The following is a 106,553-nucleotide window of genomic DNA, read 5'->3' as shown; positions in this document are numbered from 1 at the left end:
TTTAGTGGGAGTGCTCTCATTACAACGATCTCAAAATGTAAATACATAAACAACACAAGATTTAAATGGTTCGCCAAATTGACTACATTCACTGGGGTTTGCTTTCATTGTGTTTCACTATATATGAGAGACTTACAAATACAATGAAAGATGGCTTCAAACCTTAATAGTATGTAAACGAAAGGTAAAGAGGTAATACGAAAGGGATGATGGTTTTTTGTTGGAGTTGTTCTTTTTCTTTTTCTTCTTGTTCCTCTCTCTTCTCTTCATGTCCCTTCCGTTGATTCTTGCTCCTTCCTTTATAGAGATTGCATGACATCTTCCTCTCCAAAAAATCTCCCAAGTGTGCCAATAGAAAAAAAACCAAGTGTGGTGCCAATCATTACCATAAAATGTGTTCCAATAACAAAGCAACAAGTATTGTCCTAATCATTAAGAATGAAATGTGGTCTAATAGAAAAACAACAAATGGTAAGCTAATCATTAGCCCTAATATGTGTTCCAATAGAAACACACCAAATGTGAAGTTAATCATTGACAATGGTATGGGTTCAAATGACAAAGAGACATGTGTTAAGTTAATCATGAACTAATGAATATCATGCAAGATGCATGCAAGCATCGAAGGCCACGCAAATATTTATCTCAAGGTAAGTTTGATAGAGTTACATTGGAGTGAGAATATTGCTCAAATGATTAAGAGTACTTTAGATTGATGATTAAGCACTTCTAATACCACAAACATTGCCTCATGCATACTAAGAAGCCAACGTATACATGCTATAGACTTCCCACCTCCACATTTAGAGTGGAGAATAATCACCAAATCATTAACACCTCATCTTTGAGAGAAAATATTAAGACAAAACTACTCATTTAGTCCAACCTCAAACTCTCGGCCTTTTTTTGAGAAAAATAAAGCCAAACTCATCATAATCCCCTTCTCCAATTCAAACTAAAAAATATCTCTAAGTACATACGAACATGAAATAATACTAGTTAGTTTTTTTTTTTTTTTTTTTCTGAAATAATTTTGTAGCAGAAAGGATTTTACATTGAAACAATTTTACATATCGAAAGTAGGTTCTTGCATAAAAGAAATCTAATAAAATCATTACGTAAAAATAATTACCCACATACACACATACATATAACTTTTTTTATTTTTTAAATATGGGTATTACATAGTGCCCCTAAAGATGTTTTTGGTTAGTTGTTTTTTATTGTAATCGTCAAGAGAGAGACTTTTTATTATCATGCACGTCTTTAAAAATTTGTCATTTTTTTTGTTTTTACTTTGCGTAAAGTAATGTTTTATATACGTTCATCATTTTGAGATCAAGGCTACGCACCCCCATTTTGAACTATCTTGATCTTAAAAAATTTAGCGAGGCTTTTTTTAATCACGGGAGAGACTTTTTATTTTATATGTATGCCTATTTTTCTCCAAAGATCAGTTTCGAAAGCTTTCATTGTCATTGATCTGAGCCAATTAAAAACGCAATGTACTCAGATTTCATTTAGAGCTTTGGAGTTTCGTTTTAACCAAGATATATTTATTTGATGTAATGTAGAGCATTGTATCAATCAATTTGATTGCCATTATTTTCATCCATATTGCATACACCACAAGAATAATCCAATGATTTGATTTCCATTGCTACATAATTACAAATTGAAACTATTTTTCAAGTTGTTAAAAATTAGAAAGCAAACAACTTTTCTTCAAAGATTGAAGCTCAATGCTTTGTCCGAGAAGTTGATGTATGAAAGGTTCAACTGACCGCCGACGAGAAGGAATAAGACACACTAAAGGACGACAAATATGTCACAAGTTGGGTATGGCTTTTCGGGATAATAGTGAAGTTGAAGGAGTACGCGAGACTAATCTCTTCGTTCTCCGCTTCTGCCATCCTAACTTCTCCATAAAGTTTTCGATCAACCCACAATTTCAAAGTAGAACAAATTAGAGGTACCAAGAAATTGAAGACCAAGAAACCAATGCCACTTGCAAGTGAACTCACATGTTGCAGATGGACTTCTGTGTGGATGCAAGCTTGTGGTCTGGGAATGATTCCTCCAACAGGAAACTCAACCAAATATAGAGATCCAAAACCTTCAATTTTGGCACCAACAGAGGAACTATCAGAAGCTCACCCCATAGAAAACTTATATCTTTTGGTTCCAATCCTTATTAATGAACAAATAGTACAGACCCGGATATTTTCAGGTAAAGTGAGATCTAAAATGATTACCACAAAACAGGCAATCTAAGTAAAACTGTATTACCTTGTGAATGGATTCAAGCTCCTTGAGAGTAGCTTCCGTTTTTTGGTACCTTAAGTGACCATGGCATGAATATTTCCTGGAGCCGAACAATGCCCCTTTGTGCATAATTCTATGCAAACTATAACATGACAGAATGGTTATAATGGTTTCCGATAAAGAATAAACAATATGCCACACTCGAGAACAATATCTTAGTTACCTGCATAAGGCCCTGGGATGAAATTTCATCACCCATGTCAACTAGGCTGCAAATCGCAATGATCAATGAATCTATATCGAGCAAAGTTACAAAAAAATCTACCAACCATGCATGGTGAACTAAATTCTCTAAACCAGTGAGATAACCTAGCGATAAGGGCATTTTAAACTTACAAAGCCAAACTCAGGCAGAAGTTTTTACCTTATGCAGAAAAGGTACTTGTCATGCAACCCAAGAGGCAACTCATCGATAACAGCAACAACTTTCTGATCAAAGTGAAGGTGGAAGCAACGGAGGGAGAAAAACAATTTACCAAAGTCAATAATCATACGTGATTGTTAAGAAGAAATATTACATTGAGGTTGACAAGCATACCAATACTTCTTCACAGTCAGCAATAAAATAATTGGTTGATAATTTGGCATTCTCTAAAAAATGTTCCTACGAACACGTAGGAGAAGAAAAATGAAATGTAAATATATATCATTAAACAAGAGGATTAAAATTCAGTAAAATAGATTGCCAACAATCAAATTAATTCATCATCAGATGATAATTTTAGTTTCGTTTGAAGTTGCCATATACTCATAGCAAACACAAAAAGAGCAATCTTGGATTTAAATCGAACTATATCACCTAAAAAGTTCAAATCGACTTAGATTGACCCTGCCATTGTGAAATCATTTATATCTTTGGTTGCAACGAGTAGCCAGAACCAAATTGTTATCGGTGTGAATTAAAAGCGAAACATAATCACAGAGTTACTTTAATAATTTCCCACTAGTCTACTTTAGAATTAGCTCCAACAATACACAATATTCACCTAAGACATATATAGCCCATGATAAGCACATATGACAATATATAAAGGATCAAATGAAAACCAACCAGTATTTGGTAAAAGCCGCATTTTGGGTGTAAACGTGAATACATATACATAAGATCAAAGGTAGGAAATAATCTAGCACTCTGTAGTATAGCAACCGCACCCAGTTAGAAGACAAGCAACACCATACTAAACCATAAGCTGACATCTAGAAGTGGATGCAATGAACATTTTCATTATAGTATAATCACCTCAAGAGTCGAAGATGGGGATTCTAGCGATGAATGAAGCAAGGACAAATCATCTGCATTTAAACAAGTCACTTCACCAGTAGGAAATTTTGATCCATACCTGCCAGCTCTTCCTGCCATAAAAACAATACGTACGTCCTTATATACAGAATGCATCATTTCAATGTAAGAGAATAATGAGTTACCATTTGCACCAAAGAACTATATGTTTGTGCAAATTACAAAGTTTACGACATAACACACAACAGTATTTGTAATTTTTTTTACCTTTGTTACAGTGAGCTCCCTCATCCCAAAACCATCAAATTTCATCATTGTTGAGTATATGATCCGTGAAATGTTCAGATTAAAACCCATCCCAATGACATCACTAGCCACGAGAACATCAAACTCACTGCTTACATCCTTAAACATTGCTGCCTGCAGTCCTAAAGGGTATATAAACTCATAAAATGTGGTGATATCAAAAGGTTGAAACTATAAATCAATAATCACGACCACAAATCCACAATTAAGTAGAAATCTGAATTTTAGTTTTTCTCATAACATGAGTGTAGCATGATGATAGTGATTTTTACCACTTGTAAAACAAAGGGTTAAACCATAGAAAATTCTTGCAAGAGAACAAGTGTTTGTAGTATAGAATGGCTCAAGCAAGGTCGATCTCCTCAGGGACTGATATAAACAATTTACGAGTTTTTGTGTATTTAACTTATTTAACTCTAAGAATTATACTAATTTGACGAAACTAAATACTACTAGATGTGACTTAAACAAATATCTAAAATGGGAATTGGCTTATAGGAACAGTGATTCAACTAAGCAAAACAAGTGAATGAGGAAATTCAAGATAAAATAAATGATTGAAGAAAAATAGATTGACAATATGCTAGAGTTCAACCTTTACCAACAACACTCTTACGTAGCTATTCCAATTGCTTAAATAATTGTAAATACATATTCTTTGAAGGTTGGATTTTCCTTGTGTATGTTTTACTTGTGACATTCAAGCTAAAACGCATACCACTACATGCAACTTATCCATAACATTTGGACTAAATATAAACATGAGTGATTCATTAATCTTGGTGAAAATCCTTTTTTTTTTTCAAACCATGTAATCCCTAAGAGCATGATATTTACCTTAGGAGAGTACAATCCTCAATCACAAGAAGCACAACCAATTTTAACGTGACATTCGTTCAAAATTGCATCCGATAACTTTTCTAAGCATCCTAATAGTGATCAAGCATCAAGACACATAGATAGTTTAATTTAGAGATTGAAAATATCAAAGCAAGCATTTAACAACACTTAAGCAATTGAAAGAGAAATCTACGTAATCATGTTGTGGCTCATGGCCTCACTCTAGCAAAAGGAAATTAGTTACACATACGTGTATTAATACATAAGAAATTATCCATAAAAAAATAACAAAGAAAGAAGACACCCGTTTTTTGGTTCCTCCTCTGCTCCTGACTTCTTTTCCTTTCTCCCGTGCTTCTTAGTTGCAGTAGGAGGACTAACCACTTCATGATGATCAATATCTTGTCGCTGCTCCTATCCTTTGAGAGAAGTGGTCCTCCTCGGGGAAGTATTTTGACTACTAACTACTGTAAAGTTGCCTACCAAAACCCAATAATCCCATTTCCTTTCTTTTCCACGACCTTTTCTTTCCTCTTTTTGTTCCACTTCCGTGTGTTCCCTGGCCACATATTCCCTTTCTTTTGTCAATGTTTAAAGCTCCATATAACTGTTGAACATAACCAAAGTGTAAATGCTCAAACATTGCTATCATCGTGCAAGGCCATTGAATAATTGACTCCAATTCTTTTGTTTGTTTTTTTATTATTTCATTTTCTCCTTTTTGTTTGAAATTGATCCTAAAACAAATTTAACTGCACACTAACACAAGTTAAGGTAAAATGCCACAATTTTAACACAAAAACATCACAAAGACTTTAGAAATAGATGGTATAAATGCATGAAATATATGAGTGATCACATGACAGTAAAATGCTTGTAACTAAAGGAAATCATTTGTAGCTTGGCAAGATGAGCTTTAAATACATAGGAAGGAACGAGTACCTGTCTTGTTCGAGTCTCAGGTGGAAAGGAACCATAAACAACCTAACAAAGATGCTTTCCCACAGTTTCAATTTCTTTCTAGCAATACAATAGACGATATAAATTCACTTTGACAAGTTAGTACAAAATAATTTGGTTAATAAATAGAATCAAGAAAGAAAAAGAGCATCAACACGAGTTGAAACAACATCAGCACTAAAACATTAAAAGCATTTCCTTTCTAAAAGCTGAGAAATAAAAGTGAATGTTAAAATATCAGAGATGCACAATCTGTTGAGACAATTGGGGTTGACATTTTTAAGAATAGCATGGTGCTTTATCAATCAATGACCAGTTTGGACTCACGACTGTCCTTTAATTCCCAATTTCTTTCAAGCATCTCTCTTCCCAGCCTTATCTCCCATGCACCTCAAAGTAGAGAATCTTATCATTATCAAGATGCATCAAAGCTTATTCTGAGATAAATTTTTATTTTTCTCAACCAACAAACATAAGTCATGCAATTCTCATACTCATTCAATCAATTTAACAAGATCTATCCTTTAGGTTAACCCAGCCTGTTAGAAACTTGGATGTTACAACATCTATTTCCCCCTCCATAGAGGATCTTATAACAGATCTAAGTTCTAGAAACTCTTTTACCGAAATATAGTTATCCATGAAGCATGCCTAGAATGCTAAAGAGTTCACACCATACATAGATAACCTCACAACTGAAAGACACAAACCATCAAGCAGGAGAAAACTAAGGTAAGAACATGGACGGCCATAAAAAAAAATGTTGAAAAGATATCTTGGATTAAACATAAACCGCACACATGCACCAATATATTTCATGGCACACTAAACAAATACAAGAGATTGCCATCACTACCTTTAATTTGTATATTTTATGGCGTGAAAAAGTTATAATGCAGTCGCCTGTCTTTATATTAGAAAAAGAACCGAGAGGAACCTATATTGGAACAAAAGGAGAAAGTCTCTCATAGAAGTGAACCTAAATCAAAGCCACAAATAAGAATACTTTGAGAGAACAAAGAGAATAACATGAAACACCAGCATAGCATAGAACAATTAGGCTCATAAAAGCACTTAACCAATAAAATATCATTCATATATCAAAACCATGAAATTTCAGATAAATCAACGATACTATACTTTGTTGAATAATCTACGGAAAACTTGTGGACATTCTCAAAATTTCTCGGAGTAACATTCAGACTCTTTTGTTCCCTTCCTCTCAAGAATACAACCAAATTTTCCTAAGTGGAAACTAGAATAAAAATAAAGGATAACACCCTGTATACACTTAGCTTCTGGCTACAATACTTGTAGATGTATTACTGATATTGCAGAAGGCTTCTAATTATTGTCAGTCTTTCTGAATTAAAGTGAAATGAACTTACAATTTGGATATAATTTGGGATCAGTAAATACATACAACTTTATTAATAGTTGAAAATTGAAATGAATAAAATCCATGCACAAAAAAAAATCATTAACAAAGAATTATTTAGCATCCTTATCACTCTAGTCCACGACCAACTAAATTACTAAACAAGAAAATACTTAAGACAATCTGGCTGCAAAAATATCTTATTACCTCAACATGATCAGCAGTCACTTTTAATATTTCCTGAATAAGAGGAACAGAAGCTGGATCTCCACAAAGGTGAAGTTTATCGACAGATATTCCTAATTAATAGAGCTCGTGTGAAAGAAACCCCCCCCCCCCCCCCCCCCCCCCATCTTACAACTCAACATCTGGTCCAAAACAAAAAAGAAGGAACACTAATCAATTAAGAAGCAATGTTCAGGACAATAGTATTTCGATATGTGGCAGAATGTATGTTGACTTGCAACCGTAAGGAAATCAGCTACCTCAACACAGACCTCACTTAGATGGTAGTATTTCTCTATGTTTAGGACAATCGTATTTTTCATATACCTAAATAATTATGCATTTCCACTAAACACGACAATCTCAATTTGAACAACACAAGCTGATCTTTAAAATCTTTCTGAAATATGGTAGGAAGCAAATCTCTAGAGTCCACATAATAAAACCAACTTGCCTGAATTTCATCAACAATGGCACAATGGTAGTTGGAAGTTACATTAGCCATTTCAACTTTCACAGCCTTGTGTTTTGCACCATCAGCCTTGTCTCTCTCTTGTCCCGTAATAAGATCACAAGGAACTTTTGCCTTGTTCAACTGTTTTGCAACCTCCCAAGCCAACAATCTCAGAGGACCACAATATATTCCTGCAGAGAAGGAAAATGACCGAACTATGTTCACAGATGTGTTTGCATTATCATAACAGCTTCCCATTCATAACTAGGTAAACTAAATAATCAATACCACTGCAAGTTTAGACTCACAACATACCAGATGAACTTGATTCCAGTTGCTTCAGAGCATTGTACGTCTTACCACTATTTATGGGACCCATGTGCAGAATAACCTTGCGCTGCTTACTTCGAGCCTTTGGATACCATGTATGAGGAGAACTGAAATATGACCATATTCAATTATGAGGATATTATATGTGCATGAAAATAAGAATTTTATCATTAAAAAAAGAATACAAAGAGGAAAATGATACATCGTTGGATCGTAAATTCTAAGCTTTTAGCTACAACTTTTATGTAAACTCAAGCTTTGTCTCTATATATCCACATACCATACAAAATGACTGACCCAAAATTAGAGAGATCCAGTAAAAGATTGAGAACTCACATTATATAAAGTCCTAAAATTTTCATCCTACATACTACAAACAACATTATTAAAGAATGACCGTTTAACGTAGCCAAATTAACGTGCAAAATCTAAAAGAAAAAGATTACCATATTAGTGTATAAGCTGTGAGCTAAGTAAAGTTAAAGTAAATAAGCCTTGTGTTGAATTGTGTAATCACTTAGTCTTAGATTATGACAAGTGTAAGGTTGAGATTGTATTGTTGGTTGTGTGTATCCAGCTAAGGCTAACAGTTATGTACTTATGCCTTAGTGCGTGTGTTTTGTGAGATATATGAAAATATCACCTCTCAGACTTTGAGGGTGAGCTGAGCATTTCTTCATATTGCATCTTTCTCTATTCTCTCAGATTTATTACTTGCATAGAAACCCAGCTAATTCAAATAACTCTAACATGGTATCAGAGCTAGGTTCGATCATTTGAGATCTGGGAGTAAACTGTGAAGTAATCGAGCTACACTCAAGCTCGTTCCGATTCAGGCGAAGACGCCAAAACACCATAGAATCCGATTTCGGTTTGTGTTCGTCTCGTCTAAGCTAAGAGATGGCTGGATCTGGAAGTTCTGAGGTGAGAACTCCGATCTTCTCCGATGAGAACTACGAGTTCTGGAAAATCAAGATGGTGACGATCTTCAAATCTCATGGGTTATGGAAATTAGTTGAAAAAGAGATTATGATCTCAGAAACAAAGAAGAAGAAGAAGGCTGAAGGAAGCTCAGAGGAAGAAGAAGACGATGAGAAAATGGTCGCAGCATATATGCAAGATGCAAAAGCTCTGGGTATTATTCAGAATGCAGTCTCAGATCAGATATTTCCTCGGATAGCTAATGCAGATTCTGCGAAGATGGCATGGGATCTGTTATATGGTGAGTACCATGGTGGTGATCAGGTAAGATCTGTGAAACTACAAAATCTGAGACGTGAATTTGAGTATGCTAGGATGCGTGATGATGAAACTCTGTCTGGATATGAATTGATTAATCAGATGAAAACATTTGGTGAGATTCTGTCTAATGAAAGGCTTGTACAGAAAGTTCTGATTAGTCTTAGTAAACCATATGATCCCATATGTCTAGTCATTGAAAATACAAAATGCTTGGAGACTGTAGAATTGCAGGAAGTTGTAGCAATTTTGAAAAGCCAAGAACAACGGTTTGATTTACATACTGTTGATGCAACTGAGAAAGAATTCTCTTCACTTTTTGTGAATCCAAAGGAACAAAACAGGAGTAGTGCATACTCTGGTTCATCCAGATCTCAGAAAAACTGGAATTCTAAAGGCAAGAAATGGGAGTCTAAGCCTAAGTTTCAACAGAGATCATTTACTAATTCTGCACAGAATTCATCTTCTTCAGGATTCATGAAGCAAGATATAGTTAAACCACAGTGTAAAGTGTGCTCTAAGTTTCACTTTGGAGAATGTCGATACAAGGGGCAATCCAAATGTCACAACTGTGATAGGTTCAGGCATTGGGCTAGAGAATGCACAGCAAGCAAGGTTGTTCAGAAGGCAAACTGTGCTAATCAAGCAGAAGTGACAGGCAATTTGTTTTATGCTAACAGTGCAATTACTGAAGTCAAGGTGAATGAAAACTGGTACATTGATAGTGGTTGTAGTAACCACATGACTGGAAATGCTGAACTACTTATGGATGTAAGGACAAATGTCACTGGAAAAGTACAAATGCCCACTGGAAATCTGGTAGATGTTGCTGGAATAGGTTCACTTGTGATTGATACAAATTCTGGTAGTAAATGCATCAAGGAAGTCATGTTTCTACCTGGTTTGAAGGAAAATCTGTTGAGTGTGGGACAGATGGACGAACATGGATATTATTTGCTATTTGGTGGAAGAGAGTGTTGTATATTTGATGGTCCTTCACTTGATTGTCTGGTTATCAAGGTTAAGATGAAAAGTAATAGGTGCTACCCTTTGTCTTTAATGCAAACTGATCAAGTTGCATTAAAGGCTAGTGTAACTGAATGTACCTGGACTTGGCACAAGAGACTAGGACACCTAAATCTTAGAAGCCTCAAGCAGCTTAGAGAAAAAGAAATGGTGCATGGTCTTCCACACCTTGAAGATGTTGATGGTGTGTGTGTAGGATGTCAAATGGGAAAACAACACAGAGATTGGTTTCCAAAAGGACAAGCTTGGATAGCTAAGAATCCTCTAGAATTGATACACACAGATTTGTGTGGTCCCATGAATAATGAATCAATTGCTGGGAATAAATATTTCATGTTGTTTATTGATGATCACACAAGAATGTCATGGGTTTATTTCCTACGACATAAGTTTGAGGCACTAATCTGTTTCAGAAAGCTCAAAGCAATGGTGGAGTTACAATGTGGACTTAAAGTGAAATGCCTAAGGAGTGACAGGGGGGGAGAATTTCTCTCAACTGAATTCAGCAAGGTGTTGGAATCTGAAGGCATACAAAGACAGTTATCCATTGCTTATACTCCACAGCAAAATGGAGTAGTGGAGAGAAAGAATAGAACAGTTGTAGAGATGGCTAAGGCAATGCTTCATGATAAAAGCATGCCATACTTTCTGTGGGCAGAATTCTAAACAGATCACCTACAAAAGCTCTTGATAATATAACTCATTTTGAAGCCTATAGTGGGAGAAAACCAAGGATTGGTCACTTAAAAGTGTTTGGATCACTCTGTTATGTTCATGTACCAGCAGAAAGAAGACAAAAGCTTGATGCAAAGTCTGTCAAAGGTGTGTTTGTGGGTTATGCAACTTGTGAGAAAGGGTACAGAGTATTTGATCCATGTTCAAGGAAGTTAATCCTATCAATGGATGTGGTCTTCAATGAAACTATATCTTGGAATTGGAAGCAGAATTCAGAGAAATCTATTGCAATAACTAACATTCAAGATCAGTATAGGACTGTGAGTGATTTCAGTCTACAAGAAGTGATAGAAGTAGAAAATAGTAATCAAATGGAAGAACAAAATAGAGATGTCTCTGAAACTGTTGAGATCACTAGTCCTTATGATCATACACCAGTTAAATGGAGAAATATCAGTGATATCCTAGCACAATGCAATCTTTGTATTGTGGATCCAGAGAAGTATGAGGAAGCTGCACAAGATAAAGCTTGGATAAAAGCTATGAAAGAAGAATTATCCATGATTGAGAAAAATGAGACTTGGAAACTTGTAGACAGACCAAGTGATAAGCAGGTTATTGGTGTGAAATGGGTGTTCAAAACCAAACTGAATTTGGATGGCTCAATACAAAAGAACAAGGCAAGGCTAGTTGCTAAAGGATTTGTGCAGAAACCAGGACTCGATTACAATGAGACTTTTGCTCCAGTTGCCAGATTGGACACCATCAGAACACTGATTGCACTTGCTGCACACAGAAGCTGGAAGCTATTTCAATTAGATGTTAAGTCTGCTTTCTTAAATGGAATATTGCAGGAAGAAGTATATGTTGATCAACCTGAAGGGTTTGTGATTAATGGCAAGGAAGATAAGGTTTACAAATTGCACAAGGCTCTTTATGGCTTGAAACAGGCACCTAGGGCCTGGTATGGAGAGATTGACAGCTATTTTGCTAAGTGTGGGTTTGATAAAAGCTTAAGTGAAGCAACTCTCTACACTAAGACAAGGGGAGAAAAGGATATACTAATAGTCTCCATATATGTGGATGATATTGTGTATACTGGAAACAATCAAGATATGCTGGATGAGTTCAAAGAAGATATGAAGGAGAAGTATGAGATGTCAAACTTGGGCCTTCTTCACCATTTCCTGGGGATGGGGGTGATTCAAACAGAATCTAGCATCTTCATTCATCAAAAGAAGTATGCCTCTTCCCTGTTGGATAAGTTTGGATTGAAAGAATGTAAATCTGTCTCTATACCTCTTGTGACTACTGAAAAGTTAAGTAAAGAAGATGGAAGTGGTGCAGCAGATGAAGAGAAATACAGAAAGCTTGTAGGCAGTTTATTGTATCTTACTGCTACAAGACCAGATGTGATGTATGCAGCTAGTTTGTTAGCTAGATATATGCATGGTCCTTCTAACAAGCACTATGGGATAGCTAAGAGAGTGCTCAGATATATCAAAGGAACACTGGATTATGGTTTGCATTATATGAAAGGCAAGAAGGCAGTTTTAGTTGGTTTCTGTGATAGTGATTGGGGAGGATCAATAGATGACAGCAAGAGTACCTCAGGCTATGCTTTTTCTTTTGGCAGTGGAGTGTTATCATGGGCTTCTGTGAAACAAAATTGTGTTGCACTATCCACAGCAGAGGCTGAATATATTAGTGCTGCCAAAGCAACATCTCAAGCTATATGGATCAGGTTTGTTCTTGAAGATTTTGGAGAGTTACAAGCTGAAGCAACTCCTTTGCAGTGTGACAATACGTCTGCAATCTCAATAACTAAAAATCCAGTGTTTCACCAAAGGACTAAGCACATTGACAGAAGATATCACTTCATAAAGGATGCCTTACAGCAGGGAATTGTTGATTTGGTATACTGTCCAACCAAAGAACAAGTGGCAGACATTTTTACCAAGGCCTTACCAAAAGAGAGATTCAACTATCTCAGAGATAAGCTTGGAGTTGTATCAGCTCAAAGCTTAAAGGGGAGTATTAGTGTATAAGTTGTGAGCTAAGTAAAGTTAAAGTAAATAAGCCTTGTGTTGAATTGTGTATTCACTTAGTCTTAGGTTATGACAAGTGTAAGGCTGAGATTGTATTGTTGGTTGTGTGTATCCAGCTAAGGCTAACAGTTATGTACTTATGCCTTAGTGCGTGTGTTTTGTGAGATATATGAAAATATCACCTCTCAGACTTTGAAGGTGAGCTGAGCATTTCTTCATATTGCATCTTTCTCTATTCTCTCAGATTTATTACTTGCATAGAAACCCAGCTAATTCAAATAACTCTAACATACCAAAGTGAAAACACAAAAGAAATAGAAAAAACAGCAACTCATCTAGAAGACTAGAACACTATGCAGGAGAATAGGAAATTGGTAGTTATACTTTGATTCCTATAAGTCTTACATAATTTGCAATTGTGTATCCAAGGAAAACCTAGTTTCTATTTTCAATAGTTGTGGGGAACAAAATTCTTACGTCAGGTCAGTAAAATCAAGTTGTGTTGTACCACTGGAGCTGCTATACTATTTTGTTTTATCAACAACATTAATCAAATCTGTGACCTTCAATTCCAAGTGTAGGCAAGAAGACCCCATATTACCTGCTAGGCCTATAGAATTAGAACAGTAAGAAACAACATGAAATATCAAACTAGTTGTAGTAACCGTTAGATGATCTACTCACAAATGAGTCCATCCAGAAATTTTGCTAAGATAAGCAAATACCAATAAGTCATAATATTATGTACAGATACTACAAGTAAAAACATGTTGGCTATGACAGCTACCGACATCTAAAAGTTTTGATCAAGAACATTTTTGATCTGTTGAATGGGTAAACAACAGCTATCTCACTTTCTCTTCAAATCTCTCCACTATTTTGGAGAGAAAGAGAAGTATGGCAATTGAGAAAGTGACACTTTGAGTCTGTGACCTCCTTTCTCTCAATCCAAACAAGGATTGCACGCATCTCTATCAACAGTAAAAATATAAAATCGGACTGGAAAACAATATACCAACATATTAGTATAAGCCATATAACTGAACTTGATTTTTATGCTTCACTTTCCCTCGTTTCTTTACAAAGTTGGTAAAACAAAACTGCTGAAGTTTCCAATAACCCACACGAATTGGAGAATGGCCACACGAGAATTGGAGAATAGGGACACATAAATGTTCCAATTTTCCCAATAAGTTCAAAACATTTGGAAGCATTGACATATGAAATAGACTACAAATGGTAAATAATGTATCCCTCCTACTGCAAAATAAGAAATTTAACTATTGGTACAATTAACATGATTAGATCACCTAAGTCAAATGGTTTCATTAGCCTCACGAATGCAGGGGTTAGAGATTTCTCAAGTTGCACGAACGAAGCATAACGTTAAAAAATCGAACATTTTTCTAAGCTAACATATCTCACTACAACAAAATAGTTGTTTAGCGAGAATTTTTTTCCTTGCTAACAGTTGTCATTTAGCTGTTAAAGGATTTTAGCGAGGAAATTATTTCCTCGCTCATTCCTCGTAGTAGGCCCGTTGGGGAATGTGCATAGCGAGGAGGTTTTTCCTCACCAAAATGATACAGCGAGAGTGGAACACACTCTTGCGGTGGAGTTGGAGCGGCGATAATTTCTCGCTAAAAGGGTAGGATTGTGGTCGCGAAAACCTTTTGACAACCTAATTATTGACATTCATTAACTTGTGCGAGGACAAAATTCCTCGCAAAAATAATCAAATTTCTCACTATAGATAATTGGCGAGGAATTTGTAAGTAAGTTTTACAACAATGAACATATTATCTCTCACTATAGATCATATATTGTGAGACTGAATTTCATTGTTGAAAAGTATCCACAAGACATTTGTTTTCTCGCTATAGCAAAGCCTTTAGTGAGAATTTTGATGAAGGTAAAATTTCTCGCTGTAAGTTCAAGATAATCATTCTCATAAGTAACCTACTGTAAGAATTTGGTTTCTCCCTATAATTGGAATTTAGTGCCAATAATGAATGATGAAAAATACTAGAACTTAATTATAGTAGTCCAAAACACATAATTCATAGTCTGCAAAATTGGTGAAGATTAATGGGTAGCAAATATGAAAGTTCACATATTCTAGCACAACCAAGGGACTACCTATGGAGGTGGTTGCTGGCCTTCCATTATTTTGTGGAAGAGTTCCTTAAATTTCTTTTGATTCTCCCTCAATTCTTGGATTTCTTGTTTTGCTTCACCGAGCTCTTCTTTTGTTTCAACAAGCTTTTGTTTTGTTGTCACAAACTCTTGTTGTTGAGTCTCAGCTCTTTCTTCCAAATGTTTGCTCAACACAGAGTCTTCAAAAGAAAGAAACTTTGAAGGACCCTTGAAATACTCAAACTTGTGACCAAGGACCTCTAAAACAATTTCATCATATTTCAATGTCACAGTTAGGGATGGGCAACGATTATGGTGGGCGGGTAACCGTGGTTATTTATCCATAACCGTTTATTCTCATACCCGCATAACTGTTTACCCGTTAGGTAATTTCCTAAATGGTTATGCCCATACCTATAACTATTTATAAATGGTTAACCATACCCATAACCGTGTACCCATTTAACTGTAACCGTTTAGTATCCGTTTACCCATTTATCATTTTTTAACCCGTTTATCCTTTCTTTTTTTACCATTTACTCATTTTTCACCCGTCTACGTGTTTTTTTAACAACTTGAGAATTAAAAAAAGAAAATTTTGTCATAATTTTTTTTTTCTAACAATTAAACACCGTTATAGGTATATTCATCATACATTTCTGCATTTTAATTTTTTAAGTACTTATATCATTCCAATAATTGAAATAATAGTTTACATATGGTATTTTTAACTGTTAACAATGAAGGTAATATAAAATTTGCTATGTATCTTGGGTTATGAAAACTATTGAATGACAATATTCTTGGGTTATTTAACTGGGAATGTAAAGTATTAACATAATATATATAATGGACCATGAAATTTAAAGTGGTTAAGGAAAACTATATTATATTAGCTACATAAATCATGCACTATAGTCAATAGTATTGATCTAAGTTTTGTCCAATAAGGAACATGGTTTGTGTTAATTTTACATATATAAAATAAATGGATAAACGGTTACCCGTTTATAACCGCGGTTAATACCCATAACCGCCCATTTAAATTTCACGGGTAAACGGTTATACCCATAACCATTTATTTATCTAAACGGTTACCCATAACCGTAACCGTGAAATTTAAATGGATGGGTAACCGTGGTTACCCATAGCCGATGGGTATTTGCCCATCCCTAGTCACAGTACCATCTGGAAGAGTTGTGTCATTTTTCATACCTATCATCTCTTCCTAAAAATGAAAATACAGCACGTTAACTAAGTTAATACACAATCTGCATGTATCTCCCTGGAGAGTGCGAGAAACGCCCACAGATGAAACTCTTCGGGAAAGTATCAATGATGCCACCATTGTTTCTGGGTTGAGAATTGAGATTTTTGCCAAAACAAAAGAAATTGATGCCAAAAACGCTTCTGTTATTGTTGTGTTTGTGAGAATTGTCAAACAAAAACTAGAAGAAAAGCAACAATTAATAAAATCACGATTTGGTTCTTGTCTTTCGAACACTCAATGTGCAAAACTCACGTTCTTCGGGTTCGCTGCGGGACGTGGTTTGGTTTTGCTCACGCGACTCACAGTTTGGGTCCTAAAGTTAGAAATTTGTATGTATTATTGGCTATTAAATGACTAACACTACAAACCCTCACTGTCATTGATGATGATATGGAGGTCAACGTGCCCAATGAAAAAGGGTTGAAGACTCCAAAATCTTGTACCCTATAAATATCCTTGTATTCAAGTATCCTTTTGGACATCGAGGGTTAGGCACCGGTCAATTTTGTTCAATTCAGATCACGATTTGTAGAGCTTAATAGTAAATTACAATTATAACCGAATTAAAATGACTTATTTAAGACCTGATTAAGAAAATCATGCTTATTTACGACATTTTTGAAACTCAACTCGAGTCTCGCTTAACTTCTTAAAAGTTAAATTTTGTCACTTAATTTTTCAAACTCAGATAGCGTCTCACTTTGCTTCTACAATCAAAGTAGGATCCACTATCTTTAAAACTATTTAAATGGCACAAATATGATGCACTGTTGTTGAGATGTGTGTCAAGTGTCTCCCAAAGGTTTTGTTAGAGCTTTTTTTTTCTTATTTTGCAAAGAGAACTTTCAGTCATTTTTCATTTTTTTTTTTTTTTGACAAACGATAGGATTAGCCGGTTAAATTGTTAGGAAAAATGATTGGTGGGAATCAAACCCCACCAGAGTGCATATGCATAGTTGCTTTCTACCATAGCCAAAGTTCTAAAAACGCTAAGCACTAGTCGGTCGGCAGGCTGTGACCTAGCGCCTAGGCAGATTTAAGTAAATTTATTATATATCATATAAATAAATGTCTGCTTACACTTAAAAAATACATAATTTTATTGGGATACATAATAAAGTATTAGAACGTAATGAAAACATTGGGAACAATCATATAATGTGTATTCATTCAAGTATTTAATAAGTCTCTTACAATTTATTAAACAAATGTAAAATGAAAGTTATCTAATTTCTACCAAAATGAGAGTCGCGACCTAAGCGGTGTCTAGGTGGGTTTGGACGGGCTAGGCAGGCACCTACGTAGGTTTAGGCACCCTTTCTTAATTTTAAAAGCGTAAATATTAATCAGGATGGTAGTCAGCCACCTACTGCCTAGGCGAAGCCTAAGTGACACTAGACGAAAATTTTTAGAATAGTGACCACAGCAGTAAAACACCATCTTCAACTTTTATTATTTTTTTCATCCACATTCACTTGTGAAATCTTATCAACAATGTGTTTTATTGTTCCACTAACCAATTTTGAAAGACATATTCAAGGATTTTGAAGGTAGAAAGCAAAGTTAGACAAATTGAATTTCAAGGGTTAATTTGTTAGAAAGTTAGACACAACTCAATACACTTTAATACCAATATCGCCGTTCACATCGTTGGTATCGTTCCATGTATGTCGTGTATTTGAACTTTGTTTATTTATCACCCGTTTGATGTCAATCAAATGACAATAACAACCTCTGCCAAATTCTTTCCACACTTTTGCAAATGTAAAAAGCCTTAAAATTCATATCTAACGATCCAACATGGCCGAAATGACAAAGATATGAAGGGGCTTGGATTTATTGGACACCCACTAAAGGATCTTCTAAATGCACCCAACTGTTTACTTATATAGAACTCAATATACGCGACGACTCGTGCCTCTAGTGGTAGTGAGCATTTGCCCTACTCCTCTAACCTCCGTTGTCAAGTTGTCACAAAGTAAACAGAACAAATCGGATGTTCTAAGAGTGACAATTGATGGTAGCATTATAAGGCGGGGAGCAGAACCCTCCGGCCAACGGTCAATTTCTTTCTCTTCTTTCGATTTTTTTCAATTAACGGATAAAGCACATTGAAGGGAAATTTTGAAAATTTTAGAAGAATAAATTTTGGAGGTCGAGTGTAATGATCAAATCCTTGAGAGCACAAGGAAATCCCAGGAAAAAGGATGAACAAACTGGCCCATTTCTTAGCTGAATGGTTTGTAGACAGTCCACTTCTTCTCCAGGTGGGCTGCAAGAGTCTACATTCTAACTCATTGGAAATGAGCTTATTTCTTCGGCTTTGCAGTACCTTTATTCGGTACTCCAGCCATCAGGCAACTGTATATTGCTCGTTAAGGAAAACGATTTTTGCACACTTATATTTATTATTATTATTTTAACTTATTTGAAGGCCATGAATAAACATGGAGTGGAGATAAAAATGTGTGACGGAAATCATTTTTCTTTCGTTAACATATTATTGGGTAAAACTTAGTTTCATGTATTTTACCGACATGTGTCGTCACAATTATAGGACCATCCTAGTGTTCCACGTTTCGACATCAACCATATGCCCCTTCTCTCCTCTCCACAAGACCATATATATATATATATAAATTTTATCACAAGTGGTCTTTATGTTTTGATAAGTCTTCAGCTTAGTTTTTTATGTTTCAAACTCATTAATTTCGTCTTTTATTTTGGAGAAGGTCATCAATTTTGTGTTTTCCATTAAATTCCGTTAAAATTTTTGTTAATTTGCTTATGTGGCACATGTATAGAACGCCGACAATCAATCACATTACGCCACATAATTATGGGAAAATACGAGTTTTTTCATTTAAGTTTGTGTAAATCTTGTTATTGTTATTTTTTTAATGTTATGTCAAAGTCCAATTTGGATTGACCCTTCATTCAAAGAGAAGGAGATAACAGAGAGGAAGGGAAAAAGATGGGGGTGGGGCGGTGGGGGGATGGCTGGCCGCTGGGCTTTTTTTTTTCGTTTTTCTTAATTGGTTTTCCAAATTTTAAATCTTTTAAAAATTAATTGTTTATATAATACATGTGGCGTAATTTGATTGGTCATTGTGGTCCCATGTTTCACGTGCTTCCCCAAATATAGATGACGAAATTAATGAGTTTGAAATAAAAAGATCAAACTGATGACTCAGTGAAAAAATAAAACACCGTTTGTCATAAAAACCTTTGTATGTGTATATATTTCAATTTCTTGGCCTAAACGCAGAGAGCCATCCCATCCATATAACAACTATTAGCTGACCCAAATCATATTGAATGCTTATGTTAGGAGCTTAATGGGATGACAAGACTAATGAAATGGTCAGAACCTCATGATTTGATACACATTTTGGAGGAGGAAGAGATGACTGGCTACCACAAATGTCAATGTAATGCAAAGTGGGTGCTTCGGCAAGCCAATTTATAATTTTATTCTACCGTACGATTGAACTATATATCTCTTCGCATCTATGTTCAAATTTACTCAACATTATTCATACTTAAGGATTGGTCCAATTCGGATATATACTATTTTGAGTTTGAGGCTTAAACTGAATGCGATATTTCTTTGGCTCGGTGTGCAATTTGAAGCTTAAGTTAAAATCGCACGCTAAACCAAGTTAAATAGTATATATCTAATCCTATTAACTTGTTATTTTGTGTCAAAGTAAAGTTTTATACTTATTTACTTCTAAAAAATTAGTAGTGCTTCGAACCCTATATTTATAAAGGCAAAACTCAAGCTTGCTTGATGGGAGAAGTGCTCGATCTAAAAGAGTTCTATAATTATGAATCGATTAGAGTATTACAGGTGAAATAGTAGATAGAAGAGAGTTTTTTTCTTGAATGAGTATTTTATGTGGAGTGCATTCAACATTTTGTAGGGTCCTAATATAAAAAGTTTTTTTTTCCCTTTGCTTTTCTAATTTAGTAAAAAAATTAAATGGCACCGTAACAAGTGTACATAGTTGTTGTCTCTAATATTCTTTTGTATGTAAGGTCTAGAAGTCAAGTATGTCATGATGTACTTGGTTGTCAATTACAGCCAAGTCCCCCACTGATCGAAGTTGGCATGCACATTATGAATTATGATGAATGATCAGTGTCACACTAATTATAGAGAGTATAATTTCCAGAAAATGATTTTATTAGATTAGGTCAAATGATTTCTTTCTATTCAAAACCCTAAAAACAGTGGTCCTGATATATATATGTAGTCTGTACCATGCCCTAGTTTTTGACATAAATCTCGTGAAAGGTATATATTACCAATCAGGATACAGTTACAGAAATAATGAACAATCGGATCTGGGAATGTACAAAATGAAACTCTGGAAAACTGGGGGAGAGAGAGAAAGAAGAACAATATCGCAAAGATAGTCCAGAATAACTATCCAATTATTCATGGACGTGAAGTAAAAATAGCCAAAAGAAATTTCAAGTTTCCATGCATATAGTTAAGGGTAAAACTAATAAGTAAAGAAAACACCAACAGAAAGTTCAGATATTCCACCATGTACACCAATTCTTATGTATGATTAATACAAACCTTTTATGAGATTTACTTGCACACATTATGAGGATTATGAATCTGAGTTCATACAGAATTTAAGTGAAATAGTTTGTGCACTGCAATAAGAAAATGATTAAATCTTTATGATGGATCCCACATTTTGTGGGTGAGAGAGCCTGACTTAATGCATTAGGGCACACACGCATACGAATTTCTCCTCGATTGATTTACTTTTAAAAATACTAACATTCTTAAGAAATATTTTTGCTCACCACACTTAAGATGCTCCTAACCATCCTCTTGATTGTTGTCAAAAGATTAAATTTTGAGATTTTTGCAATAGATGGATTAAATCAAACTCATCAAATACTACTCAATGAGATAGAAAGCCTCACCACCACCTAAGGGTGATAAGCAAAAATGCACTCCCGTCCCTATATAGGCATGACTGGCTTTTGTAAGCAACCATCCTATAATTAAATATCCCATTTTGATTCTCAATCATATCTCATTCAAAATAAAAGAAAATACATACATACATATATATATATATGTGTGTGTGTGTGTGGAGAGGGATCCGTTCTTAATATAAATAGACATGGATCCGAGACATCCACTTTTTTTACACAACTTTTGATACACGTTTTTGTGTGTCCCACTTCATAATGTATTTCAACGATCTGAACCGTCTATCTTTGAAGTCTTTCCTCGAAGATCATGCTACCAAAAAACACTCAAATTTGAAACATATGAACATTAGATTAAGGGTTTATGATTTTCTTTGTATAACCGTATTCGTACATTTTCTTTACTACAAATGAAAGTCTTAACGATTTCAGATTTGTCTAATTTTTTGTAAAAATTGCCTATGAATGATATTCTAAAAAATAAACGATTTGAATTGTTAAAATAAATTATGTGGTGAACCCCACAAAATGTGTGTAAAAAATAATGTAAAAAATGGTGACACGCACCCCGTACCAGTATAAATTCCTTTAATCAGTGATAAAAACGTATGCGAAGTCTACATCTGATGGTTATATATAATATTTGGTACAAACACAGAGGTAAAATGAACTTTGTTCCTGTGATGAGAGAATCTGCCAAAGATAATGACATGTGAGAAAGCTTTGTCACATTTTGTCACATTTTGAAAACAAAGAACAAAACCATGTCTTTAAAACGGATACAAATCTCATGAAAGAAAAAGAAGGAAGAGGAATGGGCCAAAAGAAAGGCAATGAAGAATCTTGGAAGAAAAATCAATTGCTGCATACCTTTGACTGCCTCGTAAATCTGCATTATTCGGCCTTAAGATTCAAGGGCATGGCAAGGAGGGTGATTTGGGAAACAAAAAAGAAAAAGCAGGCTGCAGCAGTACTAAATATTCTGTCGAGTTTCTTTATGTTTTATTGACCTATTTTCGCATGAACCTTATTTTATTGAGATAATGCAATGCAAATCTCCTCTCATAGTCATAGTCATACAATTTTATGGACATCTATCTCCTTTAATCTTTACTCTTCAGAAGACAAGTAATAATATGTTATGTTCCATTTTTAATCAGGTAGAAAGCTTCAAGGTTAATTTTATAGGAGGCAGATTCTTTGCCTTCCCACTTCCCTTGCCCTCCTATTTTGTGTGGTCATGGTTAAGCCACGTCAACATTATATATATATATATATTTTATAGAAATAATAAGACAAAAAGGAATAGTAATATTAAATGTTGACGTGGTTTAACCATGACCACACAAACATAAGAGCACGAGAAGTGGAAAGGTAGAGAATCTGCCTCCAATTTTATAACCATTTTCTTTTGACTAAGTTTTAACTGTGTCTAATTTAATATGCATTTTTTGTTACGTGTGAATGATTGTAAACCACTATAGGCGTACTGTCGATTTCATGACGAATTTGAATACATCAATGATAATTGGGGATTCTTCCTTAAATAGAAATGCTTTTCACTTGTCAAGCATATAACATCAGAGTGAATGTAGCTAATTGAAATATAATCAATTCATCACTTATTTTTCTCAGCAGTTGCTTTCAGTGGAACTATGAAAGGGATTTGCCAAGGGTCTATGGCCACTCCCTTTGCTCTCATAGACAATGAGTGGGACTAAGATGCAATCAACTCCCAGATACCATTCTTTTTATTCAGAATCACGGATTCATAATGCCTCGTCTGAATCCATGAACGTGGTGCTCCCTTGATACCACTTCATGAACTTCTTGTGTTCTATATAAGCATCGATCAACATTTTGATTTTAAGGTGTAGAGTAGGACCTTTTCTGTTGCAATTTGGATGTCATATAAAACATATTTTCCTTCGTTTATCATCTTGTCAACCAGCAAAAACAAAGAAAAATTGGGCAAACTAATCAGAAATTAAATCATGGTTGTCAAAATGATTGGAAAAAAAATTGCTAAAACAATAAATAAAAAATGGGTAAATTACATAGTAGCCCCTCAGGTTTGAGGTCTATTGCAATCTTATACAACATCTTTAAAATATTTCACTTTCATACCTCAAGTACTATTTTATTTCAATTTCATATAACCGTTAGATTTTCCATCCATGGATCTGTTAAATGCTGACGTGGCTGCCACATATATGACACGTGGCTGCCAAATGTCTGCCACGTGGCAAATAAAATATTTTTTTAATTTAAAAAAAAAAACATATCTGCCACTTTTTTTTTCTCTCTTTCTTCTTCTTCTTCTTCCTCTTCCTCCTCCTCTTTCTTCTTCTCTTCTTCTTCTGGGTTCCTGTTTTTTTTTTTCCTTCTTCTTCTTCTTCCTCCTCCTCCTCCTCTTTCTTCTTCTCTTCTTCTTCTGGGTTCCGTCCCTTCTTTTTTTCTCTTTCTCTTTCTTCTTCTTCTTCTCTTTCTCTTTCTTCTTCTTCTGGGTTCGGACCCCTTTTTTTTTTTTTCTTCTTCTTCTTCTTCTTCTTCTCCCTCCTCCTCCTTTTTCTTCTTCTCTTCTTCTTCTTCCTCCTTCTTCTTCTGGGTTCGGTCCCTTTCTTTTTTTTTTCTTTTTTTTTTCTTCTTCTTCCTCATCCTCCTCCTCTTTCTTCTTCTCTTCTTCTTCTTCCTCCTTCTTTTTCTGGGTTCGGTCCCTTTTTTTTTTTTTTTTTTTCTTCTTCTTCCTCCTCCTCCTCCTCCTCCTCTTTCTTCTTCTTCCTCCTTCTTCTAGGTTCGGACCCCTTTCTTTTTTTTTTCTTTTTTTTCTTCTTCTTCTTCTTTCTCCTCCCTCCTCTTTCTTCTTCTCTTCTTCTTCTTCCTCCTTCTTCTGGATTCGGTCCTTTTTTTTTTTTTTTTTCCTTCTTCTTCTTCTTCCTCATCCTCCTCCTCTTTCTTCTTCTCTTCTTCTTCTTCTTCCTCCTTTTTATGGGTTCGGTCCCTTTTTTTTTTTTTTTTTTTTTCTTCTTCTTCTTCCTCCTCTTTCTTCTTCTTCCTCCTTCTTCTGGGTTCGGACCCCTTTTTTCTTCTTCTTCTTCTTCTTCTTCTTCCTCCTTCTCCTCCTCCTCTTTCTTCTTCTTCCTCCTTCTTCTGGGTTCGGTCCCTTTTTTTTTTTTTTTTTTTTTTGTTTTCTTCTTCCAATTTCAGGTTTTAAAAAAATTATTATTTTATTTGCCACGTGGCAGACATTTGGCAGCCACGTGTCATATATGTGGCAGCCACGTCAGCATTTAACAGATCCATGGATGGAAAATCTAACGGTTGTATGAAATTGAAATAAAATAGTACTTGAGGTATGAAAGTGAAATGTTTTAAAGATGTTGTATAAGATTGCAATAGACCTCAAACCTGAGGGGCTACTATGTAATTTACCCATAAAAAATCATAAAATTACAAAAATGCCCTTCACATATATCGAGACATCAATAGCATATCATTATCGCGTCGATAGATCATCACTATGGAATATAACACATGTATGCCTTCCATGATGGGGGATGACTACAATACTTACATGTAATTTAGTACAATCGCAGTCCGACGGTTAGATGTAATTCATGTGAATATAAGTAGTTGATCAAATCACCATCTAATCGTCGAGATGACAATTACATTAAATACATGGAAGTATTGTAGCTAAATACGAATATATAGATCCCTATTATCAAATTCACAAAACTGAAAAGTTTCTTGACCATTTCAATTCACAAACATTAAAGTGCTCATTGCAAATAGGAAAATTTTATTTGAACCCATATAACCTCTCTCTACACCCAATTTAAATTTTAAATGTGAATTGTCTTTTTTAACCTATTGCATAATTACCATCAAGTACCATGAAATTAACCATAATTACCAAATATCTGACAGAAATTATGTTTTCTTGTCGGTTTTTGGACTGCCGGTTGTAGTCAATTTTGTAGTAGTGCAATAATCAAACTCTACCCTCATACAATCTTTATCCTCCATTATTCAGACTAAAACCCTAAGACGCTCTCACAGAGAACAACAAGCTTTTGTTGACCAATGGATGATGATTTTTGAAGTTTTGAATCCTCCAACTAAATTATAAATTAATTGATTTATGCAAGCTTTTTTTTTTTGTAAATTTGATATAGTTGCTTGTAACATTCTAATTTTTCAAATCTTTAAATAGAAAATTATATATGCTGAAACAATTTTTGACAAAACCAACTTTTTCTGTTAGAATGGTAATTATTTCAAAAGTAAGTGCATATATATTTGATGAAGAACAAAAGACCGATGACAATATGCTTCTGAAGCTGCTGGGTGTGCCTCTATAGCAGCTTAAGATCATTAAGGGGTGGTTTGGGAGTGAGGTGCTTAAAAAAAAAGCAGCCATGAAAAAAAGCTGTGAGGGTTTTAGGTGTTTGGTAAACTGAAAAAAAAAAGGCTTATTTTGGAAGCTGCTGTGAGAATAAGCTGAAATCAAAGGAAAAAGCTAAAGCTGCTATTTGCAGCTTTGGAAAACTGACTTCTTTTTTCAAAGCACACGGAGCTACAGTGCTCCTTTAATGAAAAGACCCACTACAGACTGTTTTTTTTTTTTCAAAAGCACTTGTACAAAAAAGTTTACTAAACACTCTGTTGATTTATTTCACAACCGTTTATTCTCACAGCACAGCAGCTTATTCTCACAGCAGTTTTTTTTCAAAGCACAACAATACCAAACTAGCCCTAAGTGTCTCACTAGAACGCTTCAGCTTTATACTTTCAAAGCAATCAGTCGTTATCAGGTTTTTCAACTACACATGCAAAGCATACTTGATGATTCTGTTAACAACATATTTGAATTATATATTAGGCATTCCTTTGGCAGGATGATCCCTTTAAACCAACCTAGAAACTAATGTGTTAACTTATGATTGTACACAAGTGGCCAGATATCCTTCGCCTTTTCAAGAACAACATTCACTTAATCATTTCATCATGCACCTCAACCTGGTATTCTACAAGTGAAGTTCCTACTTCCCTTGGCTCCTTTATTATTGGAGACATAATTTCAGAGGTTTCAACATAACCAAACATCTTATTACTAGTACAGGTTGAACCATCATTTTCAATTAAAGGTGTTGAAGTTGTTGAACTCTACGACATATGGTCCTGAGGATCTACTGCATTGAGATAAATAATCCAAAGGGCTATTTTGATTGATAATATCACTCGGTGCATGAGAAATCCTTCCCACGTACTTTACTGTATAAGAAAATATTTCAGCCCATTAAGTTTAAAAGTTTAATGAATTTACGTGAGTTTTTATTTTGAATGGTTGTAAATATCAATTTATATGTTGAATTGGGTTAATTTGTGAGGGTAGATTAAGTAACAAATTTGGGTTTAAAGAGATATTGATATTTTACTAAAAAATAATATGGATGTAGAGATAGGTTATATGAGTTCAAATAAAATTTCTCTTGCAAATATTGTGCTCGTCTATTCGTTGTATTGTAGTTGTTAGATAGGAAATTTGGAAAATTAGCTAAAATTTGGACCATGATAGAATTTTGACCACCATTATAAATTTGGACCATGATAAAACAACTTTCAAGTAAATATGACATAAGAATATAAAAAACCACGAAAGCTTTTAGATGGCCTCCCAACCATGGAAAACATATAGTTTTGTAATAATTTTAGTTAAGAAAGGGTATTGCAATATTTTTCATGTCATATTTTGATTATAATTATGTTTGGACTCGATTTTACACCATCGGTCCGAGTAATCGAGGCCTTTGAGTGAGCATGGTTCTCAACCGTCGGATGGAAAAATGGAGATATTTGTGCTAAAGGATAATATTATGAATTTTATCATAATAATTATCTTCTTGACATCTTCTTAAACCAGATAAATAGGATGCGATTTATATCTCAAATAAAGAAATACAGTTCGAATTGATTTGGGATGTCTAACGGCACTTGGAAGCTTAAAATGAATTTGAAATTCATTTGATCAGAATGCATGCACGACAATAGAGGTGATGGCTTTTGGTGATGATGTTAGGATGAGATGAGATAAGGCTTATCTGAGGCTCAAATCAGTGGAAGAGTTCTAATAACATGGTAGTCTTTACCAGCTTATCAACCAGCACATACTCGTCCCTATAAATACAAGGCTACAAATAATGGAAAAGTCCCTTCCAATTCAACACACAAACTGCCTTGCGCAAACTCTCGCTCTCCACGAAACCTCTCAACAACCTTGAGATTTTTATTTTCTTTTTCACCGACACATCTTCAGTTTGGATAAACAGCACTATGAAGGCAACCGGTGAACATCTTCAGTTTGGATAAACAACACTGTCGCCGCAGAATCAGCCGACTGCGAAGTACCTTCAGTTTGGATAAACAGCACTGCGTTGAGGTCGACTGGTTATCTATCCAAGTCTCGGTCGATAAGGGTTTTCGAATCCTTATTGACAGAGGTCATCTCACGAACCTTCTCGGCGAAGTGAGGTGTTACGAATCACCAAACTTGGTGCGTTGAACACCGAGTTATTTTATGATTGGATACTCACAAGTTGGATTTAGAGTTCAGCATTCTGATGGCCGAACCACATTTACGATTAAAACGTACATCTGCTTTGAATACTTGTGTCTATATAGTCTAGTGTCGATTCGCCGTGCTTATACTCTTACGAATATAATCACCGTGACCAAATCTGACACCGACAATTTGTGAACTTCGTAGAACTAGCAACCTTGTCTTCAGGCTCTAGAACCCGAAGGTTGAGATTGTTCCTTCCTCGGCCGTAATCAAAATTTTAACCATTAAATATTTGTTTAAAATATAAAAATCTAGATGTAATAGTTAGAAAACTCAAAATATCCTATACCACGAAGAATCATATAACTTTTGTTATGTTGTGGCCTATTTAACTGAGGGGTGCGACATGGAGAGAAAGAGAGTGAAGAATAGGCTTGAGGAATTGTGTATTAATTTCCTAGTCCTTGTGCCTTTATTTATAGTAATAAGGAGGAAAGAAACTTGCTCTCCAAGTAATAGAAAGTCTATTAGGAAAGATCTTCTAGATCTCAAATGATTCCTAATCTATCTCTACTTAGGATTTACACAATCACAATATGTATTAGAACATATGTCACAACATGTTGTCTTTTTTTTTTTTATGGGGTCCTAAAAATGAATGATTTTGATCGGATTATCATATTACATTGAGGGTCCGAAGAAGCGCTTGTGAGGACCTCTGAGGATCACCCAACGGTCTAGGCATGTGATGGAAGAGAGAAGACCACCATGGTTGTGTAGATGTTGTGTAACATAAGCTTTGAACCAAGAAGAAAGATTTAATTTTAGACGAAGATGAGTACAGAGAAGACTATCATGGCTATACTGCTCTTCGACCCTAGTTCCAACGAAGAAGAAAGACTTTCTCTCTCCACTTCTCACGTGACGAACTCCCCATTTTTCTTTTTCTTTTTTAATTGTTATCCATTCAAATTGTGCTACTTATCATTTAATTAATAAAGGAATGGTGTAATATTCAACCAATGCTTTTTATACCATATGTTTAACACCGTTATTTTTTTTTTAAATTCACTATAAATTCATACGACCTCTGAATACTATTTCATAAAGTACTGTGAACTCGTAATCACTTGAAGTTTCATCTCATATTGTCAAATTCATTAAAATATTAAACCAAAATTTATGAGATTGTTGTATGTTATATATTAAATAATAAACCTAGTTCACCAGGGCCTCTACCTAAGCGCATAAACGCTAACCCCCAGTTCGTCGCCTAATCAACGTCGACCGTATCATGATTACGACTTCCCAATATTAGAATCCTAAATTCGCTACTGATTGAGTTCACAGACTATCATCTTATAAAAAAGAGGTCCCCCTCAAATGAGTTTCTAACAAATACTAGCATTGAAGCATACATTAATGTGTGAATAGTTGAGATAGTAGTGGAAGAAAGCTTTTAGAATGTGAGAATTTTTTAGAGTAAATTTCAGTTTACTACCCTCAAGTTTCGTGGTTTTCAACATTTAGTACATGAAGTTTTTTTCGTCCCAGAGTCATACCTAAAGTGTTAATTTTGGGACAGTCTCATATATCCGTTAGTCTGGCTGTTAAATTGGCCGTTAACTGATGATGTGGTACCCACGTGGACAATAACTAGACGCCACGTGTCAACTGGGTTCACGTGGATATTAAAAAAAAAAAAAACTAAAACAAAATTTAAAAATTTAAAAAACTAAAAACCAAGCCTAAACCTAAAAAATTTAAAATTGCCCTCCTGGCCGTCGCCCTCTTCTTCGCACAATTTCCAAACCCAGCTACCAACCCTTCGACCATATCAATCGACCCGAACGGGTTGACCGGGATCTGATTGAAGGAAAACAGTCCGCTGCATAATCTCTTCATCTTCGGCGACGGCGGCGCAAGCAGAAGCTCCTCTTTACACTCATTCCAACTCTTGGAAAACCCATTAGTGGAATCCTCAAGCTCTCTGAGAGTGTACCAATGTCCCCACCCCAAATGCTAAACCTCCGGCGCAACGATCATCCCCTGGTCCCCAGACCGAGCCTCTCCTCTGCCATGTGATGACCCACCGCCGCCACCCTTCTCCGGGTAAGAAATCTGGTGGTCCTTTCCAATCTCAATGTGAATTCTCTGTCGGCCACCGCTCCCAGCCGGGCTGTCGTGGTGATCGTCCTGCTTGAGAAGCAGGGGCTGGGCTCTGGTGGAGTCCGAGTCAACAACCGGGTCAGGATGGCTCTGGTGGTTGATGGGTTTCGGGTCAGGCTGTGATGGGTTGTTCCGTAAGTCGTCAATTCGGATTTCTTGGATCTCTTTGGAGACATTTGGGATGGCAGAGGAGTTGTGTGTAAGGTCTTGGCTTTCGAGGAGTTGTTGCTGTTGCAGCGGGAAATGAACCAGAGCGAGATGAGGATGAGGACGAGAACAATGGCGGCTCCGGTGCAAATTTCCAAAACAACCTCAAATGAAACCATGAAACTTCACGATAGGAAACTGATATTTATCTAACTTTTTATTATTAATTTGTTAGTTTTAAGACCATCTCCAACGCTTGGGCTAAAAGCCAAATTTTTTAGCCCGAAAAATTTAGTTTTTAGCCCAGAAACATCTTTTTTGCTCAAACCCTTCTACCCTCAAATTTTAGCCTGGAATTATTAAAGAATGAAATTAGCCTAAATTTTTTTCTTAAATCAATTTTTTTTATAAATAAATATGTAGATTATTGTAAATTAATTTTATGAACATTTTAATCTAAAAAAATTTAAATTCCGATAAACATTTCGCATTTAGTCCGGGGAAAGCTGGGTATTTGGCCGAGAAATAGCATTTGGCATTTAACCTAAAATTTTAGCATGGGTTGGAGAGTGTTTGGGGGGGTAATTTGGGGGGTAATTTGGTTTTTAGCCCAGGGTTGGAGATGGTCTAAGCAAATGATATTTTTCTATAAATAAAAAAAGAAATTAATTTTGTTGTGGTTTGACATAAATACTCATGATTTAGTAATTATCATTTTTTGCTCAGTTATGTATAAAAGGTTAAAATTGTATTTTAAAGAATTTTCATTGACAATGAAATTGGCTTAATAAATAATATAAATATATACAAGTAAATAACTATTGCATCATTTATTTGCACACAAGCAACCAAATGTATGGACAAAAAGACAATGTATACTAGCTAGCATCCTTTTCTCTTCTTGTAATGGCGCATATTTGATGAGTATGCATTTCCAAATTTCCCTTTTCATAACGTCCTCATTGAATCAAAACAATATGATTTTTGTTAGATACCATTTTATGAGATTCTTCGTGAATCGTCAAGGTTGTCAAAAGAATGGAGTATGTTTGGAATTCTAGTAGGGTCACTCGTCAAGTTATTGTTTTTCCCTTTAGATATCGGCCAATTGCAAAGGATGGCCCCATTGCTCTTTGTTTTTTATACAATCCTTCTTACTTTCACAAATTTCTTTGCACTATTCAATATTCACTTTGTTCTTGTTATTGCTTCAAATCATTTCATAAGACCCACATTAGCCTAAGCAAACTAAAAACAATAACAATGTCGTCCTAACTTCCATACAAAAGCACAAGCACATAATTCACCAAACACAACACTTCATCAAGATTAATGATTTAATGCTGATTAGATAACCTTGATGAACAAAATGGAAGTCCACTCGTTATTTCATGTTTAAAAGGTATGGAGCGTATAATGGCAGAAACAGAAAATCTAGGTATTAAGGTTATTTTCTCTCAAAAGAAAAAAAATATTGTCTAAACTTTTTTTGAATAATGCTACGTAGACACACAAAAACTAATGGCACTCTTTATTAGAGTTGAGTTGAATTTGGTGGCATACTTTTGTTGCTAATATTGAGCATATGATTTACTACCAGCTTAAAACTTGACAAATTATTTCTGTCAAATTTCGAACTTGGAATGAGCATGAAGAAATTAACGATACTTCTTTATCTTTTGAGTTCTTCTGCCAGATTGGTCGCTCAAGACCTTTAGTCTCTACCTTGACCCGGTGAAAAAATAGGATCACTTCTTATGGACTCATTGAGAATGATTATGATCTAGTTCATGGCCTATTAGAAGCATATTCTTTAATTTTGATGATGTTGTAACTTATTTCCCACTGCTACATGATGTAACAATTCAACACTTGTTACAATGTGTATTTCTTTCGATGATATACTCTTAGTTAGGATTGTACCAACTCTTTCGTTCACACTCGTATTATAACGGTGTGGCAGACTCTTAAAATTTTCTCTTTTTTATAAGCTTTTAATGGTAGTTGTATAACTTTATGTTTTGTCCGTAAGAACAAAAAAAGGGATAAACAATCCAACTTAAATTTCTTCAAAGGGTCATAACAAAAGTGCTCCAATTTCTTCTCCCCTCATTGAAAAAAGAGGTGTTCTCGAAGAAAATTGAGGTTTCACCGTAAAATCAATTGGTTATATCGGGAGTAACCCAATTTACTTATAAACCTATGCAAGAACTTTTCTCTTATCAATATAGGATTCATTCTCAACAGTCCCAGCTAGAGTTGAAATCGTGAAAGGTTGTAGCTTAAAGCACACTATTATGGGACTTCAAAGGAAACAATGCATTTGTGTGCAAGTTCCAATCTTGCATATGTATTTGGGAATTGGGACCAAATTGTCATCATAAAAACTGAATTTAGTCAGTGGAGGCTAATGAAGTGGTTAAGGACTACCCATAGAAACGTGAGTGGATGTGATTTTATACCATTGTGGTACCCCAACAACAATTATTCCGCCGTTTCCTCACTAGATTTTGTCTTGTAACATAAAAAAAGTAAGCCCCTAAACAATGGCTTAAGACCCAATTACAATCATGAGGATTTGCAATAACGAATACAAAATATAAGAGACAGTCTTGCTCTTTGCCCTTGGATGTTTATGGAGTCATGGGTACTAAGAGTTAAATAACCAATTAAGGCTTCAAACTTTGAGAAGACCTTGTTTTTGTTCAAATACGGCTTTCAAACATGGTTCGTTGAACCCCTCAAGAAGAGCTGGAGCTTGGCTTGGGCGGCGGGCACATCAAGCTAGAAGTCCACTTTGTGTGACCACATTTGCTCAAAATCCCTATTCATATACTACTTAGCTGGTGTAGCCCTGTTAAATGTTTCTTACTTACTTTGGACATTTTTTACATCATTCTTAATGAATATCGTACTTTAAAAAAAAACATATGTATGCTTTCTACTTTATTCTTATAGTTTCATCTTATCCATATTATCAAATACCACCTTTTGCAAATACAGTTCTATTTAAATGTATCCCGAAATGGCAGGAGTGTACCAATTAGGGTTTGAATAAAAAAAAAATAGTAACTAATAAATGGCATTTAATTTGATTAAATACAATACTGACGTTTACAAAAATTTAAATTTAAAAATATGGATGAGCATAAAAATCAAAGACAAAATTTGAAAAATCATACATATGTAATAGTAAAATAGTAAAATAGTTAAATATGCTAGAGGAGGGATCTCTTCAAATTCTCTAATCAAAGAAGTCCTCTCTTATCACGTGTTAATGCTAGATCCAACAACATGGGTCCTATGTTTTTTTTTTTTTTTTGAGAGAAATACGATATTTGATATTCATTGCAAACAAAGCAATACAAGGACAAATTGACAACAAACTGAGAATAGTGTGCATATTGGGCCTCGATAAAACCTTGTCGGAGAACCCAGTCTAAGGAAAAAGAGTGTCCTACACGACGAAATGAACTATCCCCAAATGTCAATACAGAAACAAATTACAATAAATCCCTAAGCAAATCAGGGGAATCTTCCACCCACCAAACATGTAGTGTATAACCATTGCTGTGCTGTGAGCAACCATGGCTTCCATAGTCCTTTCCACATGCTGCAAAACCAACATGAACCACCAGCTGAAAATGTCACCAACAAATTGGAGGTAACTCGACGCCAAACGCCGTATACAATCTTCAAACAGACGCTCTCCTAGAGAACCTAAGGAAACCTAGGAACCCTAGAGAGCAATTTTCCTAGGAATACCAAGACTAAACAATGAAAACTAAATTAAACTAAAATTACAAAAACTCACCCGAAGCGAAACAAAGGGAAAGAAACCAAGAAGGGAACCACAATTCGGCACACCCACACACCAAAACCAAGCCGCACTAGCCAAAAGGGACCACAACCAGATCTAGAAACCACAGGCAGCGGGCCTCCAACCAGGTCGACCCAAGCTGTGTGAGGATGAACCTCAGAAAAATCACTGGCAAAATTGAAACGGATCTCCCGGCACCAAAAGGGAAAGGTAGAGGTGGCACCTACTGCCAACAACCCAAAAACCAAACACTAACATCGATTCGGACCCAAAACAAAGAGACACAAGAGGGCAAGGTATGGATCTGAAGGTTGGGCGGGAGGGAGAACACGGGATGGAAGGAAGGTGCAGGGCTGAAATAGGATGGCTAGGAGAGAAAGAGAGGAAGGCTAGGAGAAGAAAGAGATGAGGGACAGGTTGCCCACTGGCCCCCAACCTTAGGTAGAGGCCGGTGGCGAAGGCTCGGGTTTCTGAAGGGAGGGTGTTGAGAGTCTCTAAATTAGTTTAAATTTTAAGAATTATATCTTAAATCAACATGGGTCCTATGTTATAATGTCTCTCGTTTGCTAATTTTCATACAGAGATCATTTTTCAATTACATGTTGATATGTTTGGTGTAAAGACTCGTCGTGGATTTTATTTGTAACTTATTTCTTGTTTAAAAGAAATATAAGTCCAAGTTTGTTTTCCCTCGAAACGAAAATTTAATATTCTTGACTATACAGTGGAGTCTTCAACATTTATAAATCTAATAGGAATTAGGAAGCACATTTCATGTGGAAAGCTCCCCACGCAAATGAAAAAACCAAAGTGAAAAATATTGCTTAGAGAAACTCACCAACCTCTTCCAAAAAATTAAAAAGGGAACCCCAACATCCATTGTGGCACACAAAAAAGGGCACCCCCAACACCTTAAATTTGGGACACCTGTATATGTTTCCAAGGACACAGAACCTAGTTTAAGCTTGGAAACCCCCAAAATTGGTCATCAACATTCTCCCAAACCAACATCCACAATCATTCCATATAAGGGTAAAGTACAAAAAACCACCACAACTATTGGTGTCACGACACTTTCATATCTCATTTTTAAAATTGACAATGTCATACCTCATCTTTAGAATTTGGTCCAATGTTATACCTTCCGTTACTTGGCCATTTACTTTTTAGTTAAATGCTGACGTGGCTTAATTTGGAGCCCACTTTCTATTAAAAAATTATTAAAAACTAAAAAAAAATTATTTAATATTTTTTAAATATTAAAATAATAAAGAAAAGTAATAAAAATTAAAAAAAGAAAACAACCCTCAGTTCGTCCCTCCCCCTCCCCTTCCTCTCTCTCTTCACCCCATCTTCATCTTCTTCCCCCCACCTGCAACCCCCAACCAAAAAAAAAAAAAAAAAAAAAAATTCCAATTTGTCTTCCCCTGCACCCACCCTCAGTTTGTCCCCCCCCCCAACTCCCTCTTCCCCCTCCTACAACCCAAAAACAAAAAAATAAAAACCCAAATCCCGTCGGCAGGAAGATGGGTGCGCGGAGAAGGTGGAGGATGGGTGCGGAAGAGGATGTGGAGAATGGATGAGAGTGGTGGATTTGGGGTTGGCAGGGGGTTAGGTTTGGGGGGGGGGGACGAACTGGGTTCGCTTTGGATTTTTTTTTCTTTTTCTTTATGGTCATCGTCCTCCAGAACCATCTGGATGGGGGAGGAGCCCAGCCCGTCGGTGATGGCCAACATAATCTTCTTCATCTCCTCCCTGAACTCTTCCAGATCCATCGTCCCACTCTGGTCGCTGTCGAACTTGTCGAATATGGAGTCGTACAACTGCGTCAACTGCTATGGCGGGGTGGCCACATCGATGCCGAAGAGGGCCTTAATGAGCCTGAGGGACTCGAAGGCTTTGCAGAGCTCTGGCCGGGAGAGGACGCTGTCGCTGTTGGGGTTTTTTTTTTTTTTTTTTTTCTTCTTCTTCCTCCTTCTTTCTGGGTTGTAGGGGGTTGGGGGGGGGGGACGCGAACTAGGTTGGGTTGCATTTTTTTTTCCTCTTCTTCTTCTTCAGGGGCGGTGGTTGATGGGTTGATAGGTTTTCAAATATGTTTTTTTTGGTTGAAGATTAAGCAGGGAAGAAGATGAAGATGGGGAGAGAGAGAGGGGGGAAGGGACGAATAGAGGGATTTTTTTTACTTTTCTTTATTATTTAAAAAAATATTAAATAATTTTTTTTTAGTTTTTAATAATATTTTATTAAATTTTTTTTTATAGAAAATGGGCTCCGAATCAAGCCACTTTAGCATTTAACTGAAAAGTAAACGGTCAAATAACGGAAGGTATAACATTGAATCAAATTCTAAAGATAAGGTATGACATTGTCAATTTTAAAAGATGGGGTATGAAAGTGTCGTGACACCAATAGTTGAGGTAATTTTTTGTACTTTACCCTATATAGTAACATAGAGAATCACACATATGAGAAATGCATATTGCTCCAAAAATTAAAGATTGGAACTTTAGAAATAAAAACCTAAAGAGGACAAGAAATGAAGTTGTTGTGGAGATTTTATGCATTTGCTAAAGTTGAATGCCTCCAAACAAAAAACCATGTAGGAACTACCAATATCATTTTTTGTCAATACAATATTTCTTCAAGAGCACTTAATACTACAGTGTAGTAGCATTTCTCTTTACTTGTAAGTAAGAGGTCTTAGGTTCGATTCTCGTCAAAGGTTGAATCATATTATTACTAACCCATTGTGAGGTTAAACTCAATTCTCTTCCCTTTAGTATAGATAATATCGTTTGTTAAAAAACAAAAATTGTTCAACCCCAAACATTCTTTGCGAGCGCGAGTGGCCCTTTACCACAGTGGTGAAAATATGTTGAGTTCTTACATGATGACATGAGTTCGAACCTCATTAGTGACTAATCTAATAAAATCCTTCGTTTGACAAAAAAAATAAATTCTCTGCCAGCAAAAGAAGAAATAAAATAAAATAAAAAACAAATATAGTACTAGTACTTGTAACAACCCAGCAGATACATATTAACACTCCCTTTCTCTTTTTCCATCTTTAAACTGCTTTTACTTTGATGGGTAGACCAAATGGTGCAGAAGGAGACAGCTCTCCCTCTCCCTCTAGTGCCTGCTGTACATGTCTGGATCTCAAAACATGCCCTTCACTTTGCTGACCGCGGGCAGCCTTTCTTCTGCTGACCGGGTCGTTCTGCTCACAAGTTTAAAACTAAACAACATGCCCGTTGCCCCGTTATGTTGGGCGTCCCTTGTGCTAATTGCTTTGGGGTTAAATATTTCTCAATAAAATTAACTCTCACTCACCAGACTCCTCACTCTCTGTCTCTCGTCTTGCACTTTATACTGTTCAAGTTCGATACTTTGCTGTTGTTACCAAGAACGAGGCGCTTTGGTTCAAAGAGAGAGAAGGGGACTCTCTTTTTCTTTCTGCCTCTCTCTCTATGTCTGCCGCATTGTCTTGTTCTAAATTCAGAATCTCATCTCACTCCCACGCATTAAACCGCGCTCTCTCTCTCTCTCTCTCTCTCTCTCTCTCTCTCTCTTACCAGTCTTTGAGCCTTCATATTCTTCTGGGTTTTCCTTCTTTGAGCCTACACATCACCATTGAGTGCGTTTAATAGCGCAACTACACCAAAACAGTAAATCCCATTTATTATTGGCCACAAATAAGAAAAACCATTCGCAGTTTCCTCTCTTTTCTCCAATATTTGCAGATTACTGGATTGTTTTTAGAGTTTTAGGATTAAAGGAGTAAACTTTTATCATATTTGGGGAAGCAGAGAATAAACCAAGAAGCTGTATGAAGTAATAGTGAAACAATGAGAGTTGAGAATTCCAAGAAAAGCACGGTTTTTTTCTTCACTTTCTAATTCTGTTGAAAAAAAAACATTATTTTCCTGGATTATTTATGAATTTGTTTATGTTCTGATTTCTGGGAATTGTTTGTTGATTCTTTGTTTGTTGTTTGGTGAAGCTCTCATGGTCAAAGAAAATGGTCAGAAAGTGGTTCAATATCAAGAGCAAAAATGAGGACTTTCAGGCAGATGATGTTAACTATGGAGGTAGAAACCCTTCTTTTCCAATGGTTTTTCATATGATTGGTATTGCTATTATTATATAATTATTGGGGTTTTCTGGTGACATAATCTTAATCTAAGTACAGAAATCGATTTAACTAATAGCTTTGGATAATTGGAGTTTTTGTCTCAGCAATGCCACTGTTCTGTTTTGTATTTCTATTCTGTTACTGCATAATTGTCCCATCTGTTTTGGCTTGTATATATGAAATTTTTTAATTCTTTGGCATTATTGACCTCTCTCTGATTTATATTTTAATACTTCCAATAATTTTGGCATTATTGAATACATTTCCAATAATTTTGTTCTTCAGGAGGTGATCAGGTTGAATACAGGACTAGTTTCTCAGAGAGGGAACCATGCACAATTAAGAAAAGCAAGACAGAAAAGTTTAGCAAGAACACAGAGCAAGTTCGTAGGCGAAAAATGAATCTCGATCATCCTCGAATCATAGATGTAGAGAACCATAGGTAAAGTGTCTATATATATATATATATATATATATATATATATATCTTCTTTTACAATGTTGTTCTTATAAAGTATTTTGGATCTCTAATGTGTTGTTTACAAGTTTTTCTCTTTTGAATTGGGGCAGCATTTTTGTTGCTACATGGAATGTGGCCGGGAGATCTCCTCCGAGTAATCTGAAACTGGATGATTGGCTTCACGCCTCACCTCCTGCGGATATTTATGTTCTTGGGTATGATTTCGCTGTTTTTATCTTATCTTCTCTCAGAACAAACTCTAATTATAGGCATGTTGCTCATATATACATCTATACTTCTCTCTTTCAGGTTTCAAGAGATAGTTCCTCTAAATGCTGGTAATGTTCTGGGCGCAGAAGACAATGGCCCTGCCAAGAAATGGTTGGCTCTCATTCGGAAGACCTTAAACAATCTTCCCGGGACCAGTGGGGGTGGTGGGTGCTATACACCATCTCCCATCCCACAGCCAATTGTAGAACTACATGCAGATTTTGAGGGATCAGCTAGGCAGAAGAACTCGTCTTTCTTCCAACGTCGATCATTTCAAGCAACCCACAGCTGGAGAACGGAGAATGACCCTTCTATCTCACAACCTCGACTTGATCGAAGGTTCAGTGTTTGTGATCGAGTGATCTTTGCTCACAGGCAAAGTGACTATGGTCACAGGCAAAGCGACTATGGTCAGAGGCCAAGTGATTATGGTCACAGGCCAAGTGATTATGGTCACAGGCCAAGTGATTGTGATCCCAATTTCAAATGCGGTCATAGGCCGAGTGACTATTCAAGGCCGAGTGACTACTCAAGGCCAAGTGACTACTCTAGACCGAGTGACTATTCTAGGTGGGCATCGTCTGATGATGATAACGGACCAGGTGATTCACCAAGTACTGTTTTATTCTCACCAATGTCCTATGGCGGATCTGCATCCAATGATGGATATAGAATGCCGGGGCATTCAAGGTATAACTTAGTTGCAAGCAAGCAAATGGTTGGCATATTTCTCACAGTATGGGTCAGGAGTGAGCTGAGGGATTCTGTGAAAGACATGAAAGTATCATGTGTTGGAAGAGGTTTGATGGGTTATCTTGGAAATAAGGTATTGAATCACTTAGTTATGGTTGTTTTGATTCTTTTCGATGCATTTTTCAATCGTAAATAACAAAGACAATTTTCTGTTTGGATTTTCAGGGATCCATTTCAGTGAGCATGTCTTTGCACGATACGACCTTTTGCTTTGTTTGTACTCATTTAACCTCTGGACAAAAGGAGGGTGATGAACTAAGAAGGAATTCTGATGTCATGGAGATCCTTCGGAAGACTAGATTTCCAAAAGTTAAGGGCTCTGGCGCGCTGAAATCCCCAGAAACAATCTTGGAGCATGAGTAATTGTTTACCTTATCTACCATTGATTGCATACTTTTGTTATAGGCGTTCAGCAGCTGGTATATGCCACTTGTTCTAATTATATTTTTTCTTGACTTCTTATCTAGTCGAGTTATTTGGCTTGGGGATTTGAATTATCGAATTTCCCTCTCTTACCGCTCTGCTAAAGCGTTAGTCGAGATGCAAAACTGGAGGGCCTTGTTAGAGAATGACCAGGCATGTTTCAATATACTTATCTATGTTTCTCCTCTGTTTTAAAATCCTTGCTTCCATTCTTACTACTTCATTAGGCAATTGACATTAGTTCTTGCAACAGTTACGGATAGAGCAGAAACGAGGTCGTGTTTTTAGGGGCTGGAATGAGGGGAAGATTTATTTTCCACCAACTTACAAGTATTCGACAAATTCAGACAGATATGCAGGGGATGATATGCACCCAAAGGAGAAACGTCGAACACCTGCTTGGTAAGACCATCTTCCCTACTGTACGGAGAATTATGGATGAATAAAATGGAAGATGAAGTGTACATTGAATAAAAAGGATTAATTATCCAAAATTTTGAATTGCTAATTTTTTGACTTTTCATCTGTGAAGGTGTGATCGAATATTGTGGTATGGTGAAGGTCTCCAGCAATTATCGTATGTACGTGGGGAATCTAGGTTCTCAGATCACAGACCAGTTTATGGCGTATTTTGGGCTGAGGTTGAATCAAGCCATAACCGGTTGAAGAAAAGCATGAGTTATTCTAGTTCCAGGATAGAAGTTGAGGAGCTTCTTCCATATTCACATGGATATACCGAGCTAAACTTTTTCTGAAGGATGAGGGAACAATGATGACCCACATCGGTCCTGCATTCAGGTATGCTCTCTTTCTGTTGTTTGTTCTGTGCATGTCATGCCTGCAATACAAAATCACATGGTCATCTGAGTGTATGTCTCACTTGCAGGTTTTGTTTAGTTAATAATTTAGTTATTCCTAAGGTTCCCAATACCTATTAAATTAGGAATCCTTTTAAATTCCCTTGGATTCTTGACCGCACATCCAACCGTTAAATTCAGCATGGTACATCATACACTGATGTACCCTAGAAATTTTAGTTGAACAAGTTCCAACTCTTCTTTTGCTATGGTTCGGCAATCAAATCAACCCCTTTTTCACTGTAATTTCATTTCACGTGTCACTCTTTAGCATTTCTCTCGTCAGACGGTTCAATCCATAGATTTTGATCCTATTGGATATGCCTAAAAATGAAAACTCATGCAATGAGAGGAATAATGCCTCTTTTAGTAAACCTGAAAGTGTCCAAATTTTTTCATCCTCTTGTTTTCTTCACAAGTATGGATATCTTGGTTATTTCTTGGTCTTATTTAGAATTTGGTCCCCAGTTGCAGTTGCAGGCGGGAATCACTTTGAAGAACACATCCTTGTAGTGTTGATAGAGACACTCCCTTAGCCCACAAACCGAAAAAGGTAACTCTTCTTTTCTTTTTTTATTGACTTTTTTCTGTGCATCTTTGAAGGGTTAGTTTGTCTAATTTGACCATTTTACTTTCTCTTAGCAGGTGCTAATTTTGCAATTTTGGTCTGTTAACTCACACATGAACAGCAAATTGTACAGTAACTACAGTTGGTTTCATAACTTGGTGGCAGTAAAAAAATCAGTTTCAGCAGTCAGAAACAACACTCCATTATTTGGTCATCCAGTTAATAAGCACTTACCCCACATTAATTAGGTACTATAATTGTGTTAACAAGTGTTTTTACTTCTGTGCTTACAGTAAATAATATTTAAATTTCCCTTGAGCTTTTACTTATATAAAGTTATAAACTTTTGTCTTGCAGGATGAACTCAGCCAATCGGAACTCGCCAAGTGGAAGAACAAGAAGATTATTATTATTTTTAATTATTCGTGATTCTTTATTTGTTTAGGAATTAGGGATATATATATGATGACTGAATGAAAGTGAAAAGGGTAAAAATAATCATTTTCTTACATCCTTTTTGTTATTAAATGCAAAGAAAATAGAATGAAAAAGAATGGTGCCTTATGATTGAAGTCCAAAAGCCTCCTGTTCTTCCAGACTTCCAGTTGTGGCAATTGATTTATCCTGAAAAAGTTACTGTGAGTGCTTTTACTTTTTAACTCCGGTGTTTAACAGACTGGGAAAGCTCGAGTCAGTTTTTACAGGTTTGGCTGGTAAAATAGATGAGCACCATGATTTTTGTTTTGTAGTGGGCCTTCATTCCACATCTGTCTTTACCAGTTTGCACCAAACTGTAATGATTACATTCTCTAGCAAGGAGCACTTGATAATCTTATTTTTAACCGCCAAAACTATGACGTGCATGCGTTTAATCCTCTTCGCATGCATTTGAACCCCCACCCAAGAAACAAAAATGAAAAGAAAATTCTGTTAAGCTGTGAAGATTGAAAAAAGAAAAATGTGCTTTTACAGGAAAATAATCGACTCTTTACATATGATGAGTTTTGTCTTCCTAAGTATATTAATTAGGGAGTGCATGTAGGTATATAGAAACTTTTCATTTTTATGATTTTTATTTAGTACATGTGTTAGTTTTCGATTTGTAATCTTTCTTAAACGGTAAAGAGTCAAATAATGCTCGTACTAAATATGTCTGAGTTATTTTTTTACTTTTGCATATCTGAGTAATGGGAAAGAATATTGATGAATATTTATTTACTAAAGTGAGAACAGAAGCTAGCACAGAATAAAGCAAGTTTCAGGGGTTGATCGATGTCTGGGTCTTGGTAATTATATATTTTACTGAAAAAGGTCGTGGTGCTTCCTGCTCAAGGAATTGACAAGCAGGCCAAAATTCACGGACAAGGATTGTCTGCCCTCTTAGTTGTGGTGTCCTTCCATGTCCTCCTATTTTGTGCGGTCACGGTTAAGTCACGTTAATATTTTATATTTTTATTGTTTTTTGTCTTATTATCTCATTAAAAAATTAATATAAAATATTGACGTGGTTTAATCGTGACCGCATAAAATAGGAGGGCATAGAAGAGCACCACAACTAGGAGGGCAGATGATCCTTATCCATCACAGGCTTGGCAGTTTATGTCGACAAGTCATGATTTAAAGATTCTTTGCTCTATCCATCACTACTTCTGTATATTGCTGCTCAGTGTCTGAAACGCAACAACCAGAAGCACCAAAACTAAACTAGCAGTAACAGAACATGGTTTGGCCTTCTGTTTTTTTATTTTTATTTTATTTTATTTTTATTCCATCAAACCATAGATTTGTTAGATTAGGACCGACTTCGTTCGAATTCAAGCCGTGATGTAAGGACAATCCTCCTCCCCATTACTGTGATAGAGGGTCACTTGCGTTTCTGTTTTTTTTTTTTTTTCTTTCCGTCAAACCATAGATTTGTTAGATTAGGACCAATGTGGTTCGATTCCAAGCCGTGACGCAAGGACAATCCTCCTCCCCACTACTAGGATAGAGGGTCACTTGCGTTTGGCTTTCTATTTTTCGGGGGGTCTCAAAATTGGAGCATTTTACTCCCTAAACTGGAAACCCAACTTTAAATTTGTTCATCGAATTCAAATTATTAGATTCTTAAGTCTTGTAAATTTTATATAGCTCGAATCATTAGTCCGTTGCAAATTTTGTTAGTTTGTTAATGTGGCGTGGATGCAGAGCCCAAAAAGGTGGACGCACCCGGTGACACAAGATTTTCCGTTGGAAATGGACTAACAAGTTATAGGTGTTCAATAAAATTAAATCCCGATGGCGCTACTTTATAGAACAAAGCAGGCACACCATAAGATTTGGGCAAACATGAGTAAATCTCAAGGCAAACAAACTCTTTGAAAGCTGATTCACCAAATCAAAGCTGATGTAAAATCCAAAACAGTAGGGTTTTAAAATATTTGAAGTCGAATTGGAAATTTGGAAGAGACTATTACAAATCCACATTTAGCTATGTACATCCATCATACAAATTGACAAAAAAGAATTCCCATCTAAATTAATTGCCTTAGTAAACTGGTAGTTTTCCCTTGGTAGATTCTCCTTCTACATTACCAAATTGAACTTTCATGGCTTTGCTGCATTTGACTTGCCTAAATATGAAATCCTTTTTACTTTACGCTCTGGATCGAGTTTTTTTTGTCGAACCCGTCGAATGCCATCTGATCGTCTAGGCATTCAGAGGAGCAAAATGCAGTTAGGTATCTGCATCATCAAAATTTCAGGTTGCATGTTAATGCAAGTTTAAAACCCAATCGTTTTGATGCATCTAACAAATAAGGAAAAGTGTAACATTTCAGCAAGTTGCTAAAAATGCATAATATGCAGGTGTCTATTACTAATCAGTCAAAAACAAATTTCTGTACCTAATTTCTTAATTATATATACTATTGGCTAGCAATAAATTTATATATAAGTTGAAGTAATGCTAAGTGAATCACATTATTTGTTTATCTCACGCCACTGTTAGAGGTGTTGTAGTTCGTGGTAACGAGAACTTTCTTGATATAAATTACATTTGAAGGAATTAACTTATAAAATAGATTAGACTAAAAACATGGGGATGAAAAACAGAAATCATTATTAACAATTTGGGGATTAATTATCTCAAAAAACAATTTGGAGATTAATTAATTTCAAGATTTGAAATTCTGTTTGCATGAAGACCGAATTGGAATAGAGGAATAGAAACAAAGTTAAGACAAGTCTTAAGACGTACCCATACATGTAGACGTCTTTATCTTCTACGAGTTTCTGTTGAGGTTTAAGGATTGTTTGCAAAAGGATAATTACAGAGATTAGTTCAGCATTGCAATGACGAAGGAATGCTGGTACTGGGAATTGAAGCGAAGAAATCAAATCTGCTACTTATTCATCTTTGTATTTTGAATATCTAATAGACTGCTAAGATTAAAACAAGCTGATAGGCTAGTATTGTGCCATTTGTCATATCAGTTGATATTTTGGCTAAATAGCCAAAATGGTCCATGAGATTTGCATAACTCATCACTTTGGTCCCTAACATTTCAAATCGATAAAAGTGGTCCCTGAGATTGTCCACCGTCCATCATTTTGGTTTTTCCGTTAAAAACTCCATTAAGTGTCCCGGAGCTCTTGGCCGGAAGTTTGGGCAATTTTCAAAGCTTCATAACTCAATCGTTTCTTAACCAAATTCGACCCATAATAAATCAAAATGAAGATAGGAAAGTGTAGAATAAGATTATACCTATTTGAAGCCCAATGGCTTCCAAAGATGGCCGGAAAATAGCCTCAAAGTTGACTGGTCAAAGCAAAAACTGGGCAAACTTTAAACGTTCATAACTTCTTCAATTCTCAATGAAATCAAGTGATTCAAAAATAAAAAATCATACTTCTCGATGAGATGAAGAGAATGGTGCCTTTTAGACGGCTAAATCGTCGTGGTTTGGCCGGAAAACGGCTCAAAAGTGGCTAACTCGAGACTAAGATAGCCACTTTTGAGCCGTTTTCTGGCCAAACCAAGGCGAGTTAGCCATCTAAAAAGGCACCATTCTCTTCGTCTCATCAAGAAGTATGATTTTTGTTTTTGAATCACTTGATTTCGTTGAGTATTGAAGAAGTTATGAATGTTTAAAGTTTACCCAGTTTCCGGCGAATTTTCCAGTTTTCCTTCAGACCAGTCAACTTTGAGGCTATTTTCCGGCTATCTGGCAGCCATTGGGCTTCCAAATAGGTATAATCTTATTCTACATTTTCCTATCTTCATTTTGATATATTATGGGTCAAATTTGGTTAAGAAACGATTGAGCTACGAAACTTTGAAAATTGCCCAAACTTTCGACTAAGAGCTCCAAGACACTTAACAGAGTTTTTAATGGAATGACCAAAATGATGGATGATGGACAATCTCAAGGACCACTTTTATCGATTTGAAATGTTAGGGACCAAAGTGATGAGTTATACAAATCTCAGGGACCATTTTGGCTATTTAGCCTTGATATTTTTAAGTGATGCTCGTGCATTACACGTGAGCTAGCTCAAGCGTGTTGAGCGTGTGAGTTTGTATCGATCATTTCATTTACTCATGCTTTGTGTGTCTTCAAGCTGATGTAATAGAAGCCAATGTGAAATCTAAAGAGCTATGTACTCTCCTTTTATGAGCTCATTGTCTTTATCCTCTCATTTTTTATTTTCTAGTAAACAAAACTAACTAAGTCACCTCCAAAATCAATATAACACATGGCCTCAGAGCTTGGTCTGAATTGAATCAAGGGGCGTGAAATGTGAAGGATTGCTTCTGGGTTTTCAATGAAGAACAATTTCAAGCAAGATGACCAGATCTGGAGCTAAGCTTCGAGCTGCAGCATTCACCGGAGTCAACTATGATTTCTAGTACTCAAAATTGAGACTAAATTGAAGTTTCATATTCTCTTGAAATTTGTAGAGGAAGGCTATGGACTTTCCTCGGATTCAAATGATGGACTACTAAGAAATAACAAATTGTTGCTCAGGATATGATTGCTCGTGATGCTAGGGATCTTCTATTGATCCAAAGTTCGGGTAGGATGAAATCTTCCCCAACATTGCAAATCAAGAGATGACCAAGGCAAGTTAGGACACCTTGAAGCAAGAAGTACATGTGATTCTCATATTGTTCGAGCAGTGAAAGTGCAAGGTGTTAGAAGAGATTTTGAATATGCTTAGATGAGAAATGGTGAAATGATATCCTCTTATTTGACTAGATTGTTTGATATGATTAACCAAATGAAGGTGTATGGTGAGGAGTGGTCAAATAAGAGAATAGTTGAGAAACTGTTAATTAGCCTTACTCCTAACTATGATTATATTGTCTTTGTGATTGATGGGACTAAGAAACTAGATGAGATTAATCCTACTGAGGTTGTTGCTACTCTGAAATAATTTGAACAGAGATACTAAGACACGCTGAGGAGAGTGAAGTCATTGCAAAAACATTTAGTAGTTTGCATATAGCCTCTAGATATAGCTCACACAAAAATAGCTCTAAAGGAAAGAGGTTATGGAAGAACAAAGAGAAGAAATGAGGTTTTAAGGTTAGTGATAGATCTGGTCCACTTGTGAAACATGGAGGAAATAAGGAGAATGCTAAGGAGGTGTGTAATATTGTGATAAACTACAACATTTGTTGGTTCAAAGATAAACCAAAGTGTTACAGATGTAACAAATTGGGTCATATAGCAAAGGACTATAATAGCAAGGTGAAACAACTTGTTCATCATGCTAAGCATGTGAAAGAAAAGGCTTCAATGTTCTATGCTTGCCATTCTGCTTAGGTTATGAAGAACAAGCTTAGTGTTTGGTACATAAATAGTGGATGTTGCAATCACATGACATCACAAGAATCCTTGTTGATCAATGTTGATAAGAATGTGACATTCAAATTGAAGATGGAAAATGCTAAGCTAGTACAAGCTACAGGACATGAAACCTTGGTTATTGAAACCAAGTATGGGACTAAACATATCAAGGGAGTGTGGATAGTACTTGGACTAGATGAAAGCCTATTGAGTGTTAGACAGATGGTATAACATGGATACTTTCTTGTCAAGTCCTGGACCTAGGGTCGGTGGAAAAATAAACCCCACACCCGGCGCGAGAATAAAAGTAAAAATAAAAAATAAAATAAACTTCTCTTATAAAAATAACTCCAAAATCCTTACAAGGTGTACACAAATAATAAAAACTCTTAAATCCCTTGTCTAATACAACCTAAGCTCGTCTAGCACCTGTCTTGCCGAATAACTCATTTGAAAAAAATATAAAGGTGAAGGGTAAACAATAACCACCGTCGTCCATTGAGGAGAATATGTAATATGCAGTCAAGCATATTGTTTTACCCACACTAGAAAATATGATTAATAATATCAAATCTCTATAGCATAGTGCCATATCACATCATTGATGCGAAAATTATCTTAACACACAAATTTAACCTTCTTTTGACAATTGTAGTACAAGTATAAGTAGGGATCGTTCTGGACAGGAGATTATGAGGGCTTGCTAATAACCTCTAAACTGACTCAAAAACATAAAACTAAATTTAAAAATACTTAACAAGACTCACAAGACTCAAAGCAAACTTAAATTACTCAAAACAGCTTAAAACAACCAAATAAACTTAAACTAGACACTAGGAATGACTTTGGATGAAAATTGACTTTTACTTGAATCAAAAAACTTAAAAACACAAACTAAAATAGATTTGAAACACTTTGAAACAAGAAACTAAAAGGGGGGTTTTGATTTGGATGAAGTTGAAACTAACAAACAAGTATGAAAAACTAGATAGATTGTAAAACAAATTTGAGAAATAAGATGATGGATGGGATAGCTAGAGGCTTTTTCTCCACACATGACATGTATGCAAATAACTTGATTTCCAGTTACTACCTCATTGAATTATGAACGACAATGCTCCAAATTAACCGTGACATCACTAGTTAACTCTCAGATTTTCCTTGTTTTATTGGATTGGATGACATCATTCGACAACCCAAAACATTCTTTAAAAGTTCCCTACATAACATCATAATAGAGATACAATCAAAGATCATTACGTTTAATGAAAATCATAAGCATTGACAAAGCACTTGCAACTATGATATCATGTCGCTTATGCTAGGAATTGAACTTAACACGATCGTTTATAAGCGACTTTCACTACATGTGAATATAAGTTTGTAACGATTATGTGAAACTTCCTTATATTCTAGCAACGGATTTATGCATGCCAATTAAGTGTCGACCCTTAATTAACAAATACAAATAAGTTATCAATCAAATAATTAAGCCAATTGCATTCACGATTCAAGAGTTCATAACTGGAATTTATCAAATTATATTGCACACATAATCATGGATTTGAAATCACCCCTAGCCAAGAGGGGTCTAGCCACTCATATTTACAACAAAACGAAAGGAAATGAATTTAAACATTAGAAACAAAAGAAAGAAAACACCTAAACGCTCCAACGTTCCAAGTTGGACAGCAAGCACGTCCAAGCACTTTCCTTCCCTTCCTTTGCTACGGCACAAGGTGTTGGTGAGTGTTTGAAGGTTTGTTTATATGGAGGAATGGATGTAAAGATGAATGGATGTGTTTGAATGAATGTTGTATTGAAATGGGGATGAATGATCAAGCAAAAATTGAACTAAATTTATGTTACACACAATTCCGTTTTATAGAGGAAGTGCATGGCAATGGAGGGGAACATGGAGTGGTGTAGCAATTGAGTGCAATGATGCATGAAATCTGAAATGATGGAGGGAACAATGAATGGTGTAGAAATTGAGTGCAATGATTCAATGTAATGATGCATGAAATCTGAAATGATGGAAGGAACAAGGAATGGTGTAGCAATTGAGTGCAATGATTCAATGTAATGATGTATGAATCTGAAATGATGAAGGGGACAAGGGTGATGATGCACGGCATGAGTGGAAATTGGAGTAATTTATGGCAGAAAATAGGAAAGGGATGGCTCTCTTGCACGGCAAGGAAGAGAAATGGTGAAGGATTATATGGCTTGGACTTTTAAGGCAGGTTTAGGACTTGTAGAATATGTAATAAAATGTCCCAAAAAGTATTTAGAAACCCTTCGTGTGACTGATTCTTTGGTAATTTAGATTAGAAAAGGTAAAGATAAGATAAGGCAAGTTTGACTAATCTTTCCTCTTTCTTGATGGTTTCCTTGTCTTCCTTGGTCCTCTATTTATTTTATTCCTCTCCTTGGCACATTCCTCGCTTCTTTAGATCTTTAATTTCGTCCAACCACTTTGCTTCATGCATGTGCTATCCATTCCAAGCCCAAAGCTGCTCCAAAATGCACCTTATTGCATACTTTGTCCTTAGAACCTGAAATTGCATGAAAATGACTTTAAACACTAAAACAACTAAGGAATAACAACATAAATGCATGAGAACAAGCTAACTCAGTCGCATAAATATGTTCCTATCAATCATCCCTTTACGTGTTATTATATTCTTCATCAAATGTAACTCACCACGTGATCTCTAATGACCATTTCACCCTAATGTCTCCGTTTGCAGTTTACATTTATTCATCGGGCTAATACAACACTAAAACTCTCATGCTCCATGAACAACCTCAGATAAATCCACATATCACCATATATACTCATCAAAGCATTTACAACAAAATCATACATGCTTGACTTGAAATAGAGAGATATTTAAAAGTAAAATTTTATTTGAACCCATGTAACCTCTTTCTACACCCAACTTACTCTATACACCCATATTATTTTTAATTAACGAATTAATCTCATTTTAAACCTAAATTTATTACCTAAAATGTCATCCCATACCCAATTCAAAATGTTAATTTCTCTTTACACCCATTTATAAAACAAAATTTCAAACCAAGTAGTTTTGTTTTCAAAGAAATTCGAAAGTCAAAAATCTTCTAAGTCCTATGTACCTACTCGCATATGCAATTGTAGTAGTTGAGGCAAGAAAGAGGAGGAAAATTTTCACGAAGCTATAGAGCGTTCATGGCCGGCAATGTTGAACAAAGTGTTGAACTTCGATTCATGTTGACTATAAATTATCTCCTAGTTTTCATGCAGGTCCTTTTATTTTGAGCGGACTCCTTAAAGTTTGAGTCCAGAGCACATCACCTGACCATGATTATAGAAGGTTGTTGATCCATTGACATAAAATATGTGGCCTATAACTTAGATACATCTTCAAGGCTTTTGCTTGTACTTTATATGTTGTTTATTTAATTCGAATGGTTTGAGAGTGAGCTGTTGGTTCATGCAACTCCTCCATCCTTGCTAGAAATAGGGTTTTAGCCATCGATAAAAAAAACTTGTTTTTCTCTATAAGAGTTATTAGGGTTTTAGTCGGAATGAACGTAGGATAAACAAGGAGTGATGATAACATTTAATTATAATGTGTGGGTTTATTGATAAATTGTAGTTTTATTATTAATTTCATCTTGTACTTGATGGTAATTATGCAAGATGATAAAACAGACAATTAGCATTTAAAATTTAAGTTGAGTGTAGAAAGAGATTACATGGGTTTAAATAAAATTTCCCTATTTAAAATAGATAAATCACATGATAACTCATGATTTTCATAAATAAGAAAATAAGAATATTTTGAAACGTACATTACATAAACCACTCACCTAGATCGTTAACTAGAACATTGGCAAGACAAGCCTACTAACAATTTTCCACATAACCAACTCACTAACCCTAAATTCTCTTTCCTTTCTCTCTCTCTATAAACTATATATATATATATATATATATATATATATATATATATATATATATATATATATATATATATATATATATATATAATATTCATGCATGCAAAACTACTACAACAAATGCATGCAACGCGAGAAGTTGTAAAGAGATGGTATGCATAAAATTTGAAGTGGTGATGCTATTTATAGGAGACATAGGTCGGTCATGTTGGTGAATATGCACTTGAGGTGTCGAATGGCTAGAGCAAAGACTAGAGCAAATAATTTTTAGTGTATATTATTTTCTTCAAGCTCTCGAAGCCACTCTCACCCGCTATTAAACTCAACGATACAATTCAATGCAATGTCATGTATCACATATCAGTTTATGTTTATGATATTTCATTTGATTGGCTAAAATCTCTTCAGAAAAAATTGAACGGGTTTGTTTTTGATATGGTGGAGTTTGTTGTTGCCTGTTGGACATATACAGAAAACAAATATTGAAAAACCTCATGAAGCAACTTAGGGCAACTTGTCATAATCCTCACATTATTGCTCCTTACTCGAGCCAATAGAAGTAATAGTCTTCAATGTGATGGCTTGATGATGATGGGCACTTCCGAAATTCCCTTGAACAATCTTTTGAATTCACTTGCTAAGATTTCAAAGGCTCTATATTATTTTTTGCAAAACTTGGTTTACATTTGATGCTTTTTATCCAATTTCTTCAAATACGAAATTTAAAATCCCTAATTGATAGAAAACTAAACACTCAATCGACATAAACCTAGATGTTGATAAAGAGTTTAAGTGGTAGGTGTATATTAAGAATGTGGGTGTGATGGGAGTATTGGAAAAAATGTGGGGTGCATTAAGATAAATTTTAATTCAAAAAGTAAAAGTATAGTTTATTATGTATGTGGGTGTAATCAACAAAATGTGAGGTGTGAAAAAAACAACCCAAAAATAAATAATAAATAATAAATAATCGAGATCAAAATTTCCCAAATTAAAATTGTCACACCAACAATCCCCAAATCTGATAAGCATACATGCATATCGGGGAAGCTAACCTGCAGGTTAGGCACCGACGACGACGAGACACCCGATCAAAATGCAGAGCCAGATATAAAAAAATTGAGGTGTGCTTGAGCTTCGGTATTTGTTCACTCCCACCATGCAAAATCAATCCCTTTTTTTCAAGCTAGTTTAACCCAAGAAAATTACCCTTCGATTGTTTTTTATTTTTTTGGGATCTAATTACCCTTCAATTAATGTGTCAAGTTTTACAGGAAGATTCATCAAAAGGAAAAAAATGTACCAAAAAAAAAATAAGGGAAGGCAACGAAGACTTTTCTGAAAACGAAAAAAAACTATTTCCGGTGCTGGGAGTCGAACCCAGAAGATCAAATTATCCAAGATATTAATTTGCTACACCGGATGAGTTTGATAATGCTAGAAATACAACATATTTAAACGTAATCTATTTGGGTGAAACTAGCACTTAGATATCCAAAGGCATGGCGGATTGCATACGGCAACTAGACTTGACAAATGTGTCATGTTTGTCATTTTCGTGTCATATTCATTATCTTAGCAGATTGTGTCGTGTCAAATTCGTTATCTTAATAATTCTTTTACAAATGATCCGATAACGACTCGACTCGTTAACAGGTTGTGTCATTTCGTGTTGGGTTAATGGTTGATGTAAGAAATTTTTATGCCTAATGTCTAGACTTGGAAAACGGGTCATATTCGTATTGTTTACGTGTAATACTCATTATCTTAACGGGTGACTCAATAACGATCCGATTTGTTAATGGATTCTTAATGGGTGACTCGATAGCAACCTGATTCGTTAACGGAGTTCTTAATAGGTGACCCGATGCCGACCTCACTCATTAACGGATTTACTCAAAACCTATTATTTTCGTATTATTTCATGTTCATAGGTTGTACAAGAAATTATCAAACTTAACAGCAACTCTTGTATTATTCTTTTTAGAGTGCTAATAATAACATCTAAAGCTCCATTTTATGGGATAGATGAGATTGGACCTTCAAGAGCTTTGGAGTTTTCTAGCTATTTCTTTTTTCTTTTCTGTTGGAAGCTTGGGCGTTCTCATTCTCGAGCTTTGCTCATTTGTACATATTTTTCCACATGAACAATTGAGATTTAACTAAATATCAATTAGTTAAATCTCAACAGTTTACTCGTGAAGAAAAAATGTGCAGAGAAATATTTCCATTCTCATATATGGGATGGGATGAGATATCTTTTGTTTTCTTTTTGCTCCCAAATGTATTTTAACTATATTTATATATTAAACTTAGCAACAGTCATCCGGTGTAGAAAATAAAAAGCGAAATTTTATTTGAACCCATATAACCTCTTTTTACACACAACTTACTCTCTTCACCCATATTATTTTTTATTAAAGAATTAATCTCTTTTTAAACCCAAATTTATTACCTAAACTACTCTCTCAAATTCAATTCAAAATGTTAAATTATTTTACACCAATTCCCTTTATAAAATAACATCTGTAATTGATTTTTTTTTGTTTAAAAAAAAAGAGGCATCCTTGCCCCACCCCCTCTTCCCACTAGCATTTCCATGGCTACCTTTTTTTCTTTCTACTGCCAAACCCAAACATTTGCCTTTTTTATTTCTACTGATGTGCATAAGCAACAAATCAAACAATTCATCCCCTTATATTTATCAACAAGCAAGGAAGTTTATAATATAAGAATATTGGTAAGAAGTTTTTTCTTAGAATTTTCCAATTGCAGAAAGTTTAACAAACCATTCGGGATTGATGAAAAAAATTGAAACCCAAATACTGATCTTCTAAACTTTAAAAAAATTGAAATCAAACAAATAAAATATTCATAAATTGAGTCATACCTTAGTTGAAGGATTCAAAACTTCAAAATCACCATCCATCAATAAAAAAACTTGTTTTTCTCTACAAAACCTATTAGGGTTTTAGTCAGAATGAATGTATGATAAACAAGAAGTGATGGTACGGTTTAATGGGTTTATTGATAAATTTGAGTTTTATTATTAATTTCATTTTGTACTTAATAGTAATTATACAATAGGATAAAATAAATAATTAACAATTTAAATTTAAGTTGGGTGTAGAAAGATGTTACATGGATTCAAATAAAATTTCCCAAATAAAAAACTTGGAATAATTGTTGACTTCTGGGTTGAACTAGAGTGTTGGAAAACACTTTTTGCTTTTTACAAAATTTTAGGGCAATTTGAGAATATTTTGCTTTCATTTTTTATTTTTTAAAAAAACTAAAATTACAAAAAAAAAAAATTGAGAACTAAAATAATTAGGAGCCTGTTTACATCTCACAAAACGAGTTTTGAATAGCTGTTTGGTAAAATGGAGATGACAAATAGAATTTTGCTTTTTTATAATTTGCGAATGCATATGGTAGTTTTTTTTTTTTTTTTTTTTTTTGAATCTAAGAATGATTTTTTTTGAAAAAAAAGCATTAAAAATGTGTTCAGTACCAATATCTAAAATTTGAAGAAATATAAGAAAAATTGACCATTTATAAAAGTTATGGGAGATTGATCTTAATATCGACGATGAAGTACAAGTTCAAGGGAAAACCGACGGAAAATTATTTTTGTAATCTTGAATGATACTGGATAACTTGAACTAAACTTCATACACCATTGAGAAAAGAAGTCGGAACTTTCGTGCAATATATCAGCCAACAGAAGGTAAAGCCAAGCAGTCCCCCATTTGTGCAGAGGCACCTCCCTTTGGCTTTTTCTCCACCACCAAAAAGTAATCCGTCAATATCCAAACTATGGATGAGCATCGCCGCGTCCACCAACCCACTTCCGATTCCTGGCTTCTCACTCACATGCACCTCAGCACGTTCCCCCTTACCTGTCCAACAAACCCAGTCGACTCCGCAAAGTCTCACATTTCCTCACCATTCCGTCCGCATTAGCACCCACGTGAAGACCAAGTTTGGATAAATCATCTCGAATCCTCCGCCTTTTGAATTTCACAAATTGGACACGTCAAGATTTCGCCATCGACACTAGTCACCTTGCATGTAATGTGCATGGACAAATGTACAAATTTACATGCACGCTTAGCCTTTAATCTTGTATAAATATGCGAACCCTTTAAGCCATTCTTCCCACAGGAGCATAAAATTAAAGAAAATTAGAAAAAATGGTGATCAATTCGAAAGCTTGGCTTCCTTTCCTGTTGTTGGTTTCTTCTCTTTTCCTTGCCTTCTCTCTGTCTTTCACTCTTGCAGAGCAAGATACAGACCAGCAATGTCAACAAGAATGTAAGGACTTCCAGAGCCTTCCAATACAATCCACGTGTTTGTCCCGATGCAAGAATATGGGGCCCTGGTCGGGTCCTCCGGTTGCTGGCGAAATGGTGTGGTACAGCCAATCTCATGGTCAGGAATGCCGACAGGAGTGTGAGAAGCAGGGAACTCGGGTTCCGCTGGAACATTGTCAAAGGAAGTGCATGCAGCAACGGAAATTCAAGCAGTGCCACGAACAATGCCAACAGACCATTCAATCGCCGGAGATATGCCAGAAGATTTGCGGCCAGCATATTGAGGGAGGACAAGGTGAGGAGTTACAAAGTTATGTTTCTAACCATCACGAGCTGCAGCAGTGTCAGCAGCGTTGCCAGTCGCAGCGCGGCCAAAAGCAGCACCAGTGTTTGCAAGAATGCCAAGATCAAATGAGGCAACATGGTCATCAGCAATGCCAGCAGCGCTGCCAATCACAGCGTGGCCAAAAGCAGCATCAGTGTCTGCAAGAGTGCCAAGATCAAATGAGGCAACAAGGGCAGCAAGGACAAGATCAAATGAGGCAACAAGGACAACAATATGGGCAACATCAATGTCAGCAGCGTTGCCAGTCGCAGGGCGGCCAAAAGCAGCACCAGTGTCTGCAAAAGTGTCAAGACCAAACGGGGCAACATGGACAACAAGGACAACAAGGACAACAAGAACAAGAGCGCGAGCAGATGAAGATAATATGCCAGCAACATTGTGAGATGCAGCAAGGGAGTGGTGGGGGGCAGCAATGCCAAAGACAGTGTGAGCAGCAAGTTGAACAGCTAGAGAAACAATTCGAACAATGCCACCAGCGGTGCCAGAGCCAAGAACATGGTCAACAACAGCAATGTCTAAGTACGTGCATACAGGAGATCAAAGATCAGCAACGAAGGCAACAACAAGGGCAAGGGAAAGGACAAGGCAGTGGAGACAACGGAGTAGAGTATGAAGACCAAAATGGCAAATCCAGACAGCGTTACGATCAGTGCATGGAGAGTTGCAGCAGACAACAACAGGGTCAAGGAGAACAAGAACAGTGCCCAAGGCAGTGCAGGGAACAATTTGAACAGGAGAAAGGGCAGTACCAGCAGTGCAAGCAGGGCTGCGAAAGGTCATCGCAGCACGATGATGAAAGACGACAATGCAAAGAAAAGTGCAAACAACTGAGAGAGCAGCAGCACCAAAGAGGAGGAGGAGGATGTAATGAAGTAGAGGATGACGAGGCACTAAATGGCTCAGGTTATGGTGGTGCCAAAGAGCGATATGAGCAGTGCAAGCGAAGCTGCAAGAGTCAACTACAGGGGCAGGGACAACAAGAGCAATGCCCAAAACAGTGCAAGCAACAATTTGAACAGGAGAAACAGCAATTCAAGCAGTGCAAGAAGGGTTGTGAAAAGCAAGCACAGGATGATGATCAGAAAAAACAATGTAAACTACAGTGCGCACAGCAAGGACAGCAGCAGCGGGGCGGCAGCACAGGAGGAGTTCATCCGAACCAAGGAGAAGAGGAGCAGATGATGGGGGATCAGAGGAACAATCCCTTCTACTTTCCATCACAGATGTTTCAGTCGCGGTTCCAGTCCGATGAAGGAAGTCTTCAGGTACTTGTGAGGTTTGGAAAGAGTGAGCTTCTTCGTGGCATTAAGAACTACCGCTTGGCCATCTTTGAGGCAATGCCTAACACTTTTGTTCTCCCACACCATTGTGATGCTGAAGCGATTTTCGTTGTTCTCAACGGTGAGTTAGTCCTCCATTAACAATCATTTTTCTTATATGAAATTATTTTATCATAAGCTCTAATATCTTCGTTTTTTTCGTTGCTTTGCAATGTCAGGACAATGTACCTGTACTCTTCTCTTGAAAGACAGAAAGGAGTCCTTCAACATGGAGCATGGAGATGTGATTAGAGTTCGTGCAGGGACTACTATTTACTTAACTAACAATAACAATGATGAACCTCTTCACATTGCAAAGCTCATCCGCTCTGTTAACAGTCCTGGACGATTTGAGGTAACCAAAATCATCACTTCATTTCATCAAAATATTAGCTTTGGTAATTTTTATTTTTGTTTGTTTGAGCCATTAAATACCCACAAACCCAACTAAATTTTCACACAAACACTTGAATTTTGTTTTGGTTTTAATATTTGGGGTTGGTAATTTATATCATTGCTTTAACATTCTTCAGGAATTCTTCCCTGCTGGTTCTGGAAATCCCGAGTCATACTTCAGCGTTTTCAGCAATGACATTCTTGAATCTGCCTTCAGTGTAAGTTATAATTCTTAATTTTTGTTCTTTGCCCTTAACTTGATTTAATTTGTTCACATAGATTAATTAGGCTCTAATTTACAACTATTAATTATTTGATCAGACCCCAAGAAAAGAGCTGGAGCAGGGCTTTAGACAACAAAGGGGCCAACAAGGGGGCCAAGGCATAGTCATGAGAGCCCCAAAGGAGCAACTTGAGGCATTGAGTCAGCGTGCTTCTTCGGCCAGGCGTGAAGGACGCCGACAGTCCGAGGGTCCGTTCAATCTGAGACAACTAAAACCTGTGCACTCCAACAACTACGGCCAGCTCTTTGAGGCTCGCCCTGAAGAGTTCAGTCAGTTCCAGGACATGGACGTCTCAGTCAGTTGCATTGAGATGAACCAAGTAATTCACCATTAATCCCAAAACAAATTAATTAAAGGGAAATTAGCTGCAACGAAAAAAATACAAAATCTTAATTGTTTAAATGATCAGTACTTTTTATGTGTCCAACTATATCTAGTCTATTTTGATGATTTCATGCCATTATGATTTATAAAATTGTGATGTCAGCTAATTTGCCTGTGGATTATTACCTGTGGGTAATGAAAATCTTATCAATTTTTTGCAGCAAACTATGATGGTGCCACACTTCAATTCAAAAGCTACATTCCTCATATATGTTGTGGAAGGAAATGTACGTGTCGAAATGGTGTGCCCGCACTTGGCAAGCCAAATGCAAGGCCAAGAGACGACGGAGCAACAGGAGCAGGGAGAACACAGTGGAAGGTTCATGAAGGTCAATGCTCAACTATCACCTGGTGATGCTTTCGTTATCCCAGCTGGTCATCCTGTTGCCTTTGTTACCCACAGCAACAATGGCAACCAAAACCAGAACATCCGAATCCTGGGATTCGGACTCAATGCCCAATATAGCATGAGGAACTTCCTTGCAGGTAAATAAATTAATCAAGTCAGAAACAGTATATTTACACTTAAGGGTGCAGGAGTCACATAATAATTAGGTATCCTACTTGTCATCCACGAAACCTCTATTTTGGTGAATGTGTCAAACTAATTTGACAATTAAAACCATTGGGCATCTTTAACCGTATAGCTAATTGTGGTTTGTTGAAAATGCAGGGCAAAAGGACAACATAATGCTGCAGATGAATAGGGAGGCTAAGCAGCTGGCATTTGGGCAAGACATGGAAAAAATCTTTGGGAAGCAGCAGGAATCGTACTTTGTGCCAGCTCACAAGGGAAGAAGAGGGAAAAGCCATCCTATGTCTTCTATTTTGGAGTTTGCTGGCATAATCTAATTAACTTGTTTAATTAAGCTATCTCGGAATAATAGTAGGGAAGAAGGAAGTACGAATGGAGAGAGAAGGTAGTGTGTGATATTTGACTCCAAAACCCTAATAAAAGTAGTGTATGTAGAGAGCAGTAGTAGCACTCGTCAGCTGTGCTGGAGTACTTTTGCTTGGGGCTCACATAGAGTGAGCTTTTTGTGTGTGGAAAGAATGAAATAGCTCTAGCTTTGTGCCATTTCAAAAAATAAAATAAATCAGAAGTTCTTTTTGTTTGGAGTAACAACACATAGGTTAAATTTGTAAACAAAATTTTCAAACTAAAAGATGTCTTACTAATAAAAAATGAACACGTTTATCAATGTTTAAGTAATAATCAAATCATTAATTTTCATTTTATTTAGTTTACAAAATTTTGTTTGCAAATTTAGTGTTCGATGTTGTTAAGTTTTTAAAATTTTGTCAACAAATTTAGTGTTCTAGCATTACATTTTAATTAAGTTATGCAATCAAATTGATAAGTAGTGTATCAAAGTGCTTCTGTGAAACAGGCCCTAAAGTTTAAAAGCAGATAGTGTTTGGGTAGTGATTTTCACAACCCTTCTATTTTTAAACCGTTTTTCTGTCCGTTTGATTCTTTTTTATTTATAGGGAAATTTTATATGGGTATATTTTTTTTTCTTTGATTTGAGAATGTATCTATGTCAAGTTTAAATGAAGAAATTTACCAATGTTATTAAGTCTAATATCTTTTTTTTTTTTTTTTTTTTTTGTGATGTTGAAGAATGTACCCATGTTTTGGTAATTTTGATGAATGTACCCATATTTATATACATACACACACAATAATATATTTATATTTTAATATTTTTAGGGAAATGTTATTGCCACTTCAAAAATCTCATTCTACACTCTTTGCAAATGTATTTTTCTTTCCAAATATAGAAAGTTTGGTGTATAGAATAAGATTTTTGGAGTGCTAATAATAATTCCCTATTTTTAATCCCACAAATTATGGTTTTTTATTTAAAATCTTATTAATATAAACAACTATAAATTTTAATTTTTAATTTAAAAAATATAGTAATATACGTAGAAATAAATTATCACATTAATTTCAGGGATTTCGATAGAAAATTGAAAACCAAAAAGGTTTTAGTCAAAGAAAATTCGTAGCTAGTGAACACATCCAAAGTCTTCATTTATTTTATCTGCGTTCTGGTTTGTTTTCTCTGAATATGTGATAAAATACAAGCTATCTCTCTGTAATTTTCATTTTGTTTCTATTCCCCTTGTTGTTGAGCTTCTAGCCATGGATTACAACTCCGATAAGAAATCGAGGAACATCGGATCAAAATTCTGATAAATCACTTTTCGATTATGGTTAGGATTTTTATGAACAATAGTTCGAATCTGGAAACTCAAGTAATGAAAAGTGCATATTGCCTGATTGGATGGGTTCAGAGAAGTAATTGTTGAAGGTCGGTGGTCATCTAGTGAGCCAAATGCTTTTGTTCATTTTGTACCAAATGGGCCTAATGCAATGAGGGTGTGGGGCGTTAAAAAGCCTCAGACTCGCTTGTCGAAGCGTAGCTACCTCTCACATGAATTACATAGACGATGCTGTCAATTCTACTGTTGCATGGCATTTGTAATGTTTGAAAACTATAATAGAACACGAGCTAAGACTTTAGTTATTTGTCTTAGCATCAAGTATATTTATTTATTTATACCAGCTACTTATTTTGCCTTTGGCTTTCTGTCCACATTTCCTCTATTTTTCAGTTACGCTCTTTTCAAACTTCAATACTCGCTTGTTAACTTTCATGTTTTCAAACATATATATTGGCATAGGTATTTCATTGATGCTTCTTCTATAAGTTCATGCCTTAATTGAACAATGCTTGTTGTGGATGGTAATGAAGGACTGTTCTGCTTGACAATACTAAGCTCGTTGGGCTATACGTGAAAATTAAGATCAAATACTTGTATTTGTGCAGAGAATTACAAGGAGTATTATGTGATACATATTGTTATTTACTTGTTTGCTACTCTCATATAATGAAGCGGACTTGTTTGCTACTCTTATATAATGAAGCATTTGCATTACTGATTGTGTAGTGAATTGAACACGAACTTCATTTCATGTTTGTTTGGTTTAGGATTCTTTAGATATAGACTCTTGCAACTTTTATTTTCCAGACAAAAACCCACCTAATTATAAACTTCCAAATAAAACCCAAATTTGAAAATGACTGCCAAGTAGAAAAATAATTGACCTATTATTACAAGATATTTACAACTTGTACCACAATATTCAAAATAACTCAATAAATGTAATACTCACCTTAATTACAATGAACAAATAGTTCTTACACATATTATTACCCCTAACATATATATATACACGTTCAAATGTATATAGTACAACCATAAGCTCAATATATATATATATATATATATATATATATATATATAGATATATATATATATATATATGATGAGCAACTAACATATGTTTTGTAGGTAAATTAATGTTGAATAAAATAACATTCTTTTATTTAGTAGGTAATATATTTTCCATGTATTATTACATATATTTGGCAAATTTTATTATTATAAGATATATGTACAAATAATAGGTAATTTATGATGAGCAACTAACATATATTTTGTAGGTAAAATATAATTTGATTGACTAAACTAAGCATGTATTATTACATATATTAGGCATGTTTTATTGTTATTATATATTAGGCAACAAATTTTTTTATTTTAATTTTTGTAAAATCATTAAATCTTCCCTTACAATCCGTATAGAATTAATTGTGTACATCAAACATTCAAATAGGGGTATTTTAGGCATCAATTTTTTTTTTAAATGTGTAAAGTCTAATATAATTAATGAATTTGCTGATGTGGAATCTAGTCAATGATTTTTATTACAGTAAAAAACTTATGTCGGGTTTTATATGGAGAAAATTAAACTTTAGGGGCTAAAGTCATATTTTCAGTCAAATTAGGTTGAATATTCGTATCATGATATATATGGTATAACGTAGCAGGCTATACATAGGCCCAATGCCCTACTATACGAACAATCTTACCCTTCCTAGTGATATTGGACATTAATCTTAGTGTCATACTCTCACATTATCACATACATGATACATGCATTCTTAATAGAAGTAACTAGAGTTGCAGAAAGAAGAAGAAGAAGGAAGCAGTACAGAGAATATTGAAATATTAGAGAGAAAATTAGAGTGAAGATGAGAGATATTGTTTTGATAGAATGATGGCTTAGTACAAACATTAAGCCACAATCAGCCTTTTATATCTATCTAGTATCCGAACCACCTTTCTTACTGTGTAAGCTACTAATAACCATCCTAACTAACTTTCAACAGTAATATTGATGACATGACAGATTATGTGGCATTTCCTTGAGTCAATATTAGTCAACATACCCCCTCAATCTCAACTAGGGTACCTAAGTTTGAGATTGAAACAATGTCGAGTGAACGTTGGACTGTGTAAGCCTTTAGTAAGAACATCGGCTGTCTGTTCATCGGTAAGTAGATACTCAACCAACAGATCACCATTATGCACCATTTCTCGAACAAAACGATAATTTGTATCAAGGTATTTAATTCTCGAATGATACACTGGATTAGCACTAAGTGCTATTGCTGACATATTGTCACAAAATATGGTTGGTTGAATAGGCAATGCAACCCCCAAATCTTTCAAATCAACGGAATCTATGCCACATTTGCTGCAGTATGTGCAAGTGCCTTGTATTCTGCCTCTGTAGAACTTTGAGAGACTGAGGATTGCTTCTTTGATTGCCAAGAGATTGGATTCCGACCAAGATATACCACACATCCAGTCACATACCTTCTTGTGTTCAAATCGGCAACCCAATCAGCATCAGAGAATGCTGTCAAATGAATATCAATATCAGTTGAATATGTAATTCCACATTCTGCAGTGCCTTGAAGATATCTAATAATCCTTTTCATAGAGGTGACACTACTACAATATTAGCTTTAAGTGTCAGATGATGGTGGCGGTTAATAAGCCATTATGTTGGATAAAAGATATCCAACACATCATTTAATTATTGTCAGATAAAAGTGAATTTATGTCGGATATAACTGACAGGATTTCATGGCGGATAATTACTATCGGATTAAACCGACATAAAATTATTATAACCGTTAGCCTTTGTGAATTCTTTTTTAAAAATATTTTTTATATATTCTGGCAGTTTTGAAGTTAATGGTGGCGGTTATAACAGACAAAAATTGACTATTTTATTATTTTAGTATTCTGGCGGTTATAACCGACAGAAATTGACTATTTTATTATTTTTACGCCAAAAGTTTTTCAGTTTGTTGTTCATTCAGATTCTTTCTCTTCTTCATATTCAATTCTCAATCTTCATCTTTAATCTTCAATCCTCAATCTTCAATCTTCAATCTTCAATCTTCAATCTTCAATCTTCAATCTTCAATCCTTTTCTTCTCTTCATCTTCAATCTTTTTGTTCTCTTCATCTCACAGTAAGTTTTTCATTTCTTTTGCTTCCATACTTTTTCATCTTCTATTTCTTTCTTCATCAAGCACTTCAGCTTATTTTTATTTTTTGATTTGATTTTGTAGGAGCTTTATTTAGTTGGCTGATTACGTAAAGAGTAGATTGACGACATAATTCTTCAATAGTTCAGGTTTTATTACTGAACTTCTTGATGTTTAAATTGTTTGTTTAACACACAAGATTATTTATTTAGAGATTTTAATTTAATTAGTAAGATAAATTAGGAATATTTGTGTTCCATTAGTTTATTTTATTTACCTAAATTGTTATGAAGAAATTGAGATAAATATTATTTGTAAATATTTATGTTAAATTGACAATATTTAATATACCATAAATTGGTAATATTTAGTAATATAGGTATATATTATGTTAATTAATTAAATATTTCACTCTAATTGCTATGAGGATATACAAAACTTAAATTTAATAAATAATCAAGAGTGTAGATAAACATATTTTTGTTAACCTTTTATTGTTTTTTTAATTTGTTTTACTGTGATAGGTGTTGGAAATTAAATTGCAATTGTGATGGTTCGAGGTTGAAAGATAGGGATTGAAATTTCTAATAGTTATGCCTACATGATAATGATTGAAAGATTGTAGGCATCTTAGTTTCAACGTAATATTTGCTCTCATAAAGTGGTAAAATATGAAAAAGAGTTGGTTGATAATATCGCAAAATTTGGAAGTGTGTACAGATGGAATTAATTTGTTTTTGGATCAAGTAGCTGCGAATGGTGCCGGCCCCGATAAGTTTAGATGTCCTTGCAAAAGATGTTGTAATCGATATACTTTTGTTAGAAAAACTATTGTCCAACAACTTGTGTTGTATGATATGGATAAAGATTACAAAAATGCTTCGTGGCGACATCATGGGGAACCTTTCATTGGAGAGCAAAATATGGGGATTGGAGAAGAAGGTGTTGGGCCATCTACTGAAACAGGAGATCGGTTGACTGGTATTCATGATGTTCTTAATGATGTATTTGTCCAACCATTAACGGAAGAAAGGTGTTGGGCCGTATACTGAACCCCTTTATGGTGAAGGGCGTCAGGAAGAGGTCGAGACTTTTTATAAGTTGCTTGAAGAGGCATTACTACAATATTAGCTTTAGGTGGCGGATAATGGTGGCGGATATTAGAAAAATCATGTCGGTTATATCCGACATAAAGTCCTTGTGGATATTTAGTGGTGGATATCAAAAAAATCATGTGGCCGACAATATTTTTGAATTTTTTTTTTAAATATTCTTGACAGATTATGGCGGTTTTTAAGTTGATGGTGGCGGTTATAACCGACAGAAATTGACTATTTTATTATTTTACTTTTTGGCGGTTATTATTTTAGTATTCTGGCGATTATAATCGATAGAAATGAAAATTTTATTATTTTAAAATGTTATATTGATTAAAAATAAATAAATAAACACATGTTTTAAATATTTTTTTTTCACTCATGGCCTGGTAGGATATAATCGACACAAACAAAGTAAAATTTTGGATGGCCGCCAGAATAATCTCTGAATGTTTTTTTTTTTTTGCGATTTTTAACACATGCTATCTTGGAGTTTATACAAACATATTTGACGGTTGGATCATTGAAACTAGTTTCGTATAATGCATATCCTATCAAATTGATAGATTCAACAAACACTTAAGAGTTAATGTTATACTTCCATTAACTATAAAATAAGATTTATCCACTAGTGTAAATATTTTAAATTGAAGATCGAATTCATTCATCGCATTCTTATAGGATCGAGGAGTGTAGCTACAAAAAATCATCAAAATCAGAGCTAAAATAACCATTAAATTGTGATTTTTCGTTTATAACCATCGAAAACTTTTGTTTCGTTACCTAATCTCTGAATGTTTGTTTTTTGCGATTTTTTACGTATGCGATCTCGGTGTGTGTAAAAACAAGTTTGATGGTTGGATCGTTGAAAAACATTTTGTAAAATGAGTATCACATCAAAACGGTAGATTAAACCAACACTTAGAGTTAATGTTATACTTCCCCACAAGGAAGAAAATATCGGTAATATCGGAAATATCGGTACTCCGAAAACACGGAAATATCGATGGAAATATCGGGATAATATCGATATCAATAAAAATTACATGGAAACCACGGAAATTGTAAGAAAAACTTGGAAATTTTTATTGAAACTTTGCAGAATGTTTATTTAGTCAATTATCTATTAGTTTATCACAAAAAATTGGAAGTAAATGCATTGCATGATGGATTTAACATTATCAAGTTGATTATATAGCGAGCTGACAAACATTGTGAGTGTAGAAAACATGTAGTAATTAATGAAAGAAGTCTAAACACATCATAATCATTTATATATAATAAATTAGTACAATATTTTACACTTTATACATTGCATGGTAAGATACATGAGTGACTTAGTACCACATAGAGTTCCTATGAGGTTCAAAATTTTCACTATCTTCATCATCTCTATGTGTAGAGTGAGTGTATTGTGAAGAGTAGTTATCAAATGATAAATCCCCAAAATAGTTTTGCATGTAATTGTTAACATGCTACCCATATGGATCCGAGATTGGTTGACGTTGTCCATAAGCAAAATCATTTGAAGATTGAGTCTCAGATTGTTTTCATGAGTCGCTCGATTCCATCCCAACAGGAATAGGATATGAAGGGTAGGGAAATGGTTGGTTATGAGTATTACCATAGTTACTAATTCCCACTCCAACAGAGTCCGAAGTTCTAGATAACGAGTCATCTTCTTGACTTGACAAAATCCCCTTGCCTCTTTCTCTGCGAGTATAGTCATTTCCTATGGCACCAATTCCTGGTCCTGCCCGCCTACTGCCATGGTCATCATCCTGTGTTGCATGCGTGAAGTTTGCCTCACCAGTTAAGGGGCTTATAAATCCGGGAGGTGGTCCATAATAGTTTCCATATCCACCACCACTACCTCCAGCTCCACTACCTCCAGCTCCACTATGTCCTTCATCATTCCCACCTCCGGTGGTAGGTGAGTCTGCTGATCTTGTACTAGAGTTATCATTAGTATCAGCACAATGTTGTGGTTGTGTAGGATTGGAAGAAGGTGGAATTCCAGTGTTTCTTGGTCTTGGGCGCAAAAGTTCTTCCAAAGAGTCACTGCTGCTAGATCCCACCTCCTCCTCTAATACTCTTTCTACATTTATCCCTTCATTACGTGCTTCTTCAGCAACTCTGGGAGCTGGGTTGCCTTCATCATCATCTAAATGAAGAGGTCTAATCCATTGAAAAAGTTGGTTACCCTCTGTATCATCATCTTCACCAACAATATCAAACACATATAGTGGGTCACCACGGTCGACATGATCTATTTCTGCTTCCTTATCTCGAATTTGAAGCTTCATGTTGTAGTAGCAATAAACTAATTTTTCCAAGCTACTATGAGCCAACTTATTTCTTTGCTTTGTGTGTATGAGTGCAAATGTGCTCCAATTTCTTTCACAAGCAGATGAGGAAGCTGTTTGTGATAATACTTTGATTGCTAACTTTCTCACCGTTGGTGCATTGGTCCCATACATGATCCACCATTCAGCTACAATGAAAAACAATGTTCATAAGCCTAATAATTCCAACAAATTCTATTATAAACTTATAGTGAAATATGTTTATACTCACTAGGAGACATATTTGTTCGAGCAACAACTGATGTTGGTTCTCCAAAAGTTCTTCTTGCATCTTTAAACCATGTTAGCTGAATTCAATAAATCGTGTTAGTTTAATCCAACAAAGTAATTATTATAATTTAAGTAATTGTGTACATCATTTCCAAATTGGCCAACTGCTGGTGATGCAGGGTCTAATTTAGAGTATACATTATGTACAGCACGTATAAGGTTACCATCATCTCCAACACTGGGTCTGTATTGGTATCGGGGATTCAAATAATATGCTGTTCAAAGAAACACATACTCTAATAAGAGAAATAATACTTATGCAACTAAAGAAATGAATTGCAAATTATGACATAATTTATACCTGCTGCATGCAAATCGTGGTATAATGTTTTATACCATCGGTTTTCAATTATCTTTATGACCCACCTTGCACCATGTTTTCTTTCCAATTCATCCTTCACTACACGCATCAACTCATATACTGCCTCCATAGTAGGATACACTTCTGTGTCAACGATCCATAAAACTTTGTAAAAAGGTTCAAACACTTGGCACACATGTTCTGATTGAGTCCAAAAAGCATGATCAAACACTATACTTTCCACCATACGACCTGCATTTGAGTGGCTCAAATTGTGGTTGGCTCAATCGTCACTAGTGAATAGTTGCTTCAACCCTGCTTTCTTCTTAAGTAGGCTGTCTAATGCAATATAGTTGGTGGCAAATCGAGTGGTAGCTGGACGAATAATTTCTCCTTTGCAAAATTCACGCCAACAACCAACCGTGATTGTAAATATAATTTGTGATCGTTCTAGCTCTTTTGACCACAGTAGCAACATTCTCTCTCTTCCCTATTGCCTCAAACATGAGATCAATACAATGTGCTGCACATAATGTCCAAAACACATTATGATGCTTCATTAACTTTTTTCCAGCTTTGACAAATGCAGAACCGTTGTCGGTCACGACTTGGACAACATTATGCTCTCCCACCTTTATGATTACATCCCTCAATAATTTGTAAATATACTTGTAGTTCTTTATATGGTTTGAAGCATCAACAGACTTCAAAAAAATTGTCTTTCCCTTGGAGTATACCATGAAGTTTATGATAGACAATCTAGTCGGGCCGGTCCATCCGTCACACATGATTGTGCAACCATTAGTTTCCCACTTTGACCTTAACTTGTTAACATGCTCGCCAATGTCTTTATACTCCATATCCAAATATTTGTTTCTTATCTCATAGGGAGTGGGAGGTTGTACTCCAACACCGGCCTGTTGACATCCCACTACTATATTTTTGAAATGATGTGATGATGCCTTCGCAGCAGGGACATTTTCATAGATAAAGAACTTACTAATTAGACGCCCCATTCCCTCCTTCACATTACCTCCAGTGAAATAACTCCAAACACTCTTTTGACGTGCTTTGGATGACTTATATAAACTTGGGGCTATTGGTGGTGTTGGTTGTGATTCTCTAAGACTGCCTCCCCGTCTCATTTGTGCACCACCACTTGTCCCGGAACCTTGTGCTCTATTAGGAATTTTAAGAAGGTGTTCTCTTTCCCATGCTGACTGTTTGGAGGCACGTAATGCTTGTTTCAAACTGCGTCGTTCTTCAGGTCCCATGTCATCATCACATTCGTCCTCATCGTCATCATCATCACTGTCAACTGCTTGGCCATAGGCTTCTCCTCGTAGCCCAGCTCGAATATTTTCCATTCTCTGTGTTATCTTTTCCTTCTGCTGTTTTTTATTTTTTAATAATGTGCTGATGAATGCCTTCACTTCTGGGGGGACATTATTGCATCGTTGGACATTTTTTGATGGATCTAATCCACTAAGATGGTACTTAAGTCGTGTCACTCCGCCACTCTTCATTATCCGACCACAATATTTGCAAATTGTGCCATGTTTGTTTCCGTCTATTGGGTTTCCATGTTCCCAAGCTGGATCACGTTTAGTAACTCCACTGGACATCTTAAACGTACCTATATTTATTTTTCATGAAAATTAGACAATTATTTTTTGATAAAATAAGAGAACCTAAATAATAAAGTTATTCTACAGAAGAATTAAATACGAAGTAAAGAAAATGATTGTAAAAATTTAAGTAATTATACAAATAATATGGAATAATAAAACCTAATATTAATGAATAATAATCCAATTTGATAAAAAAATAATCCTAATATAAAACATGGTGATGAATAATAATCCAATTTGATAATAATCCAATTTAATGAATAATCCAATTTGATAATAATCCAATTTAATGAATAATAATCCAATTTGATAATAAAAAAAACCTAATATTAATGAATAATAATCCAATTTGATAATAAAACCTAATATTAATAAAATAATAAATAACATTAAACATATTAAAATTATCCTAGGGAATAATTATACAACATTACTTAATTACTTAAAAAAATTAACATGTAATTGTTAACATTACTTAATTACTTACAAAAATTAACATGCAAGTATTAATTACTTAAAAAAATTAACATACGAGTCCACACAAATTTATTTGTTGTTGTATAAATTACAATAATATAAATTTAAGTTTGTAAACTTACCTTAAATATGGAACCCTTTGTGTTCAAGCTTTGGAATGGATCTGGAATGGCTTTGAAAATGGTAAGGGAAATAAAATAATAAATAACATTAAACATATTAAAATTATCCTAGGGAATAATTATACAACATTACTTAATTACTTAAAAAAATTAACATGTAATTGTTAACATTACTTAATTACTTACAAAAATTAACATGCAAGTATTAATTACTTAAAAAAATTAACATACGAGTCCACACAAATTTATTTGTTGTTGTATAAATTACAATAATATAAATTTAAGTTTGTAAACTTACCTTAAATATGGAACCCTTTGTGTTCAAGCTTTGGAATGGATCTGGAATGGCTTTGAAAATGTTAAGGGAAGAAGAAGAAACGAAAATGCTCTGAATGCCTCTGATACTCCACCTCTGATAAGGTGAAAGAATATAACAGACAATGAACACTGTTTTGCATGTGAAAGAATCTCACGGACTCACAGTGTCACACGGTTTCATTATGAAAGCATTATTATTTGTTGTCCTTGGTCTGAAATTGCAAAAAGTTATTTGGATCATTGGATCAGAGAGCTAGAGACTGGTTTTGAATTATTTGGATCATTGGATGCTTTTTTTTTCTTACACGCCACTACACAAACAGACAGTCAAATAGTGAGTCACACGCACACAGAGACTGAGCTCAGTCTCTCTCTCGATCATTCCTTCTCTCTCTTCTCTCTTCTCAGTCTTCTCTCGATCCTTCATTCTCTCTCTTCTCTCTTCTGAGTCTTCTCCCTTCCTTCTCTCTTCTCAGTCTTCTCCCTTCCCCCTTCTCCAGTTCTTCCACACATACACACATACATCATGTCTCGAATCTCGATCCATCTCTCGATCCTCCTCGTCCGCGTCTCCCTCTGCTCCTCCCATCTCACCCGCCCTAAACCCAGCCGTCGACACCACTCCATATCCGCCCCCTTCTCCAGTTCTTCCACACACACACACAGACATCATCTCTCGAATCTCAATCCATCTCTCGATCTTCCTTGTCCGCGTCTCCCTCTGCTCTTCCCATCTCACCCGCCCTAAACCCAGCCGTCAACACCACTTCATAACCGCCTTGTAAACCACCTTGTTCCATGGAGAAGCCGTGTCGTTAGTCCAGTCGTCGAGTCGTAATTGTCGTGTCATCGCAAATCAATGGTTGTGGAGAAACTGAGTGGAGGCAGCGGACACCGGACGATGGACCGGAACTCATCGTAGTCGTCGGTGAGGAGGACGACGTTGTCCCAGCCGTCTTTGATTCGTGAGGAAGACGACATTCCCAGGCTCTTACTTCTCTTATTCTCGGCATGTAATTTCATTTTTGTACAGAATTCGAATTTTCTGCATGTAATTTCATTTTTGTACTGAATTCGAATTTAGGGATTCAGGAATTAGGGATTTAGTTAATTTGCTTTGAATTCGAATTTGGGGATTTAGGGATTCAGTTAATTTGCTTTGAATTCGAATTTGGGGATTTAGGGATTCGATTAATTTGCTCTGACGGTCTTCTCCGATTAGCATAGTGCCAAAATATCGCGACAGTTTCGAAAATATCGCGATATTTTGACGAAAATAATTTGGATAGTTAAAAAATATCGGACAAAAAAAAAACGATAATATTGGCGAAATATCGCCGATAGTATCGATTTTTTCTTCCTTGCTTCCCCATCAAGTATAAAATAAGATTTTGTGGTATACACTTGTGTAAATATTTTAAATTGAAGATCGAATTTGTTCAATGCATTCTTATAGGGTCGAGGAGTGTAGTTGTAAAAAATCATCAAAATCGGAGCTAAAATAACCGTTAAATTGTGATTTTTCGTTTATAACTGTTGAAAACTTTTGTTTTGTTACCTGATCTCTGAATGTTTGTTTTTTATGATTTTTTACGTATGTGATCTCAGAGTGTGTACAAACAATTTTGACGGTTAGGCCATTGAAAAAAGTTTTGAAAAATGTGTATCGTGTCAAAACGAACACTTAGGAGTTAATGTTATACTTCCATTAAGTATAAAATAAGATTTTGTGATATCCACTAGTGTAAATATTTTAAATTGAAGATCAAATTTATTCATTGCATTCTTATAAGGTCGAGGAGTGTAGTTATAAAAAATCATTAAAATTGGAGCAAAAATAACCGTTAAATTGTGATTTTTCGTTTATAACCGTCGAAAACTTTTGTTCCGTTACCTAATCTCTGAATGTTTGTTTTTTACGATATTTTACTTATGCAATCTCGGAGTGTGTACAAATAAGTTTGACGGTTGGATCGTTGAAAAAAGTTTCGTAGAATGCATATCGTGTCAAAACGGTAGATTAAACAAACACTTAGAGTTAATATTATACTTCCATTAACTATAAAATAAGATATTGTGGTATCCACTAGTGTAAATATTTTAAATTGAAGATTGAATTCGTTCATTGCATTCTTATAGGGTCGAAAACTTTTGTTCTGTTACCTAATCTCTGAATTTATTTTTTTTTGCAATTTTTTACGTATGCGATCCTGTAGTATCTACAAACAAGTTTGATGGTTAGATCATTGAAACTAGTTTTGTGGAATGCATATCTCCGTTAAATTTGCCTAAATTTTGAAGTGGGAAAAGTAATTTGTGCTACTTTTTTATTTATGTTTTTCAAGTATTGATTAGACAATATTTAGTTTGTGTTATGACATTTTCATTCTACAATTATCTTTCTGTTTCTTTATTGCATATTTTACATGGGTTATTATCTATTAAACCAAACAATTATTTATTTAATTTTTAAAAACGCATTCTATTTAAATACATATTATTTATTTATTTATTTATTAAACCAAACAGTAATTATTTTATTTTTTTAAATCGTAACAAAATTTTGAGGGGAAATTTAAAATTTTGGGGGGAATTTTTATGCTATTTTTTTCTCTATCGGTTATAACCGACAGTAATGAAAATTTTCTGCCGGTTTATATTTTAAAAAATGTTTCTGTCGGTTTTAACCTACAATAATGAAAATTTTCCAACATAAAACCCCTCCATCTCTTCCTTGCACCGGTGCCTATCCCTTCCTCCTTTTCTCCTCCCTGTATTTCCTTCTCTTCTTTTGTGAGAACCCGTTTTTGGTTAGGTTTCTGTGAAGTTTTAAGATCAGAAAATGGGATCCTTCCTCACTTCCATCAGCGGGGCTTAGGGGTGGGTTCAAAAAACCGAAAACCGAACTGAACCTAAACCAAAAAAACCAAACCGAACGAAAAAACCGAACCGAATTGAAAAAACCGAACCGAACCGAATTCTTTTGGTTTGGTTCGGTTTAAGTGATCTAGAAACCGAACCAAACCGAACCGAATCGAATTAATTAAATTAATTTTTTTATTTAATTATTTGTTTTGGGTATTATTTTCTAAACCCAATTTGTAAGTTAAAATGTGCTAAACCCAATGTGTTGCCAAACTTTAAGCTCAAAATATTAAAAAAGACCTATAAAAACTCTAAACCCTAACCTACTATTTCTCCCCCATATAATATTCCGGAACCAAACCTCATCTTGAAGTACCTACATCCATCTCCATAGCACTGTCTACTTTTGCCCCAGCTTTCTTTTCCAAATCTACTCTCATATAACATGTAACAGAATACATAAACATTTATTTCGAGTAGATTACTTGGGTAATTTGTGATGGAAAAGAATCCAACACACACTAAATAAATCCACCCATGCATTACTTTTACTAATCAAGTTGTCAACATGCAGTTACAAGCAAACAACCCTAATCTTTGAACAACATCATACAATTTAACTTTTCTAAGTCAATTGTACGATTTTTGTGTTGTGAGGTTGTTAGTTTGGACTTTGGAAGACTTGATTGATGATTTTAGTTCAACTTTAAATGTTTATTGTCATTGTCTATGATTCTAGTTAGAATGCTTATGTTATGAATGTGTTGGATATGTTAAAATTTAAAATTACAATGTTTTTCATTTTTTGAAAAAAATAAAAATAAAAAACCGAAACTGAACTGGAAAAAACCAAACAAAAAAAAATGAAAAAAAATGAACCGAACCGAACCGAACCAAAATTTCAGTTTGGTTTCGATTTTGGCAAAAAACCGAACCGATTTGAACAGAACCCACCCCTAGCTAGCCTTCTTTTTCTACAAACATCATCATGACCTTTTTATCTTTTCAACAACACCATCATTACTTTTTATTAAATCTCTCTCACTTCTTCTCTCATGTCCCATCCTTCTATTTTATTTCTTCTCCCTATATCAATCGGTTCTCTTCCCTCACATCTTTCTCTCTCTTTCTGACACACACCCCACTTTCCCGTGCACTCTCCCTTCCCTCACGTCACTCTTTCTCAACCACTCAATCTCTCTCTCTCTATTTTATCTCTCTTTCCCTCAAACTCTTTCATTTCATCTACACGCGCAGAGAGTAGTGTTGCAGAGAGCAACGTAGAGAAGTAGGGAGAGAGGCCGAGAGCATGAATAAGAACAAAGGCTCTCATTTGTTATCATGCAAAGAAGTTAGTCAGTATGCATGTAAGCTTAAGTTCTGGAGATTTTTAGATAGGTTGTCTTGTCAAAACTCGAATTATCAAGGTGAGTGGGATCGTTCATCTCTTCTCTTCTCTTATTCTCTCTCCTCATTTCCTTTTCCCTTTCTTCCCCCTTTTCTCCCCTCCCTTCCTTTTGTCGGGTTCAACACTTACAACTGAGAGCATTTGGGAAGGGACAAGGTGAAATAATTCATTCTCTTACATATATGAGTGTGCTAGACATGAGTTCAAGCATAGTTGTCACACTGCCAGATTCAATTGGGAGGCTGAAGCTCTTGTGCTACCTCGATTTATCCTTTTTTTGTCTGATTTTATTTTCTCGGCAACCAAACAGGCATCAACTTTTGATTTCTCGGAAACCTTAATTATCTATTTCTTCGATTAAAGTGATGTAGCTACGACGAGAAACGGTAGAATTTGATTCGGAGAATCGATTTCGCTTGGGTTGTGGAGAAATAAGAGAACAAGAAGCAGAAAAAAGCTCAAAAGAGAGCGCGGCGATGCAGTGGCAATGGCAGAGCATGGTGGAGAACTTGTAGTTGGCGCACCAGGAGCTCTTCGTTATCATAGATCTCATTAAGACTATAAGTATTTCAATTTTCATTTGATTTCGGGGAAAGATTCATTTGAATGAGCAATGCTTGCTGTGATTGAGTGATTCTAATGAAATGTGAATGTGTGCAGGTAGAAACAAACGATGCTGTAATAGTGGCTAGCATGACGCGTGCTAAGCCGCTTCCTAATGAAGTTATGTCTGATCTTGCTGTGAATATGGAAAATGCAATGAATGTAGGGATATGGAAAATGCAGAAAGTGGTTGTTTATATATTTTTTATTATTAATATATTTTCTGTCGGTTTTATCTGACAATAATACTTTTATTTATTCTTATTAGTAAATTCTCTGTTGGTTATATCCGACAGAAGTTTTGTCGGTTTTAGTATTTTCTGTCGGTTTTAGCCGACATAAATGCTCTTATTTATTCATTATTAATAGATTCTCTATCAGTTATATCCGACACAATTTCTATCGGTTTTAGATTATTTTCTGTCGGAAAATTCATTTCCTGACGCAGACAATTCTGTCACTTATTATATTCATCATTGCAGTTATTTTCTGTTGGATTTTGCTTAAAATCCGACAGTAATATACATTTTTGGACCGCCAGTTATAGATAATTTTGTAGTAATGAGGCGGATCAAGATTTGTGACCAGGTTGTAAGGAATTTAAAAAATTGGAGGCGGTTGTAAGATTGTATTAGATCAAGTGTTTAGCAAGAATGCCGGAAGGGATCTTCACCACGTTACTTGAGTTAATTAAAAAAATGTTGTCTGATGGAGATTGTTTGCCTGAATCTTGTTATAAGGCAAAAATTCTTAGAAATGACTTGGGTTTGACGTATATGAAGATTGATGTGTGTCCCAATAATTGCATGATCTATTGGAAAGACATTGCAGAGTTGACCGCATGCTCAGTTTGTGGTGAATCAAGATATAAAAATGTTAATGAAGAGGATGACTCTAGAAAAAAAATCGTAGCTAAGGTTATGTGGTATTTTTCTTTAAAACCACGATTGTAGCGGTTGTATACGTCGAAGCATACGGCTAAACATATGAGGTGGCATGCAACTGAATGTCCTAAGGATGGGTTTATGAGACATCTTTCAGATTCTCCAGCATGGAAGCATTTAGATAATTTATATCTGGAGTTTGGATCAGAATTCGAAATGTCCGATTAAGGTTAGCCAGTGATAGATTTAACCCTTTTGGAAAAATGAGGCAAGACCATAGCACATGGCCTATGGTGCTTTCAGTTTACAATTTACCACCCTGGATGTGTATAAAGCAACTGAATTTGTTGTTGTCTCTGTTAATGGCAGGACCGCGCAATCCCAGTAAAGAGATTGATGTGTCCATACGTCCATTGATTGATGAGTTGTGGGAGGGGGACACTTCTACTTATGATGCGTATTCCAACCAAAATTTTACAATGAAGGCTTCCGTCTTATGGACTGTAAGTGATTTTCTGGCTTATGGAATGTTATCAGGATGGAGTACACATGGATAAAAAGCATGTCCACATTGCATGCATGATAAACAATCTATTTACTTGTCGGCGAGTCGTAAGATTTGTTATTTTGGGCCATCGACACTTTCTTCTTGTTAATTATAGGTTTCAAAGGCAAACCACATCTTTTAATGGTCGGCCAGAGCATCGTAGTGCACCAAGGCAGTGTACTGGTTTGCAACGTCTTCAAGAACTTTGTACTTTGAGATTTACTTTTGGAAAACCAAAGAAAGATGCTTTGGTTGGGCAACGCAGAAAATGAACTGAGAGCAGTACAAGTAGTAAGAGTCAGTGGAAGAAAAAATCTATTTTTATGAACTACCTTATTGGAGGCATCTGTTGATCAGACACAATATTGATGTTATGCATATTGAAAAAGTATATGTGACAATATAGTGGGAACATTGTTAGATATAGATAAAAAGTCTAAGGATGGATTGGTTGCATGTGCATATCTTGAAATCTTGAACATAAGACATGGACAACATCCACGTAGGGAAGGAAATAGAACATTTCAACCTCCAACATTGTTCACGTTGAAAAGAGAAGAAAAAACTGCATTTTGTGAAGTGTTGCCTACTATTCGGGTTCCCAATGGATATTCATCAAATTTGTTGCGATGTGTGCATGTGAATGAATGAAAAATACATGGATTGAAAAACCATGATTGCCATGTTTTAATGCAGCGTTACTCCTGCTTGCAATACATGCGGTTTTGCCTAAATCTGTTACTATGATGTTATTAGAGTTGAATGCAATTTTCAGATAATTGTGTAGCAAGAAGGAGTCCGAGGAAGGTTTTAAACAATTGAATTAAAGAATTGCCTTGACATTATGTCAATTGGAGAAGATATTCTCACCTGCATTTTTTGATGTAATGGTGCACCTCCCAGTTCACTTGGCAGATGAAGCAGTTATTGCTGGGCCTGTTTAATATAGATAGATGTATCCAATTGAACTGTAATTAACAAATCTTTATAAAATTTGTTAATTTAGAATGATAATTTTTATTAGTAATTATAATAATTTGTGTTTTGTATTATAATTATAGGTATATGTAAACATTGAAGCACTATGTTCGTAATAAGGGTCATCCTGAAGGTTCTATTGCTGAAGCATATTTGGTGGATGAGTGCCTGTCCTTTTGTTCCATGTATCTTAGAGATGTCGAGTCTCGTCGCACTCGTAAAGGTCGAAATGAAAATGGTATTGGACGTGGAGTATCTGGTGGGTTATCAATTTTTTACTCTAAAGGATGTTATATGGGTTCAGGAGAAAATGTGGAGCTCGAGTTAAATGTTATTGATCAGTGCCACATATACATTCTAAATAATTGTGATGAGGTCAACCCATTTAGAAGGTAAGAACATCTAGTCATAACGTTTTAATGTTTTATCAATTTTCTTGACTTTGAAAAATTAGTTAAGCATATTTGGACCTGATTGGCTAGGCAACATGAGGAATTCTTGAAAAATCAACATTGTCGAGCAAGGCTGACTGTGCGACAAATCAAGAAGGAATTTCTAGAATGGTTCAAGCAACATGTGAGTAAATATAACAGTCACATTATTACTTTTTTTTTTTTTTACATTTTAATTATGACGTGTTTATATTTGTCGTGTCAAATTTTATCCTTTTACTTATTGCAGATTAATTCAAGATGTCATGCTAATGACATCTTGATATCTGAAGACTTGTGTTGGCTAGCCAATTATCCTAGTAGGGGTGTGACAAAATATAAAAGTCACATTATTCATGGGTTTAGATTTCGTTCAAAATCTGTGGACGATAAGCATAAGAATCAAAATTGTGGTGTCTTTGTACCTGCAAATGTCCCTGGTGCAATTGGGCAAGTGAATTATTATGGCAGAGTCATAGACATGTTTGAGGTTAGATATTGTGGCTCTACCAAAGCAAGAGACAGGGGTCGAGCTGTGATGTTGTTTAAGTGCGAATGGGTTAATAGTGAAAGTCCAAGAGGTATGAAGACCGATCAATATGGATTTACTTTAGTAAATTCAATCGATTGGGATTTAAAAAGGATCCCTTCATATTAGCTTCACAAGCATTACAAGAATTTTACGTGGAGGACACAATTGAAAAAGATTGGCATGTTGTTGTTCGAACGTAGCCGAGAGATTTGTTTGACGTATTGGAGGATAATTATGCACTTGATGATTATGCCATACCTGATTTGGATGATTGTGTACTTGAAAATGAAAATTTGCATACAAGGGTTGGCGTGGAAGAGACTCATTTTCACGAAGTATTACCGTTGCTTACCTAGTTCCCTGATTTTGTCAATGCCAACGATGACCTAACAGAAGAAGAAATGGAATAGTTTTATTATTTACTTTATGCTTTTTAAGTATTAATTAGACTAGATTTCAATTTATGCGGTGACTTTTATTTAAAATATTTTAGTTTGTGTGGTAAAATTTAAAATGTTATTTAAAAACACATGGTTTAATATATTTTTTTTCACTCACTACCCTGTCGGATATAACCGACACGAACAGAACAAAATTTTGGGCGGGATATTTCCCGCGACTTTGATTAAAAAAAAAAAAATTAAAGGCACATAAAAACCGACGGAGGAAAATTTTGTGGCAGTTTTTGGATATTTTTGTCGGTTATAACCGACACAAACCTGACATGCATATTAAATAGGCGGGTGCTTTTTAGTCAGGTTGTCGAATATAACCGACACCATTTACTTTATTGTCGGTAATAATCGACACTATTCTGACATTTATAAATGTACCGTTCTGACATATATAAATGCACTGTATTGACAGAAACATAAAAGCTTTGTCAGATTTTAATTTTTTGGCGGATATAACCGACAACATTTATTACCCTCAACTACTTCCCCTTTTTACTTCAGCCGTTCCTCTTTTCTTTCCCATTTTCACTTCAGACGTTCTCGTCCTTCCCATTTTCACTCCTTCCCATTCTCACTTCTAGCCATTTTTACTCCTACCCATTTTCACTTCTACCCATTTTTACTCCTCTTCCCTTTACTATGGAGAAACAAAACAAAATGAATGTAGGACCCGCGGAGCTTCTATTCCGAAGTGGAAAGAGAGACAACTTTATCTATTTGATTAGACAGGGAAATGTGTTAGTGAAAATGCTGCTGAATTTTCAAAATTGATAGCCTCAGAGGTTAAGGATCCCAGACATATTCCATTGAAGAGGGATTAGCACTTGGTTCCTAAAAATGATTAGGAAGTTTTGTGGGAAAGAATTAAAGTATATATTTTCGTTTTGTACTTCTATATTCAAGACTATATTTCAGATCTATACTAACATGTTTGTTTTTATGAATATAGGGGAATATCATTTTTCTTGATGAAGATTGTGACAGAATGCCATTGATTCGTAACATGACTCTCCATGTTGTGGATCATGCATACAAGGAATACCGTAATTGTTTAAAAGCGGAGTATTACACCGAAAGACAAGAGCATGAGCGCTTAGAACCTCCCCCTGGTGTGGATGGTGGTGAGTGAGTCGAGATGTTAGCATATTGGGATAATCCTAAAATGAAGGTAAAAAATTAATGATTTGATATTTGGTATTGAAATATGTTTGTCTTATAAGGTTTTTTTTTTTTTTTTTTTTTTTAAACTTTTCAGGAGGTGGCAGAGAAAAACAAGTATAATCGGGAGTTAAAAACGATGAACCATACAACTGGTTCAAAAACGTTTGCTCGGGTTCGCGAGGAACTTGTATGTGTTGCTAATTTGTAATATATGTAGTGTTTTTTATTTTTGTATTATTAATCTAGGGTTAATATGTATTTTTTGTTTTCTTTTAACATATTTAAAGAAGATTAAGCATGGGAAGGAGCCGGATCCCATCTCTTTTTTTTCGAGCTACCCATACCCAGAAATATGACTTTTGGATTGATGAATCGTCACAATAGAGATGGGTAAATGATTTATAACTCTATTCAGATTATGACTATTTCTATTTAATTCTTATTTGGACAATTTCTATTTGGATTATGACTCTATTCAGATTATGACTATTTCTGTTTGGATTGATGAATCTGCGTTCTAACACATTATTTAAACAATAATATTGCATTTGTTTAAACACATAATCTATGTTTTTATGACCCTTGTTTATCTTTCTGTTTGGATTGATGAATATGTTTTTATGAATCTTATTTATTTTTCTATATTTCAACTCTTAATAATCTTTTATTATTTTGTTTAAATATTATATTGCAAGACATCTATGGAGAGTCAAATTCAGTCAATTGTAGGGTCTGGAGAAGAGGGCACCTCTGAGGTTAAAACACAGATTTATGTATAGCAGATGGGTTCTGAGACTAGAAATAGGGTTCGAGGTTACGATCATGGGGTGATACCAGAGATGGTGTCATATACAAGCTCTTCAAGTGCTAGGTCTTCCAGGAAATCATCTAGGGATGCATTGGCCATGGTGGTAGCTAAGAATAACGAATTAAGGAGGAGGGAGGAAAAAGCCTCTAGAAAGTTGGTAGCAGTAACGGTTGAGCTTGAGAAATCAAAAACCTCGTAGCAGCAGGTTAACCAGCAACAGCAGGCGATGAACCAGTAGATGATGATGCAGTAACATCAAATATTGATGTTGTTTCTTCCACAACATCTGCAATGGCCACCACTCAGCCCTCAGCCATCACAACATTCGACCCCCTGTTAGCCACATGTGCTTGCATATCCCATGCAGTATATGCCTTTTCAGCCGCAATATCCAATGCCAGTATATCGACCTCAGATGGCTTCTCCCGATGACTAACATATTTCTGTAGGTGTTTTCAATGGTGGATTATCCCCGAGTTTGTTTTCCGAATTGTTGTCGGGTAGTTTTGATAGGGATGTGATGAGGAATTTGGGAGCACATGGAGGATTGGCAGAAGGCTTTGGATCACATGGAGGATAGGCAGAAGGCTCTAGAGCACATGGAGGTTTGGTAGAAGGCTCGGGTTCTATTGAATAGTTTGTTGGTTTTCCTTACGGCTATGTCTAACACTTTATCTACTTCGGCCAAATGTTTTTTGTCTAGTTATGTATTATGGTGGATTCAGAGGACCGCGTTGTAGGTTAATTTATATTTAATGTCTACTTTATGTGTTATGGCAGATTCAAAAGACATTATTGTAGATTAATTTATGTTTGAATGCATATTATGTTTGATGCGAGCTTTGTTTATTTTATTCACTCATTAATTTTTTTTATTCATTATGTAAAATTAAAAAAAAAAATGTTTTCTTTTTTTTTTTAATTATTAATATTTTTCTGTCGGTTGTGACCGACAGACAATAGTAGATTTTATTTTATTTTTAAATTTTTCTGTCGGTTAGGACCGACAGGAAGTTGCTGTGAACCCAACAATATTTTTAATTTCTTGGCGGTCAGGAACAACATTAATTGATAATATCCGACGATAGTTTAGTATTTCTTGTCGCATATATCCGACACAAGTTCTGATTTCCGACAGTAATATATGTTTTTTGTCGGTTATCATAGCGACACTAATAAATGATTTTGTAGTAGTGTGAGATGTACATCTGTTGGAGCAGTTACAAATTGACACACTGAATTCACAGCATAAGCTATATTCGAGCGTGTAAAGGTGAGGTATTGCAGTGAACCAACCAAACTTCTGTACAATGACGAATCCTGCAATGGTTTTCCCTCATTCAATAGCATTTGATTGTGTGGCTTGCATGGAGTATTTGCAGGTTTGCAAGACTCCATTCCAAGTTTATGAATAAGATTTTTAACATACTTTGATTGATTCACAAATATGTCTCCATTCTCCTTGTAATGAATCTGGAGTCCCAAGAAATAGGTAAGTCTTCCCATATCTTTCAAGTAAAAAACACCTGCCAAATCTTCAATGACTTGTTAAACTTTATTAGCATCTGATCCTGTCAAAATGATGTCATCCACATATAGTAAAAGAACCACCACATCCTTGTCATCACTTTTCACAAATAGACTTGTGTCAGATGAAGATGCAACAAATCCCAAAGCTGGTAAATAGCTTGTGAACTTTGAATTCCATGCTCGAGGTGCATGTTTCAACCTATACAACGATTTAACTAACTTGCAGACATAATTGGGTTTAGTTTGATCAACAAACCCTTAAGACTATTGTATAAACACCTCTTCTTATAAGTCACCATGCAGAAATGCATTTTTGATATCTAACTACAGTCTCACAGTAATATGTCGTACCACTGGACTAAAGGTTTTGAAGTAGTTAATGCCTTGCTCTTGGGAAAAACCTTGAGCCACAAGTCTGGCCTTATACCTGGATACACTTCCATCAAGATTTTTCTAAACTTTATAGACCCACTTACTTCCAATAATTGTTCTGTTATGTGGAGAAAGAACCAACTGCCATGTTCCTTGAGCTTTGAGTGCATTAAACTCTTCTTGCATTGCATTTTGCCACTGTGGGATTGTAGAAGCTTTTCTGAATGTTGATGGTTCATCCAAATCTTTTATTGCAGCAATTAAAGAAAAACCCCAGTAAATTCACACTTATCATCTATCTGTAGTGTTTGTAATTTTGGAAATGAACCAATGTACCCTGTGTAAGACCTTCTTGGAATTGCACCTAACTTCAACCTTGTGACCATATTGTGAACTGATTCTTCATTAGTTTCAACCAAAGGAGAAGAGATTGGTAGTATTACCATATTGTGAACTGATGTATTGTGGTTCACCCCAAGGTTTAGGCTAGGTCCACACTGATTGTATTATATTTCTCTGAGAAGTGAGGGAGAGAGAAAGCTCTGCTCTAGATAGGAGAGACCTAGGGTTTGTGAGGGTGAGGAGGCCCTTTTATAGAATAAAGGCTCATCCCCTAATTACATATTTGCCCCTTCTTTTATTACATAATTACATTTAAGTCCCCCAAGTATTTATACGAGGTCTAAATACGAGGCCTTAAATATGGTATAAACAGTAGTCCCCTAAGTCTTCAGTCAAGAGAGTCTTTTGGCTGGAGACTTGAAATTCAGTCCATGTGTGGGCCGAAGTAACTAGATGTTTGTCTATAACTGATACTCGATATGAGGTGGTGCCCAATCCGAAATGATGCTTAACCAGAAGTAGCACATGTTGCGAGGCTGCTCTGCTTGTGGCTTATGTTGCCTTGGTTGGCTCAGCTTGTGGCGTTGGAATCGAGGAAGTCCCTTTTATATAATAAGGGCTCGTTTCTCAATACATGAATGATGGGCTAGAGTCGATGCTCGTAGCGGGGCGGTTGCTCGGCGACGCTCTCTAATGATGGTGAGAGAGTCCATTTTATAGAATAAGAGCTCGCTCTTCACTACATGAATGATGGGATAGGAGTGATGCTCGCGGTGAGGCGGTTGCTCAGCTGGCGGCGTTGCTCTCTAATGAAGGTGAGGGAGTCACTTTTATAGAATAAGGGCTCGCTCTTCAATACATAAGTGATGGACTAGGAGTTATGCTCTTGGCGAGGTGATTGCTCAGCTGGCGGCGTTACTATCTAATGAAGGTGAGGGAGTCCTTTTTATAGAATAATGGCTCGCTCCTCAATACATAAGTGATGGTTTAGGAGTGATGCTCACGGTGAGGCGGTTGCTCAGCTGGCGGCGTTGCTCTCTAATGAAGGTGAGGGAGTCCCTTTTATAGAATAAGGGCTCGCTCCTCAGTACATGAATAATGGGTGCTCTCTAATGAAAGTGAGGGAGTTCCTTTTATAGAATAAGGGTTTGCTCCTTAATACATGAATAATGGGCTAAGTCCCCCAAGTATTTTTCGTGAGGCCCAGTTGAGGCCCAATATATGGTACATAATGTAGTCCCCTAAGTCTTCGGTCAATAGAGTCTGTTGGCTGGAAACTTCAAATTAAATCCATGTATGGGCCGAAGTGGCGGTTGTTCGGAGGCTGTATTTGTATACCCTGCACTGAAGCTTTGTAGGCGAAGCTTTGCAAGTGAAGCTTTGAACGCTCTCACTCTCAGAGCTATCTCTCAACGCTCTCACTCTCAGAGCTCTCTCTCTCCCTCACTTCTCAGAGAAATATAATACAATCAGTGTGGACGTAGCCCAAACCTTAGGGTGAACCACGATACATCTTGTGTTATTTACATTTCATGCAGATTCACGGTCGAATTTACGTTGTACCAAGACCTCCGGTTTTGTGCATCAACAACATGCAACAATGATATTGTACTTTGAGTTGATGTTAAGAGAGTAGGAGAGCTATGGGTATGGGCATTGAGATCCTGTGAATCTTGACTGGATGAACTTAGAACCTGCAAGCTATCTCTTCATCGTTCTTCAACAATTTCTGGATTTGCATATGGCTTTCCATGTGTTAGAGATGTTGTTGTAGTTGTATCAAAGGCAAAACATGGCAATTAAACAATGATTGGAGGCATTTTTGTACTCTATACCTTGTTTGACTTCCCAGAAGATAACTGTAGTTTCTTTTTGAATGGAAATGTAGTCTCATCATGAATTACATGTCTTGACAGTACTAGTTTATAGCTACTTAAATCATAGCATACTATCCATTTATATCCAGCCGCAAAACCAAGAAAAACACATTGCTTGGATCTAGGTTGCAATTTATTTTGAGTATATGGCCTTAAGAATGGATAAACTGCAGATCCAAATATCTTCAATGTATGCAACACAGGTTCTTGTTTAAACAATAGCTGATATGGAGACTTCATCCCTAAAACCTTACATGGCATTCTATTAATCAGAAATGCAGCATGCTTGCAAGCATAATTCCAAAATTGTAATGGGACCTCAGCCTCAGTTAAAAGTGTAATTATAGTATCTACTAAATGCCTATGTTTCCTCTCAGCAAGACCATTTTGCTGAGTATAAGGACATGATATAGAATGTGTAGTTCTTTTAGTTGCCAAGAAAGACTGAAACTAGTTACTCATATATTCAGAACCACCATCTGTTTGTAAGCACTTAATTACAGAATTGAACTGAGTTGTAACAAATGCAGGAAACTTGACAAATACTTGGAAAATATCTTATTTATTGATAATAGGGATGATCGATACAAATCTTGAGAACTCATCTACAAAACTTACATAGTACCTAAACCCTTCTAGAGACTTAATTGGAGCAGGCCCCCAAATATTATAATGTACTTTTTCAAATATAAAGCTAGCCCTAGTTTCCTTTACAGGAAAGGGTTGTCTACACATTTTCCCAGAAAGACATGAAGAACAAATAGAAGATGAGGAATCCTCACTAATAGACTGTCTAACATTTATGAGCATAACAACAAGTACTTCTTCAGATGGGTACCCGAGCCTTTTATGCCAAACTGAAGCCTTTACAGCTTTCCCAAGTAGTGCAACTGCTTTATTTGAACTAACAACCAATCTTCTTGAAAACACATTCACAGGGATCTCATATAGCTCTCCTCTACTTTTGACTTGGTACAATATCATTCATGTTGCCTTGTCCTGTATAAAAAATACAATCTCATCATATATGAACCAACAATCATTATCTTCACACAATTTCTTAACAAATAAGAGATTAACAGTAATTGTTGGAACATGTAAGATATTCTTGAGAAATAATAAATGTTGTGGAGTTGAAAGTGTTGCAGAACCAATATGATTAACAGTCAAACCTTCACCATTACCAATATTGATTTAATAGTGATTTTCTCATCACCATTGTACTGCACATGTTGATTTAGATTCCCAAGATTAGGTATCATATGGTGTGATGCACCAGTGTCTAGCACCCATGTATCAGCAGCAAAGAAATGTTGAGCATTCTAACCAAATTCTACTGCAATCATGTGAGATGGAGCTTGAGCAGAAAATGAAATGAGAGAAGGAAGTAGAGGTGCACCTTGATAGGAATAATTGTTTCTATGCCTACACTCTAAAGCATTATGCCCCTTTTTCCCACAAATTTGGCATATAGTAACTTGGTATCCATTTGAACCATTATCACTCATGTTTAAGCAATTTAGAGTAGTATGCCCCATTCGAGAACATATTTAACACTCAATTGCTACACTAGATTTGAAATTAGTATTTCCATTCCAAGAATTTCCATTCCTAGAGTTCCTAGATCCATGATAGTTGTGTCCTCCTCTTTGTCGATTACCCTGATAAGGCCTTGAGTTATTGAATGAACCATATCCCCCCATAACTATTCATGTTATAATTCTGTGAAGAACTATAACCATTTATGTTTTTATAGGACCTGTTGTTTCTTTGATACCTTTGACCATCAACAACCCTGGAAATAGTACTTGAACTCTCTCCTTGTGAGTAACCATCAGTTTGATTCCTACTTTTAGACTGACTCCCTTGAACATACATCGTAGCCATTCCACTTGTCAATGTGTTGATTCTTGCTTCTATAGTTAGTTCAGCACCAATCAATTGTGCCCTGAAATCTTTCAATGGAATCGAAGTTTCCCTTGCTAGAATCATTGTTTTAACTACATCAAACTTAGGCAGCAAACCAGACAATGCAGTAATCACTAAATCATTATCTGTCACTCTTTCCCCTGCATCAATAAGCTGATCTCGAATTGCCTTCAATTTGAGCATATATTTGTTTATAGAATCACCACCCTTTTGAATTGTATGAAATTTAGTCTTAAGTTGATTTATTCTAGCCTGGGATACAGAAGCATATCTTTGTTGTAAGTTTATCCAGGCTTCATGAGAAGTTTTGCAACCAATCACATACTCCATTGCATCATCGGAAAGAGTGGCAATTAGCAAACTCAACAGTGCCATATCTTTTTGAACCCAAGATTTATACGCCTCGGTAATTTCTTTAGTTACTCCAGTTTCAGTATCAATCACAAATTTGGCATATAGTAACTTGGTATCCATTTGAACCATTATCACTCCTGTTTAAGCAATTTGGAGCAGTATGCCCCATTCGAGAACATATTTGACACTCAACTGCTACACCAGATTTGAAATTAGTATTTCCATTCCAAGAGTTCCTGGATCCATGATAATTGTTTCCTCCTTTCTGTCGATTACCTTGATAAGGCCTTGATCATATACAGAAAAGAACCCAGATACAAGCAACTAAACAAACACCCAAAATTGCCATAATTCTTCACTGATGCAAAAACACAAACACTTGGTTTTTGAAACTAAAGGAGGAAAGTAATCAACCTGATACTTTGTTCAGCAACCCAAGAATTGAAGAAAACCAATCAGCAAGTCTGCAAGAATTGCAATGAACCTCCAAGAACTTCAACGAACTCGTCAGCGGAAGAGATAACATCAAGGATCGTCCAGGCGATTGATACCATCTTAACATAGGTAACCAGAGTTGCAGAAAGAAGAAGAAGAAGGAAGCAGTACAGAGAATATTGAAAGATTAGAGAGAAAATTAGAGAGAAGATGAGAGATATTGTATTGATAGAATGATGACTTAGTACAAACATTAAGCCGCAATCAGCATTTTATATCTCTCTAGTAGCCTAACCACCTTTCTTACTGTGTAAGCTACTAATAACCATCCTAATTAACTTTCAACAATAATATTGATGACATGGCAGATTATGTGGCATTTCCTTGAGTCAATATCATTCAACATGCATCCATGAAACATTAATTTTAGGACTAACTTTATTTCACTCTTTAAATTTGTCATGATTTTTAAAATGTTTAATTTTCTCATTTTGCACTCTAAGGTATTGAAATTGTATCCCTTTATGCCCTCACTCAGAGTTATTGTCTTTCATTAAATTGATGACAATATGAGCATAAAACTCTTATATGATCTAATGTATAAGCCACGTTTCACCATATTAACAAAAAAATTTGATCAATTTAATAAAAGATTACCTGTGTAAAGAGACAAATGAATAAATTGATACCATTTTTAGCATCAGGATGCAACGTAAAAAATTTAGAACTTCATGACTCATATTAAAAATTGTCTCGAACCTGGAGAACGTAAGTTGCATTAGCCCTCCCATTTTAATGTCATTCAGCACGTTACCATGCATGTGATCAAGAGTCAGACAGTTGTCTCCATTCTCAATATATCCAATTCAAAAGGCACGTCAATAAATTTTTGTCATGAATCGACACTGGCCACCTTGCATGTAAATTTTCATAGCCAAATGTGTAAATGTTCAAGCTATATAAATGTTCATGTATTGACACTGGTCTCTAACGTACTATATGACTCAACCCATGTAAATGTTTATGTTTTGACATTGGTCTCCAACTATTATGATTCAAGGGTCAAATCTCGTTCTTTTAAAGTGAGGGTTGGATACTGAAAAAAAGAGGCTCCTATATGTTGCAAAGTCATAAGTGAGGGCACACTCGGTGCAAAGTGGGACGGGCCATGCAAGATCATTGGCATCAGTCGTCCTGACACCTACAAGCTCCGAGACTCCAATGGCACAACCCTCGTCCATCCATAGAATGTTGATCACTTGAAGTACAATTACAAGTGAACATACATTTCACAAATGTTCTGCCCTTCAGCCATGGTCACCTTCTTAATGAAGAGGCAGTAATTTAGAAAAACTTTGTCTAACTCTTTTACTTTCACTATGGAACAGTCGGTCTATTTCTAATCTAACTACATGCTCTAACTCAAGGCTTCAACGTTCGTACTTCGCTACACACTCTAACTTAGAGCTTCCGCATGCACACTTTTGTTCTTCTTTTGTACACTTCTATTTATTCTTGTCCATTAATTTATTTAATTAAAAAAAAAAAGAATATCAGTTGTGAAAGATAGTACTTGCATCCCTCCATGGGGAAATCCTCATACAACATCTCTTGCGAATAACGTATCTTTGCCATATATATTTCATAATTGGAATCGTTTAATTTCTTAATTTTCATTTAAGATCATCCTTAAAGAAAAATCATTCGAATTGGAGATCGTTTAATTATCCAAATGTGAGGAACAAATCAACGGTATAAGTACTATGTAACATATTACCGTCCATTTATTTGAACATTTGAATGACTACAATCTCCAATTCTAATGTAGGGATGATTTTTAAATAAAGATTAAGAAATTGAGTGATTTCGATTATAAAATTTATATCGTAAGATACGTTATTGGCAAAAGATAAGATATGGACATTCCCATGAAAAATGAGAATTATTATCCGTGAGGAAATCACAATTCCCTTCAAATTAACCTCTGCAAACAATTTTCGTCCATATTCTCCGGATTCCACCACGTACGTAATGACCTTCTTAAATATGTTTACAAGACACGTCCATTTTGTCACCTTTAACACCAGTCACCTTTCATGTAATGTGCACAGCCAAGTATACGCAGGCATGCTTTGCCCTAACTTCTATAAATACCTCAAAACCCTCTGCTCTTTCTGCCCACAGCAAAAAAAAAAAAACAAAAAACAAAAAAAAAAAAAAAAAAAAAAAAAAGAAAAAAAAGAAAAGAGAATTCCTTTTGATGCAGTTCAATATATAGTAACTGAGAAAGCAACCATGGTGTTCATCACCAAGCCTAAGCATCCTTTGTTTTTTTTGTTCCTCTCCACTCTTTTCCTCTCTACCTCTTTGTCTTCCACTCTTGCTTATATTTGGCAGCCTTCGCCACCGTCGCCCACCTGTGCAGTGTGCGCGCTTACCTCGAGCGCGGAGTATTGCAGAGCCAGGTATGGCTGTCCCTACTTCCGATCTCAAGGAAGTGATAACTGCATGCAGCAATGCGAGATGAAAATGAGTGATACTTGGCAGAAGGATCAATGTAAAAACACAGTTCAGGCTGCAGGGATTTTACCAAAATCAGGGGCAGGGGCGGCAGCAGTGCCAGCAGCATTGCCAGGGCCAGGGACAGCAGTGCCAGGAGCAGTGCCAAGAGAAGATGAGGCAGCTAGATCAGTGCTAGGATCAGGGGCAACCGCAAGAGCAATGCCAACAGATGTGTTGGCAGCAGCTTGAACAAGGGCAAGGAATAAAAATGGAGGTCAACTAGTCATCTAAAATTGCATGTGTAGATGCAGCATGCAGATGCAGTAGTTATCCTTTGCTAGAGTTTAAAAAGTAGTAGTACTACTACTAATAGTCTACTAGTATGTTGCTTATGTAAAGTAAACTTTAGCTTAAGTCAAGTTCTGCTGTATCGTTTCGATACATACAGACGCTTAGTTTTTAAAATTTTGAGATTAAACATTCATGCTTTTTAGAGTTTTGATTAAACATTTTCCTACAATTTAGGTGCCACATGTATTAGAAGTAGCCTTTTTATAATGAAAAATTACCCAACTTACTATTATTTAATTTACGTTTTAATTCCTAGATATTATATCAAACTCCTAAAATCTTGTAGATAAATATTGTAGTATTCAATTTCAATAAAAAGTCTTTCAAATTACCACATGAAACGTGATGCATGCTCTTCCTTACAACAATGCTTTCCTAGATATTATATCAAACTCCTAAAATCTTGTAGATAAATATTGTAGTATTCAATTTCAATAAAAAGTCTTTCAAATTACCACATAAAACGTGATGCATGCTCTTCCTTACACCAATGCTTTCAAACGAAATTTCTATCGTACCATATTGAAATTTCCATCATAATTCAACATAATTTTCCTTCTATTTTGCTAGTGATTTAGCGTTTTTTCAATGTTTATTTCAGATATGTGCATTTGAATTCAATCATGTTTATTAGTAGAAGAAATTGTCCATTTATTTCGTTTGTATGCTTTTATATTTGTTCTTTGTTTAGTGCTTTTGATTAATCGTATATTTCTTCTTGGTATATATTTGGTACGTTACTTTAACACTTTTTTGGTAAGTATTTGGTATGTTCGTGTTTCTTTTCCCATGAAAATCTAAGTGAAGTCCACTGATTACATTTATTAATGCGGATATGGCTTGCAAGAGTCCCGTTTGTGATGGAATCGTAAACTAGTAAGGTCACTTCCGTCTCCAAGAAACAACCTAATATTTTCACCACGTTGCAATGGTTGATTTGTGAAATCAAAATTACCTAGTTAATAAACTCCGCGTTTGGTACGTCTATATTTAAATATATATATATATATATATATATATATATATATATATATATATATATATATATATATATTTGGTACATTACATATATTGACACACCCCGACCCGAATCAGGGCATGCTAGCCGTTACGTGAGGGTGACGTAGCCATGTGCATAGTACGGAAGCAATAATGATAATAGAGAATACGAAGAATTAAAAACCAATTCATAAGAGTACTAGCTAAGGTAAGTGCTAGAAAATGTGTGAATACACAATCAGAGCATAAGTAGCCTAAGTTCAGTCCATAAAATAAGTACTAATGAAACGACACCCAAAGATGCCCTACATTTGTGATAATCTGTCAGAACCTCCAGTTAATCCTCGTGAGCCACCAACGAACAAGCTTATCAAAAACCTGGAGGGGTGCAAAACAAAAAGTGTGAGTGGGCAAAAACAAAGCTTTTCAAAACTATTTCATTATCAAATGCTCTAACCCCTCGCCGTAAAACATGTATAATTTTCCCATAAGTGGAATATAAATATATAAGTATATATATGCATATATTTCAATTCATGCTTCACATATCCATTTTCATAAGTATGCCATGCCAAAATATAAAACAGAATAAGTAACTCAAGTGAAAATAAATTCAAGGAAAATAACATATTAGCCAGAATCCCTGCAGAGGTCTATACGGCTGAATTCATAGCTCATTAGTCAATCTAACCAGAGTCATTGCAAGTGACCTATACGGCACTACACTTCACACTAGTCGGAACCACTGTAATGGTTTGTACGACAGGACTGGGTGTAATATAACTATGCTCCTTACTACATTCTCATTATAACTCTACGATAAATCGCTAGTCACCTATGAGTTGAAACTACATATAATGGTCTGTACGACAAGACTATGCACCTAAATTGGATCCAATGTGAGCATATGGTGCGGGAGGTGACATTATATACAGGCATGTGCCATATCTCTGGCTAAATCACTAACACCGGGGTGCAGGTTTATGAGCTCAATGTTCTCAATTAATCACAACTGCTATTCACATTCACAATTCATAAACTCACCTGGGACTTACCTGAGCGTCCACAACACCACAATTATATATATATATATATATATATATATATATATATATATATATGCAAACATCATATGTATATTCTAAATGTAAAACAATTGGCATGGCAATTTAAGTCATAACTCATTTAAATGCATTTTCTGGGAAAGATACCAAGTATATACATATATACTTAAAACCAAAAGCCCACTCACTAGTATGTCGAAGGGTCGTAGCACCCAAGTCGTCCTTGACTGCGCTCGTCCTCGAGATAAGTCTCCCCTATATGCGAAACAACTATAAAAAAGTTAATTTAAAGCACATAACCAATACTAACTAATAACTTCTCATACAATGCTCAAATGGGATGTTTAAATATACCAACGTGATCTACACAACCTCACGAATATCCCCATATTTTTAGAAAAAATTTCCGACGTCCCACGGGCCGGCAAGTGCACAGCAACACGCGCGGCCACGCGTAGGGAAGCCTAACGGAAACCCTAACTGCCGTTAGGAATATTTTGTTAAAATAAAGGAATATTCCATCCAAATTACATGATGTTGTTACCCTCCGTTAGGAATATTCCGCCAACTTTGACGGAATATTCTTCTTTCTTCTCCAATGAACCTCGTTGGTCGCCGCCGTCACCGGAAAATTGGAAAATGCAAAAACCTTCATATCTCATCCAATTCTTAACTAAAATAAGTAAAACTTGCACCAATTTGAAGCTTAGGACGAGTAGAACACAACTATACCTGTTTTGGGACCTAAAATCCATGGAAATTTGCCAGAGAACCTTCGATAATCCGCCCAAACTTCAAATGCATCGATCTCGACTTCCCGACGTCCAAATCATGTCATTTTTCTTCTCTGAGCTTCGTGGAGAGGTCCTTAAGCTTCCTATAAGTTTGAAATCCTCTAAAAATCATGCATTTACGACTGCATGAACAATATTCAAATCGGAGGTTAAGGTTTCTCGGGTTTTTCGAAGCTTTCATGTCCAAAAATGGTATAGATGGGTTCGTGATGATGAGATGAAGATGATGATGGTGCCTACAAGCTCAATCCGTGATTGGTTGGAGTTTAGAGAGAGTGACCGTACAATTGTACGGACGAAGGAAGAAAAACTGAGGGAAGAGAGAGTGTACACGGGAGAGATAGAGAGAGAGAGTGTTTGTGGTCTAGATTTGGTCCCCAATCAAAACAAAAAAAAAAACTAAGTTCTAATTGGGTCCCAAAACTTAGGAAAATACATAATTTGTCCACAACCAAAGCTTAAACCACACCATCCCACATACATTCAAGGGTAAAACCGTCATTTCACAACGTCGAAACTAAATATTTTGGGACGGGCTGTGACATATATCATCCGGTATATATTTGGTACGTTTGTATAAAAATGAGGAAATTTATATTTCCGTTTGTGTTTATTAATGCAGAACTACTCTGTAACACTAACCGTACGTTCCTCATGTCGAACCTTAGACTTGGAGATAACCTCTTCTAAAAGACATGATTAATCGACCAAGAAAAGTTTATGTGTGCATATGTAGTGTTTTTATAAAGATTATACTCTTTGTGAAAATTGCAAATACATCATCCTTCGGAAGATCTAGCGTGACTTGTCATCAGTTTTTCCCCTTTTAGAAAAAGAAGATCTATCGAACATGTTAACTTAAGTATTTGTTTAGTCCGACATAACTCAATTTTTTATTGTTGAATGTAACGATATATTTTTCTTATTTGGTATTTGGTGGAATTTAAGTTAAATCACACCATATCTGATAAAATTTAAGTTAAATCACACAACAAACTAAATGCGATAACTATTTAATAAATTTGATTAAATCGCACAAATGAACCAGCCATTTAGGGTCTCTTTTCTTCACCCATGATAATTAATTTTAGGTTGAATACTTGCATCATGATATATATGGTACGTATAACATAGCAGGCTATCCATAGGCCTAATTCCGACAATATATATGAACAATCTTTACCCTTTCCTAGTGATATCGGACATTAATATTAGTATCATACTGTCATAAGCATAATGCATGCATTCGTTAAACATTAATTTTAGGACTAACTATATTTTACTCTTTGAATTTGTGGTGATTTTTAAAAGGAAGTCTTAATAAAAGGGGCTTTCCACTATTCATTCTTAATCAACACGATATTATGTGTATGCAAAGTCTATAATGAGTCAAGCTCTTTTCTTTATTTATTCTTATGCCATTATTTTATTATTGTACCAGAGTCCACAATGATGTTGACATTTCTGTCTGATTAAAATACATTATTTTGCATGATGCTATTTAATTTATGCTAATTTGCTGTCAGCTTTTTATGCTTCCATCATGTTGTTGATGTTATGCAGCTCTTCTTCTGTCAAATTGTACCAGTACTGTTCATCGCCTTCTACTAGCTCTGCATCTCTTTCTCTGTCTTCTTTCACATTGTAATGCATATTTGTTGTTTCTCCTTTGAAAATTTGAGGCTTTCAGTAGGGCTAATGACTGAGTTTTGTCTTACTGTAAATATGCATTTCTTCTTCTTCTGCTACTAGTATCATATCATACCTAAAATCTTCAAACTCATCTAAATCTAGCATTTGGATCCCTCGAAATCTTAGAATAGTTTTGTATGAAGGAGTCCACTTATGTGGGGAGATAAAGGATATTCTAAAGGACTCTTCATTAATCATGGCTATATGCCTAGCTTTCTCCTTATACATATGTTCATACCAATCTGGAGGACTGCTAATAAAACTTATGCAAATTTGTTTCCACTATTCTAGATAATCTTCTACTACTTTTATAAGCTTTCTAGGAAATGATTATAGTTGAGAAATATGATTAATGAATATTTTATCAAGATAGCCAAACTCTAATAGTAAGGCTAGGGTAACTTTTACTACATTATGCTTTTTCTGATGCTCATAACTAAAATGTCATGGTCTAAAATCTCTCATGTTAATCTTGGCCATAGCTATGCTAACCTTTGGTTTACAAATACAATTGTTTGTACTATCACAAAGACATGGTGGATACATCTTTGTAATAATATCCATCCCTGGTTTTGGATCAAAGATGGATTGATACAAAGCATATTGTAATTGTAATTTTAACTCTTGCATGGACTGTGATGCTCTGCTCAGGATCTCATTTTGCATAGTTGGTGGCATTATTCTTAATTTTTCTTTTGAAATTTCTTCTAATAGGATATCATCTATTATTAAGTCTAAAGATATATTCCTACAAAAACTTTAGTATCTTTCTTGCTTTTCTTTGTCACTCAAACATTGATGCTGCTCATTATTTTGATGTTGCTCCATTTCAATGTCTTCCTCTAGCTCAATCTTAATCTCTTCTATGGGCTCATTAGCCTCTTGTTCTATGTGTTCAATAACCTCTTTTTCTTTATTCTTATACTAATCAGTTTCTAAACCTATTTTCAATTCTCTTTTTGAGGTGTCACTTGCATTTTGCTACATTCTAAGAGATTGGAGTTCTTGGTTCATTTTGGTAAACTTACTAAGTAATGACTCATAGTCTCTAGAAATGACTTGACGGTTGTGTTCAAGAGAATGAATATAATGCTGGCTTTGATCGAAATTAAAATTAAAACTATCAAACTCTTATTCTAAGGCTCTGATTAGTTTTTCATGACCTAACCACATGCTTAGCTATTTGATTTGGATATTCCAAAAGTTATCTAAGAGAACCTATTGCCTATCAAAGAGTTTTGGTACCCTTGGCCTATACCTCAGAGTTGGATTTCCGATTCCTTTAATAAGAATGCCATTAAAGTTCAAAGTGGGTACTGGTGGTGATGCTAGTCTGCTTATGCTATTTTGGAATCCATTGAAGGATGAAGGTCCATGATACATCATTATGCTATTGAAATGTGCTTTTATGCCTTATGGTCTTGTGCTATTTGAGGATGATGGTCCACGATATTTTATTCCTGTTCAACGAATTAATCTTGATAAGATATCAGCTAATGTATTGTCCATACCTTTTATATGTTCAAACATTGTTTTAAAACCATTTCCTGTAATTGAATCAATAAAATTAACCCATCTTCAGGCTACCTGTTTATTAGCATGTATCTTGTTATAATGAGAAACTATATTTTGACATGTTCTAATCGTAAATACTTCATTATGTAAAAATAAAGAGAATGCTTCAAGTGAGTTAATTATTCCTAAAATTTCTAAATATGTTGATGGTAATCTTGACTCTACATCACTAAATTTTCCTAATGAATATCTACAAACTTGTTCGTCAGACTTTGGCGACTCCTTATGCTTTTTCTGGAATAGTATACCTGCCCATCCTAATGATGAAGCATCTGTTTCAACTATTTTGTAACTATCATCTAATGATAATGTTAATGGCTATAGTTGAATAATTTCTTCCTTTATATTTTGAACTAATTTAATATCTTCACTATTAAAATATTTTTGTCCTATTTTGCTAGTTTTACTATGTAATATTGCATTTTTTCTTCCTAAATCTAGGATAAAATTTCTTGCATAATTTAACAATCCTAAAAATACTTGTAACTGTGTTTTTTTTTTGTCTTCTAACTTATCTGGAAATTCTAAGACCTTTTTTAGTTATATGATCTTGTAATTGTATTGTACCTAACTTGACATACATTCCTAAAAATTCTATATCTTGCTTTTCGAATGCTATTTTATTTTTGCTAATCACAATTCCATTATTGATAAATTCTTGTAAAACTATCTCTATGTGCTTTCTATGTTCATTTCTATTTTTACTATGTACTAAAATATCATCTACATAAACACTACAAAATTGATCATATTTCTTGAAAATTTGGTCCATCTTTCTTTGAAAGATCAATGGAGCATTTTTTAAGTCCAAATGGCATAACAAGCCACTCAAAATGTCATTCTGGACAAGTAAAAGTTGTCCACTCAATTGATTCTTCTGCTAATCGTATTTGCCAAAATCCTGATTTACAATCAAATTTACTAAAATATTTACTCTCTTGAATTTTATTTATAAGCTCATCCTTATTTTACAACCTATAACTATCTACATATGTATTATCATTTAATCTCTTGTAATTATAAACTATTCTAGCCTTACCTTTTTTCTCACAACAAATGTTGCTGATTTATGTCTAGACTTGGAGAGTCTAATTACTTTTAAATTTAACAACTCTTTCATTTGTTGCTCAAACTCTTGTTTATCTAATAAACTACAAGGCATATCAGCTGTCTTAATGGTTAAATTTGGATTAATTATATCTAATTTTGCTAATGTTATATTTTTACTCCAATGTAATTGTGGGTCTTCTCCTATGATTCTAGTTTGTTTTGCTAATTGTAATAATTCTTCTAAACTCTTTGGTCTATCTAATTGTAATATTTCTATACGGGTTCCTTCTTCTAAAATCGGATACTCATGTTCAAATATTTCTTCATCAAACTCTTCTATATAATAACTATCTTGGCCACTAGGCTTTTCTATACTTATGTTTTTGTATGCTTCTACAGTATTACTTTGATCAGTTATTGTAATGCCTCTTTTGAAAAATGTTATGTTAGGATTCCTAAATAAAAAACCTTTCAAACTTTTCAAAAAATTTAAACCTAAAATGAATGGGTATGATCCTATTGGTGAAACAAATGTTAATGGTAAATTAAATTGTTATTTTTCTACTTTAATAGACTCATTATTAATGTAATGTGTTAAGTAAACTGGTCTCTCATCAAATTGTGTTATTCTCACTAGTTTAGCTAATTTTTGTCTATATTTTTCTGGTACTAACTCTTCTTTTATTACACTCTTTGTACTTCATGTATCTATCATAGTTGTTGTTTGTATTTTGTGTTCTTTTGCTATTTCTATTTCACAATTTATGGTAATTAAATAACTATTGTTTGGCTTTTCTATACTATAAACATATTTCCTAATATTTAAGTATTTTCTTGTGATTCTACTGAATTAATTTATAATAACCTATTTCTATAACATTTTTCACACAATATTGAATAGGTATTATAATATTTATTGCTACACTTACGACATTTTTCTAGCCAACCTAAATTTATATATTTATACTCTTCTTCATATTGTTCTTCTATGAATGCACACATATACTCTTCTAAATCATTATTTGAACTTGTTTGGGCCCAAAAATATTGGTTTGGGCCGAGTTTAGAATTGTTCTCGGCCCAGAGGCCGTGTTTATGTGTCGTTGGGGGTTATCCAGCTCATGGGCCGCGCAGTCGAAGCTGGCCGTGTCCCATCGGGAACCTGTGGGATGTGAGTGAGTCCTATTATGAGAAAGAGTTTCGACAGGATAAGGATGTTGGAGTTTGAGATTGAATATGGCCTGATAACGAGGTAAGTTCAAAGTCCTAGTAAGAGTAAGATTGGCCGAGATAAGGTTGTATCGGGGAAAGGAGTTCTAATCCAAGAATGATTGGGATTCAACACAAGTTTGCTACTATAAATAGGGGAGGGAGGACATCGAAGAAGCCCCTCCAATTCAACACACAAATTGCCCTATGCAAACCCTCGCTATACGCGAAACCTCTCAACAACCTTGAGATTTTTGTTTTCCTTTTTCCGCCGACATACCTTCAGTTTGGATAAATAGCACTGTAGAGGCAACCGGCAAACATCTTCAGTTTGGATAAACAACACTGTTGCCGTAGAATCAACCGACCGTGAAGCACCTTTAGTTTGGATAAATAGCACTGCAACAGGGTCGACTAGTTATCTATCCAAGTCTCGGTTGAGAAGAATTTTCAGATCCTTATTAACAGAGGTCATCTCATCAGCCTTCTCAGTGAAGTGAGGTGTTACTATGGCTTGGCACATTGAAAGTTGAGTTATCTTATGATTGGATACTCACAAGTAGGTTTTAGAGTTCGGCATTCTAACGGCCGAACCACGTTTACTATCAAGACATATATCTGTTTTGAGTATCTGTGCCCCTATACTTTGGTGTCAATTCAGTGTGCTTATACTCTTACGAATATAATCACTATGACCGAATCCGGCACCGATGATTTGTGAACTTCGCAGAACTAGTAGCCTTGTCTTCAAGCTTTAGAACCTGAAGGCCGAGACATGTTCCTTTCTCGGCCGCAGTCGCAAGATCAAGAAGTCAACATCGCGCTCAACACAACATCAACTCATTTTACTCACCGGCCGAGCTCGGCCGTCGAGTTGGCATGCCCCGTACACAACCGAATGACGTAGTTAGCTTATTAATTACTCGGCCTGCGCACCACGTAGGCTTGGTAGTTTTTAGGGTCAACAGAACTACTTGAATCTTCCAAGTTTGAATCTATCATATTTATACTTTTTATACTATAAATACTCTCATTATCACTTAAATCATCTAAACTATATATTGACTGTATATCCTCATCTTCTTCTAACTTAAACAACTCTACCAAATGTACTTTTTCTCTCGGTTGTTTACCTAATTTTGGACATTTAGGTTTAATGTGTCCAACTTTTCCACATAAATAACATTTACAACTACTCTTATCTTTTGGTGCTTTATATTTTCTAATCCAAGGTCTGCCACTTCTTTTCCTAAGTTGTATTGGAATATATTTTCTCTTCCTATATGTTCTTGAAGGTCTTATACTAAAATTCTTAAGCTTATTTTTCTTATGACACCCATACTGTTGTGGTAAATCTATATTTTTACAACTCATGTAAAATTGCTTTCTGATCTGTCTCTTAGCTTTTATTTAACTACACTCTTGTCTAAGTATATCATATACATGTTGAATTCTAGGTCCTATTGCAATATCATTTTTCTTTGGATGTTTTTTCCATTCATTCCATATCTTTTAACCTATTGGTCCTTTTATTTTTGTCATATAAGTATCTAATAAATTAATATCACTAATTCTACCTGTTCTTCCTAAATATTTAAAGAAATTTGTAGTATACTCAGTGATATACTGTAGATCACAAATTTGTATTTGTTCTAATTTTCTAATTGCTCTTATTTGTTCTTTTTCGCTTCTGCCATCTAACCTATTATGATCTAAAAATTCTTGTTTAATCAAAGTAACAAAACCATCAATATTAAAATGTGTTTTAGCTACTTGATGCTATTCTAGATTTTGAACTTTCCATGACTGAAAATAATAAAAAACTAAACCATCTAAAGTATGCTCAAAGTAATCTAACATATTTTGTGAATTACTAAAATCTAACATTAATGCTGCATGTATGCAACCTTTCTCCCATCTCTCAATCGTTCTTTTCCAATCTTGTGGATCTACATTATCTACTTCTGTTTGTTCATTATATTGTTCATTCGTTTGTCTCAAAAATTGTTGATCAGCTCTACCTACATATCCTGGATTTGGATTTTCTACTCCTGATGTACGACTTTCTTCTATTGGATTACATTCTGCTTTCAACTCTAATAATTATTATATTCTTTTAATCATAAAATATGTTCTACTCCTATTTCTAAAATTAATTTTTTCATCTCTTCATCTGAAATTCTATGTAGTCCTCAATCATATGTCTTATATTTTTCTAAGTATTGTTCTTCATCTAAATGATCAATATCTTCTATAAGCTTATCTACAATATGATCAAAATTTTGCTCAACTAAATTAATATCTAAATTATCAATAGTCATATGAATACTCTCGTTTTTTATCTCACTCTCATCCTCTCTTCTATATTTTCTAATTGCTTATAATTATTAAACCTAATTGTTTCTTTACCTGTACTAGTTTCATATATTTGTACTCTATCTGGTTATCTATTTTTTGCTACTTGTAAATTAGGTAATGTCCACCGAGTTCCTTCTAAAAAACTATTATCTACGGGTTTTGCTTCGATCATATTTACATGCTTACTACCAAATGTTTGAACTAAATTTTGAAATTATAAATCAAACTTATGATTATATTTATCAGACACTTTTACAATATACATTAAACTAATACACAAATTTTTATACTATCCTTTCATATTATAATTTTTTGTTCTTATGCAAACTCTCTTTCTTCTCTCAAGTTCTCTAAAGTTTGATATGTTGCTCTTTTTGCTTCTAAAACTCTATGATGCACTTCTGTGTTATTATATGTACTAATAAATGAAGGGTGTTCAAGTTAACCATGATAAAACTTTTGCTTCTTCAAAATACTGCTAATTCTTTTGGATATATATGCTAATATTCTCTTTATGCTAGTTATAGTTGGGTGTCTAGGACAATAAATACCTGGTGGTTATGGTTAACAAGGTCTACAAGGACAATAATATCTATTGTTTATACAAAATTAAACAAGTGTGTGATATCAGTTGTGTTAATAACTTCCGTCCTCAAGGTACTTTACTATCATAATTATACTATTAATATGCTAAACTTGGCTATGATACAAAATTCGCACAGCAAAAGCCCGGTTAAATAGTTGGATGGTCATTATAACAATTAGACATAAAACCTTGCACATGGAACTCGACATGTTTTAACATGACGACCATTCATAGTACAAGTATAAGGCCTTTACAGTTGAACTCAAAGGTACGAAGAACTCAGATGTACCCTAGTTAATGTCCAGTTATTTGTATGGCAAGCATTCGACTATAACAGAGTACTCAAACAAAGTATGATTGTCAGTTTAGCAGGTTAATAATATAACGACAATAATGTTTCCCTATTTTGGACTAGAAGTTTAATTAAACAAACACATTAAAGAAAGAAAACAAAACTTACTTAAGACTTGGAGATTGCTTGAATCTGTACACTTGAACTTTTATTGATATATAAAATGTTTACAAAGAGAAGTGTTTACAAAGGATGCTAGGAAGGTTTCAGATGCTTGAGTGTATGAGGATTGAAGTATGGTGTGTGTTTACAATGAATGGAACTCCTCTTATATACATTGAATGAGAATACTATGGTATTAAAAATCTTTACAAATAAATGGTGTAGACGTATCCTTGGTACTTGTCATTTGTCACTTTGCTTCTACTGTTGCTAAAATTGTCAGCACTATTTCTGAAACGTGGTCTGACTTATTTGTCTTCTTTTGCCTTGTTTTGATGAATGCATTTCAACTTGTTGCATGGCTTGTCTCCTGGAGCCCATAACTTTGTCTTTTTTTTGTTTTTTTTTTTTTTTTTTTTTTTTTGTATTTGCTTTGATGAAGAGCATGTGACTTCTGATGGATGTTGGAGATTGGGATACTTATGCCTTTTTTTGTCAGAAGGTTTTCAAGGGCAACCTTGCCATTTTTTAAATTATTTGTCCTTACGGTTAAATGAAAGTTGTTTAGGGGTATTTCCATTAGTTTTCCCCTTTTTAAAATGGTTATGCAATTCTAATTTTCTTATTTTGCACTCTAAGATATTGAAATTGTATCACTTTGAACTAGATTTGATTGTTTAATCTTTCATTAAATTGATGACAATACAAGTATGAGACCCTTATAGGTATTAACTACACTGAGAAAGAATCAAAGCAAGAAGGAATGTAGGAAAATGAAGAACTTGAGAGAGAAACAATTGAGAGAGAGAGAGAGAGAGAAAAAAAAAGTAAATTGTATGAATTGTATTTCAGACTTAATGAATTGGATCCTTACAATTACAGAGTTTTTATACACACATATATCTAGCTTAAAGCTTCTTTGTTGCACTTCTAACAGACTAAAATCTTTGCAACACCTTAATTGCTTTAGTATGACATGAAAGCCTCACTAACTAACCAATGATGAGCTGTCATTTAGTGATACTCAACAACCCCCTTCAATCTCAAGGAGTGGGATTCTCTTCCTTCATATTTCCATTTTCTCCTCTCACACTCTCATTTTTGTCTTATTGTCTCACACTCTCATTTTTGTCTTCTTGTCTCTATATAAAAATCAATTTATGATGTTGAAGTCCTTATTGTCCATATACTCCTAGCCCTGCTACCTCTCATCAATTAATCAATCCTCTATGGCTGCAAGCATTGGAAAATACTCAAGAACGATGCAATTTCATACTCGTCGATCACCTTCCCAAAGACGTTCAGCCCCTCAAAATGATGTCTACACCTCTATAGCTACTACAAACCAAATATAAATTTGCACAGCTAGCTTGAAGGCATTTCAAACCATAAAAGTGTACATATCCAACTGGTGCAAAATAGAACCTTGTATCATCCTTTGAATCACATATTACTTTTGCACATACAATCTTCCCAAAGACAGATTGTCTTCCAATATTGTATATTAACCTGTGAAAGCGATTGTTTACTTCAAATGTGATTCCCTTTTTCTCCAAATATATTCATTGCCTTACTACAACGTACAGACCAAGATCTTAGAAAAAAACTATGTTGCACAAATCCAAAAGTCCAATAATCCTCTACCTCTCACAGGAGCTTCAATTAAAGAATAGCCTCCTATAAAGTTGTAACACACCCTCATGCTAGTTATAGCCATTTATGGCAGGATTACCCTTCATGGAATTTACCGTCAATAATTTCATTTAACAATGGCTTCATGCCAACAATCAAAACTAATTACTAGCGGCTTCGTGCCAACAAATTTCAACTTCTAATGGCTTCGTGCCAACAATCTTCAAGCACTAATGGCTTCATGCCCACAATCAAAAAGCTAATTTCAAGCACTAATGGATTATGTACATTATGAAAACCAAAAATGAAGAACCTGATAAGAACTTCAATCTTGACCCAAGAACACTGAGAGAGAAAACCAGAAGTCTTTCATCGATCTAAGAACCCATAGCAGAGTCAGAACCAATATTAACTGCCTTGTTAATGGAGAAGATCTACAGCCAATAGTCCTAATCTTTGTTAGACTCTGACGACGAACAGAAGTCTAAGCACGCTGTTGCTGTCAAAACCAAGATTGAAGACGTCAAGCCATCGACGCACGATTACGACAAAACACCAATTCCTGAGGACAATTCTGATTTCAACTAAGCAGCACAAGATTTTGTGAGCTTTAATTTGGTGGATGACGATGCGGAGAAATTGAACCAATTCGGGTATTTATTTTGAGAAAAAACAGAATAAACTAGAAACTAATGAAGGCATAATAAGAAAGAAACCATCACCAGGATCCATGGCGTGAGCCTAGCAATTCTGATACCATATTAACTACATTGAGAATGAACGGAAGGGCAATTTTGTAATTTCACTATGGTTCGGTTAGATATTTTGAAATGCTTGCTTTTGGTCTTAATTGGTGTGCCCAAGGAGGCCCCACCCTTTTAGTTTTGTCCCCCAGCCCATTTTTCCTCTATTCTCTCCTCTTTTTCCGTAAGGTTCTATCTCCCACTTCTTTCCCTTAACTCCTTCTCATTTCTCTTCCATCTCTCTACAAACGTAGAGGATAGCACCATACCCATCGTCGTGTTTCGACGAGCTCCAACCATTAACCACCATCATCTTTATGCCCCTTAAACTTCCCTCTCAACCTTGCAACATCACCACTGCGGCAGAGCTGTCATCTTCAACGAGTTTCTCGACTTCCCGACATGATGGTAAGGTTCTAAACCCTTTGAAATAGTCTTTCTGTCATCCATTGTTGCAGACTAACTCCTTCGTGCATGTTTTGGATGTTAAAATAAAAGAAAACCAGCTAGGGGATACTTCCCTAGATTTCGGTGAGAACCCGAAACTTGCAAGCTGTTTTCCGGCCAACTTCAGCCACGTGAAAGGTATAATATTCCTCCTTGTTCCTTGGGCTTCAATTTGGTATATTGTATGACTTGTTTTAGTTAATTTTTGGAGTTAAACGGAGCTTTGGAAAGCTCCGGCTTTCTTTCTCATGGAAACCGACCAACTTGTCTTGAAACTGGATTAACCCGACCCGCAAGCCCAAAAATCGGATCAAAACCCAACCTTGATACTAGGCTCAAACCCTTGGACCATGCTACCCAGCCCAACCCAACAAACTGGGCCTAACCCAACTATCTAGGCCAACCTAACTACCAGGCCCAACCCAGCAACCTAGAACCCAAATCTGAACTGAACCCGACCTGAGTCGGATACCTAGTTCCATGGTTGGCACGTGGGCTGCACGTGAGTCCCGAATGAAGATTTAGTCCTGCCTACAGGTGAATGATATCATTATATGGCTTTAGTCGGGTGATGTAGGGCATACGGGTGAATGATACTGCCTTCCGGTGATTTTGATACCACTACAAAGCACACTATATATGATATATGCTTTATGAAGTTTTATGGCATGCTAGGGTTTTTAGAAAACCTATTACATATTATGCTATTGAGTTTTCATAAACTGTGGGGGTTAGTGAGTTGATGAACAACTATTTTAGTATCACCTATATATAAACTTGGTCCACTCACGTTTTGTTTTACGCCCCACTCAGGACTTAGAATTGAGGCGTACAATTCTGGCATCAAGGTACTCTCGCAACGTATCTTCAAGTTCTCTCAATGTGGGACCCATTTCTTTGTTCGTACATTCTTTATAATATTCCTTTTTCAATGTTCTAGTTTAATGGTATGCTCTGAACACGTTCCACAATTGCATATTCATTATAATTAAATTTACGAGTTTTATTTATGTTCATTCTTTCTTCATTGTTCTCATGCATGTAAGTATGGCTTTGTCACCTTTAGGTGTCGGCCAGCACGTGCCTACCCTGGTGTTTTGGAGGATATCAAGGTCGAGCGTGTTAATTTGGTATCAGAGCGTGGTTTGTTCAGAGCATACTTAGGATCTTCTA

At 35.3% G+C, this 106,553-nt stretch overlaps 2 protein-coding genes, 1 long non-coding RNA gene and 1 pseudogene across 7 annotated transcripts; 3 read left to right on the top strand and 1 right to left on the bottom strand.

Annotated features, from left to right (window-relative positions):
- Positions 1–1,757: 1,757 nt before the first annotated feature.
- Positions 1,758–16,716, bottom strand: LOC126606602 (DExH-box ATP-dependent RNA helicase DExH16, mitochondrial-like; annotated as a pseudogene).
- A 20,720-nt stretch (positions 16,717–37,436) lies between these two features.
- LOC126608974 (type IV inositol polyphosphate 5-phosphatase 7-like) lies at positions 37,437–42,153 on the top strand. 4 transcript variants are annotated; one of them, XM_050276994.1, is made up of 12 exons: positions 37,437–37,993; positions 38,119–38,206; positions 38,536–38,692; positions 38,821–38,925; positions 39,020–39,806; positions 39,899–40,092; positions 40,201–40,309; positions 40,410–40,558; positions 40,689–40,954; positions 41,488–41,566; positions 41,659–41,829; positions 41,939–42,153. In XM_050276994.1, the coding sequence occupies exons 1-9, from the start codon at positions 37,964–37,966 to the stop codon at positions 40,909–40,911; spliced, it is 1,842 nt and encodes a 613-aa protein (XP_050132951.1). In that variant the 5' UTR covers positions 37,437–37,963; the 3' UTR covers positions 40,912–40,954; positions 41,488–41,566; positions 41,659–41,829; positions 41,939–42,153. The 4 variants fall into 4 exon arrangements, with proteins under 4 accessions (XP_050132951.1, XP_050132952.1, XP_050132949.1 ...); XM_050276995.1 differs by having other exon boundaries at positions 41,656–41,829; XM_050276992.1 differs by having other exon boundaries at positions 37,439–37,993; positions 41,482–41,566.
- Positions 42,154–55,404: 13,251 nt separating this feature from the next.
- Positions 55,405–59,382, top strand: LOC126608973 (vicilin Jug r 2.0101-like). 2 transcript variants are annotated; one of them, XM_050276991.1, is made up of 7 exons: positions 55,405–56,191; positions 56,225–57,429; positions 57,527–57,702; positions 57,881–57,961; positions 58,065–58,346; positions 58,573–58,897; positions 59,085–59,382. In XM_050276991.1, the coding sequence occupies exons 1-7, from the start codon at positions 55,563–55,565 to the stop codon at positions 59,261–59,263; spliced, it is 2,877 nt and encodes a 958-aa protein (XP_050132948.1). In that variant the 5' UTR covers positions 55,405–55,562; the 3' UTR covers positions 59,264–59,382. The 2 variants fall into 2 exon arrangements, with proteins under 2 accessions (XP_050132948.1, XP_050132947.1); XM_050276990.1 differs by having other exon boundaries at positions 55,405–57,429.
- Positions 59,383–80,379: 20,997 nt separating this feature from the next.
- On the top strand, positions 80,380–81,859 carry LOC126608704 (uncharacterized). The gene is made up of 2 exons (XR_007617946.1): positions 80,380–80,667; positions 80,973–81,859. It is a non-coding gene; the product is annotated as an uncharacterized LOC126608704 (long non-coding RNA).
- Positions 81,860–106,553: the final 24,694 nt, after the last annotated feature.

This window comes from Malus sylvestris, chromosome 16 (genome assembly GCF_916048215.2).
Source record: "Malus sylvestris chromosome 16, drMalSylv7.2, whole genome shotgun sequence".
In the NCBI taxonomy this organism is placed as follows: Eukaryota; Viridiplantae; Streptophyta; class Magnoliopsida; order Rosales; family Rosaceae; genus Malus; species Malus sylvestris.
The sequence above is the reverse complement of the archived record's forward strand: the minus strand, read 5'-3'. Positions and strand labels throughout refer to the sequence as shown.

Coding starts and splice junctions, on each gene's coding strand:
- LOC126608973 (XM_050276990.1), top strand. CDS start 55,563: ATGGTGATCAATTCGAAAGCTTGGCTTCCTTTCCTGTTGTTGGTTTCT. Junction 57,703..57,880: donor ACAGTCCTGGACGATTTGAG/GTAACCAAAATC, acceptor AACATTCTTCAG/GAATTCTTCCCTGCTGGTTC. Junction 57,962..58,064: donor TTCTTGAATCTGCCTTCAGT/GTAAGTTATAAT, acceptor TTATTTGATCAG/ACCCCAAGAAAAGAGCTGGA.
- LOC126608974 (XM_050276994.1), top strand. CDS start 37,964: ATGAGAGTTGAGAATTCCAAGAAAAGCACG. Junction 38,693..38,820: donor ATAGATGTAGAGAACCATAG/GTAAAGTGTCTA, acceptor GAATTGGGGCAG/CATTTTTGTTGCTACATGGA. Junction 39,807..39,898: donor TGGGTTATCTTGGAAATAAG/GTATTGAATCAC, acceptor TTGGATTTTCAG/GGATCCATTTCAGTGAGCAT.